The sequence below is a fragment of the Desmodus rotundus genome, chromosome 5, assembly GCF_022682495.2.
Source record: "Desmodus rotundus isolate HL8 chromosome 5, HLdesRot8A.1, whole genome shotgun sequence".
Taxonomy (NCBI): domain Eukaryota; kingdom Metazoa; phylum Chordata; class Mammalia; order Chiroptera; family Phyllostomidae; genus Desmodus; species Desmodus rotundus.
The window spans coordinates 46,373,042-46,475,126 of NC_071391.1; the positions used below are offsets into that span (position 1 = coordinate 46,373,042).

General features: G+C 54.5%; 1 protein-coding gene across 2 annotated transcripts; it reads right to left on the reverse strand.

The window, feature by feature from the left end:
• Positions 1-16,607: 16,607 nt before the first annotated feature.
• PDE2A (phosphodiesterase 2A) lies at positions 16,608-80,633 on the reverse strand. 2 transcript variants are annotated; one of them, XM_024572630.3, is made up of 31 exons: positions 80,449-80,612; positions 69,604-69,665; positions 47,625-47,714; positions 44,016-44,104; positions 37,100-37,209; positions 36,203-36,258; positions 31,603-31,662; positions 30,841-30,994; positions 30,583-30,635; positions 30,314-30,388; positions 30,171-30,212; positions 29,563-29,631; positions 29,169-29,299; positions 26,826-26,937; positions 26,323-26,362; positions 26,125-26,188; positions 25,625-25,697; positions 25,300-25,477; positions 24,926-25,038; positions 24,201-24,278; positions 23,257-23,379; positions 21,812-21,882; positions 21,413-21,535; positions 20,973-21,060; positions 20,686-20,733; positions 19,594-19,668; positions 19,347-19,446; positions 18,999-19,111; positions 18,563-18,601; positions 18,330-18,436; positions 16,608-17,997 (listed from the first exon to the last, which is right to left on the reverse strand). In XM_024572630.3, the coding sequence occupies exons 1-31, from the start codon at positions 80,465-80,467 to the stop codon at positions 17,787-17,789; spliced, it is 2,766 nt and encodes a 921-aa protein (XP_024428398.2). In that variant the 5' UTR covers positions 80,468-80,612; the 3' UTR covers positions 16,608-17,786. The 2 variants fall into 2 exon arrangements, with proteins under 2 accessions (XP_024428398.2, XP_053781108.1); XM_053925133.1 differs by lacking the exon at positions 69,604-69,665 and having other exon boundaries at positions 80,449-80,633.
• Between the last annotated feature and the right edge of the window lie 21,452 nt (positions 80,634-102,085).

Sequence of the window (102,085 nt, forward strand, 5' to 3'; positions counted from 1 at the left end):
AGAAACCCTGGGTTCCGTTGCTCACTGCCAAAAAACCCTGTGACTCCCAATGCCAGAGTCTTCTGAGGAGGATAGGAAGTATTTATACAAAAGGTATACAGGTTCAGGATAATGGCAAAATTCTGTTTTTAAGTCCCAAATCCCTTAAAATTAAAACCTACACAGGCCTGCTTCCCCTTGCCAAACTAGGCAGTCAGAAGTACTGTCTCTCAGGAAATGAAATAGAAGTCCGCAGCTCAGCGAGGCAGATGCCCGTTCAGCTCCTTCCCCGTGTCTGTACTCCGCCAGGCTCCTGCTCTTAATCCAAAACTGCATGGCCCCTCCTCATGGTGGGCCAGTGGGGGTCCTTCTGCATCTTTTCAAGCCATGTGGCCAAGACCGCTCCCAAGCCACAAAGCCAAAACAGCCTTCTTCTCTATCACACGGTAAAGAGACACGCGTAGCTCAGAACATGGCTGCCCCACGCTTGGGTTTAAACCCTCGCCCTGCTCCACCTCCACAACCCCATTTCCTACTCCTCCCGCAAAGGGTTACACCTGCCAGGACTCTGGTCTCTTCTGCCTTTCTCAGCCGCCATTCTTAGTTTGGGCAAGCTTAGCCCTGTGATGTAGGGGAACCACCTTCCTGCTCTGGGACAGGCACTGTAGCCAGGGGACTGCCTCCCCGCAGCATCCTGGGTTAGACACAGATGGATCTCCCTGGCTCTGAGTGTGAGGCAGGCACAGCTGTTAGCATTACTTAAACACTGGCCAAGTTCTTTAGATATGCAAAGTAACCCTCAACGGCCCTGCTAGGTTTCCCTTCCCCCAGCCAGGGCAGTGGGTGTTCGAGAAGCTTCTCGGGCACCCTAAGTTCTGGACCTCATTCCACACCCGTTACAGTCTCCACTGATTGGTCAGTGCTAGGGCAGGGGGTCTCTAGTCCTTGCAGTTGGTTCTGCCATTGCCTACCTGGTTTTGCAGCTTTTCTAGACCTGGAGTTAAAACACAACTGAGGCCCAGATGCTATCTCCAGGGAGGAAAGGCCAGAATAGATGTTACCCTGGGAGTGAGGCCCTTGTTTTACAATTTTTGCCCCCCTGCCAGGCCCTTGCTGTGTTCCACCCTGGTGACAGTCTGCACCTGGTTGTAAATTGCTTGGTCATTGTGTTCAACTACCTGCCTCAGTTTCCCTATTACAGCTGCCAAGAAATTTTCTTACCTTCTTACTATCCTGTCTCAATCTTACTGGACCACGCTCAGGACTGCTGAATTAATGAGCAAGACATGTCTCCCTCCCACTTTCTGCCTTGGTTTGCTGTCTATCCTGCTTAACACAGAGGGGTCACTAAAGTTCATGATTGTTGATCAACTTCAGCAGGAAAGAACCACTTTTGTAACCGGAAAAGCCAGCATTTGTGCTGCCTGTCACCTATCAGACCCAGTAAGCAGAGACAGGGATCGAATCTTTACGGGGGCTTAATCAGATGGTGGAGGATATGAGAAGATGGCAGGTTTGTACCCTAACAGCCCACCTTAAATTCCATTTTAAACTGACCTTTTTATAAAGAGAAGAAAAGTATAGATAGGTAAGGGGGTTGGAATTCAGGGAAAAGTTAGTCAGATAAAAGCTGCAGCATTCTTTCATCTGTGTCCTGGGCGGGGCGGTGGTCTTTATCTGTGTTTTGGGCGGTGGGCATCTCACCCTGGAGCACAATGGCTCAGATACCATCTTTATGGCTCGCAGTCCTCCTGAGGCACAAGGGTGGAACTGCTTATGGTCTCCTGGAGTCAGGGTGGGTCATACCTTCAGTTCCTGAAACAGTAGCTTTTCCCGTACATTGATTACTGAGCTTATTCCCTATTACCTGAAACTAAAGTTTTCCCAATATTTGAGTCCCCCATTGCTTTGACGAGCCCTGCCTGCTGTGGCTCAGTAGGCGGGGCAGGGCAGAGCTCATGTGTGGGTCGCAGGTGTGGTCCCTAGTCGGGGTGTGTTCGAGAGGCAACTAACTGATAAATGTTTCTCTCTCTCTCTTCCCCTATCTCTAAAAAGTAAGTAAATAAAATCTCTTTTTTGAAAATAACCACATTGATGAAATAAAGCATTCCTTTTTATGACTGTTTATTTGAGAACTTTGTCTGTAAAACTCCTCATTCATAAAGGCACATAGTTGCAAAGTATCTGGGGAATAAATAAAGCAGAAGTCCATCTGATGAAGGATGAACACAGGTGAGACTAGAAGAGTGTAATTTCCTTCTTTTCCCTTCCTCCCCCAGTTCCAAATCACAAAGAGCAGCTGATTTCAAAGCCTAAGCTGCTCCTCCAAGCCCCCTGACCTTTCGTTTTGCTGGTCAGGCAGTTTGGACCCTCCCCTGACCCTTCCTCCCAGCATGTCGTGCACAATAGACCTCCTTAGAGGGGGAACGAAAAGGGAGCCAGACAATAGCCCTTAAGCATTTAGCCCCTGAGGACAGTGAGGTTCTGACCTGCATCAAATACATCTAGCCCTCAGGTGTGTTTCAGCTCTAGGCCCAGAGAAGCAGCAAAACCAGGCCAGCAATGCCATGACTGGCATCGAGACCAGATATATTGACTAACGATGCCCTGCTCTGGCACCCACCAGTCAGTGGAGGCAGGACCCTGAAAGGACACACCCAGAAAGCTTGTGCATATTCTATGGGGATCCTCCCCTGGAACCGCCCCTAAAATCCCCATCCTTAAAAGCCCTTATGATGGAGGACCCAGTGCACACACTCTCTCTCTCTCCCAGGTGCATGCCCTTCCCCTTCCATTGTTTTCTTCCCCCACATCCTAACTCTAATGGCCAGCTGGCAGCTTGTCCCAGGCTGACCCCCTGAACATGTCCCCAAGGGCCCCTTTTCTCTGACCTCCCAGTGAGCTAAAGCAGCCCAGCCAAGGCTCTCCTGTCGCTTCTTCTATGCGAAGCCCTTCCTTGTTTTACTGCCCCCAGCTTTAATAAATGTAAATGTTAAAATAAAAAAAAATGTTAAAATAAAAATTTTATTTTTAATAAAAATAAATGTTAATAACCCTCATGGTTACCTGGACTCGTGTTGTGAAATCTCCTACGAGAGGTCAAGAACCCACACACTCCAGCTGGCCCTGGGCAGACCCGCTCAGGCCCAGGCCCCCCGTCCAGTAACAGCTATATTTCCCTCATGTATTTTGAAGGTGATGCCATGCCAATGATACCAATCTGGTGAAAACGAGAAAATTCACGTGTATTTGTACATCCCTTCAAAACCAAAATGTCCATTGATGTGTCATCACGAGTGTAAAACATTAGGTAAAACAACCAATCAAAATCACAGACTTTTCAGAGGTTAAGATGTACCATCACAAGATACACCAACAACTTCCAAAGCCCAGGTGTCTTGCCAAACTTTTGGGAAATCATATTTGCAACAATGATGTATGTGTATTTTTTACTTCCATAGTTCTTTTAAACTTTTTATTACAAAAAGTGTTCAGAATCCTCTTATACCACCAACCACCATGAACTTTTGGCCATGCTTTTACTATCTCCATCCATTAAAAATGCATGGAGCAGCAAACAACAGAAAAGCGAATTACATGGTGATCTGTAACAGCACTATTTGTCTCAGAAAACATAAGGTCTAGATATAAGCAGTCCAGGATGGTAGAGAACTGAAGGATGTCTCAAAAATTAGCTCCTTCTCATGCTTTGCTCTTCCATTTTTTTAAATTTATTTTTTATTTTTGCTTATTAATAAATTACTTTATTGTTGTTCAATTACAGTTGTCTGCATTTTCTCCCCACTACTCCCCCTGACCGCAGCCTGCTCTTCCATTTTTAAAATGTGTTTGCAAGATGGCTGCTAAGTCTCCAGAAATCACATCATTGTTCCAGGAAGAAAGAATGAGGTAAGGTGAAAAGGACCTGAGGATATGCCAACTGCCTCAGGTTTCCTTTGGAAATCTTTCCCAGTAAGTAAAAGCAACTTTTACTGACATAACTTGGCTTAGACAGGGCACATGGTCTCTACTTGCTGCAGGAAGTGTGGATGGTGAGCAATTTTAGTTGGAAACATAGCCACTCTGAAATAAATCAGGGTCTTATTATTCAGGAAGAGGGGTCGGGTGCCTTTTTCCCAGTGATCTTCTCTCCGCTGCCAATTCATTCCCTTCCCTTGACACCCAAGACATTCCTTTATTTAACAACATTCATTTAACGCTCACTCCCTGCCAGCACCAAGGACAGGTCCTGGGGCTCTAAACAGTAATAAAAAGTAGTGTTTGCTCTTGCAGAGGTCCTAGCCTAATCCCTAGCAGGAAGCCAATACACAGTATTGAAACTTGAAAACTGCACAGTCACAAAACCACATTATTTAAAGATACAGAAAAAAACCTCTCAAAGATATAAAACCAGAGATGACTCAAAGTACTTGCCTCTGGAGACCTGCCAGGAACAGAAAAGCGTAGAGCAAGGGATTGTGGATACTATTATGGGCACTTTGTACTTCTTGGCTTAAAAAAAAAAAAAGTGCTTATATAACTTCGATAAAATATAAAAAATAACTCTGAAAAATCACACTACAGTAAGCATCTTTGTGCATAAAGAATGGCTGCCATTTTTGGTTATGTTTTCATGATACATTCTTAGAATTTCTGTGTTAAAGATTGCAGATACAAATTTGTTTCCAAAGTGTACAGAGTTGTTAAAGAGTTTAAAGGAGTGACGTAGGTAAACCGGCAAGCACATCGCAGGCACTCAGTATACATTAGTTAGAAACCAATGAATCACCGTAGGTTTTGTCCCAATTCCCACTCTTTCCCACATGCTGAAACAGGAAGAGTAGTTCTCTGTGTGATGTTCCTCTGGGCCTTTTGCTGATACAAGCAGCCCGTTGCCGGTGTCAGTTCAGGTGGTTGCCGGGGTGTATTTGGGATAGATCCCTAGAATGAGTAAACACCAGTCATTTTACTAGATATTGCTCTGACTCCTCCACAGGGGTAGCGCCATTTTGCACTTCCCCTAGGAATGTGTGAATGTGTCTTTGTCTCACAGCCTCACCAAGAGAAACTGTTGTCCAACTATGGGGTGTGTATTCATCTGATGGGTGAGAAATGGTCTCTTAGTGTAGTTTGAATTTGCATTTCCAGCTGGTAGATGTCATTTCCCTCTGCCGCTGCCCAATCTAAATTCCCCTTGCCCTTTGCCAGCACTTTGATCCAGACCTTTGTGCCTGAGCGGCCTGGGCCCTTGGTGGCTTTGGCTTTGTCAGGCCAAGAATGCCTTGGTGGGTCCTGCACTGTTATTAATGACACGGAGGCGCCAAGATGCATCCTAGGGGATCCCCTGAGTTCGACATTCTCCTTCTCCCCACGAAGTATCAGCAACCGTGCCTTGTCATGAAATTCAGGGTTGATTATCCTCTCCCACCACTGTAAATCCATGTTACCACCTGAACCACGGGTATCAGGATCCGGAAGTGACCAGGTGGTGGCTGCAGCTTCAGGTGACATGGAACTCTCCCGTGTCCCTCAGTGGAAGAACTCTCCCCTCCCTGGGAACCAGAACTTCTTTCCAACAGACTCAAGTGGTAGGAACACAAAGCAAAACTTCTGCAAGTGGGTCACTGTAAATGATGGTGAAAGGGGCCTCTCCTCCTTCCACTTTGGTCCCTGGACCCTTGTACTCCAAGTGATGCAGACAGAGCACCTCACAACAGCTACTGGTTCAACACACATTGCACACCCTCCTGGACGGCACCCAGGTACCTCCAGGTGACATACTCTACAGGCCAACCAGTGGATCCTGTGAAAGAATCACTCCCAGCTCCAGTTTGGAAACAGTCTGATGTAATCAACTTGCTTGATCCTTTCAAGGCACGAAGTCACACTGGGGACTCAGTGGGTGGCAAGTTGGATAATGGGCAGCGGTGGTAGCTGGACCAGCCTTGGTGAGCAGGACCCCATGCTGTTGGGCCCGTGCACAGTGTCCATCCCTGCCACCACGGCCACCCCATTCATGGGTCCGCTGCAACAGTTCTTCAGGGGGAAGGACAGAAGCCGGCTGATACCCACCAGAGAAGCCATCCTGTCCACCTGGCTATTGAGTGCTTCCTCTCAGCAGGATGCTTCCTCATGAGCACTGATGTAAGACAAACACCTTCGCACTTGGTTCTCACCCCTCATAGGCCCACCCACATGCCTCTCCTCTCACCTTCCCATGGCACTTTTTTCAAGCCCCTAACCAGCCAGCCAGTGATTCACCACTGCTCAGAAATTCATACTCTACCTTAGGCCACTTCTCATTCCTCAAAATGCTGACAACTGAAAATAATACTTAGAGTTCTGTCAACTAGGAGGAATTCCTACTATCCTGTCTTTCAGGGCCACAGCTGCCTGGGGCTATCATGTAGCAAAAGTCCACATTTGGCTCACACCAACATGTAGGTGAGTCTCTCCATCCAAGAACCACGACTGGACATTTTCTCTCTCCATTACCTGGTCATGGAGGAGCCCCTCTGAGCCCTAAGTGTGAGCTGCAGGAAAGGCACCAGTGCAACAGATTATGTGACATGGGGCTCTGAGCCACCCGCTCATGCAACGTATTTCTGTCTTCTAGACCTCCCAGGCCTGAACGTGCCCTTCCCGTCATACAATAGAAATGCATTCCTAGTGTGCCTGCCTGACCTTATTAGACTTCACGGATCTGACAATATCCAGCTCATAAAATATACATATGTATCCCAGCTCATGATAAGGAGCACCTATCTCATAATCACTGGGTGTCTATCCGCTGGTCAGTCTCTATAGGGCCCAGTAGTCCCCTGGGAGCTGTGCTGTGAATGTAGAGTTCTCTGATGCAGAAGGCATGGCCTAGCTAGAGGGTCTGGGCCATGCATCCCCTATTGGGGCTCATCCGAGACTCTGCTCAGCATCGCTATCTCCATGGGATGTCTCTTACACTACAGCCAAGGGACAGAGCAGCTGTACTGCAACCTGGTCCTAACGCAGAGCCATCTCGTTCTCTGGGCCTCATTTGAGATTGTTAGACTTCTGACTCCCTGACAAAATGGAATGGGACAGTATTCTCGAAGTGGCATATTTCACCTCCCAAACTGAAAGGACCCATCAAACATACATATGTTATTTATCAATAAGGAGTATAAAAAACCACAATTTGTTCTTTACTTCAGAAGGGATGTCCCAGCATGCCTCAGACCTAGATCCCCTGAACCCTTCACCTAATGAGCAGGCTCTTGATCCTTGTAGAGTTCATCTCCTATCCTCTGGTACTGATGTGTCCCACTCAGGCTTGCAGGTTAATACCATATTCCTCTTTACCAGGTTAAATTTGCATGATGTCATCAATACAGTGAACTAGAGTGATGTTCTGCAGAAAGTCAAGATGACAAAGGTCTTTATAGACTAAATTGTGAAAGAGAGCAGGAGAGTTATCAGAGTCTTGGGGCACAATTGTGAATGAATAGTACACTTTCCATATACGTGGGAACTGCTTCTGGTTCTCCCCACTAATGGGGATTGGAAAGAGCTCATTGACAGAGTTAAAGTCGAGTGTCGGAGGCTGCGCTCATCTATCCCAACAAAGACACTACATCCAGCATATGAGCTGCATTGAGGCTACCACTTGGACCATGTGATAACTACATGGTCCAATGTGACCCAAACAGTTCGTTCAGACAATAATATAAGAGGACTAAATGAGGGATATAAGGAGAGCCATCAACCCTGTATCCTCTAAGTCTTCAATGGAGACGGTAATTTCTGAGCCCAAAACAAACAGCCATCAGTGATTCAGGAGCTGAGCAGTGGCTCTACTTTCAAGCTATTCAATTTGGGGCATGGTTGTCATGTAGCAAAAGCTGCACCAGATACGCAGGTTGGGAGTAGAGAAGAGAGCTCTGACCAGGGCATATGGATTTGGAAATCACACGATGGCAACTGGAGTCAAAGGAATCGATGAGAGTGTCCTGGAAAATCACGACGAGTAAGCACAGCATGAGGCCCCCGGAGTCGTCATTACCACACTCAGTCCAACGATTGTACCTCAGAAAATGGCACTGCCACCCACCCAGGCACCAAAGTGGAGACCTGAGCCTTTGGCGGCACACATCGTGCCTTCCATCTCTCCTTCTGGTACCCTAGATGCCGGCAAAAGGGGACTTTCTGATGCTCCCAAACATGCTACACTCTCACCTTCCCACCATGCCATTGCCCATGCCTCTTCTTCTGTCTGCAATGCTCTTTCCCGCCCCTTCTTCATGTATTTAACTGCCATTTCAACTTCTCATGGCCCTGCTTCTGGGGAGCCTTCCCTGAACACCCCTGACCAGAAGTTAGACTTTCCTCCTCCCACACCTCTCTGCCCACAGTTCATGGCACACATCATTGAGATGACTGTTTCATCTCTGCCAGCCCTTCACAGCATCCCCATGACTGTGTGGCCCTGGTGCAGCCTTTCTGTGCCTTTCTGTCTGTAGGCATGTGTGCTTACATTTGGTCAAGAACTAAGGGTCTCTCTCTCCCTGGGAACAAATAACTCTGAGCAGGGTCCAGCTTGGGATGGGGAGATTTCAGAATGGCCGGGTTGAATAACAGGTCTGAATAATTTTTTTTCTCTTCTTTGATAGAATGCATAGTAGTCGCTATTGATGGGTGAATGCAACACTCATTCTCAAACCATTTTTCCACACTAGACCAAGTTGATAGTTGGTTAGAGCGTCGTCCCGCTACGCCACGTTTGCAGGTTCATTCTCTGCTCAGGGCACATACAAGGAGCAACCAAAGAACACATAAATAAAAGGAACAAGAAACCGACCTTTCTCTCTTTCGATCTCCCTTCCTCTCTCTCTTGCTCTAAATTCAGTAAAAATAGTTTTAAGCCCTTTTCCCTTTGTCCCCTTAAGTATGGAAGCTCTTTTCTAAATAACCCTTTCGAAAACTGAGGGGTTGTTTTCTCAGGCTTCCTGATGTTTAGTGCGGCAAACTAGGGGAGGCAGAAGTCTGCTACAGGTTTCTAGGAAAGCTTTTGCTTTTCTGACCTAAAAGACGCTGGGCAGGCCTCACCCCTTTCTCCCATTCTCCTGCTTGAAAAACGATGTGAAGCCTGAAACTTCATCAGCTAAGTTGTACCTGAGGCAACAGGCCAGCACGATAGTGTGACAGAGCAGAGAGCCACCACGAGTCTGAGCCTCTGATGTCACCTGGGACAGCCCCAGGTGTGGGCTGCCTCCTGACCTCTCCTTACCTGAGATCAATTACGTGATCTGACCGTTGCACTCAGACAGCTGGAGGCTGTCACGTGGTTCTCGTGCTTCCCATTGAATCCTCACAAACACACAAGACAGCTAATTATTATCCCATTCTACCGATGAGTAAGTTGAGACTCAGAGAAGGTAAGTGCCTTTCACAAAGTCACACAGCAGGAAGTGGCAGAGCAGAGACTTGACCCGGGCGCCTGATGCCAGACTCCACAGCCCCAACCACTGCATCTGCTGCCCAACTGCTTCCCGGGGTGGGGTGTATGCCAGCCGCCAAGGGTCCTTGTGAACCCGTCCAGCACCTTAGAAAAGCGTCATGGAGAAACTGCTGAGATAGTAAGAGAGAATACAAAATTGGGGACCCGTGTTTGGTTACTAGGAGAACCCAGGAATAAGCAGGCCCAGATCAAAAGAAGACATGAAAATGAGTACTCAGGGGCAGTCTGGGCTGACAATTCTTTAAAGAGGATTTTTCATTGGTCATGTTTTGAAATTGATTTGATGATGATGTAATACAAATCTGATTATTTTTCTGTCACAGTTTTATACCCCGCACTCACAGTGAATATCATATTGCATCAGAGCCTGCTGCTCTGTTCCGGAAGCCAGCTGGTTTTGAACGATGTTCCGCACTGGCCACACAAGCAGGATTCCACTGTGAACAGGAGTGTCTCGGAAGGGAGGCCTGACTGCTTGTCACACAGGCCTGGTGGTACTGAGCAGGCTATTTTCTTCAGAGGAATGAGGCAACCCTTGCACATCCATGATCACTACTGAGGTGCTCTTCAAGTAACGCGGGCCGCCCCGACTCCTCACAGGATGCAGTCACTTGGGACGGATTGATACTGTAATGACTAACCTTTCGTTTAGCAGTCAATAATTTTTTGCTGAATGCCTTCTCTGTCTTAGGCTCTGCGCTAAGTATACTAAGGATATAGAAATAAGCCAGACTTAGTCTCTGCTCTCAGTGAGCTCACAGTTTCTGGGGGAGTCGGCCAATTACAACCAATGGGATCAGTGCTTCAAGTGAACTATCAGTTGCGGTTCTTTGCTCTACGGGCCATAGTCCACAAAGGTTTAAGTAGAAGGAGAAAAGAATCAGGCTCAGTGCTGCACAGCTGAAGGTCAGGGACAATGCAGCCAGCCAAAGTTCTCCCCCAAACACCGGGAGAACTTTCTAATGGAAATATCACCATCGTGCCATCAATTGCTTGGCACCTACATGACGGGCTGGCTGCCAGAAACTCCACCTTGGGTGCCCCTAGAACGCCCAGACATAGCTGCCTCCCAGGTGATGTTATTGACTTGCCTGCAGTCATCATGCCCATCATGTGCTTCCCCCCACGTCTTATCAGGGACGCCTTCTAAATGGAGCCCAGGTCACACACGCGACGCAAGCTGTAGTGCAGCATGGGAAATGTTACTTTAGGTTCCCTCCTGTATAACACAGGGAGGCAGTCTAAAAGGGAATGGCAATTGGATGTTTACACCTAGAGTTCAGGAAATATCATGAACCAGTGGGCTGGGTCAGATGACAGAGGGTCACCCGGGTGCAAAGATTGGTGAGAATGGTGACCCAGGCCAGGTACAAGGGTGCTTCCATCTTGGTTCACCACTGACATAGTGAATGCTCTGGTAGAGACAGAGATACAGGTGTGAAGGTCGCCTCCCTAACACCTCAATAGAGATGCACTGGAAGCCTAATGGTCAAAGCAAAGAGTGAAAAACCCACCAGGGTCCCTGTCCGGTGTGGCTCAGTGGACTGAGTGTTGTCTGTGAACCACAGGGTTGCTGTTTTCATTCCCGGCCAGAGCACGTGCCTGGGATGCGGGGCCAGTCCCCAGGTGGAGCCTGCGAGAGGAAACCAGTCAACGTTTGGCTCCCTCTCCTTACTGTCATGAAGGCAGTTCCTGCATTGGCGAATCCAAAAACCTATCTTGATATGGAGAGGTTCTACACAGTGACATACTAAATTGTTATGCATTAAAATTTAAGTGTGTACTGAGAAGCAAAACACACTACAGAAACAGAAAAAGTAGTTTTTCCTTCTCATTGGCCACCGGACACAGGGTGAAAAGTTGAGTCCAGGTGGGACTTCTGGTCAGGGGCAGATCCCTGGTTACAGACTAGGAGCTGAGGAGAGAGACCACCGCTGGTGATTGATTTCACCTTTTCCCTGGACTCTGCATCACCCTCTCTCCCTTGTTATCACAAGATTTTGTAAAATTTTGTAGAACTTTCTTAGCATGGTTTGGGAATGTGGGAAGTACACTTACCTGCATTCAATGAGGATTGAAAAGAGGAAAGAGAAAATCTTCACAGATTCAAGGCACATTATGAATCACAAGCAGGGTAAATACAAAGAAAACCAGACCTAAACACGTTCTGATAAAAGTGCTGAAAACCAGAGACAAAGATCAAATCTTCACAGCAGCCAGAGAAAGAGATGCCTTACTTTCAAAGGAGCAATCACAGGACTGACAGCTGACTAGCATCAGAAACCGTGAAGTCAAACGGGGAAGGAATGTTCTCTTCTAAGTACTAAAAGAAAACACTTTCTAACAGAATTCAATCACTCCCAAAACATTCTTCAAGAATGAAGGAGAAACAAAGGCATTTTCAATCCGATAAAAGCAGGAGACTTCATCACCAGCGACCTGCACTGAAGGGAATGACGAAAGGGTGTTTTCAGGTAGACGGTAACTGTCCCCGATGGAAGCTTTAAGATACACATCAACAGAAATGGGTAAACATATTCATACAGTGGAATTACATATATATGGATATTCATGGGATCACTCTTTCTCATAGCCAAAGTATTAATATCCAAATGTCTTTCAGTATTCGTACATGGAGTATTGCAATAAAAGTTAATAAAATAGACTTACACACCCACACCAAAGATGGAGTAATAAAGACTAGATTTACCCTCCTGCCTGAAATAATAACAACAAAGAGAAGGACGAAATGTATGAGATAAACGATTTCAGGGCACTGGATATCAGGCAATGCTGGCTTCCCCTCCCCACCTCTAGACCCCACCCACCTGACCCACAATCTCCACTCACCCATCTCAAGGAGGCTGAGCTCTAGGATACTAAGCAGCCAGGACAGTAAGACCTTGACCCCAGCACCCCCAGCCCTCCTCCCCACCTGCTTTCCTGGTCTGTCTGCAATGCCCTCCCCTCCTGTCCCCCACCTCCCCATCCAAACTTCAAGGCCCTCTGAGCCCAGCCGTCCTGATGCCCCTTCACACTCAGCTCGCTCCTGCTCTGATCTCCCACAGTGGCATTTGCACAGGACCCGCCTTGCAGTGCCCTCTCCTAGTTATTTCATGCCCAGAGATGGGCTCTGCCCACACACACCCCATCACAAGGCTGGTGCTGCCCCACCCCCCAGGGATTTTCTGGAGAGGCAGGCCACTCAGCAACAGACGGGCCTCCAGAACAAGGGGTCTCACTCAAGTAGAACTGATGGACTTCAGTCTTGTTCAGAGAGCGGTGAAAGGGGATGGAAGCCCCTGAGAAATATTTCCCATTTTCCTTGTGGATTCTGTATAGAGTGTACCCTGAATAGATTGTGGAGTCTGAATGAAGACTGTGTCTGCGTACATATGTGTGTGAGAATACCTGTGTTTGAGTGTGAGAGGGGCATGTATGAGTGTAGAGACGGGAGATGAGCCACACAACACACACCCTACATACCTTCTAGACTCCTAGGGAGATTAGGAGTTGGGCACCCTGTGGACAGGAGTTGGGTACCACCTGGTGGCCAAGAGCTGCAGTACAAGCCCCATCCCAATCACCTCTTATGATGCCCTCACCCCCACCCCAACCTTCAAGACTGGCACATGGAACTGATCCAGAGCTTTCGCTGGGGCCACACCCATTTGCTCACCACCCCTACACCACGTCACAGTCCTGTAGAGACTGACACAGAGACCGTGTCCTGAATCTCCTTCCTCTATCCGAGAGGCAGTCCTTGGATGGGAGTCAGGCAGGAGGGGTGCACACTCCAACTTCACGATTACTTAACTCTCGGAACCTCAAGCTGCTTGTCTACAGAATGAGGTGATAGTACCTACTCCACAGAATCATTGAGGTTTATGGAAAATGCAGCCATTGAGATGGGAAGGCAGGGCAGCTACAAGAGGACTTGGAGCCAAGCCTCGTGTTCTCCAACCTGGTGAGGGCTCCCACAGGCTCGGTGCTCAGGCACATCAGGCCCACCCTCCCCACCTCCCCCAGCTGCCCACACAGCTGCCCCGCCTATCTCCCCTAAGGGCCTCCCTCCTGCCCGAGGCTCCACCCAACACCTGGTACCAGGTGAGAGTGGCACAGAGTTGCCGCTCAGGGTTGCCATGGGGCCACATAGGCCCCACCTTGTGGGGCACCTCTCAGTCCTACCTCTGCCCCCAACCCATGTAGCTGGTCACCAAGTTCTGCCAATTCAATGTGTCTTGAATCCCTCCCTCTCCTGCCCAGCTCGGGGCACGGTAAGAGTCCTACAATGACCCTGCCCAAGCTTGACCCTTGCAGTCCTTTCTCTGCTCTCCAGCAGGATCTTTCTCAAATCCATGTCTGAGCCACTTGGCTACTGACCACCTTTCTCAGGCTCACAAAATGAAGCCAAACTCCACAGCCTGCCATTCAAGGCCCGCCCTGATCAGGCCTTATATCCCCCTCCATCTCTCCAACCTTGTGTGCCTGTCACTCCCCTTCTCTGAGCCTTTGTGCGAGCAGTTGCTGCTACCAGGAGTGCCTGTCCCCTTTTGCCCACAGGAAACAACCCCTGCTCATCTTCCAAACCTCACTGCGGCTCTTCTCAGGTCATGGTCCTGCCTAGAGCCCCACGGTCAGGTGTCCCATAGGGTGTCACGGCCTGCATCTGAGTTTGGGTCGATCTCCCCCACCAGGCTGCTAGACCCTCCAGGTCAGGGACAAGGGCAGTGTTGGCTCTAGTCCCCAGCTCAGGGCCCTGCATGTAGGAGAGCAGGAGGACATGTTTGTGAGTTGTTCACTTAATTTGGTGGCAAAAAGGGATGGGCCACCGCATGGGCCTGGAATGAGGTTCAATGGCCTCACAGGAAGCCTGGGCTGAGGACAGACATCGGAGGCAGTGGAGGGAGATCCAGGCCCCAGGATATGTACCCAGGACGCATCATTCTTCCCTTTTGCCGGAAGGCTTGTGGAAGAGAGACGTGCAGACACATTCAGCGCTGGGGTCACAGACAGAGGAGCACCTCCATCAGCCCGCACTGAAGCAGGTGTCTGCTGGGCACCATCAGAATGGCTGCCCCTTGTCAGCCTTGGGCCAGGAACTGACCCCCACCCCCACCTGGGGCCCACTGGTCAGACTGCTTCTGAGCTGTGAGAGGACAGAGACAGACTAGGGGAGCCCAAAGCAGGGGCTGGGCAGGGGAGGGGCCAGGAGCCCAAGTCACTGCCCCCCACCTAAGGCAAGAGGCCCTGAGGCCATTCAGCCCAGAGGAGTGATTCCAAACCATAACAAGCCGTGGGGCAGGAGAAGTAGACAGCCTCTGTGGTCCCAAAGGCAAGGCTGGCACCCAGTGACGTTTTGGGTGGTGGCAGGTTGGCACTGTCCATCTCTCAGCTCTTCCCTTCCCCCCTCCCCCAGGGAAGAAGATCCCGGTGGCCAGCCCTTAACACCTCAGTTTTACTGATCTGGAGGAGAGGACGAGGGAGAAGACGTGAGAGGGGTGTTGGCAAGTGAGGGAAAGGGGTCTGGAGACTTTTGCAGTCAGAGCCGCCTCAGGGCCCCCAATTGGGAGCCTGCCCTTCTGTCTGTTACTGAGTGAAGGTGTGGGGAGCCCAGATACTGTTACCCAGACAAGCCCCTCCCCCGGGGTCTTTCTATACTAGGTTTGTCTTGCCCGCGCCAGGTGTTAGGAACTGTGTCTCTCTGTTAGGTACAAAGGAAAGGAATTATTTATTCAAAAGTTATACAGGTTTAGAGTAATGGTGAGATGTTGCCATTAAACCCCCAAAGTCCCTTTAAAACACCCCTCCCCCCACACACACAGTCCTGCCTTCCCCGCTTTGCCCAACCAGGCCGGTCAGGGGTACCGCATCTCAGGAAGAGAAATAGAAGTCTGGCTGCACTAGACTCCCGGCTCCTCCCAGTAACCTGGCTCGGCTGGGCAGTCCTCCCACAGTCCCCAGTACCGTCAGCTGTGCCCTGCAACCTCCAGCTCTTCACCCAAAACCACGTGGCACCTCCTCGTAGCCGCCAGCGAGAGTCCTTTCACCCCTTTTCTTCCCGAGTTGTTTTCCCTCATCGTCTCCCCGTTGTCTCTTGTTGTCTCCTGTCCCTGGTGGCAGCCCACCTTCCGTTTAAATCCCCGCCTGGAACCTCCTCCAGTGACCCCATTTCCGACTCCTCCCACACCTGGAGCACTTCCCTATTCTCCGCCTTTGTGGGCTGCCGTAGTAAGTCCGGCAGGCGTGGCCCCCGGCGTCGCAGAACAAAGCATCTCCAAGCTCTCACGCAGGCGCTACAACCTGGAGGAGCTTCCTCCCAGCTACATCTTGGGTCAAAGTCAAGCTCATCTCCCTAGCTAGCCTGCTGTTGATATACAAAATAACCATTTTTCATATGGGTATGAAGCTAGCCTGCTCCTGCTGTGCAAAATAACTCTCAGTGGCCCTGCTCTATGTCTCTCATCCCCCCAGCCAGACCTGGGGGATATCCTGTATTCCCCCACACCACAAGTTCTGGACCCCATTACAAATACTCCCTTTAGGGGCCCTGGGGCCTCCCAGCCTATACCCCCTTACATACCTATGCAGAGGGAAACACTCTCACAGCCTGGATAGTGGGGGGCATGGCTCTATGGAACATCCCAGGGCTGCACCTGGTATAGAGTCAGACTTAGGGGTATCCCTTTGGCAGAACTTATGGGGATACAGGCAGACATCCCTGTGGATGGAAGGGTGTTCACAGGCCCAAGCCCTAGCTGTATGGGCACTCATGATCAGAGTAGGCCACCAGACAGAGGGTGTAGGGGAGTAGAAGACCACCTCCCCCAGGCAGCCTCTCTGATTGCTTCAGCCCCTCAGTTCTCCCTCTTGAGTCCACAATCTCTGCTAGCTAACATGTCCTCTCACTGCCCCATGCCCAACACCCCTCGTTTTTCATCCACCCCTCGGGCCATCCTGTTGGGCCCAAGAATTGCCCAGTATATCTATAGCTCCCCCAGAAGAGGGGCTAGGCACAGGGGTTGGGGCTGCTGTAGCCAGGCCGTTCCAATGGGCATGTGCCTCCTCCAATTTTGTTTCCCTCCTTCCCCCATGCACAAAGTCTGAAAACATCCCCATGGGGGAGGGTTGGTAGAAAGAAATAGATTTATTCTCATGTACAAAGCGGTCAGCCCACAGGACCATATACAACAGTTCCACAGAGTCCTAAAAAACGCATCTCTCTAAAGGCAACTCCGAATAGGTAAGGCAGGTGGCCCCCCTCCCCCCCACCCCACAACACATATAGAACAAGAGAAGGGAGAAGCTGCCAGGGCTGACCCAAGAGGCTCAGCCCTATGGGGTCTCCCAAGCCCTGGGGCATGGGTGGATATGGCCTTGAAGAGGAGAGACACCCTGCCAGGGCTGAGACCAGGTTCCCCTCTGGCTGCAGGAATGGTGGAGGGACTCGGGCTAAGGGGGTTCACTCAGGGGGCCACTGAGGGACTCAGGGTCGGCTCTCTGCCCTAGGCTGTGGGGGCCTCTCCTAGGACTGCAAAGAGCTATGGGGACTGTGATCTAAAAGGGGTCTCAGAAAACAGATTGTCTCACCTCCTGTTTGACCCAGAGAGGGAAAGGGGCTTGCCCAGGCCACACAGCCGGGGGCCGGTCTGCCAGCCCAGGAGTCCTTCCTGCCCATCTGCTTCCATCCTGCTTTCTTCCTGGGTCCCCTCCCCCGGAGCACTTAGTGCCCCTCTGGCAGCTTCCTCACGGAGTCCCTGCATCAATCGCCCCTGGGTCCCCATCCTCACTGTAAATGCAATGGCGGACCCCAGAGCACCTGTGGCCCTGTGGCTATTTCTAGTCTTCCAGCAAAGCTAAGGACTGATTCTCAGACCCCCACCCCTGCTCACTGAGATGTCCCGCCTTCTTCCTTGCATGAGGATCCTGGGGCGGAGAAAAGGGCCCAGATCTGGCTGGCAGGACGGGGGCCCAGGAGCAACCGGGGCCCAGGAGCAACCAGCCAGGCTGCCTCAGGAACGAGTGGCTTGAGGAGGACTTGCCAAGCTGTGGTCAGAGGTGCAGAGCAGGGCCCACAACTCATGGGTCACCCCTGTGCTCTCAGAGGACAAGTGACAAAGTCTTGGCAAGGCTGCACATCTTGCTTCCATTATACAGATGAGAACGCTGAGGCCTGGAAAGTTAATACTTGCCCAGGTCACACAGGAAGTTCTTCCCTAGAGCCCCCGACCCATGGCTCTGGTTACAGGACATATGGCCAGGCCAGTGGAGGGCTGTAGCAGGAGGCCTGGGCAGGGAAGGATCCCGGGAGTTGTCACTCCGCGTCAAGGCTGCAGCAGCCGTTGACAGGGCCCCCAGCGCCATCTAGCTCAGGCACCTCATACTCCTCGTCCAGGAAGTCCAGCGAGTTGTTGCTGGGGAGACCTCGGATGGTGAACTTGTGCGACACCTTGGTCCAGTGCTCACGGTTAGAGGCCACACGTTCGTATAGCTCTGCTGCTTTGGGGAACAGGTCCTGCAGCAGCCTGGGGTACACAGGGTCAGAGTTTAGAGCTTAGAGGTCAGAATTCAGAGACAGGAAGAAAGATTAGGGCTATACCACAGATAGAAATTCCATGAGTGTGAGGCATAAGTGCACACACAAGGACAGCATGATGGTCTCTTGCCATAGGGAACAAAGGATGAAGTGAAGGGTCCATTTAGGGGCCAAGCTGTGTGAAGAGGCCGGGGCTGGGGGCGGTGGGTCAGGGGAGCTGGGCCGAGCCCAGCCCAGCCCTGTGTCTGCTGTGATGGCATGGACAGCCCCGCCCTGCCCCCCTCTCTGTGCAGTCCCCAGCAGTGCCCATGAGCCCCTCACTTGTAGATGGGCATCGCGATGTGCTCCATGAAGCTGATCTGCAGCTCAGGGATGTAGGCCTTCTCACGGTCCATCATCTCCATTGGCCTGTTGCCCATGGCCTTCTCCTGCGGACGCCAAGGCATCAGGCCTGACCCTCTTCTCTCTCCATTAGGCACAAGGATCGGGCTAGCCCAACCCCAGGCCAGGAACCCACCCCCAATCTGGACACCCTGAGGTCATTCCTCACATACCAAGTCTCCCTGGGAGAAGAACTCTTTGTAGATCAGCTCCTGAAAGGCCAACACTCTCATCAGATCCTGTGAGTGGGATCCCTGCACCCAAGTTCCTCAACAGCCCATTCCCAGGGGACACACTGAGGCCTCCCTCACCTCCACCTCAGGGCCCATCCTCACCATCCCCAGCCTGTTGGGAGGATGGTCCCAGGTGGGGAGGAGCAGCTGGGTTCTGGCCCACCCTCTGCCAGCTACTGACTTGCTGTGTGACCCCGGGTGAGTCCATGCCCCTTCCTGAATCTCCCATCTGTCACCCTGAGGTGGCCTATGTTTCTGTCTCCCCCAAATATAGCCAAGCTGAGCTCAGCACAGAAAGGGTGTTCAGGGGGCAGGAGCCACACAGAGCTGGGCAATGTTTGCAGGCTGCACCTTCCTGGGAAGGGGTGGCCCTCACCGCAATCTTCCTTGTGGTCTTCCAGCCCTTGGTCTGGTCAGAGAGGTCACAGGAGGTCATAAGGAGGCAAAGGAGGAGGCTGTGGTGTTGCTTATTGGTTCGATCATAGCCCACTGATGGGGAGAAAACAGGGTCAAGGGGTGGAGCCAACTCCCGGACCCTTTCTCCAAGGACAAGGTCCCCAGGGCCCACCACAAAGTGGTCCAGAGAATTCGGCCCCCTGCATGGGAGCCAAGGGCCAGGGCTGGGTCTGCTTGGTGGGTTGATGCTGGAGGGGATGATCACCAGGCAAATCCCCCTCTTGGGGGTCCCACCACAACCCCAAGGCCTGTCGCTAAAGGCAGGTACCTTCAGCCATCTTCTGGAGGTCCTTGAAGATGCGCAGGTGGTGGGCCAGGTCCGTGGCCAAGATGATGTCCCGCATCAGGTCCAGCATGCGCTGATAGTCCTAGGTGGGGGCAGGGAGATCTCATGGCCTCTTGCTAGACAGACCCATTCACTCCCTGGCCCTGAGGAGCCTCCACCATCATCCCCTTCTCCTGTTTTGTGTCAGCCTCTGGCTCCCACCCTCTCACCTCCACCCTGGCCCTGTTACCTTCCGGGAGAAGTGGTCGAAGATGTTGCAACCATGGGTGTTGAGAATGGCGATGGCCTGAGCAAAGTGGTGTCTCTGGTGGGGGAGAGGAGTGATGGGGCCCAGATGGAATGCGGGGCTCCCCTCACCACTGACCCCAAGAGAAGGAGCCGGCCCAGCCCAGCCCTGACTCCCAAGGTGAGCAGAGCAGGCAGAGACAGGGAGGCAGCATCCTAGTCCCCTTTCTGGGCTCTGCTTCCCCCTCGGTGGGACCTGGGCAAGGCCCTGGCTGGCTCTGAGCCCACTTCCCCACTGTCACACACAGGGGCACAACACAGTAAGCTCTGAGGGTCTCTCCAGCTGGAGCAGTTCTGGAACAGTCCCTTGCAGTCCTAGACACTAATTCATGCAGCTAGCATTTGCTTGCTGACAGGGAGAGGCAATGGCCAGGCAAGGGCAAGGCGTCTGTCTCCTGACACTGCAGGGCTGTTAGTTGGAGGAGGACGACCAGGCTCAACGCAGGGTGGGAAGGGCAGAGGCAGGGCTGCTACCAGGCCTCCTGGGTGGGAGTGAGCCCCTCAAGTCTAAGTGCACAAACAGGGGTGGTCTCTGGGGAGAGGTAACCTTGGAGGTTTGGCTCCCATTCTGCGCCAAGCCCTGTGCTAAGTGCAGAGAACTCAGAGGTGTCTCAGATTTTGTTTCTGCCCCAAGGAGCCCCCAACTGGGGGTAGGCAGACCCAAAAAACAAATAATCTAAGGCAAAGCTGAGTGATGGGAGCAGAGCTCCTCCCAGGCTTGGTAGGGAAGGTTTGCACGGGGTGTTCCCCAACATACACAGAGAATCATGCTAAATATAAATCCTCACTTTGGAAACCTGGGCTCCAGCAGAACCTGGAGCCTGACTTGTTCCCCCACCCACACCTGCACCCCTCCAAGCCCATCCAGGGAAATGAGCCAGCCATGCCTGGGGGCGGCTGCCAGTTCTCACAGCCGGTCTGAAAAGCAGAGTTTGGGAACAGGAAGAGCTGGGTCACACTCTACCTTTGTGTTGTGAGGATGAGGAGGACAGGGAATGAGGTGGGGGAGGGAGTCGGGGATGGGAAACGGTGGTACCTCCATGACGGAGCCTTCAGAGCTGTAGAGCGCAGCCAGCACAGATTTCTGGAAAAGTCAGGAAAGCTCCATCACTCCTCACATCCAGACCCAAGTGTGAGCCCCGTAAGCTACAAGCTGCCCTGCTCCTCTCACCCTCGCTCCTCCCCCCTCTCAGAGCCCAGCACAAAGCCTGGGAGAGCCCCGGGCTCCTGGTCTCACCAGCTCCCACCTCTCCTCAGGCCGGAAAAGTGACACTCCCAGACACCCCAGGGAAGGTGCCCACTGGGAGGAGGGCAAGATCTCACCGAGGCCACCTGGAAGGAATTGTTTGTGCCTCTGTGGTCCAGGTCGTGACACATGCAGGAAATAAACAAGGCAAAGATCTCCATGTCCCTGGTTGGGAGACAGAGAGGACAGGTCCAGCCACAGCTCCCTCCCCAGATCCCCAGAGAAAGGACTGCTGGGTGAGATGTCCAGGAGCCACCAGGACAAGAGCGCAGGACCCCTGGGTCCCTTTTCTGGAAAGAAGCCCCAGTTCAGAGTTTGGCAGGCCCCCCATGCCCTGGGACTGTGACTATGAGCAAGCCCGGCCCAGAAGACGGGGCTGTGCAACCTTCCTCACTGAGCCGCTAAGAGGGTCCCCTTAGGGGGTGCAGGTAAAGTTCCTGACACAGAGGAGGTGTTTCCCTGTCCCAAGGAAGGGGAGCCCAGTGGCTGATGGCTGGGGGGAAGCGACACCACTCACTCGAGGTAGTTGGTGAGCTCCAGGTTCTTGTAGAGCAGGTAGCAGAAGTGAGAGACAGAGAAGGCGTGCATCCAGTTGTGGTAGGGCGGGTCCCGGTAGCCCTTCTTCACCATCAGACAGAACCTGGGCGGGGGAGGGCAGCAAACAGGCCTCAGGCTCTCCTCCTCCAGGTAGCAGCCCTTCAGGCTCTGTCCTTCCCCATTCCTCTCCTTTCCTCAGGGTCCCCGTGTGTAGGAATGGCCTCGCACTCATGGATCCTCCCCACCCCCACAAGACTGAGTATCCCCTAGTTGGCCCAGACACAGCCCTCCCCAGCAGGCTGGGGGATGGATGTGAGAGCCCAGGACTGAGGGAGGCAGAGATGGGGCTGCCTGCGCACTGAGAGGAGGGGACACACACCGGGCCAGTGTCGGGCAGTCAATTTTGTAGTTGTTGATGAAATTCATGTCTTGCAGCATGCTCAGGACGGCCTGCAGGGGGCAGAAGGGAGAAGTCAGAGGGATTGTTGGTTTCGAGACAGGGCCCCTGCTTTGGCCCTTCTTCGTTGCTGTTTGTTTTTGTTTTTTTACAATAAGCAGCATTTTAATAGCTCCATAATCTTACAGGAGTCAATGTGAAAAATCATGCACTTATATTTTTAACTTTACACTTGTATTAAGCATTATGATTAAAATGCCTTCTTGTGCATTTTTATTCATTGTTTTTTTGACTTTTAAGTTTATTTTTTTAATATTTGTTTCTTTTAAAAGTAGAGTTAATGCAATTTTTAAATTGTTGTTCAAGTACAGTTGTCTCCATTTTCCCTCTACCACTCCCCTCTGCCCCACCCCCACCCCCTCCCACCCTCAATCCTACCCCCCCTTTGGCTTTGTCCATAGATCCTTTACTAATGTTCCTTGACGACCCTTCCCCTTCTTTCTCCTGTTATCCCCCTCACCCTCCCCTCTGGTTATTATCAGTTTGTTCTTTATTTCCATGTCTCTGGTTCTATTTTGCCCGCTTGTTTGTTTTGTTGATTATGTTCCACTTATAGGTGAGATCATATGGTATTTGCCCCTCACCACCTGGCTTATTTCAGTTAGCATAATGCTCTCCAGTTCCATCCATGCTGTCATAAAGGGTAGGAGTTCCTTCTTTCTTTTTTGATCCATTCATTTGCTGATGGGCACTTGGCTATTGTAAATTGTGCTGCTATGAACATTGGGGTGCATAGGTTCTTTTGGATTGGTGTTTCAGGGCTCTTAGGGTATAATCCCAGCAGTGGAATTGCTGGGTCAAAAGTCAGTTCCATTTTTAGTTTCTTGAGGAAATTCCATACTGTTTTCCACAGTGGCTACACCAGTCTGCATTCCCACCAACAGTGCACTAGGGTTCCCTTTTCTCCACATCCTCTCCAACACTTGTTTGTTGATTTGTTTATGATGACTTTGGCCCTCCTTGATGGCTACAAAATTTTGGAGTCTTAGCTCTTTAGATCTGTACTGGAGAACCATAAGATGGCAGTACCAAGTATTCTCAGAGCCGAGAACTTTTAGAAGTATGGGATCTAAGAACTCTTGGAACCAAGCTCACATAAAATCTTTGAAACACAGGGAGTGAGGTGCTGACCCTGAGGCCACAGGCCAGAGCAATCCTCAGCAATCACCCAGCTAGCCCTTGTCCCCGGGGCAGGCCCCATGGCCCATGCTGGCACACCGCATGCCCACTCCATCCCTAAGGCAGACTCTGTAGCTTTCCTTGATGACTCTGTCTTGCTACTAGGAAGTTCCTGTGCACATTTAAATTAAATCTCTGCCTGTGCACCCTCTGTCTCCATGGTGAGGGGGTGGGAGAGGGCAGCTCACCATGGAGGTGTCATCCTCAGGAAGAGATCGGGGAGTGTAGGTGAAACTGGCGAAGTTGGAGTCAATAGAGGCCACAGGCTGCACCCCGTCATGGAGAAGTTTGGTGTATTCGTCATCAGAGACCTACAGGGGACCAGCCTGGGTGTTAGAAGATGACCTCCACCCATCCAGTGTCCTTGCCCTCAAATTCTGGGTGAGGTGGCCCCTCGCCCAGAATGTACCCAGGTGACCATCCAGTCCATGGATTGTCACTGAACAGGAGATCACCACCCTCTCCTCACAGCCCTGCAGCCTACCTACTGTGCCTGCTTGCCTGTGACCATCCTCATCTGTAACAGCCTATCCTCGGCAGAGACAGAAGACACCCTTTTGTGACACTCCGAACCATGGCAGCCTTCCCTAGACACTAACTTGAAGATTCCTTATTCAGGGTGGGTTGCATCTCAAGAGTCTAACCTCAGTCCTTCCTACTATAGCTCTGACTCTATCCACAAAGTCTGGGACCCTTTGGTTTTGACACAGGTGAGCGTAAATGTTCAAATCAACAACACAGCAGCTGTGCTGACAGGGGGTCCGAGAGTGGGGTGGAATGTCACAGTTAGGACGTAGGACTGCAGGACCACTGTACCTCGGGGAGCTGTGGCCAGGGCCCTGAGCATGCTTCTCAACCTTCAGTCATTCCCAAGGTGAGAACTATCCCTGGGCATGGGGGACACCTGGCCGAACCAGGTTCTTCCTTGGGCTGGGTCCTGCTGCCAGCCAGCCTAGGGGCTGACCCAGAACGTGCCTAGAGCTGGGGTCCGGGTATAGCACTGGGTCTACCTTCTTATCGTCGAGAGAGGATGATCAGAAAGCACTGCCTGGTCCTGGGCCCATGAGGACTCAAGGAGGCACAGGACCTTGAGACCCTGGGAAGGAGGACAGAAGCGCCGTGCAAGCCTCACCTTCATGTGGTACATCATCATCTCATTGGCAAGGTGGCTGCGATACTGGGCCTCGTTCACTTTCTTGTAAAGGAGAGACTGCGGGGAGAAAGGGAAAGAATGGAGCTCAAGCAAGGTGGCTGTCAAATCGCAGAATACCCAGGACTGGACAAAAGGGTCAGAAAGAACCTCCTGAGCTGGCCCTAGTCTGAGCCTTGGAGCTCCAGCCCCAAGTATGGAGCCCCCTCCAACCTCATCTAGACGTCCCCTTGCTCCTCCTCTGGGATCTCTTGGCATTTGATCTGGCACTTTGCCTCCCCTCCTGGGCCTGCCCCGGTCTTCAGTGATGGAGCCCGAGGCCCACAGCAGAGGAAGAGAAGCAAGGAGGGGAGGTGGTGTCAGGGACCAATGGGTTCGAGTTCCATAGCAGACCTGCCAGATGTGGACAATAAGACCTTACATTTCTCAAAAAGAAGTTGACTGGGGCTTGATTTGAGGTTGCTTCCAGAGGAAGGTGGGGGTGGGTCAGGTGAATAATGACAACTGGGGTTTCCCAAGGTCCTGGGTGGTTAACAGGGTAGGACAGGAAATAGTAAATTTTCAGATGGGAAACCAAGGCCAGAAGTGAGCAGCGGTACAGAAGCACACCCAGCAGCAGGGCTCTGAGTCCCAGGTGGGACAGAGCAAGGAGAGCCTATGTGGCCAGAAGGGCAGAAGGTCCTGGTCCTGCCCCTGTTCCCACTTACATGGGCGATGCTGATGCCGCAGTAGATGGAGAAGGCGGTGGCCAGGTCCTCGTCGAACTTGCTGAACCATGGTCCGTTGATCTTGTTCACCAGCTCGGCCACACCGATGACCTCTAGGGACGGGAGAGGGTCTAGGACCGGCTGGTGGATGTGTCTGGCAGGGATCTGCCATCCCAGGCTGTCCTCAAAGGACAACCCCCTAACCTGCCCCCCGCCCCCCTGCCACGCCCCAGCCTGGGAAACCTGTGCCTTTTACTGGGGGACCCCTAGAGCCACGAGGAAGGACTGCCAACCCTTCTACTTGGCTCCGCCCCATCCTGCTTAGGCCCTGCCCCTGCCTGGCCCTGTTCCGCCCCTTTGCCGGGTATCCGCACCCTGGTTCTCGTTCTTGATGGGGAAACAGAGGATGTTGCGCGTGCGGAAACCGGTGCTGTCGTCCACGCCGCGATAGAAGAGCGGGTGTGCGTATGCGTCTGGGATGTTCAGGATCTGGCCGGTAGTCGCCACATGGCCTGCTATGCCCTGGTCGGCCGGGATGCGGATCTCATAGCTCTGCCGGGGCAGGCATGCGTTGGGAGGAAAAAGTTAGCTGCTGGCCTCAGAGAGGGCCACCGACCTGTCCAAGCTGCTCCCCAGCGCCCCTGTGGACATCAGACCCCCAGGGCCGCAGCAACACTCTTTCTGCGCGATCCGCCTCACCTCGTCCTCCACCACGCCCCCGTCGAACACCTTGGCAACCAGCTCATTCTGGTCCAGCAGGAACACGGAGCAACTGTGGGGAGACGGCCTTGGTCCACAGGGCCCTGACACCCCTCTCCAACCACCCCCACTTCTCACAACTTGAGGCAAGCTCGGATTTCCGAGGCCAGGAGGGAGTGATCCGTGCTGAGGGACTCTCCTCTGGGCTGACTGACTCCAGACAGTAGTCCAGCCCAATGATTTTTTTCTTTCTGTAGCGCCTACTCTGTGTCATGCACTGTATTAGGAGCTGAGGACCCCCAGCCAGCAAAGCAAGCCCCGCCCCTGCTGTCATTGGACGTCACGGTCTAGTGATGGTCACAGGCATGAAGTAAAGGGTCGCACAAAATGTGACGGGGTCCCACAAGAAGGCAGTGGAGGGGAAAAAGAAGGGAGAAAGGAGAGGATGAGGACTGAGGCCTGGGGCCTCTCTCTCCCCTCTCAGGAGTAAATTCACTCACATCTCAGCATTGCTGAGGTTTCTGGCCTCTGTGATGATCTCCTGGAGCAGGACAGAGACGTCATCTGAGAGGGAGAAGTGTGGGGGGAATCATGAGACTGGACTGGAAGGCCACGGCCAAGCCCTCCCGCCTCTCCTCTCTGAACTCCAGCCCCACTCCCATCCCACAACCACGCATGAAGGAGCACAGTGCACTCACCCAGGTGAGTGAATAGGTTCTTTGCCACTTGGAGAAGAGCCTGGGATGGAGAAAATAGAGATCATAGGAGTTCAGGTTACAGAAGGTAACCCTCTCCAACCCCCCTGCCTCCAACATTCGCATGGGCTCCTCTGCACATACTGGAGATTGGCAGAGTCTAATTATGTCATTTGGCTGCTAAGTGAAGGAGTGGGAGGAATCACTTCAGTGAAAGTGTATAGAAATCTAGATAGTCTCAGACGTGCATTCACCTCTGGCTCCAGCCACCCAGATGTTGCTGTAGTGCCCAAGTTGAACACTAGAGGGTGACCGCATACAGCGCCTGCAACTAGTGGCCCGCCTGAGGAACTAGTGACCTCGCTCTTTGAAAGGTCTCCAGGGCACTCACTCAGTAATCCTCCTGCCAGGGTCGACAGACATGGGCTTTTCCCTTGTGGATGAATCTCTGGGGCTGAGAGCTGGGCGCCTTGGTCCCTGAGAGAGGTGCCAGGCGGATCACTCACCTGGCACTCACACTTGAGCTTCTGCTCCTTCTGGAATGCTAGGGTGCTGGTGAGCACCGTGCTGGTGTAGTGAAAGCAATGCTCAATCACATGCTTGTCCTGGTCCGTGAATCTGGGGAGGGAGGCAAGGTCATCAGAGTGGGAGCTAATGACAGACTTCTCTCCCCATTTGTCCTCACATCCATTTGCCCAGGAAGTCCACTCAGAGGTCCACCAGCTAACCCCACTCTCCTCCACCAGGGCCGCTCACTGCACAGGTGGCTTGTGGCAGCTCCCTCAGACTGGAGGCTCCCTGAAGGGGGAGCTCTCATTCTCCTCAGAACAAAAAGTGTTCTCCTCCTCAGACAATCGCTTCTAGAAGCCCAGCCATGTCTCTGTCTTCCGACTTCAGATTTACCCAGCCTGAGGCTGGGCCTCCCCCCTCGGAGTGGAGACTTGCCAAGGCCAGAGTTGGGTGTTCTCCTGCTCTTCCCCAAAGGCTTCTCCAGGCTCAGGGATGGGGGTGGCATTGCCCTGTCTTGTCCAGCTCTCGCCACTGTCCTACTCTCCCCAACTCTTCCCTTATCTTTGGGCATCTCTCAGCTTCAGCCATACTAAAATCCTCATCATTCCGAGAAGACCTCTGGCTCCTTCACACTTTCGTGCTTCCCGCCAAACTGTCCACTCTGCCTACAATACCTTTCCCACCCACCTCCCTCTATGTCCTCAGATAAACTTTAAGTCTTGAAGGCAGGAACCACAACTGTATCACCCCATGCCCAGTGCAGAGCCTGGCACAGGGGAGATATTTGGGAAGTGTTTGCTCAATGACTAGCTGTACCTCTGAGGCCCTTGCCACCAGCCCCACCACACCCCCAGCTGAAGGGATTCCGGAGTCCCTGTTCTCCGAATTCCAGGCAGCTTCTCTGCAGTCAGTGCTTTGAGTTGAGCCCCACCTTGGCTTGTACACTCAGCACCCATTCCCTGAGATATGCGGGACCCAAAGATGGCCCCGCCCTTGTTCTGGGCCTCAGGGCTGTCACCAAGGCCCCATCTCATTTACTTTCTGATACCACGCCTCTTCTAGGTCTAGGTCTAGAACCCAGTCCTACAACCAGCAGACAAAGGTCACGGCCCCTGCTGGACCCTCACTCGCTCTGCTCTCCTCTCCTGAAAGGCCTTCCAAGGCCTCCTGGTGAGCACATAGGTGGACACAGTGGGTGCTCAATGTGTGTTTACTGAATGGCATAAACTCTCCCGCCACTAGGAGGCCCACCCGTACTGTGACAGATCCTACATTGCCTCGCTCTCTTTATTCCCGCAGGTCCACCGCTGCCTGCAGGTTCCATGTTGGAACATCCTGCTACACAGACCTGCAACCCCAGATTTCTGCCACCCCTGCAGACCCCACTCCTGGGCCTCTGACACCTCTCTGCTCCTAACATTCCCAGTGTCCACTTCCTGCACGAGCCCCAGGCCCTCAAACCCAGCATGTTTGTTTGAGCCCCAGGGGCCAAGCATCTTGTCAGCATCGCTCTGCATCCTGGAATCTGGACTCAACCCTTCACCTTCCTGCTCCTCCGCCCAAAATGCTAGACCTGCTGGACCAAGTGTGGCAGCATTTACATCCAGACCGTACTTCCAGGACAGACATAGCTAATCAATCGTAATACTAAGATCCAGTCTCAACACAATGCCTGAGACAGGCAGCTACTGCCAATCAGTGAATCGGTATAGGACGTGAAATCTATTTATGGTACGACTCCTGGACCCCAAATCTGATATCAGTTCTGGAGATATTCTTCCTAACTAAACTTCTTTACCTGACTCTGTGTTCTGCCCACCTCTCTGTTTTTTATGATTCTTACAGCTGCCCTGTCAGTGCCTATAAAAACCCTCAGCTCAGCCTGGCCCGCAAGCCTGTATTCCCTTTAGCCATTGTCCTCTGTGTCGGTGACCTGCTCTGCAGGTCACAGAGAGTTCACCCATCCCACAGCTCACTGCCCCTCCATCAGGGAGTTCCCGGAAGAAATGCCAAAACAGGGGATGGCAAGTGGGGGGAAGGCCAATATCCAACCTCAGGAAATGGGCAAAGAGAAGGGGAGCTCACTAGGACCTCGGCATGATTTTACATAAGTGAAAATGGGCGATGCAGAATCAACAATTAGCTGCGCCTCAGCTGCAGCAGCTGCAAGAGCCTAGTGCCCCCATAATTCCATGATCTCTTGCAGTGACAAACCATTCAGTCCACCACTGCTGGAATAGCACCCCCTGCCGAGTACCCTTCCAGCACCGTTACCCTAGCAGAACCCTGTCCGGGCTCTCGGCTCACCTCCTGACCCACATCACCCCACCCAGACTCACAAGTCTCCTCCGAGCTTGTTGAAGGCACAGGCCAAGGCCACCACCTGGTCCGTGGCCCGGCTGGTGACGGGGACACACAGCATGGTCTGCAGCTCACAGCCTATCATGCTTTGCAGCTGCTGCACATCCTCCTGCAAAGGGGAGGCGAGTCAGGGCAGCGGAGGAGGGAGAGGGGACACCTCCTTCCCCCAGCCCTTCACCACACTCTGCAACTGGTGATTCTCAGGGACTCCTGCGGGGTGGGAAGAGCAATGGCATGGGGTGGGTTGGGAGAAAGTCCCCCGGGCTTGTCTCCAGCATTCCTAGGCTGCCCTGTCCCAGAGATCCTGGTCCTGAGGACTGGACAGGTGCTCTCCCTTTGCCTCCTCCCCGGTCCAGCCAGGCCATGGCTTACTGAGGTGAGATCTTTCAGCTGGATAGACTGCTTGTCTTCCACCACCTTGCCCAGGCGTCCCATGGTCAACTGCAGAGTAAGGGGAGGCTGAGTCAGGGTCCAGCCTGGCCAGAGGTCAGGCAGTCTGAGACCCCACCCCTCACTCCAAAGTCTGGAAGTTCCAGGACCTTTTAAGTCAGTCCAAATGGCGGATGGAGTCAACACTGAGAAAGGGGGCGCGGTGTTCTGCTCCTGACCAGAATGCCCTGTGGAAGACTTTAGGGTCCCCCCTAACTAGGAGAGAGAAAAGCAGGCTCCAAGATTCTCGTTGATCTCAATGGATTCTACCAGAACCAAATCCAGAAACACCCCAGCAGGAGTGAACTGGTCCCAAGTAACCCTTTCTGTAGATCGTGTGAGAGGTCTCCTAGCGAACCCTAACTCAAAAAGGCTGTGAGCTCTCAGAACATTTCTAAGTAGATCCCCAGGTCCAGATAATCCCCTCAGGCTCCCAGAGAGTCTAGCAGATCCCAGTCTCCCTGGGCAGATCCCAGATATGCCTAGCTCGCCTTCGCTGCTCCTGCAGACTCCATCACAGGGGACGACACAGGGGGCGACTCAGGACTCACCGGAAAGCTGATCTCTTCCCCCAACACTTTATCTCCGATGACCTGAGGACAGAGGGGCAGCGACCCGTTAGAGGATAAACAAGGTTTTTCCCCTCAGAGACCGAGGTCCCTCTCCCGGTCGCACAGCGGGCCTAGGCCCTCACCTTACAGGACAGCTGGAGATTGTCCTCGGACACCAGCAGGAGGCAGCAGCAGCATGCCTGAGTCTCCTGCTGCAGCTGAAAGGGAGGGGCGGAGCTAGAAGCAGACCACGGATCTGGGCCACCCCCACTACCCAACCTCTCCCCTCTGAGGCTCCTCTGGTAGGTGGAGGAGAGACGAGGGGCGGGACGTCGGAATCTGAACAGAGGTGGAGAGCTCTAGAAGACGTTGGTCCCTGGAGGAGCACAGGGGAAGAGGCAGAGGGACTCACGTATTGGAGGACTTTGAGCTGCAGGGAGGAGGCATCCAGGTCGTACAGTTCCCCTGAAACGACAGGACGCAGGTTAGAGAGAGGGCCCTTAGGTTGTCCCAAGCCTGCGCTACCTCCCGCTCCACCTGTGGGTCCTGCTGAGAGATCTACCCCGGCCCTCCCCAGGCCGCGCCCCTTCTCTAAGGCCCACCACGGAGGCCCCTCCCCTCCAAGTTCGACTCTGCCCCGCCCCCAGGACCGGCTCTGCCGGGTCCTCACCGCACAGTTGCAGGATCTTTCGGTCCTGGTCGGTGTATGCAACCCCGCCCTCGTGGTCTTCCGCCGTCCCCGCCGGGGGGTTCTCGACCGCTTCGGGGGCCACGCCGGGCCCGCGCTGCTGCAGCGCCTGCACCCTTCTCAGGGCCACGAGGGTCTGAGGACGACCAAGCGACCGGCTAGCCACTTGCTCCACCTTCACTCCGTCGCCGCCTCAGGACCTTTCGCCTTTGCTCAAGACATTTCCTGTGCCTGCAGTGCTCATCGCCCCCACCCCCGCCCCAAACAATCACCCCTCCGCGCTCCACCCGCCGGCGGGCTCCCACTGTCTCTGGGGCGTCCCTCCCTCCATGAACACGCGGGTACAGGGTTTGTCTCCTCCCCTAGCCCCAGACTCTTCCCAGAGAGGCCAGGGTCAGGTTTCTCTGTGTCTCTAGCCACAGGGAATCCTAAGTCCTTTTAAAGTCACAACATAAACTCTCAGAAAAGAGCATCATTATGTAGGTAGTCCTTCCTATGTACTGACAAGATACTTGACTCGCCTTATCTCACCAGTACCCTAAGTAGCTCAGTGCTTTTCTTATCCTCATTTTCAGGTGTGAAACTGGTGCTCAGAGAGGTTAAGTGACTTGCTCCAGGTCACACAGCCCAAAGGTGGTGGACTGGAACCCTGGTCTCTCCAGCTCCCTGACCAATCACCTTCTCACGCATTGTGCTTGAGGGTCTTCAGCAGCCCCATCCTACCCCAGCCATACCCCCACTCACATGCTTCTCCACGGCTTGAAGGCTCCGCTCTTCATTTTCACTCAGCTGGCCACAGTGCACCTGGAGGCATGTGGGAGAGGGACCAGCAGTGACCTTCCCTAGCCTGCTCTCTGCCGGAGGACCCTCCCCATGCCTGGCACACACCTGTCCCCACCAACACACACACACTCCAGTCGGTGGGCGTCATTGATAAACCTGTCCTTCTGGCCAAGCACATGGCCCCAGAAAAATGCCTGCCTCCCCAGGAAGCCCTCTAGGGCTAATCCACATAAAAGTGGGACTTTTCCAATCTCTGCCTTTTCAGTCACTGTTCCATAACGGCGTGATTCGGAGGTATCGTGAGGGAAGGGGCGTGACCCGGGACTCCGCTTCATCTCCCAGCCTATGGAGCCCTGCAGGACCTCATCGTGGAGTCAGTGCTATTAGCCTAAGCCTTCCGTTTCCAGCCGTGCTGAGTCAGGGTTTGAGCTGCCCCTGAGTGTGGGTCAGGAGAGAGGTCCGACATTTATGATGCACCTGCCGTGCCTTAAGAACTTGAGAGGATGGGTGAATAAGTGAATGAATGAATGAATGGAGAAATAAAGTGCTTTGCCTTACATGGGATTCTCACCATCCAATAGGGCGGGCTTCCACCGTGCAGATAAACCAAGGCCCAGAAAGGTTGAGTGGCAGAGTCGGGCCAGTGCCAGCCACTCTCTTACCTTCTCTGCTCAACCTTCCACTCTCTAGACCGAATCTCATCGCCACCCATATGAACCTGTCCCTCCCTAACTTGCCTATGTCAGCTACCAGAAATCCCCCAGCCCCTCTTTCATACTCAGTGAAGTCCCTTCCCCAAACCCTGCTTGGGTGCTTGACCCAGAAAATGGGAGGCTGAGAGGAAGAGGTGGCAATCTGGGGGCCTGCTGCAGGCCCTGCCAGCAAAACTCCACCTGCGTCACCAGCTTCTGCTGGTGCATACTCAGAGTTGCTCACCACCTGTGGGGCACCCCACAGTGACTGCACTGGGGTCCCCTTCTTCTTCCTCCCTTCCCACTCAGCAGATGCCTGCCTGCCTGCCTCTCTCTAGGCCCCCTGCCAGGAGCAGCAGATGGAGAAGAGACCAGCAGGTTCCCAGGAAGCTCACATCTGGCTGTGCGGGATGGGGGATGCGGCCGGGAGCACAGAACCTCGTACCTGAGGGAGAAGGAGCAGGCAGACTGGGTGGATTGGAACTTAGAGACTGTGGGAACTCAGAGCAGGGAGCACCTGAGAAGCTTGCAGAACTGGCACTGAAGCATGGGGAGAACAAGGGGAGCCTGAAGAGAGGGGACACTGCAGGCAGGAGCTGTCCTGGCGGTGCTGGGTAGAAGTTGGTATGGGGAAGTGAGGACGAGGCAGGAGTGGGGCCCACGGTGCCCCAGGAGGGAGGGCCTTGAGTGCCAGGCCAAGGAATTGGACTTTAGTTTGAGGGCCATGGCCTGTGGGGTGTAAGGGGAGTTGGAGGGAGTGACACTGGAGGCAGGAAGAACTGAGGCCACATCTACGACGCCTGCAGTTGGTTTGCATGAGGTGCACTTACATGGGTGGGCAGTACACTGCTCATAGGTGCGGGAGAACACTATTGGCTCCGTCCACTTGGACCCATCTCTCAGGAAAAGGGAAGGTTGTGACCCCTCTAAGCCTATGGGGGCAACCAGTTCCCGGGCTGCCAAAGCAGCTTGGTCCCGTATAGAGCTGGGAGATTGAATGGGCGCCTCCGAAGGCCACGAGAAAAGAAGGAACTGTGGAGCCCTCCGCTCCCTGGACCTCACCCCACCCTAGCACACACTCCCAGGCTGCCTCACCCCTGCCCCACCCAGCAGGTGCACAAACACAGCACACTCTCCCATGACGACCCCCAGAGCCCCCACCCACACACCCATACACTCACTCTCCCAGGGAGATACGCAGGCGTGTACACACATACACACAAATACACACACGATTCGGTCACCAACTCAGACACCCACACACCCACACACACAGTGCCTACACCACCCACACGCGCACATTCATAACCGTCCATGGGGTACTTGAGTTTGCATACCCAAGAGCCACGCACGCATTCTGCTGCCCCCAGATGCAAACACAGCACCACCAACACTCACACATCCTTTTGCTCAGCAACAGAAACATGCACTTACACCCACTCTCGCTAATCAGGGAGCTTGTCTGGGACCCAGTGGTAACACTCAGCGGTGAGCACTGGGGCTGTAGAAAGGGTTGAGGACCCAGCACAGCCCCTATACCATTCATCCTCACCAAGTTCAATGTGGCTCATCCCCATGTAAGGAGCTGGCGTGGCTGGCACAGCTGGCGGGAAGCGTGGGCGCACATCGTGCATCAAATGCCAGCAACCAAGTGCCGCCCACTTCTCAGAGGGACTTATTATCCCAGAACTGAAGAACAGAGCCAGAGACTGTTCCTCATACAGAAAATCTGCGACCAAGGTGCCCAGAGCTGCGGGCTGCAGAGGCCCGGGCCCCGCCCAGGCAGTCCTGCACCTGGATGCCCTATTTCTCGGACAGCCTTCCATGGACCACACATCCGTTAGGCCCCAGTATTCCTTGCAGCACTTCCTGGTTTCCTTGCTTGCATTTGCTATCATTTGCAATTCCACCCCGATTTTGCCCCCTTGTTTGTCTTTCTCCTCGAGCCCTGCAGACTTGGTCTGTGGAAGCAGGGCCTGTTTGGTCTGTCTCCATCACCGCTGCGTTCACAGCACCTAGCACACAGCGCCTGGCAACGCTCGAGAAATATGCCTTTGATTGATGGATGGGTGGATGGATGAATATCAAGAGCAGAGACTCAGAGAGGGGAATGGGCTTGTTAAAGAAGGAGCCGGTGAGTCAGCCCTCCCAAAACGTCTGCCCTGTACACCCCCTGTACCCTGCGTACGCTCTGCCCTTGGGATGTCGTCACAGCTGGGAGGTTCAAGGCTGCCTGTGCTGTGGCCCAGGGAGCACTGGGGCGGAGCAGCAGGACGGGGTCTGTCAGATGTGCATGCACTGGGGAGACGAGTGTCCTGGAGGAGTGCTCCTCTACTTGAGTAGGAGGGCACAGGCTTGGAGAAGAGGCAGACCGTGAATAACCCAAATACCTTTCAAGAGCTCTTCACTGCCAGGGGTGTTCGAGGAGGTGAGGGACGGTTTGGGGGAACATCTCCTGGGAGCCAAAGTTCCAGGCAGCATCTTGCTCACCAGCAGGCACCCCATGCCTCAGCCTCCCCAGGATCACACTCTTCCCCCAATACTCCACCACCCTTCTCCCCACCTGCCTTTGCTCATGCTCTTCCCTCTGTCTAGAATATCATGTCCCTTCTCTGCCTGGTGACCTCCTACCCATGTCCCAAAGCCCACTCGGACCCTCTCTCCAACTGAGGCACTCCTTGCCCTCCAGCCTCTCCCAGCAAAGCACCTGCATTTATTTCCTTTGGCCAGTAGGGGTCTGAGGGTTCTCCTGCCTTCTTCCAGACTGAGAGCTTCTGGAAGGCAGAAATGGGTCTGGCTCCTCTCCCCGCCCCAGCACACAGCCTGGAGCAGGGCCCAGAGCAGGGTTTTGCTAGAGTGAGTTAAATCCAACACAACACACACCTACACACAGGCCTTTCTTCCCCAGGTCGGAAGGCTAAAGCCTGGACTACGGGCCCAGCCTGAGCCAAGGCAGACAGCAGTCACAGAACCGACCTCTTGCCCACAAGATGAACGAACAGCCTTCCAGATGTCTTCCCCTTGGCGGAGTCGCTTCTCTTCTGACCCAGTTCTCACAGCCCCAACGCAGGAAGTCCTTCTCAGAAACCTGACACCCCAGACTCTTTTTCCCCCAGTAAAGGTAGGTGACCCAAGCCACCGCCTCCCACCTCCACTTCTGCACATTGTCCCGTGCCCCGGTCCTCTTCAAAGAGACCAGCTCTGGCACAGATTGGAACAAAAGGAGGGAGGGAAACTGTGCTTGGGACTCTGTGCCAACGGCAGATCTGTTCCCTGTGGGAACAGAAGCTGGGGGGTGGGAGGAACCAAGAGGGACATGTCCCTCTCAGTCAGGCAGATGGGACACTGAGGAGACTAAGCCAAATACCCCTTCCTTCCTGTCCTCTCCCCTCCTCTCCCCAAAGCACCCCCCTACTCCACTGCCCTCCCCTCCACCTCCAGCAGCTCTGGAAAGGTCAGCCACTGCGGAAAGCTTTAATTGTGTTTTAATGAGCTCAGAGGAGTCCTGGGTGTATCAGGGCCAGTTCATGTATCCGTCTGCACCCCATGTCCACTCCTTATTGAGGTAATGGTGATCTAGGGGTGCTAACCCTTCTGTTCCTAGGATAGGGAAAAGACTTTCAATGTCCCCCTCCATGTGGGAGAAGAGCGCGGAGAGGGACAGAACCCAGCCACTTGGCCCCGCCCATTCAAGGTGGGGCAGAGGGGTGTGGTGTGGGAGGAGCCCCATACTTCTCCTAGACCCCATTTTTACAACTCCAGCCCAGCTTGCTGCTCTCAAAACACACACACACACACACACACAGAACTCCATCCATTGCTCCCTCCCCCGCTCTCCTCTCCCCATCCCACCCCACAAGGACTCTTACCAAGATGACCGCTGCCACAGCCCCAGCCTCCTTGTCCACCAACGGTATGACCAGCACTGAAGGGGAGAGGGCAATGAGGTGGTCCTGCGGGGCCAGTGAGGCTCAGAGATTCTGAGCTAGGACCCGGGGAGGGAGACAAAGACATAGACAGAGAGAGGCTAGGACAGAGACACAGAGAGACCCAGAGACCCAGAGAAACACGGGGGAGTCCTGAGGCAGCGACAAAAACAAACACAATGAAGACCCCCTGCATGAAAGGAAACCCCCTCACTTGACAACCGTCTTGAGATCCTCCCAGCAGCCCTGAGAGGGAGGGAGGCAGGTCAGGCTGAGCACCCCTATTTTACAGATTGGAAAACTGAAGTCCAGAACGGGGAAGCGACTTGCCCAAGATCACACAACAAGTCAGGTCTCCTGACTCCCAGTCTTGTGCACTTTCCACATCGAAACAGAGGACAGAGACCTAGAGAGACTGAGACACGAGGCAGAGAGACATGGCGGACAGGGGGCACGGAGAGGAAGAGAGAGAAAAACAGAGACAGTGACAGAGAGGGCATGACAACAGCTATGCCCATCTAGCAACAGGCACAAACACATCGTCACTGCGGCCACCGGACACCAAGCCCTGGTATGTGGCAGGCCCTTAACATGCGTTATTTTATTTGCTCCTCTTCGCCACACCCCATCAAGGTAGGTTCTGCTGTCCCCGTTTTACAGATCAGGAAACTGAGGCTAAGTGGTTAGTAGCACAACAGAGAGAGGATTAGATGGAGGGGTTGCTACAGACACAGAGCAAAAGAAAGAAGGAGACGGACAGATGAAAGCAAGGAGACAGACGCGATCTGGGGAGCAGGGGCCACGGTCCCTCCTTGCCCCTGCCCAGCTCCCAGCCCTTACCTTGGGTGTCAGGAGCCAGTGGGGCCACCAACTTGGCCAAAGGCTTCCCGGGCAGGTCCGCGGGGCCCAGTCCATTGCAGCCTAGCCACTTCCGGGAGATCAGAGCCTCTCTGAAAAAAGGACGTGATCCCACCCCTCAGCCCCTGGGTCAAAGAGAGCAAACCCTGGCGCAGGGACACGCAGCAGTCTGGCCCCTGCACATCTGCAACCAGCTGGACACGCTGACCTGCCACAGGGTGGACGTGAGGAGGACAAAACTAAGAGTCAGGGACCCTAGGCAGCCATTATCTGGCCTCCAGTGCCTCTTGCTAGTAGATATGTGAAAGGGACCCCAGGAGCCAGCCCACGTCCCCGGAGCAAGGAAAGCAAGAGCGCGGAGCTAGGCTGCCTGGGTTAAATCTGACCGTGGCTACTACTTGACCTTGGGCAAGTGACCCTACCCTCTCTGAGCCTCCCAGATAATTGCCATAACTAAAGTTTATCAGACATTCTCTTTATGCCTTGCACAGTCCAAGCAACTTACATAGGTGAACTCAGAATTCCCAACAATCCCGACTCAAATATTATCATCATCATCTCTATTTTCAGGTGGAAGAACTAAGGTGGCAAGAAGTTAAGTAACCTGTCTAGGGTTGCATGGCTAATAAGCGGTAGATCCAGGATTTGAACCCAGGCAGCTGGCATCAGAACCCATACTCCTAACCAGTATGCTTGAACCTTCCTAAAGACCTAAGGGGGTGAGAGCCTCCCACAGGGAATTGGCATGAATGTTGAGGAGGCAAAGGGCGTAGGTGTGATGGAGGGAAGGGGAGGTGGGTGTGGGAAGAGTTTCTCTCTGCCCTCACTACACATGCCATCCCCCTCCCCCAGCCTCTGGCTCTTTCTGCTTAATTAAGTGCCTGATTTTTCACCAAACGTCACTCCCTGATGATTAATTGTCCTGAGTTCCTCATCTGTCATACTGCCTCCACTTAATTGTGTTTGTAGGAACTTCCTGGCCTAGCTAAAAGAGAAGCTGGGGGGTGGGGGCGGTGCTGGGACTCCCTTGTGTGTGTGTGGGGGGTCACTAAGGGGAGCCCAGCAAAGGTCAGATGAAGAAAAGAGAGCCATCCGCCTCCAAGTCTCCAAATCAGGAGATCACAGTAGCTGGAGAAATCGGGGACCAAAAATTTGGGCATCCTCAGTTAGGCCACGTAGCCTACTGAACCAGAAATGTTCGTTCCTGGTTCTTGGTTCAGAATCTATTAAGGACCAGTGGTGTCTCCCAGCTTCTAGCCCTCACACCCTGGACCTTTGAGGCCCCTGGTGTGCTGGGCTCCAGTTCTGGGGTGTGACCGTGCAGATCACCCCAGGAAGGAGTAGGAATCTAGAGTGGCAGGAGGGCAAATGCATCTACGTTTTCTGATGACTAAATTGGTAAAGGCTGGGACTTCATGGAGGCCAGGGGCTGTCCTTGGTGACCTTTATCCAAATCCCCTTTGTGGACCCAGCCACTGAGGCTGGGACAATCTGGTTACTGGGCAGCCACAAGGTGGCACTGGTCCCTGCATTGCTGTTAGTGGACTCTGCAGCTTCATCCCACTGCCCCCGTGCTTTCACTTCCAACCCCCCCCCCCCCGCCCCCGCCGCCCCTGCCACCCCACACCAGACTCAGGTCTGCCTCGACCCCCTCTCTCCCCACAAGGGACCCCGATGAAGGAATCTACCCTCAGCTTCCCTTCTGCACAAAACTCCTTCCTCTGTGTTAATGGCCTCGTGACTCTCCAATGTCCCCTCTCATGAGCTCCTGATACCCAAAGACCTCCTGGAGGCTTGCCCTGCATGTCCCTGAGATTGTCAAAGGCACCCAGTCCCAATCCGAACTTACCCTTGCCACCAATACCCCCAAAGTGGTGCAGCCATCCGCCGGGGCCCTTTCGGCCTGTCCACAAACTGTCCTAGCTGCCTCCCTCTTCCTTACCTCCCCCAGACAATGAGCGAGTCACCTCCCATGCATCTCTCCCGACTTTCCCCTGCGTTCCATTCCCAAGCCACTGCCCAGCTCACACAGAGCCACCTCTCCCCTGGCCCCACAGCGGCCTCTAGCCTAGCTTCTTGCCTCCTGTCCGGTCCTAAATCCATCCCCCATACTAGAGCTGGACCAAGTTTTTTCAACTAAATACTTATGGGAACACTGTGCTGGAAGTCTTTCATTCCATGAAGTGTTTACACCAGGGTCCTTCTGGGTCAGGTTCAGTACTGAGGACTGAGTGAGAAGAGGAGGCAGACCCCATGCCTGACTCCCAGAGTCCCCACGTCTCGCAGGGACTGACAGGCAGACCCCTGCTCCGGGGCGGGGTGCAGGCTCCAACAAAGGGAGGAAGAGGGCGCCCAGCCTACCATGTATAGGATGGAAGCGGGGTCAGAGGAGGTTTCCAGGAGGAGGGTATGCTGGAGCGGCGTCCTGGAAGACCCGCAGAGGTTAACAGGAAGGCGGACAGGAAGGACTGTGCCGGCAGAGGGAACTAACTGCGTGTGCAAGTGTTTGGAGGAGAGAAAGAACGTGTGCAGCGGGGCGGTCCGACCGCAAGGAGTCGTGTGGCCTGACCGCAGGGAGCAAGACCGGAGGGGAACCGGGACCGCAGGAGCTGGGCTTGCCCCTGAGGGCAGTAGGAGACCCTGGAGGCACTTCAGCAGAGGAAGGTAAAGGTCAGGTTCAACTGCTGGCTGCTGGGAAAAATCTCTCACTACACAGGAAGAATTTGACAGACCGGAAACTCAGTAGCAGTGAGCGCCCCACAGTCTCAGTGGTCCCTGGACAGCAGAGGAGACACTGGGCTGGGGCAGGTCAACCTTGGCGGGGCCCAGGTCTCCCACAGGGTGCTGGGGCCTCCATGGATCCTCGACCCTCAGGAGTCCTACGCCCTGGCACCTTGCTCCACATCCTGGCCTCGCTGGCCCAGCCGCATCCCATGGCCCCAGACAGACCATGCTCCCCTCAGCCCGCCCCATTTGAGCCCTTTTGCTCTGCTGTACCTTTCCCAGAGCTGCTGTCCCCACCCCATCTGGGGTGGGGGCTTTGTCTACTGCTCACACCCCAAATGGTTCTCTCCTCGACCAGAGCCCCTGATCTGCCTGCCTCCTTTCCCCTCCTGACTCCCCCACCCCACTCCTCTCTCTCCAGATGGATGGAGGGGCCAGCTGTCCAGGTTGAAGGCTAATGACTCAGCCCCGGGTGCCTGGGTGGTCATGATCTGCCCCACTGAAGATAAAGACAGATGGGCACAGCGTGGAGAGAGGAATGGGTGTGGACTTTATGGTAGTTCCGTCCCTTTAACAACTATTTGTTTAGTGGGAAGAGTAGACACAAAGGCTTTCTGTTGGTGAGGTCGGTGGCCTGGACAGAGCTGGGTGTGCAGGCCACCTTTCATTCTTCTGAGACCCTTCTTTGGCGTGACCCCAACCCTTTTACCGATACCCCTCCCCCCAGCCCCAACCCTGCCCTGACCTTTCCTCTCTCGGAGACAAACTACGATTCTGGCCAGGACCCGGATCCTCCTCCTTTCCCTCTCCCAGAGTGTGAGACTCCAGAGACAGGAACAGACTATTCCCTGTGTCCCTTGAGACAAATCAGATGGACAGACAGATTCTGCTGTGAGAAGGGTCCAGCTCTAAGGAAGCAACTCCTCAAGGTTGAGCCCTGGGAACCTCTAAGTGGTAGTGGAGGTCGGCCACCAGCTGGGGCTGGTGCAGGTGGTATCTCTGTTGTGGCTGAAAGGCCCTGGATTTCGCCGTACTCAGCAGTGGGTAATCAGAGGTTTTAAGATGGCAGGAGGCACAATAAGAAGCGAAGAGTGGCAGGCTGGGGACTGAAATAGACTGAGAGATAGAGGCGGGTAGCCCAGAAGAGGGAGGTGAAACCTTCCACGAAGCCCTTTGCCCAGGCAGCCCTCCAGGATTTTCTCTCCCATTCATCCCTGAGGCCCCTTGCAGCTCTTGGAATCCAGAGCTGGTCCTGCCCTCATAGGTCAGTGTCTGATGCTGTCATCTCATGGAAGTTCACCCTGAGGCCCAGGAGAGAGCGCCTGAGACTGTAATTGCAGCCATGTTGTTCTGGCTCCCAGGCCTCCCAGCCCCCAGCCCAGGGTTCTGCTTGTAGACAGACTGACTATAGCCCAGGCACCTTTTCTGAAAACTGGATCTTCCTTAGTGCTGGGCAACTCTGGAGCAGGCCTCCTAGAGGGCCTCCATCTGGGTCTTGGAAAAGAAGAGAAGCGTGGGCTGGTCGAGATGGAGGCGGCAGGGAAGGACTTTGCAGAGCAGAGAGCACGTCAAGCATGAGGAGGCAGGCAAACCAACACACACTGGGAGGATGAGACCGGGCGTCTGCAAGCCTGAGGAGTGGCAGGGGCACTGGCAGGCGGGGCTGGGTAACCTCCTCACTGCCCGTGGCCCATCTCCACCCTGCCTCCCCACATGTTCTCTGCCTTTCCCCTTGGCCCTTATCTGTCTTTGTGACCCGCCTCCGCTTCATACCTGCCCTGTTTGCCAGCTCTCCAGGGTTTCCTGGAGGAGCAGCCCCTGCACTGGGCACCACCTGTGCCTCGGGCTCTACCTCAGCCCAGCAGGTGCCTTGGCCTCGGCCTCCTGTTGGAGCCGGTGCCATAGAGGACACCCCTGGAAGTGCCCTGTACCCAACCCCACCCATTTTCTAGAAAAAGAGACTCAGGAGAGAAGTAATTTTCTCAATGCCACCCGCTGTGTCAATGTGTTAGGAATTGGGGCTGGAAGGCCACCAGCAGTCAGTCCCTGAGCCCCTACTGTGTGCTGGGCACTGTGACAAGCACAGGCCTGTCTGGCTCCCATTCCAGTGCTCTTCCCCCTCCACATACTTATGTCTCAGCCCTAGTGGAGGAGGTGGGCTCACCACCAGATGTGGGAGTGGAGTGCAGATTTCACCCCCAATCTTCTCCACCCTAAATGAACTTTGATCTCCATGCCTCAAGAGACACTTCCGCCCCCTCACCTCTCACCAGTCTTACCTCCTCAGCCTCCTGGGACTTCTGAGTCCCGTCTCCCAGCAGGCACTCCCCTCTCCATGCCACCGTGCTCTATGCTAATTGCATTGAAACATTCACTCCTAATTGTTTTTTTGTGTTTTTTTTTTGGTACCTTTTCCGAAGGCTTCACTGAGTCTGAAATGGTTGGGGGTTAGGGGATACTGAAAGGATCTGAGCCCCCTCCAAGACGCCTGGACCGCCAACCCCCAACCCCTGCAGCAGGAAGCTTGAGGGGAGTGTGTGCAGGCCCAGAAGGGGCAGAGTGAACCCTGTGGTATGCTCCCGCCTCCTTCCGCGCCCGTAACCCTGGGCCCCTTTCCCAGGGAGGCCTTCCTAGCCTCTTTGAAGAATCTTCCTGGATAGGCAAGCTCATATTAAGCAAAGTTCTTGAGAATGGGGGTAGGGGAGCTGGCTCAGAGGAGAAAAGGGGACATTACAGTATTTTTTTCCCTTAAGATTCCAAAGCTCTCCCAGCCCTATCCTTCCATCTTACAGATGGGACAGTAGAGGCCAGAGAGGGGCATGGCCTGCTCCATTCACTTAGTCCCTGAGGGGAGAAGTTGACAGGAAATGCTGAAGGGGAGAGTGTCACCCACCACCCACCCTGTGGGGAAATCAAATGGGAGAAGCAGAGGTGGGAAGGCTATAGGGTGCTGGAGAGGGAGAGACTGAGCATCCAGGAATCGGGGTTCCGAGCACCAGGACCACCAGCATGCTCCGCATCAGCACCTGCAGCGCCCCCAAAGAGCAGTTCTTCCCATGGCCTCTGAGAAGGGTGAGCATCTTGCCAGCCCCTTCTACTACCTGAAAAAGCCATGGCCCTGGACTTCCCGACCTGTTAGAGAAGCTCTCCCCCAGGGAATGGGGCGCTGCCTTCAAGTAACACCCCCCCATGCCCCCTCAGCCCCCAGATCCCTGGATGGGCCTGTGGTGCTTAGAAGCCAGTGAGCACATCCACCCATCAACGCTTTCTCGTCCTGATGAGTTCCACTTCCCCTCATTGTTCGCGGAATGGCCAGGAGCCAGGAGACCACCTCCCAGGCCTGACTCTGCCTCGCACCCGGTGTGTGGCATTGGGCACGCCTCATGTTTGCCCATCCACAAACTAAGGAGACTGGGTTCATGGGCTCAGAGGTGTCAGGGGACCATAGGGCACTGAGCCCATGTTCCTAAAGTCAGTGATTCTAGCATTCTATCTTACCAAAAGCGGAAGCAGACATTTAGCATTCATACAGTTTTAAGTGTTTTCATGTGTTAACCTCATTTAATTCTCCCAACAACCCTATGAGATAAGCACTATTATTATCACCACTCTATAAACAAGAAAACCCAAGGCACGGAGAGGGCAAGTATCTTGCCCTAGGTTATACAGCCAGCAAACGGGGAGCTGGGATTCAAACGTAGGCCCTTGGGCTCCAGCACCCACAGCAGGATAGAGCCTCTGCGCTCTCTTCTCAGACACCCACGTACCCTGCAAGCCCAGCAGTCAGTCAGCGATTCCAAGCCCTGCGAGTCTGGGATTCTGTGAGAACCTTCCAGGCAGTTTTCCTAGCCTGCTGGGGTTCTAAATGATAAACTGCAGCCCTGGCATTCTGAGACTCGGCTCTGAGGAGGCTGAAGCAATTTCGAAGAGCTCTCTCAGAGAAAACCTGCCCATTGGCACGTTCCCTGTGCGGTTCACTCCCCCAACCCAACACAAAAGAAGACATTGCTTGTCCCCTCTATGCTGGGGCCAGTGGCCCAGCCAAGAAACCCCACCTGGCAGGGAAGCTTAGGTCAAGGTCAGTGGGGGAAGGTCAAACCAGGTGACCTTGAAAGGTGCCCCAGGCCTGAGATCCTTGACCACGAGGAGGGCAGTAGGATGAAGAATGGCTCACCGGACTTTCCCCTCCTGCGGCAGCTCGTGCGGAGGGTCCTCACACACCAGCCGGGACTCCCTGTCCAGCAGGTAGGTGTAGACAGTGTCCTGAAACAGAAGGCACTCATGACAGCCTGCAGACAGCGCCTCCCAGCTGCCAGTTCCAGCCTGCACACAGTTCCAGGTGACAAGGTCACGGACCCTCTGGGAGTGGGTGCAGGCGTCTGATTGTGTTTACTCCCCAGGTAATTCTAAATGCAGTCAGGGTGGGAAAATTCCCTGATGAACTCACCACTTCACCTTCTCCGCTTAGAAGGAGTTCTGGGCAGGCAGTGACCCATGGCCCTGAGGGCTTTTCTTACTTATCACCCTAAGTCCAAGGCACCAGGGACAGGGTCTGAAGGTGCAGCGAAGTCCCCCATGCCCACCCCAGGATGTGTCCTTGCCATGACTCCAGCCGCAGCAAACAATAGCTGAGTGTCCACTCAGCGTCCTACTACAGGAGCGGCTTAGAATGCTCTGGAAGCTTTCCTTCTACCCCAACAACTCTACAAGAAACAACACATTGTGACTCAAGCTGGGAGGGCTTCCTGGAGGAAGTAGCCTTAACGTAACTAGAAGGGAAATTAGACTCATTCAGGGAGTGGGCGAGGCACAGGAGAATGGCTCTTGGGCTGAGTAGCAGGTATGTAGGTGTAAGAGCGCTGAGCATTTTGGAACTGACAGTGAGGGTAGGGGCATAGGAGACGGGCTTGGGGCCACAGGGGCTGAGCTGGAAGGGTCTGTACACCAAGCTGGGGGAGGACACCAGGGGCTGCTGCCAGGTGGAGGGAGTGTGGGGTGAGCCCTGAGAGACAGGAACAGATTTGTGTTTTGGAATGATCACTTCCCAGAGTGAGATCAAAGGTCTGCTCACAGCTTGTTAGTCCACCCCCTCCAAGAGCCCAGGGCGGGTCTTGGTAAAATCAGTTGCCTTCACTGACCCACATGCAAAATTACACATTCCCTCCAGGCAGGACTCGCTACTCTTAGGGCTCTACAGACAACCCCCGCTCAGCACAGCCTTGCAGAACATCTCCGTGACCACAGTGTGTGATGAGGGGGAGCCAGATGCCCGTGCTGACCAGCAGAGCCCACACCCCAGTAAGGGGGCATTCACAAGCTCAGCTGATTATCCTGAAGGATGCTGTTATCTCCGTGGGAGAATGGAGGGCTATGCTGATGGTATCAGGGAGGGCTTCTGGAGGAGGTGACATATGAGCTAGGTGTTGGAGGCCCACCCTCAGGGAGTGTGGAATCATTTTCAGCAAAAGCAGTTGCCTTCATGACTGTGAGTCCATAATCCTACTGGCCACTCTTGTTGCCTTTGGCTGTCCCCAGCCAGACCCCACCCTTTCCCAACCCCCAAGAGATGGCCCAGTCCTTCTCCCAGAGAACCCAAGCCAGATGCAGTGTGGTGCGGGATGGCGATGACAGGGACCTGAGAGGAGTGAGAGGGGCAGACACAGGCAAGGCCTGGAGCCCTCTTGTCCTCCTGGGTAAGGGTCCAGGCAGGGAGTTCAGGGTGAAGAAATCAGTGGGAAGGAGGCCACCCACTCCTCATCTATATCCAGCCCCTTTCTTGTCATCCAGCCATATTAGCAGCCCAGGAAGGGCCTGTGGGAAGTGTTCCTTAGAGATGAAGAGACCCCACTGCACCCAGGGTCTCACAGAGAGCCCTTCCCTGGCAGAGAGAGGGATGGATGATCTGGGGGTGGAGTGGCAGAGAGGACAGCTCCTTATTTCATATCTGCTGCCTGTCTGCCTCCCACCCCCTCACTCTCCTCAGCCTCTGGGTTAAAATTAGCTGAGCTTATTGGAGAGAAGAAGGGAACTGTTTCAGACACATCAGCACCATCTGCATTCGGGGCTGCCTGCCACAATGGGTGCTGATGAGGGAGCCAGGTGCTAGCGCCTCCCTCACGGCGGAGTTGGGGGGGGTACAGTAGGAAGACCCTGCCCCTCGCAGACTGAGGGCAGAGCAGATCTCCCATCTCCCTACATCTCTTTGAAGGCTGAGCCTCTCCATGCAAACCAGCCCAAGTCAGGGCTTCCCCAGCTCAAACAGGTCTCTTGAATGAACCAAGGTAGACATTACTCACTGTTCTGGGAACCTAGTCACATGGACCACAGCTGTCTGTCCAGAACCCAGCTTTGGGGATGTAATTACTCCAGTGCAGGGCGTCTCTGCTGGCACAACCAGGCACCCTGACTGTGAAGGTTTGGCCAGTCGCCTCCTCCTTCCCCTCCCAGGACAGCCTCCGTGGCCACAGAGGGGCCCGGGCAACCTTGCAGACGCTGACCTGCCACCTTCCCCACCCCCTCCTTTCCAGATGTGTCTCCACCCCAGGCCAGATGTTGCCTCAGTCCCATCCTTCTCCGGGAGGATTTATTTTTGGGTGCCATCACACCACCCACTTCCTGCCAATTTCACGCTCAATAAAGCTCACTCATCAGCCCTCCTCCTGGGCTCTGAACTTCTAGGAGGTTTTGAGAAGGCAGAGCTGAGGAGAGGGAATGAGGGTGCTCAGGTTCCAAGCCCCACGTATCTCTGTCATGCTATGTGACCTTGGGGGAAGCACCCACCCTCTCTGGGCCTCAGGTGGTTTATCCATTAGCAGATTCAGACACAGCTGGCCCCAGGGGTAAGGGGTTCACCTTCTGAATTGCCCTTATCTCCTCAATCAGAGGTCACCCTTGGCTGGTATCTAGAGTAGAGTCCCTATTCCAGGATATGGGGACTCAGTCTAGGCATCTCCTCCTCTGAGAAGTCTTCCATGCCCCTTAGGCTGGGTCAGACACCCTCTTCAGATTGATAAGTCCTCTGCTTCCCTCCGTGGCACAAAGGAGACTCTGCTGCTTTGGGTCTTGAGGGCTGGCTTATCCGTTCTCCTGCCTGAAGGATGAACGGTGACCATTGGAGCCAGGCTAGGGGTGGCCTGGGGTAGCTATCGAGGGGCAAAGTTTCCCCACCAAGACACTCTGGGCTCAGGACACCATGGTGACCACGTGACCATGGGCCCAGGCAGCCACCCCCCACCGGCACCCTTCTTCAACTTCATCCATGGTGTCGGAATGGGTTGGAGAGAAACTTAAAACTTCCTGGAGGCCGTCTTGTCCAGCCCGCTGTCTCCAGGCAGGACACTTTATGCCGGCACAGATCCATTCATCAAGGCCGAGCCCCATGCCAGCACCTCCCCAACCTCACACCAAGTGAGTTCTTTTCCACGTCTGCCCTCAACTCCTCCTGCTATAGGTATTCCAAAGCCCACGTGATGCCACCATGTCCTGGCTGCTATCCCAGGTGAATCCCTTCTATTATCTGAGACATGGTTTTATCAGCTAAGCTCAAAGGCCCCTTCTGTCTCAGGCCCTCCCAGATTCCTCTGCAAGTTCAGTCTTCGGCTCAGCTTCTGCCCTCCTCCTCTAGGAAGCCCTCTCCAAACGCTCAGTCAACCCCTTCACTACCCCACAAGGATCCTCTTGGCAGGAACCCTTCCTCTTCCTTCTTGCTTGACCCCGTGTGAGGTACAGCAAGGAGCTGGGCAAAGGTTTGGGGGGCAGGGGAAGTGTGGAGCCAGGCACCTACCACTCTGGGGAGCACGGCTGAGAGGGCCTCCTTGACAGCCCGGTGCAAGCCCGCAACATCGATGACAGAGCCCAGGCTCAGCAACGCATCCTGGAAGAAAGGAAAGGGCGGTGAGGGCCTTTGCCAAGCGGGCCAGAGCAGCTGAGCACACACTCCCAGCTTAATCCAGAGCCCGAGGCTCTCAGACACTGGAATCCCAGGATCTGAGGATCTTAGAATCCAACAAGTCTTAAGGCTTTTGAATGTCCAAGTTCACTCATCTTACAGATGGGAAAACTGGGGTCAGGGAAGGGCCAGGGACCTAGCAAAGAACTCGCAGTGAGTCAAGAGGTCAAGTCTAGGCTCAACCTCAGGTTTCTTGTCCTTTAGCCATGGACAACTCTGGCATAGTAAAGAAAGCACAAGCTTCCACATTAAAACAAACCAAAACAAGAAAACAACAACAACAAAAAACCCCAAATTTGAATTCTAGACCCAGTATTTATTGGCAGTATGTGCCTTAGTCAAGTCACTGAGCCTCCGTCTTCTATCTCTAGTTTGGAGGCAGCTACGTCTATCTCCCTCTACAGGCCGATGGGAAGATAAAATGAAACCGAGCCCTAACAGGTGCCTCCCAGATTATCCACACAGAGTAGGTGCGCAGTGAAACACCTGCTGAATGTGGGTCCCACTCACTTTCCCCAAGAGGGAGGTGGTCTCACCCAGTCTCATTTTTCAGCCTGGTGAGGGGGCTGGGTTGGGAGCAGCAAGGGTGCAAGGCAGGCCTGAGCCCACGAGGTGGAAGAAACACAGTTGGGCCAACCCCTATCAAGATGGGGGTGGGGGGAGAAGTCAGCCTTGACTGCCTCACGGCGTTCCCAACCCAGGAATAGGCATCGTCCTTGGAGAGCCGGAACAGAAACAAAGAAGGCCCCTGCTTCTTACTCCGTTAACTTGGCCAGGGCCACGGCGATCAAAGGGAAGGGTAATGGAGCAGGGGGTCCAGGGCCAAGGCAGGACCATGACTCATACTGTTCGGTCAGCCAAGCCCTCCCCACTGGCCCTTGGAAGTTTCTTTCTGATATCTTCCCTGTGGATGGCTGGGTCCGTGTTCAAAAAGCCAGGTGATTATCTATGGAATGAAGGAGACATGGCTTGGCCCCCATTCGTGTGAAAATAATATGAGGTTGAGGGTCTTAGTGGACCACAATCTCAGCAGGAGCCCATAGTGTGATGGCTGGTAGTTAACTAAAATGCTGAAACTACAGGCCATATTGACAAAGATCTGTCAACCTGAATAGAGACGATGACATGCGTTACCCTACTCCTATAGTCTGATTAGACCATCCCCAGTGCACTGTATCCCAGGCAAGGACAAGATGAGACTCAGAGTAAGGAGGGAATTGGAAACCAGGTCCTTCATGTGACTAAGACTGAAGAACCTGGGGTACCTAGCCTAAAGCCAAGCAGACCCAGGGGTCTCAGTCTTCAACTCTAACCTGTTGAAGGCTCTCCAAGGCAGCGTGGCTGGATTCTGTGACCCCAGGGACAGCCTGGAGACCCTATTTCATAATATTACATAGGAGGCTGCCCTTGGCCCAGCGAGATGAAGGATGTTCTTCCAGGCAAAGCCATGGCACATAGGCAGAGGCCACCAGGAGAGACGGAGGGAATGAGCTCCCCCCAAATGGGCTAGCTGCCCACTTTTCAGAGAGGCTGCCGAGAGGAGTCCTGCATCGGGGTCCAGGCTGCAGCTCCAGATTTCACCCTGTCATCTTCCTGGCTTCAGTTTCCTCCCTACCCTCCCAGTCCTGTGCTCCCAGGAGCGGGAGCAGTGGGCTTTCTCCCCACGTGCTCACTTGGGATTGCTTTCCTCATCCCCGAGCCTCCCTCTGATCCCTCCCGCTGCTCAAGGATGAAGACACATTTTGATCACAGAGATTTGTCTCTGCCCTTGGACAACAGAAACTGCTGCTTCCAAACAATGCAACTCCCAAATTGGATCCATTGTCCTCAGGCACTCCTTATCACAGGGCACACGCCCTCAGCAGCACACAGAACTGACTGCACAGCCATCGGCCTTCGCACCTTCGCAGAAACACCCCAGCATGCCTTCAGACGCCCTCCCGATACACACACACAGGCTCACATGGGTGCAGCTATTTCCTTACGGATTCACAGGGCCAGGGCTCAGAAACACCTGCTCGCATCAAGTACCTGTAGGCTATGGTTGCCGTTAGAGGTCAATTCTGCAGACTAAAGAGGGAAGGAAGAGCTGATGCCTCATATAATCCCGAAATAAAGTCTGCCAATCCAGGCTTCTCAGCCTGGAGCTCCCAAGGGAGGGCGCTAGAAGGTGGTGCTGGTTTGGGTCTGCTCTGGGCTGGAGACGGGGCTGGGGGGCGGGGCGCGTGGACAGGCTAAGCGCTGAGGGGCCCTGCCCTGCAGTCTGATATGTGTGTGCTGTGGAAGTTGGAGGAAGAGGAGCCAAGGTGATGAAGTAAGCCCTAGGTAAGGGGAGAAATTTTTCAAAGTCACGGGCTTGGGACAGTTATGCATCCCCATTTGACAGATGAGGAAACTGAGGCTCAAAGAGAAGCAATACCCATCTGTGGTCAGCCAGCCAGTCAGGGAAGAGCCAAGGCCAGACAGAATCCAAGTCTTTGGGTCTCCAGACCCTGTTTGGCTCCTGCTCTGCACCTGACCCCCAGTCCCCTCCCCAGGGGTTTTAGAGAGAATAGTCTGTCCTTTGTTCTGATTGGTGGACTCCTGGACCTGCCCTTTATTTGGATTGGGGGATGCCCTGACCTGTCCTTTACTGGAATTGGTGGGTGCTTGTCTGTCCTTTGTTCTGATTGGTCAGTTTTCTGTGACTCTTCAGGCTAAGAGCAGTGATGGGAGAATGGGATAGGAAACTTGGGGAGAGTTAGGGCAGCAGCAGAGAGGGGGAGTCACATCCAGCCAGAGTGGGATGGATGCAGATAGGCCAGTGAAGCCTGGGGCTCTCTGCCTGTCATCCTTCTGTCCATGCACTTCCTGACCCTGCTATGTCCATCCCAGGAGTGGGGGTTGTTGGGTGCAGGAACTGCAGCTGGGAAGGATCACTTCACCTTCACCCTCTGAGAGTTCTTCAAGGCTTGCTCAAATGCTGCAACCTCCTCCCAGAACCGATCTCAAAGCAGCATCACCTCCAGTGCAGCAACTCAAGGAGGAAATAACTCAAATTGCAAAGCCTAGGAGATGGGAGCAGAGCGGCTGCCCCAGAGAAGGGGGGAGAGAACCAGTGGGGAGCCACTGAGCATGGGAAGTGAGGACATTCCCCTATAGAACGCACAGGTGGGGAACGAACAGGGCTCAAGTCAAGGGCTCAAGCCCCAGCAATCTTAAAAAGAAGAGGAAAGGGAAAGCTCAGACAGAGCCATACCTGCTCACATGCACATCTACACATGTCACACATATACATATCACTGTGTGCACACCACTGCCCAAACACATGCACACACCCTCAGGCAAGCATGCACACACACGAAAAAACGCAACCATATATAAAATGCACATACAAATTAGCACTTAGCATGCACGCACACACACACAACCCAGGCCCAGGATGGGGTGAAGGAGGTCACATTTCCTGCCTTCGAAGCTTTTTTGAACAAACATCAGTATAAATGTCAGCATAACCAGGCAATTTCCCAGACCACAGGGGAGAATTGGTGGTGTGTGGAAAAAGCAGCGATTTCCAGTCCTGTCTCAGACGGACTACAGAAGCTCCGTGTGGCCTTAGCAGGCGTCTTTCCTCTTCTGAGCCTCAGTTTCCTCAGTAAAATTGAGTCCATCCAGCTCGGCAATGTATAGTGTCACGGGTTTTTGTTTTAACTTAACATGGATGGATGGATGGGTGGAGCCTTCCTGCTTTCCTCAGCTCCCTACCTGCAGCTCTGTGGTTGGAGGCAGTGCCACTCAGCACCGTAGACGGTGCCACCCCCACTCATGGGTCTTGCACCCCAGGCACTAAGAAAGGGAGCCCGATCTGATCTGGAGGAGGCGGAGTTCCTCTGGAGCCTGCATTGGGTCTGGATCAGCGTCTCTGCACTCGTTTGGGCAGGGAAGAGGGTCTGGACTAAATTACTTCTAACTCCTTAATGCCTAAGATTATATGAAGCCAAGGACCTTGGCCTTGTGCCTTCCAGTGCCACCAGCACAGGAACTAATGCCCTTATGAATCAGTGTCACTGTCACAACCCGCTCTCCTGTTTCATCTCCACGGGCTTCTCTGTCTTTCCCACCTCCATTAACTACCTATTTCTCTCCCTGCTGCCTAGAACCACCCCTCTGTCTCTGGAAGGAAGCCTCACGGTGCCACGCATGGTGGCCTAGAAGAAAACCAAACATCAAAGTCACATCAAACCCAGTAGTCAAGTACCTCCCAAGACTCAAGTTGTGTTACTGGGACAGGCAACATATACTGATTTTTCCAACTCTGCTTACGCTAGGTCCCCTGTATAGCCTGGGTGGGGGGCCCTCCTCTCTGGGCTTTGCTGTCCTGTTCTCTAAAGGAAGGGGGTTCTTCAAGATCCTCCAGGACCTTGGAGGCCCTCTCCCTCTCTAATCCTCCTTCAGAGGGAGCCCTGGGGCTGTGTGTCTCTCTCAGGCTACGTCCATCCCTCCACAGGCTGTCCTCCTGTCTCACCTCCCAGAGTCTCGATGCGTTTTCCCACCTCCAACCCTCTCCCCTTGTGCCTCCTTCTGCACACTCCTGCCCCCACCCACTCCTGTCTATTCTGCCCACTCCGCCCCCAGACCTCCAGGGAGTCACCTTGAGAACCTGGGGAGAAAGAGTCAAGATGAATACGCGTAGAATGGGGGAAGCCCATAAAGGCAGCCCTGTTGGGAGAAATCAGGAGTGCCAAGGCAGGTGCCATCTATGCCCTTTTGCTTCCTGCCTCCCGTGCTGGTGGGCAATATATGCAGTCTCTTATCTTCCCAGAGAACAGAGCCTTCAAAGCAAAGGAGCAAGTCTGTCTCTGTGCCCAGCATGTGCCTGGCTCTAGCAACCCACACGCGTCATCAGGATGACTGGCAGAACTCCCCAGAGGAGGCCTGCTAGGGACCAGGCCAGGGTAGCGCCCTTTGGCTGGGCCTCAGACCCAGCCTGAGCCTGAGCACGCCAGGCTTATTCTGTGACTCTCACAGCCTCGCAGCATGCTTAGCCCTGTAGACTGGAGACTCTACAAGGAAGTGGCAGAGGCAGCCCCTCCCCTCCCGCCACCCACGTTTGCCACCTGCCCAAGGAGCTTGCTAACAGCCATGGTGCCTTAAATACTCAGAGAAGACCTGCCCAGGAACACTAAGATCTTACATCTCCAGATCTCCCCTCAACCAGGCTGAGCTGGACCAGCGGCAGGAGAATATAGAGGAGAGAGGCTTGGTGACCCTCGGAGGCAGGATCTGAAGGAAACAGAAGGAGAGAGATCCAGGGCACAGCTGGACAAGCTCAAGTGGCAGCTCCCTGCTTGCCCAGGTTCGGGAAAGGGAAGGTACCTTTCTCAAGTGCCTACTGTGTGTGACAAATGTCCACCAGGGGCTCTCAAACTTGAATGTGAATCCCCTGGGGGGCTTGTTAACATGTAGATTGCCGGGCCCCACCCCCGGAGTTTCTGATACAGTGGGTCTGGGATAAGGCCAAGAATTCCCTTCCAAAACACTCTTAGATGATGCAGACGCTGCTGGCCCACAGTTTGAGACCGGGGACAGGCACTATCTCTAATCCTCCTGTGAACCCTGGGAGGTGCCTGTTTGACCTTCCCATTTTATAGGTGAGGGGTTAAGGATCAGAGAGGAGGGGCCTTGCTCAGGTGAGAATGCCCATCCTCTGGCAGCAGGTCCATGGAGGGCCTTCTCGGGGAAGGTCCCAAAGGAGGGTGCTGAACAGCGAGAGTGAGATAAGATAAGAGGCCATTTGGTGGGACACTGGGGTCCCGTTTGGGACCAGGGCATATGGAAGGGGCCACTTAGAGCTGAGGAGGCCAACCCTAATGGAAGGGCCTGCCCTTCCCCCTCCACCTTTCCAATCTTTCTCTTCCTCTCCTTCCTCCTTTATTTCTTCTCCCCGCTCCCCCCCTCTCCCTCCCCCCGCCCTTCGCAGACTCCAGCTTCAGTTGTTACTCCAACAGGGCCGCGTCTCCAGCCTCCGAGCCACACTGGAGACACGTGCACTGTAGAATACACCTGAGCCCAGTCCTGGCGCCCCCCAACCCTGGTGAGTGTCTCCCTCCCCCCAGTGAGCTCACCCCCTCCAGTGGTCACAACTAGTTCCTCCCAGGTCCCTCACCCTTTCTAAGGCAGTCTCAGCTTCTACTTTAGCTCCTGCCTCCTCCAAAATGCCCTCCTGATTCTCCTAGGGCCCCCTGGATCTCTCAAGGACTAAGTTTGGGGGCGGATGAGGGGTAAGAAGGGGAAAGGAGTTGGGGAGGAAAGGAATTGTACGAACACTCAGATGTCTGAAGGCCTGACTCACTGGGATCCCTTAGTCCCTAGCACGGGGGTGGGGTCACGAAAAGAAGGGATAGGGAATAGCCAGAGTGGGCAGAAGGAGGGAGGCAAGAGCTGGGTGTGGGGAGGGGAAATGGCCCCAGGGGGCAGACCTCAGATCAAGAGACCAGGACAGGTTCAGGGCTCCTCCTGCCCCTTCAGCTGCCTCTCCACATGGCAGAGCCAACAGTGCCTCCATCCCCATTGCCCACGTTCTCCTCCATGCCACTGTCCCCTCCCAAGGCATATCACGAGCACCCCCCTCACCACTGCTGTCCCAATCATCTTGGTCACCTGATGTCCCTACTGTCCTAGACTCTTGGCCAGAGGTGCATGTGCAGGCAGCCACAAGGAGGCGGATACAAGCTTGCTGTGAGTCAGTCATACCACAAAGGAGAAGCTTAAGCAGTGGGGAGAGGTGAGCTCGCTGTCCCCAAGAGTGTGCAAGGAAGGAGGCAGGATAGGTGGGCTTCCAGGTAGTCTGTGCCCTGAGGAAAGGTCTTGGTGAGCTTGGCTCTCCCTGATTCTGTCCCTAGCTCTCTTTCTCTCTCTAGGTCTCCCTGGCTCTCCACGTCTGTCCTTCCATGGTACACGTTCTCCCACTGCCTCACTGCTTGGTCCCATTACTGCACGTGGCTCTATCTTCAGGGCCTGGCCCATCTCAGCTGTTCCCCAAATCCCGGGTAGGGGACAGTATGAGAAAGAAACTGCGACAGACAAAACCTGTTCAGAGGCAGAAGAACAGACAAGAGTGAAGAGGGGACCCTAGGGACAGGGGCTAGGGTGTGTCATATGGCCAGGGTCATAGAACCTCCCCAGCTCCAGGGGGAAGACCCTGAAGACAAAACCAGAGCTGGAAGGAGTGGGGTCCACCCGTTCCCTCTGCACTGGCTCCTGGCCCCGCTCCTCTCCCTGCCCCTGCAGGAATGTGTGAGCACTTTTATTGTCCCTATAAATAGCCCTCTGTATTGGGGGTTGCAGTGAGGAATCCTCTGTACAGGGTTCATGTCAGGCATGCCCCAGCCTCTGGGCTCCCATCCCCTCTGTCCCCCGGGGTGGAAGCCTCTATGAGTTGCCCCTCAACCCTGCCCGCAGCCAAACACAAGTCTGTATCCCCCCTCCCTGGCATAAGATTGCCTGGCTCCTGGGCCCCAGGATAGGCTCTCAGGGCCCAGGCCTTGCTGGGAGCTGTTTGTAAAAATGTAAGCACCTTGACATTGGGTCTGCTCTTCCTGGTGACACCCATGATCCAGGCCCTGCTCTAAGCCTCTTCTGAACTTCCCAAGCTCACTCCCCCCCACCCCATCTCTTCATACCTCCCACCTCCAGGCCTTGGCTCCCCCATTTCCATCTCCTGCACTGCAATGTCCTCTCTTCTCCCTTCCTGTCCTTCTAGACATGGCCCTGGTCCTGCTCCAGCCCCCTGTCCCTGCTGCGCTATTCTGCTCCCCCAGTCCTGTCCTCCAGTGTTCGCCTCCCCTGCACTGTTCCTGGGCAGTTCGGCAAGGGTCTGAGCCGCAGGGACCCCGAGCAGAGGCTGGCACTGGGGCACAGCCCTTCTCCAGGGAGGGGGCACTGGTGGAAAGACACTGCAGGCTCTGAGGCCCTGCACCCTGCCCTGAAACCCGGACCCTATTGGCCCCTCCATCTCCCCTCCCTGCCTTTGGTTTTTTTCCTTTGCACCCTAGGCCTAGAATGCCTTTCAGTTTTAGTCTCCAGGGGATAGCCCATGAGGTCTCACCTCCTCCTTCCCTCCATTTTCTAGATGGGGGAACTGAGACACAGGGAGGGGAGGTGATGGGCCATTGAACCCACCAAAAGTGGGCCATGGGCCTCATCGATGCTGCATCCTTATGCAGGGTCCCCAACCGCAGGGCTCCAAGATAGGGGCAGGCTCCTCACACAACCTACCACCCCACCCACTCCGCCTGGGCAAGCAGCTTGGCATCCAAAGTTATTTGCCTTTGGAGGGCCCAGGAAGCCAGAGAACAAACATCTGGAGTCTGTGGAACTTCTCCCTCCTCTCTCTCCTCACATCCCAAGGATCTGGGAGCCACCGGGCGTACATTCTCGCACACACAGCCCAGGGCTGGGAAAATGTGTGGGCCCAGGAAAGCTCATGGATCGCTGTGCCTGTGCATCCGTGGAGCCCCTTTGGAAGCCCTCCAGATGACCTAAAAAGGTGATGATACCCACCCTCCAACAGGCCCTATATAAATTTTGTCTTGGAAATGAAAATTAACATTGCTTTTGTGTGACTTCTTCTGACTGCAAAATTCTGGATGCGTTCATCAAAACTGATACACTCATCACAACTGACCTTTTCTCTCACTTCATGGGAGCTCCTCTGGTGACTTAAGCCTGCCCATGAGTCGTCCATAAATCCTGACCCTAGGTGTCATCACGTGACCACAGCAGATGCTAACCCTTGAGTCACTAGGAGGACGTCTGCGTGAAAGCACACGGGTCTGTGATTCTGTAGGAGAGTGTATGAGAGTTAAATGTGTGAGCGCCCCTGTGTCCACGCAGGTGCCTGAGCCATCGGCATGTGTAGCGACCATCACGGCCTGTGTCCATGTCTGTGTGAGCCTGGGTGTGTGCAGGGAGCGTGCAGCTGTCTGAGGGACTGTGAGTGCACCCCTGGCTGGCTTTGACTCCGAGTGAGTAAATGTGTGCATGGCTGAGAGTGCATGTGGGGGGTCTGATTCTCCTCTCCTGTGTACCCCCATCCCCTCTGCCAGACCTGGGCTCACACCTTTACCCTGCCATGTGTCACCTGTGTGGCAATGGACAAATCTTTTAACCTTCCTGGTGCCTTCTCCCAGCACTGCTGAGAAGACTGAACTGAAACCATACAAGTCCTGCCTAAGCGGCCTCCTAGCAGGGGACTAGGCCATCTCTGTGCAAGTTAGAAAGAGGTGACCCCAACTCCCCGGACAAATGCAGCCCTGAGGGGCAAGGGCTGGCGGTGGGGGAAATGGGCTGGGTGTCAGTGCCGCCCCACCTCTGTGGGAGCCCCTGTGCAAGGTATGACCTGTGAGGTTAGAAGCAGTGGCTCTGCAGGTGACCGAAAAACAGCGGCTCCCTTTCTTCCTGACCCCACTCCAGGTGTGCAGTCTGGGACTAAAGGGTCTCTGACACTGGGACTGGGGTGGACATGTCCCAGATGAGGCTCCAAGGACATCCACCCCTTCTGAAATCCCCCTGAGGTCTATCCCCTCTGCCCATCCTCCACCCCTCCTCCACCCCTCCCTCCCCAAAGCCCAAGAGAAGGCTGTCCTGAAGTCATGAGGGGGACAGAGAAGACCTGGGATGCAGAGGCCAGCTAGCTGGCTGGAGGCTCAGAGACGCCTGCTCCCCCAGCCCAATTCCCATGGTCAGACAGGGATACCGAGACATAGAAAAGACCAGGGACCCTCCCAGGGGCACGAGTGAGCCTGGTCAGTCCATGCTTCTGTCTCAAGGCCTCTCTCTGCAGCTGGAGTTGGGCTATTCAAGCTTTGGACTTTGTTGGGTCCCAAGAGACAGGCACTTCCAGTCCTGTGCCCTCAGCTGTTGGTATCCATACCCACTCTCCCCACCCAGGCCAGATCCCCTACTGGTGTGATTAACCAAATAATGAGGTTTTTTTCTTAAGTAAATTGCATCGGCCTAATTGAATGAGGCTGCAGGGGCCTGGGCTGGAGGCTGGCAGTGGGTGAAGATGGCAGGAGCCCGGGAGGGGAGGGTGTGGGAGCAAGTGGGGGTGCACTGACAACGCTATGCAGGAGACAAGGGGGTACAGACATAGGAGAATATAATACCACTCATTCAGTACACCCTCTCTGCACACCCCTGGCGTCCCCATCACTCTAGGTGCCTGGGCCAAGGGATGTGAGGAATGTGCTCCCCAAGAGACCAGTGAGTATTTGCTTAGCGCCAGATACTGTTCATTTAAAAGCACTATTTCATGTAATCCTCCCAACAGTCCCATTCACTACTTGAGGGAATTGAGGCTCAAAGATAAAATGATTTGCTAAATAAGGGAGCCAGACAGGGCTGTCTGATACCACAGCCCTTGCTCTTAGCTGGTACCCACAGCATCCCATGGACGTGCACCTGCCCTGTCTCCAGGAAGCCTTCCTGGGAAGTTCAGTGGAAGGAGGCCTCACTCCAGCTTGGATACCATTTCTGGCCCTATCAGGCATTTCTCCTCGCTCACTCCATGCTCCGTGGGTCAGCAGCTGAGGCTGCGGCTAATCCAGCATGGATCGCACCCTCCCCCCATCACCTACAGCATCCCCACAATCCTTGTCACTCCCATACAATGTCCCATTCATCATCCCAGGACAACATACAGGGACGTGATTGCTGTCACCTTCACATGGCATGTCCCGCATACTCAGTGATACAGTCATTTCATGGTGTCCACAGCATCACACATCACTGATGTCACAGGGCCACACACAATGGGACTGCCACTATCACCCTTACTCAGGGTGCCCCATCCTCAGCGCCACACACCCCGTTCCCCATGTCCACAGTGTCACCTCACACAGCATCATCCACACAGTTCCACTCTGGCTCCGTGTGGCCCCGCCCCATTTCAGCATCATTCAGGACCTTCTGACCTTAATAAAAGCCACCTTTGGTGAAATGACTTAATGTCTGGGATTTACTTTAAAAATACTTCAGCAGCCCTGGCTGGTGTAGCTCAGTGGATTGAGTGCAGGCCTGCAAACCAAAGGGTCACTGGTTCAATTCCCAGTCAGGGCACATGTCTGGGTTAAGGGCCAGGTCCCCAGTAGGGGGCACGTGAGAGGTAACTTACACATTGATGTTTCTCTCCTCTTTCTCCTTCCCTCCCCTCTCTTTAAAAATAAATAAATAAAATCTTTAAAAAATAAAATAACATACTTCAGCAAAGCAACCTACAAAATGAAATAAAATATTTGGAAATCATATATGTAATAAGGGGTGAATATTCAGAATATATTTTTTAAAGTCCTACAACTCAACCATAAAACAAACAAACTGATTTAAAAATGGGCAAAGGACTTGAACAGACATTTCTTCTAAGAAGATATACAAATGGGGGAAAAAAAGCACGTGAAAAAGATGCTTAACATCACTAATCATTAGGGAAAAGCAAATCAAAACCAAAATGAGATACCACCTCACACCCATTAGGATGACTACTATCAAAAATTAAAAAAAGACTTCTGGCCAATATGGAGGCATAGGTAGATACATTTTGCCTCCTCACACAACCAAAAGAAGGACAACAACAAATTTAAAAACAAAAATAACCAGAACTGTCAGAAAAATCTAACTGTATGGAAGTCCGACAACCAAGGAGTTAAAGAAACATTCATTTAGACTGGTAGGAGGGACAGAGATGAGCAGCCATGGCAGAGGGACATGCGACAAGGTGGTGGCTGGAGGACCAGGTGGTCCCACATTTGTGTACAGATAAACTGGGAGGAACAACTGGGGAGCAAGACAGACCACACAACCCAGGATTCCAGCAGGGGAAAAGAAAGCCTCAAAACCTCTGGCTGGAAAACCTGTGGGGGTTCCAGTGGTGAGAGAAACTCCAGCCTCACAGGAGAGTTTGTTGAAGAGACCCACAGGGTCCTAGAATGTACAAACCCACCAACCCAGGAATCAGCACCAGAAGGGCCCAATTCACTTGTGGGTAGTGGAGGAAGTGACTAAAAGTCGGCTGAGAGCTGAGCAAGTAGCATTGTGTCCCTCTGACCCCTCCCCCACAGACAGCGCCACAGCACAGCAAGGTGGGTTGCTCTGCCCTGGTGATAACGTAAGGCTCCACACCTTACAATGTAACAGGCATGCCCAAAGAAATATGGTCCAATGAAAGAACAGATCAAAACTCCAAACATGGAACTAAGTGATGAAGAGAGCCAACCTCTCAGATGAAGAATTCAAAACACTGGTAATCAGGATGTTCACAGAAATGGTTGATAATAGTCGCAAAATAGAGGAAAAAGTGAAGGCTATGCAAAGTGAAATAAAGAAAAATATACAGGGAACCAACAGTGAAGGGAAGGAAACCAGGACTCAAATCAATGATTTGGAACAAAAAGAAGAAATATACATTCAACTGGACCAGAATGAAGAAATAAGAATTCAAATAAATGAGAAGAGGCTTAGGAATCTCTGGGACAACTTTAAACATTCCAACATCTGAATCATACGGGTGCCAGAAGGAGAAGAGGAAGAAAAAAATTGAAAACTTATTTGAAAAAATAATGAAGGAGAACTTCCCCAATCTGGCCAAGGAAATAGACTTCCAGGAAGTCCAGAAAGCTCAGACCCAAGGAAGCACACACCAAGGCACATCATCATTAAGCTACCCAAGATTAAAGATAAGGAGAGAACCTTAAAAGCAGCAGGAGAAAAGAAGAGTTACCTACGAAGGAGTTCCCATAAGACTATCAGCTGATTTCTCAAAAGAAACCTTATAAGCAAGAAGGGCCTGGAAAGAAGTATTCCAAGTCAGGAAAAGCAAGGACCCACATCCAAGATTACTTTATCCAGCAAAGCTTTCATTTAGAATAGAAGGGCAGATAAAGTGCCTCTCAGATAAGGTCAAGTTAAAGGAGTTCATCATGACCAAACCCTTATTATATGAAATGTTAAAGGGACTTATCTAATAAAAAGAACATGATAAGGAAATATGAACAGTAAAATAACAACAAACTCACAACTATCAACTGAACCTAAAAAAACAATCCCCCCCCCCAAAAAAAAAGCTAAGCAAATAACTAGAACAGGAACAGAATCACAGAAATGGAGAACACATGGAGGGTTATCAGCAGGGAGGGGCAGGGGTGAATGGGGTAAAAGGCACAAGGAATAAGAAGCATAATTGGTAGGTACAAAATAGACAGGGAGAGGTTAAGAATCGTATAGGAAATGGAGAAGCCAAAGAACTTATATGTACGACCCATGGACACGAACTAAGGTGGGGGAATGCTGGAGGGAGAGTGGATGTTGGGCAGAGGGGAATAAATGGGAGGGAAAAAATGGGACAATTGTAACAGCATAATCAATCAAATATACTTTAAAAAATTTAAAAAAAGGAAAAAGAAACAGAAAATAGCAAGTGCTGACGAAGATGTGGAGAAGTCGGAGTCCTTTTAGGGCACTATTGATGGGAATATAAAATGGTAAAGCCGCTATGGGAAACAATATGATGTTCCTCAAAACATTTAAATAAAATTGCCATGTGATCCAGCAATTCCACTTTCGGGTGTATATCCTAAAGAATTGAAAGCGTAACTTGAGGGGATTGGAAGAGAGACGTGTACAGCCACGTTCGCAGCAGCGCACACACAATAGCCGAAAGGCGGGGGCAGACCGAGTGTTCCCTGATGGGTGAACAGAGGAACATGTGCTGTATACCTACAACAGAATATCATCAAGCCCCAAAAGGAAGGAAATTCTGGCACAGGCGACAACATGGACGAACCCTGAGGACATTATGGAAAGTGAAGTAAGCCAGTCACAACAGGACAAATATTGTACGATTCTACTTATACGGGGAGCCTGGGGCAGTCAAGTTCATAGAGACAGAAAGTAGAGTGCTGGTCGCCAGGATCTGGAGAGAGGGCAGCTCTTCAATGGGTGTAAGCTTTGTTTGCAAAGGGAACATGTTCTGGAGAATGGTTGCACGTCAGTGCGAACTTACTTAACACTACTGAACCACGTGCTTAAAAACAGTTAAGGTGGTAAATTTTATGTCATGTTTATTTTACCACAATTAAAAATTTTTTTCAAGTTAATTGAAACAAGTCTTTATTAAGTAACTTTTAATATCAGAAAAATAAAACTCTTATGGAGAAAGAGAGGGAGAGAAACATTGGTCGGTTGCCCCTCACACGCACCTGACTGGCGACCGACCCCACAGCCCAAGCATGTGCCCTGACCGGGAATCAAACTGGCCACCTTTCAGTTTGCAGGATGATGTCCAACCAACTGAGCCACACCTGTTAGGGCTTAAAATTGTTAAATAAAATACTTTAGGAAAGAAAAATGAGAAAAAATAAAAAGAAGGAAGGAGGGATGGATGAACTAAATACATCCACATCTTGGTAACTTAGATCTGGGTGATGGGCACATGACAGGCTTGTTATATTATCCTTTCTATTATTGTGTTTTTAAATATTACCTAATAAAAAACTGCGCTCTCCTTTGTGCTCACACCCCTCTCCAGCGCCCATGCCCCTTCCTTGTACCCCGTCACAGACAGCGCTTCAGAGGTCTGACTATGCTGTCTTCACCTCCCTCTCACCATCTGCCCAGGCCATCTGGCTACTGGCCCCACCTTTCCTTTTAATCCTCACCCGAGGATATGTTTATTGATTCTGGAGAGAGAGGAAGGGAGAGACACTGACGTGAGAGAGAAACATTGACCAGTTGCCTCCTGCACGTGCCCCACCAGGGGACTGAACTCACAACCCTTTCGTGTGCAGGATGATGCTTCAACCAACTGAGCCACCCAGCCAGGACTCCCACACAGTTCTTGTCAGACAGACCAGCGCACATGGCCCAGTCCAGCGCAGCTGCCCCATCACCCTTACCTCACTGTGCAGCAGCACGCCTCTTCCCTGGAACCTCTCCCCTACCACAGTCCTGGGCTCCTCCACCCCCCTAGCGGATCCTCTGTGTCTTTGCTGCTCCTTTACACACCCCTGGCCTGGATGATGGAGTAGGCGGGACTCAGGGATTGGGCTCAGGCCTTACCTCTCCAGCCAGATCCACTGTTTTATAAACCAGCTATGCCTGCCAACTCCCAAATATATCCCCAGCTTGGCCTCCACCACTCACTGGACCTCTTCATCTGAGTGTTTGACTCATGTCCAAACAGGCCTCATTTCTGCCTCCTTGCTCCCTCCCATCCCAGTAACCCTGACCTCCCCCCAGTCTTCACCCATCTCAGTAACATCTCCACCCTCCGTCACTTGGTTCTTCCGGTGGGACACCTGGGAGCCGTCCTCCATTTTCCTTCTGGCTCATACTCTCACTTATCAGCAAGTCCTGTCATTTCTACCTTCTAAGTATCTCCAAAGTTCATCAATTTTTGCTCCAAGTCTTCTGCCACCCCTTAGCCCAGGCGCCACTGCCTGGGCCGCAGTAGCCTCCAGTTTGTCTGCCCGCCTCCTCTCAGCCCTTCCAGGTCGTCCTTCACGAGTGTTCTGCAGCCACAGCCACCCTTCAAAATCACAAATTGAAGGGTGTCACTTCCCTTCCTGAACCCATCGGGGCCTTCCCGTGACAGCGTCACACACAGTGCCATGTGCTCACACTTCACATTGTCACAACCACCACACAGAGCGTCACACATTCAGTGTCAGGCGCAGGGTCACACAGCATCACACACTGGTTTTCACACACCTTTGACGTCGCTCCATGTTGCACTCTCAGTTGCACACTCGGCTTCACTGTGTGCTTGGGGCACACACTCAGCTTCACAATTCAGTGTCAGACCCTTGAACCCCACGCTTAGCACCACACCCACCATTGCACAGCATCCTTCGTCCGTGTCCATGTATCCGATCCTCCCAATGTCACTCACCCTCGGTGTCACACACTTGGCATCACTCAGCATTGCAAAGCCAAAGTTACTCAGTGTCACCATGTTATACACTTGGTGGCACACCCACTGTCTCACAGTCTTCGGCCAGTGGTGTTACACACTTGCTGTCACTCACTGTCACACCCGGTGTCATACGCAATGACTCACCCCTCTCCCCTCTCCCCTGTGAGTCCCATGATTGAGGTCACGGATTTGATATCACACGTCACAAGCTCAGTGTCACACACTCAGAAGAACACCTACTGCCCCACAGTCAGTGCCTCAGTGTCACCTCGACATCCTTCTGGGTGCCACAGGCTCCCTTCTCCCCCACCGCGCAAGGCAGTCTCCAGAGCTGCTGCCCCTTGTCAAGGTTGCTTCCTGTTGTTGTGCTCCATGTTTTCAGCCACTGCCTGTTCCCAAGGATATCCTGTTGTCAGGGCTCCCGCCAGGACTGGCCCAGCCTGGGACACAGGGCCCAAAGCCCCAGAGCTGGCCAAAGGAACCCTGGGCCCCTCTGCCCCTCATTCTGGCGGGACCCATGGGATTTCCCCCCATTCAGTCAGCCCCGCCCAGTCTCAGCTTGAGCTTCCGTGTTCCCAGCTTGTCCTAGCTCCACCAAAAGGGCCTCCGCGCCCTGCTCCTCTCTCGGAGTGCCCAGGCCCGTGCTTCCCAGGAGGGGCACCCATGGGCAGCCTGGAAGAAGCTGACTACACTGTCTGAATAGCTTGGGGCAAGAGCTTAGCTGGTTTAAGGGCTCAGTCTGAAGCTGCTGGGAGCCAGAGGAGAGGGACAGACAGTGGACAGGGAAGGACAAAGGGTTAGGGGTTAGAGAGTTAGGGAAGGCTTCCCAGAGGAAGGCAGCTGAGAGCTGGAAATTAGAGGAAGAAGAAATGGCACCCCAGGTAGGGACACCAGACTGGAGCAAAGGCTTCGAGGCAGGAACCAAGGAGAGCACGACTGACAAGGGTGATGACAGGAAGCGAGAAAGGAGAAGTTTATGTTGTGGGATTTGGAGAGAAACCAGTTTCTCTCCTCTCCTCCAAACCAGCATTCAGATTCTGGTTCCAAGCAGGAGCCTCAGGGCACACCCTTCCTGCCCTGCCTTTGGGCCCCACAGATTGCCCCCAACAGCTGCCAAGCCCCCTCACCTCCTGCCCCAGGCCATCCCACAGGAAGGACACACAGAGGCCAGCACACGCTCCCCACACGGCCTGAGATAAATATTTCCCGAGAAACGGAACTTGTTCTCTCTGTGTTTACAGCCAAGGGCCAGGCAAGGGGTGGGGGAGGGGCCAGCCAGAGGAACCTCGTCCTGGACCCAAAGCACCCAGCTCAGCACTGTCTCAGACTGGCTGTGTGCCTCTGAGCCAGTCCCTAGCTCTCTCTGAGCCTCCATTCCACACCCGCAACAGGCCAGACCTCCCTGGGCCTTGGCCTGCGCACAAGCGTCACCCAGAGTCGGCTTGTGGCTTCTCTGGGTGTTAAGTCTCTGGTGTTGATGTCTACTGTGCAGACTAGGCTTCTCTGATGGCAGGACCTGTGTCTGCCCATCTCTGCCCTGTCCTCAGTCAGTCAGGGGTATGAACAGATGGATGGACAGCCAGACAGAGAGGCGGGCTGGAGCGGCAGCTGAGACCGCCTCCCCAGCCCCGAGTCCCTGCACACCCCAGGCCTATGCAGCCCAACAGGTGCGCACAGACAGATGGCGGGGCCTTGGGGCCCCTATGGATGCCAGATGCTACGCTGAGTTGTTGACAGCAGCTCCCTTGGGGCCATGGGGCATCATTGAAGCCACTTGCTCCTGATGTGCAGAATCCAGGAGGAGGCTGGCACATCTGCCAGTGAAAAGCACTCACTCAAGACTCTTAAATACGGACCTGAGAAGTCCTGCCTACAGCCACCCTTCCAGACACACCCCAATGCTCCCTGCCTAGTCACGTGGGCTCTACCGGCATGTCAGCCCTTCTCCCAGAGGGACTGGCAGCGTGCGGCCCCCAGCACAGGCTGCTCCTTTCACCTGCAAAGCCTTTCTCCACCCCCAAGGCAGTCCTACCCTACACCACTCCCAGGGCTCCCAGCCCTACCTATCACTCTCTCACCATGCTGGACCCACTCATCCACCATCGGTGACCTCAGCCTCAGCCCAGACTCTGGGACCAAGTGGTCCTTAGCCCAGGGCGCAGGGCGCAGAGTGTTTGGAGCTGGGTTTTCAACACCGGACCAGCCTCCCGCAACCCCTTCTAGGGCTGAGTCCTTTCACCAGGCCCCTTCTCTGCTGCCCCCAGTCCTGTGCTGGTCCTTGTTGCCCTCAGGCGTCCTCTCAGAAGCTGACCACACAGACCTGTCTGACGGTCCAGTTGATCTCATCAGTCAGTGGCCTTGACCCTCCCCATCCTTCAAATTTCCAAGGCTTCCTCTACCAGGAAGTCTCCAAGACTGCCACCAATCCAGTAATTGCCTCCTTCTGGGAACTACTTGACCCCCCTCTCAGTCCTTCTCATTCAATCAAGAAACATTTATTGAGCATCTACTACATACCAGGCTTGCGCCAGGCCCCACATGGACCCAGGAGAGACCAAGGAGACAGCCCTGGTTCCTACCACTCCAGGTGTCTACAACTGCATGGGAAAGGATATTAACCACACAGGATAACATGTTACCTGACTGTAAGCTCAGGGAAGCTTGGGGGCTGTGAGTGCCCAGGAAAGAGAAGAGACTGACTTGACCTGAGGTGGAGAGAGCAATCTGAGAGGACTTCACAGAGGAGGTGACATCTAATCTGGGGCTTGAAAAGGTAGTAGTTGAGGGGGAAAGTGGTAATGTCACTCCAGACAGAAGGGTCCGTTTGAACAAATGCCGGGTGGCCAAGAAGAGCTGGTGTCCTGGGGAGGGAGCACTGCCATGCCTACGGCTTAGGGATGAGCATGGCAGGGCCCAGCAGGCAGGGCTGGCGATGCCATGCCAAGGGGTCTTTATTTATTCCACGGGCAGCCATAGAGGAGCCAGTGCAGGCAGAGCATTCGGGTGCTCAGTGTGGATGCCTGTGCCCTTGTTTGTGTCTGCCTCTCCCCCAGCTAGGGTGCCCAAGCCCCCATCTGGGCCCCGAGAGCTGACACAGAGAGGGCATGGACCCAGTGTGCTGGGTTCACTACAGGAAACACCTCAGCCCTGACACCCAGAGGGAGCAATGACCCTGGCCCCAAAGGAGGGTTTCAGGCTGAGTCGGAGAGCCCCACCCCCGGGGCCAGCCAGCTGGCACAGGGGCCAGGAAGCCATCCCAGCCGGTGCGCTGAACAGACGACTGCTAGGTGGGGTGGGTGCCGGCAGCCCTGCTCGCTGGCTGTCACACCTCCAGTGCTAAGAGGATGTGCGGTGCCCACAGAACCTTCACGAGCCCCGGCTCAGCCCTGCGGTGCACCCTGTCTCACAGGTCACAGCCTAGTCCCAGCTCCAAGGAGCTCACCCTTGAGGGAAGCAGGGAGGGTACCAGCTCCCTCCAAGGACCTGCTGTGGGCCAGGAACTTCACACATGCTGTCTTTGTGACTTCTCCCAGAACCAGTTCTGTCTAATTATGTCTAATAAGTGATTATGTCCAATAATGATGGAGCTTCTTATCCCTTTGACAGGTGAGGAAACAGATGTTCAGGCGGTTAAGGTACTGGCCCAAAGTCACACACCTAGCGTGTGGTGAAGCTGGGGCTTGAACTTGTGCCCATTTGACCCCATGGTCCGTCCACTAGATGAGGCTGTTTTGTCTCTCCAGCCTCTACCCCGACAGGAGGGTTCTTGTCATCTTCCCATCCCTCTTCCCTCTTTCCCTCCAGCTGTCCCTGTAGTCTGAGCAATTCCCTGGAGTCCTTACTCTCTCCAGTCCTGTCCTTTCTATGTTGGGGAGTCCCCAAGGGTGGCTACCTATCTCTCCCAGCAGGACTGAGCGTGGGTCTGGTGCTTAGGATGGGGTACTAACTGAACCCAGAAATAGAGTAGGCTCTGCCAAGAGGCCAGAGAGACACCTACCCTCTTCTGCGGGGCTATGGGGTTGGGCAGGGGCAGGACAGAGCTGAGGGCTCATAGACGAAAATCCTAGTCTAAAGAGGATGGGGCAGCAGGACCCAGACAAAGGAAAGGTGGAGAGAGAATAGAGACAAAGGGACCACTTGGGGATGGCCCAGGGAGGCCCTGTGGCAAAGGTGAAGCTTGGCAGGGCTGGGAAGGAGGGGCAGAATTTGAACTTGCAGGGAGCAGGGCCAAGGGCCTAGGCAAAGGGGGCTGTGCCTAGAGGCATAAACAAGGAGCCTGGGTATGGTGGCTTCTCTCAGGGCCCAGATTCCATTGTCCAGGAGGGTCTCAGCTACTCCAAAGCTCTCTTCCTTCGTGGCTTCCTGGGAGGATGACAAATACGGTCTTTCCTGTTGAGTGGCAGTGGCTGCTGAGACACTGCTGGCTCCCAGGAATGCCATCTGTCCCAGCTCTGGGGGAGCCCCGCCCCACAGGGAACGGCCATAAATAAATTAATAATGACTTTCCAGCTCCCTCACCCCACTCCAGTTCCCAGCTGTAGGGACATTCTCAGGGCTCGGTGCCACGTCCCAGCAGTGAGCCCTGCTGGCCCCCGCACAAGCACCCAGGCCCTGTGTGGGCCTCTCCTTTCCCAGTCTTGCTGAAGGGAGGGAGAGAGTGAGTGTGGGTCGGGCAGGAGACACATCAGGGCTCCACTCTCTGTTCTGCCTGGACTCACTCACTGTAGGTCTCAGTTCCCCCAAATGTGAAAGAATAACAGCCTCTACCCGTAGGGAGGTTGTGAGGATTAACAAGGGAAGTGGGTCTGAAGCTCCTGGCACAGAGGAGGGGCTGATACAGCAGCAGCCTCCCCTTCCTCTCAGCCTGGCCTGGGCAGAAGAGTGGCCTTGTGCTGGTCTTGCTGCTTGGCCCACTTTACATACACCTTCCTCCATTCCTATCTTCACCGCCCCAGCCCACCCGACTTATGCTGCTCAAGGCCCCTCTGAGCACCGAAAACTCCTAAGAGGCACATCAAGGCACAGTCAGGGGCTAGGGATGGCAGCCCTCATTTCAAAGGAAATGCACTAAGACTGAAAAACCAAAAAAAGCACAGTCCTGGGGCTCTAGGAGCTCACAGTTCGGAGGGGAAGCCGTAGGGAGTCACAGAATGGTGAAAACAGGGCGCTAACAGCACAGACAGCAGATGCCCAAGTGTCTGGCTGCCTGGGCAGGAGAGCTCAGAGGAGGGAGTGCAAGGCAGGGAGGGCTTCCTGGAGGAGGGGAGGCTAGAGCTGAGCCCAGAAGGATTTGGGAAGCTGAGGCAGGAAGAAGCCAGCAAGAGTGGTTCCAGGGAGGCAGGAATGGGTAAAAGAGGGTCTGTGGCCTGGCTGGGGCAGCAGAGGAAGCAGGGGAATGGGTAATATGGTGAATTTTTGAGCAGAAAAGTGACAAGTTCAGGTTTGTGTGTTAGGAAGATCCTTCTGGCAGCAACATAGAAGTTGGGGGCAACTGAAAGCAGACAACAGTGAGCTGTCCAGGGGGAAGATGATGAGCCCCAGACTGGGGCAGGCAGCAGGAAAGGCACATTCACGAAATACTTATGCAGAGAATCCATGGGAAATTGTCAGATGAGGGTGGGGAGGGTGAGGGAGGAGTCCCAAATGACTCTCAGGTGACCTGGGCCAATCCTCAGTGGGAGGAAATCCCAGGCAGAAATAGGGTGGGGTTGGTGGTCTTGGTGTGGGGTGACTCTGGGCTGGAGGGGGTGGGGCTTGGATTCGGCTCCAGCCTCCCAGTTCTCCCAGGGGTGGGGGCAATGCTCAGACTGATCCCCAGCCTGTGCCCCCCAAGCCCACCCATTCCTCCCTCTACTGAGCTCTCACCTCCAGTCGGGCGTCTCTACTTCCTGGGGGCAATGGCTCCTGTGCAAGGAGGTCCTGGTTGGCTGCAGAGACAAAAAGGCCAGGGGCTCAGGCCTGCCAGTCCTTCTCTCCAGCCTGTCCCCCCACCCGGGCCCCAGGAGACCCCGTGCTTCTTGTCCACAGGCGGCCTCGTCCAGGCAGCCCAGCTTGATTGCACCCTGCTCTCTCCCCACACCCTTTTCCTGCTCCCTGCTTTCCTGGACACCTCTAGCTCTGGCATATTCTCTGCCTCTCAACTCTGAGAACAAGGCCCAGCTCTTTCCTTCAGCCAGGGGCCCCTCAGAAGTGGAATCTACTACATTTTTACCCCTTCTGAGGCCCCATCCACTTCTGCTTCTCTCCAAGGAACTTCACTAGCCCTCTCTAAGCCTCAGTTTCTCCGTCTATTAAGGCGATTTTTAGTACCCAGCTGACAAGTCGTTGAGCTCGGCTCCCAGCTAGGGTTGCTGTGAATCCTAAATGTATACAATCGTGTGTGAGCCTGCAACCCCAGCCGGGCACCCAATTGTCTGGGCTCCAAATGGAGCCCCCAACCCGTGTCCCATCAGCACCACGTCCACAGCAACCTGAATGCTGATGGACACACCAAAGACCGCTCGTTTGATCTCCAGGACCCACTAGCCTGGTGGCGGCCAGAAATCCCAGTCTCTCTGGGAGGCACTGCCCAGGGGCTGGCTGCCCCTCCCCGCCCCCACCTGACAAGCATACCCAGGCATGGGACAGACACAGGCATTGGGATATTCTGAGCCTGGCTTCGTTCCCGTCAGCTGCTGGCCGCCATGCCAGCCTGGCGCGGGCGCAGGGGCTGATTTGATTTGGCAGCCTCGGAAGCGTGTGGTAGGGACAGGGAGGGGGAGGGAGGATGAGACACCCATCCCTGCTAGGAAATAAACAGCCTCAGGCCCTCAGCAAGCTGGGGGGAGGGCACAGTCTGGTATGGGGAGCGCTGGGTTCCCTTCCTGGTGCCCCCACCTTCTCATCCAGGCCCTGGAAGCCTGCCCATGACTGCTGGAATCTATGGCTCTCCTTGGGTCACAGGGGTGACAGTAGCTGCAGCTGGTATGTGGATGCTCGTGGTGTGGCTGTGGCAGGGTGTCTGGTTATCCCACATGTCCTTGCATCCTTTGGGGGTCTCCTTGTTCAAGCATGCCTGCAGCCAGGCCTGAGCACGGCCCAGGATGATGGGGAGCAATGTGTGCAGAGCAGTGGTCTAGATGTGGCCATCTCCCAGGGTGACTGTGGCCCATGGCTGGGCCTCTATGGACCAGGATGAGGCCAGGACGTGACAAGGTCACCTATTGCCTGAGGCAACTGTAGGGCCTGGTGTGCACTGGCTCTGACCTGTTCCCTCCTCTGTGCGATGACCCTGCGGACCCAGCCATCCCCGGCAGAGGAAGTGACAAGGGCTGAGATAAGTGCCTGACCCCAGGGCCCATCCATGTTGTCCACAAGCCTGAGCCTTCTTTCACACGTAGCCTCTGACTCTCCACCTGCCGAGCTGCCTGGGACAGCCCCCTCCTGTTCCCTGAGAGGGGGCAGCTACTTTCACTTGGTTCTCCAACTGCCCCTCACCTTTGTTTCCTGTGTCCAACTTCAAGCATGGGGAAGTTAGACAGGGTAAGGAGCCTCTGCTAGGCTTTCACAACCCCCCACCCCCCTCCCCCCCAGTAAGAGCAGGCTGGCTCTCCCCTCCTGGAGGCCTCAGGTACCTACATTGCCCTGGGAACCTGGCTTCACAGCCTGCGGCTAGAGACCTGCTGCTGGGGGCCAGGAGCTCTGGTTCTCTGGCCTCAGGTGTGGGGTCAGACCCCAGTCCCAAGGGGCCCACAGGCCAGGGCTGTGCCCCAGACACCAGCCAGGAGGTCAGGGGAGGGTGAAGCCTGCTTTGGAGAAGACGAAATGTCTCATCTGTCACCACCTCCTCATTGTCCCACTGTCCTCTGGGACCTCAGGCCTTTCCCCACCCAGCCACAGGAAGCTGAGCCCCTCCTGGAGACAGAAGGAGGGAACACTGAAGGAGGGGCTCCAGGACCAGGGGGAGACTCAGCCGTGTCCTTGGGGTCACAGAGGTGGAACCCAGGCTCATAGAACTCAGGTGTCACAAAGGGTCTAGCAGGGTGTCCAACCTTTTGGCATCTCTGAGCCACACTGGAAGAAGAACCATTGTCTTGGGCCACACATTAAATACACAAACACTAAAGAAAACAGAAAAATCTCATAATGTTTAAAGCAAATTTACAATTTTGTGTTGGGCCAAATTCATAGCCATCCTGGGCCACATGTGGCCCACGGGCTGTGGGTTGGACACCCCTAGAATGAAGACAGCCTGCAGAGAGGTCCTGGGGGGCTTCCTGGAGGAGGTGTTTGGTACCTCAAAAGAAGAGAACACTAGGTTCCAGGACAGCCTCGTAACTATGAGATATAGATTTTCACCTGGGACTTGTATTTACTCATGTATGTACATGGCATATGTCCATGTGTGCATGGGTACATATCCCAGTCACGGACTCCTGAGCCCTGGTATGTGTCCCAGGCCGCAGCTGCCCAAGGTAGTGGTCAGCCAGGCAGCAGGCACAGTGACGGAGAAGAGAGCAACCTTGGCAAGGAAGAGGAAGGAAGAACAGCTGAGGGCTGAGGAAAGAAGTTTGTCACGTGGGTCATAACACAGTCCTCAAACCCGAGACGCCTGACGCCAAGGGCTGTGTGCTTCCGAGACCCAGGCCCCGCCACGACCTACTGTGCAACTTCCCCTCCGAGGGCTTCTGCTCTCTGAGCTGCCTTTCCCATCTGAAGATTAAAAGATTGGACTTGACCTCCCAGGGCCCTTCCACGTCTATCTTCTGAGAGAGACTGACCGCGAAGAACAGCAGAGACAGAGACTATAGGGCGGGGGGGCTGGAGCCTGAGGGAAGCAGAGATGAGAGTGAGGACCGGGACAGCAGGAAGGGGAGAGTGGCCAGGGAGGGGAGGAGAACCCAGGGAGGCCCATCAGGGGTTGGGCAGCTGGGGAGAGGCTCCCTGCTGGGGACCCTAACCTCAAGGCCAAGACAGGAGGTGGCAGACAATGGAGCCTTGTGGATGACAGGGAGCAGCTGTCGCTACCCCATCTGCCTTCTGGCTGTGGGAGGAGAAAGATGGAGAGGTGACAGGCAAGGGCTCTGCCCTCCTAACCTGAGTCCTGCCTCCACTCTTGCTCTCCAAGTGTTTCAGAGGAAAGGGGGCAGCACCCAGGAAGGGACTCAGGAAGCCAGGTTTCAGGTCCCGCTGTGCTGTGTGACTCAGGGCCACTCCCAGCCTCCATCACCTGATCTGCAAACCAGGAGGTGGCACTGGGCTTCTGAGGAACCCAGCCAGGGCGGGCTCTCTGGAGATCTGAGACCCTTCTCTCCAGCCTGGACATTTCCTCCTGACTCTGGTGTGGGTACTGAGGCACGTGCACAACTCAAAAGGTAGGAAGCCGCTGCACAGATGGGCTGGCCCTGTGCCCGCACCACAGGGAGGTACCCGTTGGTCACCCTGGCCTGGGACACCCCCTTCCTTCAACCCTTCTCACAGCCACCCCCAGGGCGCAAGCAGGGTTCTCTCTCCTCAGCCTGCTCTCAAGGGGTGCTAATGGGTCACTGGCCAGTGCCCACACCGGCCCTCCGGCTGCCCTGCCCTCTGCCCTAGTCGGGGGCCCTTGGAGGTCGGGCCCTCACAGGCAGAGGTGTGTGTGTTTCCGTGTCTGGGTCCAGGAAGTGTTCGTGTCCTGTTTTCCCCTCAGGCCAGGCTGCCAGCAGGCCTCTCCTTCCTCCACTGATGACATTTCTGACTTTAGAGGCTGGGAGGCAAGGGCACTCCTCTCTCTGCCATAGTCTGAAATGGCCGAGGGGTGGGGGCGGGGGGAGGAAGGAAATGACTTCTTACCCTGAATGCTGAGGGAGTAGCAGCTCTCCCACGTGTGCACACACAACAGTTCTGTTGTGCCAAGAGAAAGCATGTGTGCCCCAGGTTAGGAAGGTCTCATTTCCCCTCTAATGCGAGCTCAGCCCTCCCTGGGGGTGGGGGGACCACCTGCCGCCCCAAACTATCTGTCTCCATTGCTTCGTGTTTTGTTTTAATAACTGAACATCGACATTAACAAGGCAGGTGGTTGCAGTTCTTCCCAGCAGCCCCATTTAGAATCATTGAATCATCAAATCATCAAATCCTAGAATCCTAGAATGTCTGCATCCTTGGCATCTTAAAGTCACAGAATGTCGGAACCACACAACCCCGCCTCCACACAGCGCTGGCTGGGAGCTGAGAGCCGTGGACGGCTAGAACTCCACGGCCGGCCAGTGCCTGATCCTGTCATCCATCTGCGGAGCGCACAAACTCCCTGGAGATATTGACCCCAACTTCCTCCTGTTACGGATGAGAAAATGCAGCCCAGAAAACGGCCCTGTGCAAGATTACCAGAGTGGAAGCCAAGAAGGGCCCAACCGAGAGACTGCAAGATGGGACCTTAACATTTTGGTGCTCCAGAAACCGCAAAACTTGCCTGAAAGTTACCCTTGACTCCTCAAACTCCCTCACCCTTCCCCTCCCCTTGCTCTGTACCTAGGCTCCCCAAATAAAGGCAGCCATAGATGGGGGAAGCTTGAGGGGCCAACTCCCTCAGGGTGGAGGACAGGAAAAGTCGCCAGCCAGAGGGCAGGCCCCCCCCAGAGGAGGTGCTCTGAACACAAGACCAGATGGTCCTGAACCCCCCAGGGCCGAGCCGCCCCAGAGGCAGAGCTTTCAGGGGCTAGATCCAAAGTGGAAGGAGGCGGTTGAGGCTCACAAGTGATTTTAGAACCATCATGTATGTTTAGCATTTTCATAAATTTACATTTTAACTCATGTTGGGATGCATGCATACATTTTTGGATTTGAATTTTATTAAATACCACATTTCACGGATTGCTTTAATTTGTGAATCCTGAACACTCTGCCCAGGGCAGATCCAAGCCCCACTGCTGCCCTCGGGCCTCAGGCGGCTCAGGATGGCCCTGAATTCGGCCCAACACAAAATCGTAAATTTGCTTAAAACATGATGAGATTCTTTTGTGATTACGTGTCGCAATGTATTTAGACAACTCTTCTTCTTCCACTGTGGCCCAGAGACGTCACAAGGTTGGACACCCCCGCCATGCAGCAGATGGAGCATGGTCCACGTCTCCTGGTCTCCATTTAGCCTCAAAGCTCCGGACAAGGGAGGCCTTCCTGAGACCTCTGGGCCCTTAGAGGGCCCTGGTGCAGGCCCGTCTCCCCTCACCCAGATACCGGGGGCAGCATTCTCTCTGCCCCTTCACCTCTGCAGCTGACCAGCTCCCTCTTCCATCCCTCAGCCCTCTCTCCTTCCCTCCCCTCCCTCCATCCCTGACATTTTCTTGTGTTGGCCTCATCACCCCTTGTCTGGACCACACTGCACCAGTCTCCTTGCAGGCAGCTGGCCTCTCCCCTTACTCCTTCTATGTTCTCCAGCCATGGCCCAGGGAGCTCCCTAACACACAGGTCGGCACCATCCCTGCCCGGCTCCCTCGGGAATAAGTCCAAGTTCTTTGATATGGCTTATGAGCACGGCACAGTTTGGCCCCTGCCAGCCTTGCCAGCCTCCTCCTCTCCTGATGCTTCACCACCACCCCCGCCCCAATCCCACTGACTCAGCCACCCTGGCAGTCCGGGTGCAGCTTCATGGAACTGCGGACCCACGCTTTCTTTCCTCTGTCTGCCACCAGCAAGCCTTCACACTCGCCATTCTCTCCTTCTCTCTGTCCAGAAATTCCTCCTGTTTCTTCCTGGCTCAATTTACACGTTTCCTCCTGGAAAATCCCCAACTTGCCCCTCCCTCTCACTCTGGGCTGAATTTTAGAGTCCCCACCATGGCCCCCTAGTTTCTCTTCAGCATTGCCCTTACCACACAATGCACCAGTCTCTGTCTGTGCCCTCTCCCCACTCCATCCCCCGTTCACTGTCAGTCTGGTACCCAGGTCTGTCTACCTGCTTCAGGACAAATGCATTGTTACTTAGACTTGGGGTAACATGTGACATCACTTGAAGGCCCACACCATGCTCATCTCTACCTACCCTCTTATTTGGGCACATAGTAGGTGCTTTCTTAAGTCTCCCTATGAAGGCCTTGCAGTACACAGTGTGTAGCATGGACAGGCAGGGCTGGGGTACTCAGAGAAAGAGAGAGTCCCTGGGCTGGGCTAGGGACTTCCTGGAGGAAGCAGCTGGAAGGATCCTCCCCATGTGTCAGTTCTATGGCAGAAATTGAGGACAGGACACAGGAAGTCAGTCCCCAGCCCAGTCCTAGGGGCATCAGAGCAAACCACCAGAAAGACACAAGCGTCTGTAATAAGAGAGATTCAGTGTCCAGGGCCCAGAACAGGGCCACCGAAGGGGCTGGCAGTGCATTCAGAGAAGGCTTCCTGGAGGAGGAGTTACTTTTGGCTATTTGGGGGCAGGGAAAGAAATGGAGATGAATCAGGTTAAAGAAAGTAGAGAGAGACAGAAACATGGAAGAGAAAGTTCTGTCCCTTTTTGTCTTTACCCCTGAGAAAAAAAAAGGGAGGTGGAGGCAGATGAGCAGAAGGAGCAGAGAAGGCCAAGGCAGAATGGAGGTAACATCAATGCCAACACCATAGATGGCTGGGGCTGGCAGGGAGCAGGTCCCCAGCTGTGGCTGGGAAACATTTCCTGTCTCCCAGCCAGAGGGGTCATTAATAATCATTTACCCGCCACAGGCAGTACAGAGGCCAGCCAGGGAGCAGCATGGTGCTGGGGCCAGAGCCCAGCCTGGTGGCCAGGAGAGCTGTATTCGGGGGCCAGCCCTGCCACCTTGCTGTGAAACCTGGACGAGTCACCTGACTTCTCTTGATCTCTGGTAATGTTAGTAAAAGGAGGGTCTAAAGAGGAAGCTGCCTAAAGTCCCCTGCTCTCTGCTCTGCACCTCAGTTTCCCTAGATGGCAGTTGGGCTACTGACCCTAGAGGGGGCTATGACATCTGATGATGGATATGAGCAGCTGGGCTATGAGAAGCCCAGCTCAGGACACATGGGATGGGTTGGGCAGTCCCCACCCAGCATCCGAAGAGGGAGCCTCATGGAACCAGGTGCACGTCAGGCGGGGGGAAACAGAAGGGAGGGCCACCTGCCCAGGGCCTGGGGGCCGATGGTGTGGCTGGTCCAGGAAGACAGGGCTCCTCACACACAGAAGGTGGGGGCCCCACGACTAGCTGTTGGTCCCTGCGAGGACTAGCACTTATAGCTGCGCCCGCCTGGTACACAGCAGGTACTTGATAAATGCTTTTAGACAAGTGAATGAGTTAATCTGCTACATTTGGAAAGAGCTACCTAAAAGGTCACAATGGTGATTATTCTGCCTGAAGACAATGGGATGGGCAAAAGGCTTGGATGCGAGGCCCAGGGACAGCCATCCAAAGCCACTCAGTATCGCATGGAAAGGACCAGCTTCCTCCAGATCCTTTTCTCCAGTTGCTCCAGGATCTTCCTCAGCCTCAGACCACATTTCTCTGTTCACGCAACATCTGATTCAAAGCCCAGCTCAAGCCCACTCACTTCAGAAAACTTCTGGAATGTGATGCTAAGGCATTGGCCCCCAGCCCCTCCTCCTGACTAACTCTGACAGTGCCTTCCAACCATAAGGAGTCCTGGCTGTTCACACTCTCCAATGCCTGTTGGTAGGCTACCCAGAATGTTTCCTCATAGTTTTCTCTGGAGGGTATGACCTGGATCTTCCTGCTGATGGGGACTCCTGAATCAGACTAGAGGGTCCCCAAAGGTAGGACCAGGCCTTCTTTTTCAGACATGGGTCTCTGTGAGGACAAGGACTATTCTCATCAGTAGATGTGGGATCAACAAAAGTGGAAATAGACTAAGATCTCTCTGGTTGTCTCCCAGCCCAGGGACCATCCCTGGGGGCTCACAGGGAAGGAAAGGAGACAGGCCAGTGTGCAGAAGGGGGCACTTGGCTGCTCAGCACCCTGGAGATGATGGGAACCAGGAAGGACACTGCACCTCCCAGGGGACTAAGACCTCATGGTTGGCAAACTCACCCCACTCCAAGCTTGGCCCAAGGTGCTCTTGCACCAAGGAGGTGTCGCAGGGACACTGCCCAGGCGTCACGCACTGCCTGTGCCTGCAGAGCACTGTGAGGTGGTAGTAAATGTAGTGACCCTTCAACACGTGCATCCTCTCCCCACCCCCCTCCAGATCCCGGCCCGACACACACAGGCTAAGAGGAAAAGAACAAAGGTTCCCGGACTGCGACATCGCCCGCCGCCTGCCTGTCCAGCGCCTGCTCAGCCGGAAACCCAAGACAAAGGCCTTGGTCAAAGCGAGGAGGATGAAGGGCAAAGGGTAGACAGAGCCCGGCTGGAGGGGGCCATGAGAGAACGTCACTGGATATCTCTGGGGACCTAATCGGGAGGGAAGCACGGACAGGATGGCAGCCAAGCCCTCCCTGCGCACACACGTCACTCCACAAACATTTATGGGACACCTGCTGGGTTCTGCACACCCTAAACATTACAAACTCCGTCCTTCACCCCACACACCTTATGCACACACTCCCTTACCCCCTGCAGCACATTCCAGAGCCCACAACACCCCCCACCCCCCTCATCTTCCTGGACACCACTCACACACGCCTTACCACGCACATAAACAGCTCATGGGGAGAAAAGATCACACAATCCACATGTCACACTGAAAAGTTACAGAGCTCACACACCCACACTTCACACCACCCTCACACTCCACCTCCCATCAGGCACCTCACACACCCCACACTCACCTCCCCAACCACAGACACACATCCGATTAAATTCAACACACACACCACCCAGACAGAGAGAGACGCCCTGCATAGATAACGCGCACACCTAACGCCACACTAAAATGTCACGTTTGTGGCCGCACACACAGCCCCTCAGCATAGACCAGCCTGCCTGCACACACCCCCCGCCCCGTGCGCACTTGGGCGTGCGTGTGCAAGCACACACACAGTCAACAGGCTCCTGGCCTCGAGCCGCTCAGCCCCAGATGCTGCACTCCTTCCCTCTCAGAGTTGCTCAAGCAGCCAGCACACACACACGGCCCTCACACACCACACACAGGCCCTGACCTATTTCCCAAGCAAGCCTGGGCTGTATGTAGTGACTCCAGGCCAGTCACCTCGTCTGCGAACACACTCAGGCATGCGAAGCTCCCCCCACCCCCACCCCTCTGCCGAGACATCGATGAAACCTTTCCTCAGGCCCCTACATGGCTCTTCCTGGATACACACAACAACCAATAACATACACAACCACGCACGCAATCCCCCACGCAAACGGCCCCTACAACTCCACCCCACAATGACAGACACACAACCACATACACAGAAGTTCCCCCACACACACAATAGCCACATATACCGCTGCCACTCCAACCCCCCGACACAGCCTCCCTAGCAACGCCTGGCATGCAACACCACGCACTCACAATCCTCACACTCACCAGCAGCCCGAGAACCCCCCAAATAACCACACACACGATGACACACACAATTTGGCATGACAGCACATGCATGATCACACACAAGGTACACTCAACAAGTTACACTCAACTCAGCCTGTCCTACAGACACACAACCCAGACTCGCCCAGCCCTGGACACCTCCCCCCACAGGTGACTGACACCAGACTGCAGTCTATTCCTCCCTCCGTCCCACGCTCCCAGCTGCCCCCAGTCAAGACCAGGACAGCAGCAGTGCGTGGGTTTATAAGTTTTGAGCCCCAGTGCCCCACCGCATCGCCCCCATCAGCCTTAGATCCCTGGGCACCGCCCAAGAACTACGCATTCCATGTTTGGCTGCTTCCACCCATGCCCACACGTCATGCTTGACAACAGGAGAGGGGTGAGGTCCTGGGGACACCGGCCCAGCACTCTGAGTCTGCCCCCCCTCACCCCAAAGCAGAGGCAGGTATAAGGGGCAGGGGTGACCACAGGGAGAGACCCTCGAACAAAGATAGAAACCCAGAGGAATTGGGTGAGGGTGGGTCACAGATAAACCAAGATAGGTGGGCACACAGGCAAAAGAGACCAAACAAGGGAGACACGGACAAGCAGAGAGAGAAGACACCCAGAAAGACTCGGAACAGCCAGAGGAGAAACCCGAGAATAAAGTGGGGCCACCACACCCAGAAAGAAACAAGAGAAGAGGGTGAGACAGGCCAGAAAAGACTAAGGGACCTGGGGGGGCGGGGGTAGGAAGAGATACAGCAACGAGGTAGGAGGGGGTCCTTCAGAGGGGGAAGAAACTGCGATGGAAAGAGGCCCTTGGACCCTGGGGCAGGGTCCCAGGTGAAGAATGAAATCCAAATGTTTGAGTGGGATTCTGGGTGTCCTGGGCGTCCTGGGCGTGCCTGGGCTCTGATACACACAGCGGCGGTTTGGGGGTTTGGGCAGGGGTTCCAGACTTCGACAGAGCTCTCAGAGTGGACTGGGGTCCCACTGAGCATTGTAAGTTCACAGTGGTGGGGCGGAATCCAGATCGGAAAGGGGTTTCGAGTCTGGGGTGAGGTTTGGACTGTCAGCTGGGGCTTCAAGGGCTCCGGGGGTGGGGTGCAGCCAGCACAGGAGTGACATTCAGAGCTAGGGAAAGGGTCTCCACTCTGAGGAGGGCTCAGGGACAGGGTTGGCCACGGAGTCGGCGACTGCACGCCGTTCAGAGGACCCGGCCGGGCGCTGCCGGACACCCGCTTCTCCTCGTGCCCAGGGCGGAGGGCCCCCCTACCTGCAGCCTGTCGGCGCATGGCGGCGGCGGCGGCTCGTCCGGCTTGAGGAAGACCTGCTGGCCCCGCCTGAGGAATTGGACAACAGCGATGAGGATGTGGTGCAGCACCAGGACCATGCTCCCAGCCGCCCGCCCTCCCGCTGGCCCGGCCGCTGAGCTCGGTCAGCGCGTCCGCGACAGCTTCGCCGGGTCCGCAAGACTGTGCGCCCGGGCCCCGCCCCGGACCGCCCACTGCCCGCCCCCCGCGGCACCAGCCCCGCCTACCACCCCGACACCCTGGACAGCACCTCTCAATTCGTCCGATCTTGGGACCCCAACCAGATTCCCCCACCAGCTCTCACCTCCCTCATCTCCGATCTCAGGTCTTCAGCTGGTCCGCTATTGGGAGCCATGTAGTTGGCTCCCAACCTTCGCCCCCTTTTCTTGCCCCTTTGTCACTCCTTTCACTACTACCTCTCAGAGCCCCTCTCTTGGGGGCTGATCACATCCTCTCCCCGCACCTCTTAGAAAGTCCTGGAGCCAAGCCAGCCAGAGCCCCAAGGCAGAGCGCAGTGAAGGGTGGAAGAAGGGGGAAGGGGCCGCTGACAAATTACAAGGAACCCTGGGCTTGTTTCTCTTCCAAGAAAAAAAAAAGGGTGAATTTTAGAGGTCGCTGCGAGATGGACAGGCCCTCGGAGCAGTAGCAGATCCGGGAGGGAGACACGTGCGCACAGACACGAACGCACACACGGACGGACTCACTACTCCTGAGTGGGGGCCAGGAGCACGAGGACCTCATCACTGGGCGGGCAGGTCTGCGTTGGTGCCCCCGGAAGCCGGAGAGGGTACAGGCCCCAGGGCCACACAGTCCACAGTTCCGCTGTGGGACCCGCGCTCCCGGAGCGCAATTGTCCGCAGAGCCTCTGCGCTCAAGCGCCTGCGACAGCCGTGATGCTCCTGCGCCCCCTGCTGTCCCATCCCGGCGGCTCAGCCGGGCCCTATTTGCGAACAGCCTGGCAGAGGGAGTCGCGGTAAGGGGGTCACCAGGGCCAGCTCCCTGCCTGAACCTACCCGGTTCCTAACCTTCGCCTGGCATGAGATCAGCTGCGGCGGCGGCGGCGGTGGGACGTGTCTGGATTGGAGGGTGAGCTTGGGTCTCGTTTGGCCTTTGCCAACAACTTGCTGCATGACCTTGATCAGATCCCCCTCCTGGGCGTCTGGGCATCAGTGTTCCCATCTCCTTCAGGAGACTGCCAGAAGAATCAACTCCGATAACGGTAACCGTGGGAAGACAGCCAGAGCCCTGACAGCCCTTGCTGAGGTCCAACCTGAATCTTTCCCACCGCACTGCGGCCCCTCTCTCTGTAACTCCCCTCCCTTCTTGGAAGGTGACTCAGTGAGCCCCCAGCCTCCCAACCTCCCCACCACACTGGGCTGATTCATCTGGGCCCTCTCTCCCAGGGGAATGATTTTCTTACTGTTGAGTCACTGAGCCCAGTCTTGGACTTGATCCAGGCACCTGGCACACAGGCTGTGCCACCAGCCCAGGGGAAGGCCCTCCATGCCAGGATTTCTGCCACTTCTCTTTCTGAGGCTCAGCTTTGGCCCTGCTTCTTCCTCTGCCCAACCACCTTGAGTGACTCCCCACTACAAGCACAACAACGCCCAACCCCTCAGCCTGACCGGGCGGACCTTCTGTATCACTTAGCCCTGGCTTGTTTTCTAGCTTTGACCCTCTGACCGCCATTCCTTAAATTTATACTTCCTGCTCTTCCCAGATGAATGACTCATTCTCACCTTTACCCATGCCACCCCGCCCCCCAGCGCCCTCCAGATCCTGTAATCTACTTATCACTCGGGGGCCAGACAGAGGCCCACCTGTTTCAGGAGGCTACCTTAGTTCTCTGGATTCCTCTTTGTGTCTTTCCCGAGAGTCGTGTCTTGGGGCATGGGGAGGGGTGGGGAGTACCTCTCACTGAACGATCCAGGCCAAGTCAATGCATTTTACTGCATCTTTAAACTAGGGGCAATCTGACCTAGTTATTAACACAGTAAAAAACATTACATGGGCTAAGATGTGTACAGGTTCTGGCCCACAAAAGGTCCTTCTTTCCTTTCTGGCCTCAGTTTCCTGCTCTGTAAAGAGAGTGACCAATGTAAGGGCTATTGTAAGAAGTGAGTCTGAGCACCTGTCACCAGGTCAGTGCTAGACTGTGGATGGCCCGGGTGGGACACAGGTACCCAGAAGGTATCTGTTATGGCCACTGGCCAGAGCTCTGTTTTCCAGGGGAGGTCAAACGCCTAAGACCCTGTAGTCAAGAGCCAGCCCTGGCCTGGCACAGCTGCCGTCTCTAGGCAGGACCTCCATGGCACTTGCCTTTTGAGAAGATACTTCTGAAGTCTTACTTGGTGTCCCATACCTCAGCTCAATGGCTGGGGCCCCAGGAACACGTTCTGTGTCTCTTTCAACTCAGAGTCAAGCATCCCTCAGAGGCTGAGTCCTAACTCTGCCATAGACTTGCTGTGTGGCTCTGGGCACGCTCTGGCCTTCTCTACACCCCAGTTCCCTCATCTGTGAAATGGGAACACACTAGATTCAATAAACAAACTTCTTTCTTTTGATGCTTGGCAGGATACACAGTCCTTTCACAAACTTCCCTTCGTGTAATCCTTGAAATTCTCCAAGGAGCCCTCCCTCCCGTCCCCTCCAGAGGAGGCAACCCAGACTCCACCGAGTGGCAAGGTGACAGGCCTTGTCCCATCTCTCACGGCCAGAAAGTGAGCCTTGCTCCAAGGCCAGGACTCCACTACTCCTCTGGCTCTGCATTCTGTGATTCTGGGCTGGGTTCTCACCCTGGCTCATGCCTGGGACAGCCCCCCCACACCCCGCCAATACCAGGTATTTTTCATTGTTCCCAGATGATGATTCTAATTTGCTGCCAGGTTTACAAACCCTGGATTGGATGCATTTTGGCTGACCTCAGTACCATGGAATTAAGGGTCAGGGCTGGCCCCTGTCTGGGGCTTGGGGTTCTGTGCCTGAAAGCTTTAACATTTATTAAGCACTTGCTCTGTGCCTCATATTTCATCTTCTCAATGACAGTATAAGGTAGGACCTTTTATTAGCCACATTCTACAGATAAGGAAAATGGAGGTTCAGAGAGACTACGTAACTTGCCCATAGCCACACCGCGTAAGTAGGAGCCAAAATTCAAATCCAGGCTGTCTGGCTTCAGTCTGTGCCTCAAACTCCTGTCCATCTCTTGGGGCAAGGCACGTGAGAAAAACAGATTGTTCCAGCTCTCCTTTGTCCCCAGCAGTGCAGGGACGCAGGGCCTTCTACTCCCAGCCCCTGAGCGCTCCACCCATCTCTGCCGCAGAAGCAGCTGGCCTCGCCCCTCTAGCCACCTCTCTTCATCTCCCCACTTTAGCGACCACTCTAGGGTGCCCAGGGACCCCTCTACCTCAGAGTAGGTATTTTCGGAAAAGGTGACTCAGCCGAGAGTCTGGGTAACGGGCCACTTGACCTCAGGCCCTGTCCAGGGACCGGCCCTCCCTTGTCCCTTGTAATGACACCTCTGTGGGCCATTGTGCTTACAAGGTACTCCCTTACCCAGGACAGGTGAGCAGACTTCCCTGCTCGCCATCTCTCCATCTGAGAGGATTGAGCCAGCAGAGCTCAACAGGCCTCAAATCTCCCTCCCCCGTGTCCGTGTCCTGCTCCTCTGAGCCTCTCTGGTGCCTGACAGGCATCCATCCTGTTGCTGCTAACCATGGAGACTCCTGGACCCCAGGTTCAAGCCTGAGCCCTGCCCTGACATGCTGGGTGGCCTTAGGCAAGGCTCCAGCCCTCTCGGGCCTCAGGCTTCCCAACAGCTGTGGAGGTTGACCTGGTTCTCTTTGAGGGTTCAGGCGGCTAAGGTGGAGGGAGGCAGGATCCAGGCAGGTCTAGCTGGGCAGAGGACCACTCTTCTGGGTGGGCAGGCCTGCCTAGGCATGCGAGGCCCAAGGACTGAGCAAGGACCAGATCCCAATGCAGGAAGCTCCTTAGGAGAGAATGTGTGCGACTCAGTCTCTCCATGACTTAGAGGGAGCCCATGGACTAAAAAAGGGCTCCACCCTCCAAGGGGCCAATCCAAGAAGCACCCCGAGGAAGCTGACCTCTCCATGGGTCCTGTGTCCATCTAGAGCCTGTCCTCAACACTTCAGCCCTGAAGGGGCCTTGGGTGTGAACCACCCTTAGGTAGCTGTGTGTGTGCATGTGTGCGTGTACGCCTGGCTGAGGGCGAGAGAGAATGAGTACAGGTTTGTAAATTTATATCTTTGTGAGGATGTGTGATACTTCCGTGGTATCGCTGAGGTGCTATGTGTATACGCAAATGTACATGTACCTACAGAATATGCATGTGTGTGTTTGCAGACAGCTAAGTGTGTACTGTTGTATGTGTGCACAAGTGTCCAAGCATGGCACATAATGGGCATTCATGTTTGAATGTGTGTGCAAATGTGTAGGTATGTGTACACCCACAGTTGCACCAGAGGTACTGCCCGTAGCTACTAGCCCAGGTCAGCTCTGTGTGTCTGCTGGCTGTGGCCCTGGATGTGGGAGTGGCCCTCACAGGGAAAAACCTGGCCGCAGGCAGGTGCTGGAGACAATATGGATCTGGGCTCTGGGTGGGCAGGGCCTGCTTCCAGAGCCCCTGTAGCAGCTCTGAGTTCAAAAGAACACAGGCCGAGTGAACTCAGGCCCCCCGTGCTGAGGGGGTAGGGGTGGGTCAGCCACAAGGCTCTTTCATCTCCCTATCATTTCCATGTCACTGTGTGGTTCTGGGCAGGCCGCTGCACCTCTGCAGCAGATGGGTGGCCCCATGACCCTAGAAGGGGAGGGAACCTGCAGGATTCTGGTCCAGGACTCATCCAGGACCTGCTGGCTCACATCAGGGCCAAGGTCCCGGGGCCTTGGGCATAGCACGCCTTAGGCCTTGGTGTCTGCATCCATAAACCCTAAGATCCTTCTACTACCCCAGGCCATACACAATCATACACACGCTCACTGACTTTCCACAAGTATGTACCCCTCTCTCCTACACGCAGACACACACATTCCTACATACAGATACACAGCCTATATACACGATCACATGGCTCCTACACAGATACAGGTGGGCACACCTGCCCCAGTGTCTCCTTCGGGGGCCACTGTGCCTTCTTCTCCATGATGCCCATACATGCTGGAATCACCTTTACTTCACCCCATCCTCACCCTGGCTCACCCACACCCTCATGTCTCCCCATTGTAGAAAATGAATTTGGAGTCCTGGCCTTCAAGGCCTTTAATGCCCACCTCCCCACCCCCACCCCATCTGCCCAATGCTCACTCCTTCCACAACACCATCCTGTCAAGCTGGGATCATCCCGAGCCACAATTCCCATGGAAACCAGGAAGGAAGATGAGCAAAAACAAAGACAGATTCCAGCTTTCTCAGCAGCACTACCAACATTCTCTTCTACCAAGCTTTGGGCAGAGGTAGGGAAAGGAGCACTTGGCTCTCAGCCTAACCCAGGCACAGGCAAGTGGGTTCAAAGTGTTCAACCTCCCTCAACCCCAACCACCATCTTCAGGAGCCTAGGGTAATGCAAAAAAGTGTAGTGTGAGAAACCTTCTGCAACATCCACTGAGCCCCATCCCCCTCGCTGAGCCCCACCCCCTCGCTGAGTCCACTCCTCTATCCCCCATGACCTTACCCAGCCCATCTCCCCCCTCACTGGTGCCTCGTCAGGTCCAGTCTGCAGGATCTTGTGGGGCTGCTTTGATTGCACCCCTAGGCTACTTTTTCCTGAGCCCTGGCTAGCAGGCAGGGTGGATAGAGGAGGGCAGGCCTGACCCAGGCCAAGAGCTGATGCCCAGAGACCCACTCAGCCCTGCCTGGACAGTGGCAGCCTAGTGTGCCCAGCTTCCCCCACTACCTATTCCTGGGCTGGCTCTGCCCCAAGAAATGCCCCAGGCTGCAGTCACTGACCCCAGCCCTCCAATCACACACATACATGTGTGTACATGCACACACACCCGTGCACACACGCACACACATCAGGGTTGCTCGGAGCTGAGCCTGTGAGGAGGGCTACTAAAGCACAAAAAGTCTTGGAAGGAAGGAAGGAAGGAAGGAAGGTCAGTCTAAGCAACAGGGACCCAAGGCCCCACTCTCTGAAAACTCCTGCCAACTCAGAACCTGTCATATAGGGAGGCCCCAGCGTGTGGCTTTGAGGTTCCAAGAACTCACAGATTTCTGTGTTCTAAGAAAATTAGAGCCTCTATTATACCGCCCCATTATTTGAAGAGTCTGTACTTCCTACATTCTATGAAAATGAGAGCCTGGAGTGCTGAGGCTGTAGGCGCCGAAGCTCCTAATACTCTATTATTCTAACTGCCTGAGATGGCAGGACTCAAGGACTCCAGCACCAGGGTTTCCGCCCCTCAGAGCCTGGTGGTCTGTGGGCTGGAGTGTCTGTGAATACCAGGCAGGAGCAGGCCCCAGCGAGCCGCTGCACATGGGAGGCGCATCCCAGCCTCCACCGTTTTGCTTACACCCTTGTGCGTGCCTAGGGTCCCACCACCCTCCTCTCCGCTAATTACAACTTAACTTTAAAGGGGAAGGGAGGGTATTGCCATCGGTTACTACCTTCTGAGTGCCAGGCCACTCGGTTGATTCTCTCCTTTAATCCTCATGATACCACCTGCTTGAATTTACAGCTGATAGTACTGACGTCCCAGGACACCAGGTCATTTGTCTCAAGTCACATGGCTGGAAATAGTAGAACAGCAACCTGAACCTGGCGCCTGGCAAACCTGGGTCTCCCAGTAGCAGGCTAGCTCCCCAAAGAACCTGGGGGCCTCCCTCCCAGCCCCTCCTCTGCTTTAGGTCCACACTGAAGTAGCTCTTCCGACTCTAGAGGCCCTCCCAGCTCCAGAAGACAGAGACGGTGGTCCCCTCTTCTCTTGCTTCCCCAAGCTAGAGGCAGTTTAGAGCCCCTGCATTTCCTATCCTGATTGATCTAAAGGCGCGTGATCCACAAAGACTCCGTGGTGGGACTGGAAGATGTGGCGTGCAGTTTCTAAGCACCGGTCGCTATGGAAGCCAGGTGCTGCCAGCCCAAAGCCTAGCAACAAGGCGTGGTGCGGTGCGGGTGCGGGTCGGAGGCCATTGTCAGGGCCATTGTCTGAGGCAGAGAGGGATGGGATGGACTACTCTGTTCTCCAGGCTGCAGGGCTGGACCTTCCACCTTGGCTGGGCTTGCAAGGGGAAGGAAGGAGGGTCAGGCAGGTCCTGAGAGACTGGGACCCAAAGATAAGGGCAGAGAGAGACTTGCAGAGACAGACAAAGGGAGTCCAGAGACAGCGAAAGGCAGGGTCACCATCAAAGACAGGGCGATGTGGGAAGGTAGAAGACAAGAGCTGGTCAGAGTCAGAGACCACTTTGACAGACAATCGGCAGGGAGGGACTGACTCCCAGACAGGCCGACTCCCGGGGAGGGAGAGCGTGTGCCTGAGAGCAGGAAGAAGCCACAGGGCAATGACAGAGATGGATGGCCTCGTGACAGAAGGAGATAAGCCTGAGGCAGGAGGCAATATAGAGGCAGATAATAAAGGAAGAGAGGACTAGGAATGAAGGGGGCAGGCGGGCACCCCGGCAGCAGTTACGAGGACAAGGGCTCCAAGGTCACAGGAATCCTGAGCTGGCCCCAGCGGTCTGCCCACCTGTGGCATGGGTGTCACCAACCTTGTACAACCACCCCTCCCCCACCTGGCCTCTCCCCGAGAACACAGAATCATCTAGGCAGTGACCCTCAGAAAAGAGACTAGCCAGAGATCCCATGTCTCTCTTACCCCCCAGGGGACAGTCTTGCTTAAGATCGCACAGTGAGGCAGCACCTGAAACGGCAGGCCTTGGAAATTCCATTCCAGAGCTTCCTCCCCACCCTCACCTGAGTCCCACCACTCCTTAGTTATCCACGGAGGAGCCTTCAGTACAGAGAGCACACTTGTCTCCCTACCAGAGTGGTGGAGCCTAAGATACAACCCCTCTTTTTACTCCCTTCTTCCTCAACAACAGGCCCAGACCCAAGGATGCAGCAGACAGCATCCAGAGGGGAGATGGCCCGCAGCGGTCCCTCTCGGGGCTGTGTCTAGGGAAGGAAGGCTCTGGAGAACCCACAGCAGCCTAATTCCTCAGGAGCAGGGAATTGGCAGGCACTTGACAGGTGGTATCTCAATCCTCACGGCAACCTGTTCCAGATGAGAAGACCGAGGCCCCCAGAAGGAAAGTGACTTGCCCTAAGGTGCCTGAACAGAACTTGAACCCAGGTCTCTTGGGGGCCAGTGTAAGTTGGAGGACCTAGTGGAGGCCCCCCTGCCAGGGTGAAGGCAGCTGCCCCAGGAAGAGGGCCAATCCCAGCCTGCTCAGGGGCTCTTCCCAGAGGGAGAGTGGGCTTGGGTCCCGATTCCTGCTCTGGCCACTGTTCCTCTCAACAGCAGACATCTCCCTGTTCAGAGTGGCTGACAGGGCTTGGCTAGACTCTTTCAGGTGTCAGGTATTAATATCTCTCTTCTCTCGCTCTCTCTCCTCCCGCCTCCCAATTGACAACACTGTCAGCAGCACCTGACAGCCGCTCTGGGCGCTCATGTGCCCTCAGAGGCACCCCATCCACTCTCAGAGCCTTGCTTTCTCCAGACTCCTGGGGGAGGAACAAGACAAAGGCTAATTAAGCGCCCACTATGTGCCCCTGGTGGTATGAAGCATTTGACCTTCATTATCTCATTAAACTGTCCACTGAGGGCTCTGAGGGTTCTCCCTGCCTCCTGCAGCTCCTGGTCCCTGGCCTCCCTGCCCCCCTCCCCCCACCTTGCAGCACCAGTAAATGCACAGAGCTGTCTGGGAACTGGTAGTGTGATTCTCAGTGGCAGTGCCCATGGTGAGGGGCGGCGGGGGCGGGGGGGCGGGAGGGAAGCAGAGGAAGGTGCAGGATAGGCAGGTGGAAGGCGAGAGGAAGAGGGAAGGAAGAGCAGGGGGCGAGCAGGCTGCTGCACACCAGTCTCCCTCCACATACACACACCTTGCACGCTGGGCCTGGGCCACAGCCCAGAAGATCGACCTGCGGCACCATACTCCCCTGAGCCCCAGTTCCTGGAAGGTGCTGCTGCAGCAACTATTGATTGACTGCCTCCCAGCCTTCTCTTCTGGCTGCCTGGAGTCTGCCTCCTCCATGCAGCCTCCCAGAAGATTGGTGTCGCTGCCAGGGTGAGAGTCTGGGAGCAGCCTGGGGACAATGAGCGGTGATCCCTCATCTCTTCCTCAGTCTAACACTCTCCCTACTCCTCAGGAACCTGGTTCAGGTAGACAGGCAGTAGAAGGGCTGACGCAGAGGCTCATGTTCCCGCGTGTCCATGGGTGTGTATGTGCACACATGTGCGTGTGCATGTGTGATGCATAAATAAGTCAGTAGGACAGATGAGTGGTAAATACAAGATGTGAGTCATACAACCTGGGTTCAAATCCCAGCTCCTCCATTTCCTGGCTATGGAAGGTTGTGCAAATCACTGAACCTCTCTGAGCCTCAGTTTCCTTATCTCTACGGTGGGGTTACCGATAGTCACCAAGCAACAGGATGAATGAGATTACAAATGCAGAGCTCTGGCACAATGCTTGGCACATATTTTTCGCTACCCAAAGGCTGTTAGTACTGTTAATGTGAGCATGTGTGCACGTGTGTGCATATGTGGGTCCCTTGGAAGGTCCCGGAGGGGTTTCTAGCATTCCAGCAAGGGGGTATAGGCGGCTCCCTAACCCTCTAGAATAGGGGCTGCAGCCTCACTCTCAGCTTAGCCTCAGAGAAGGGGGACCTATGGCACCCCCGAAAAAAACCCCACCTGTGCTGGGCGAGTCCGTGTGAGGGAGATGGATGGCTTGGCGGCCACCAGGCAGGACTGGTGATTAGGAGGCTAACAGCCCAGCATCCGGAGAGGAGTGAGAGGGAGGCTGAACTGTGGGGCCATCCATCAAAGCTGGCAGGCCCAGCAATGCTACACAGCGAGATGAGAGAGAGGCCAGGGGACAGCTGTGAGGTGGGGGAAGTGCAGACAAGCTAGGGGCCAGGCAGCCAGGCTCAGCCTGGCAATGACCTGCTCAGTAACCCTGAGTGAGTCACTGTAACCTTGGGGCCTCAGTTTCTTCATCAGGACAATGGGGTCAAATGTCTCTCTCTGCACAGAGAAGTTCCAGCCACAGTAGACACAATATCAGGCCCCAGGGACAAGAGGAAACCTGGGGAGGTTGTGAGGGGTTCAGAGATTCTCCTACCTCCTACAGCTGCACAGTTTGGCCAAAGACCCCAGGGTTCGGAGGGTGCAGAGTAAGGGGATATGGCACAGTGTCTGCACTGGCAGCGGGACACCCAAGTTTGAATCAATTTATGACCCTAATCCCGTGCTGACCTGAGCCGAGCCCCTGACTCCCTAGGCCCTTCCCTGAATGCCCCCTCCGCGCCCACCATTACCACACACCCAGCCGGTCAGACAGAGGAGTGAAGGGCCGGAAGCACAGCCCCTGCCTGGGCAAATTTCACTCAACCTGAGACCTTTTGGAGGTAGCAGTTGCCTGGAAAATTCCTGGCCGGCAAATCCGGGGTAGGAGGGCCTGTCTGGGGGTCTAGTGGGACCGTCACGGGACCCACAGTCTCAGTCTGTCTCTAATGACCTCAGCGAGCTTGAGCAAGTCACTTACCTCTCTGGGCCTCAGTTTCTCCATCCCTACAATCAAACAAGGAACAAAAATCTTCAGGGGCTCTTCTTTCCCTGTGAGACTCACTGCAAACTCACTGCAGCCTCTGCCTCCCCGTCCTCCCCCAGCCCCACTCACACCCTGCACTCGGGCTGCTCCGGATTCGGTCGGGCCCCCACCGCTCTGTCCATTTCCCTCTGGACTCGTGCCCAGCGGTTCGCGGGTCCACCTCTGGACCTCTGCCCCTCTGCTGGAAAATCTCCTCCCCACCCGACAGAGACAGAAGTATCACCGCTCTGCAAGGCCATTGGCCCCTGACAGAACTAAGCCAGACCCCTTTGCAGAGCCACCAGTGGCCCCTAGATGCCTTCTCTGGAGTGTCTGTGTCCCCATCTCACTGAGTGCTGGACTTGATTCCCAGGGTCGGGGAAGAGGTAGGCAGCTCAGGGGATGGCGCTTAGAGAAAATGAAAGGAAGGGAGGAAGAAGGGAGCGAGGAAGGAAAGGAAAGAGATAAGAAAGGAGGGAAGGAGAGAAACAACAGTCCCCAATGTCCATTCGATCTAATGACCTGAATGAACTCAGTTCAGTCCAGGTGGAGCCCTCCATGCTCTGCCCCCTGCCCCTGCCCCGCCCCCTGCTCACCTCACTCCCACTCCCCTTTGGGCCCCAGCCCTCCTCACACACGTCAGTACAAAGGCCCAGAGCCAAGGGGTCTCTGGCCTCTGCATGCACCCTGACTGGAGGCTAAGAACAAGGCTGGTCGTCATAGCGACGCCGAGATGCTGTCATCACTAATTCATCGTCCTAGCCCTGGGAGGCCAGCGAGGTGTCAGGAGAGCTGGTCAGAGCTGAGGAGAGCAGGCACTGGGAGCAGGAGTCCCGGGGGCTGTGGGCTTGGGGGGGGCCAGGGATTAAATTTTACCCCCACCCGCCTGTGTCCTCCCCTCAGTCTCCCGATGCCCTGTGAGGATGCAGGACAGTCCTTTCCTCAGTCTGTCCTGTGCACCTACTGTGTGTCCAGCTCAGTCCGACCACAGTGGGTGGGGGGTCGGTGCATGACAGGATGGAAAGCCTCCCACGCAGTGTTTATGAGCATGTGTCCGTGCCCTGCTGTCCTCGATAGGGCAGGGGATGTCCCTCTGATGTCACAGGGGCTGAGGAGGGGTGGAGAAGGGGGAGGGAGTAAGCCCATACTATGCCCCCTCCAGGCAGGTAGGTACCAGACATTCCTAAAAAGTAACTCAATCCTCCCAGAAAACCTACAGGGGTGGCATTACTACTCCACTTTATAGATGCCTGGATGTTCTCTCTGCCTAAATCCTCCCAGCCAATCCCATCTCCTCCTCCTGGAAGACTTTCAGGATTCGCCACTCTGCACTCATCCCACCTCCTGTGAACTCCCAGTGATGGTGCATGAGGGTCCTAGTCTCCCCAGTCAGACTGGGTTGCCAGCTGCTCCTCCCACCCAGGCTTGTAAAGAGCACACAGAGTGGGCCCTCCCATCCCAGCTACCCCCCTGGAGGTGAGAAGACTGACCACGCCCAGGAGCACAGGCTAAAGCTGCGCTTGGTTCGGAATCCTCCCGGGACTTCCCCAAGGAGTTTGGCTTTTTTCTCTTGGAAGTCACCTGCTCCTCAGCCTGGGACAGAAAGGCCAGACTCCACCTGCGAGGCACCCCTGCCTTCCTCTCTCCTAGTTCCTTCATTCCTGGAACCTGAAACAAGGAACCCATTTGGAGCAGAAGAATGGAGATGAAACTAACATGCATTCACTCAACAAGCATTTGCTGAACACTTAACGGTGTGTGGCCTGTAGCCAGCCCTGAGATACAACAGTGAACCAAATGAAAGTAATTCCTGCCCTCTTGGAGGCTTTGGTCCTGTAAAGTCAGAACCGAGGTTTGCTTTACACACATTAACCTACTTGATTCTTACAGTATGTATGAAGGTAGATATTATTATGCCTATTTTACGGTGAAGAAAACTGAAGGTTAGAATGAAAGGAACCTGCCCAAGGCCACACACTAGCAGCCAGTAAAAGCAGAATTCAAACCACACATCTCATTTGAGAGAGGGAGAGAGAAGGAGAGGGAGAGGGAGAGAGAGAGACATAGATCGGCGGGCTGCCTCCCGTACCCACCAGAACCTGGGATCGAACCTGCAACCTTTTGGTGAATGGGATGACACTCCAACCAGCTGAGCAACTCAGCCACGGCTCATTCTTGCTCCATTTCTGGGTGGGGCAAGGGGGTCACGGACCTCCTCCTTGCCCTCAAAGAGTTCATAATCTAGTTCACCCATCCCAGTCTCCAATAAACCTTATGGGAAAGTGCTCCTTGAGTCTGATCTGAATCCCCCCTGCTGCACCCTAACTCGGCCCCTCTTGGTTGGGACCTCAGTGGGGTGGAGGATCAGCTTTCCTCTCCTTGCAGAACCTGGGGTGCTCCCATGAGCTCCCAGACCCTTCTCCACCCCCATTTTGCACACAGGCCTCCCCACTCAGGAGGGAGTGAGGTGTGCGTTCTAAAAATACCTTAATCCCTCCCTGCTTGTGCTCTAATTAAGCTGAGTGAGTCACTACTTTAAGTAATTTATTGCTAGTTACATAATTGCTTTAATATTTTGTTCTAGAACTGGGGAACAAAAGTGCCCCCTTTCTTTTCAGGGAATTGCTAATCCACAGAGGGGCATATGGCCCCTAGTAGGGGAGGTAGGGAGGGAAGTGGAGGCATCTGGGACAGGCCCCAGTCTGGACCAAACATGGCCCTGTCCGCCAGGGCCACAGGGAACACCTGACCCGAGGAGGGGCAGACGCGTGGGAGCACCAACTCTCTACTCTGTCACCCGCTCTGTGGGTGCAGGAGGTCGTCACTCCCAGCTGAATGAGCCCAAAAGCCCACCCTCAGGAGACCGTGTCCTGAGCGTCCCTTCCCCTCCCTGCCTCATTGCCTCTGCTGGGGCACAGGAACCAGGCCCAGAAAGGGCGAGCCGGTCCTTGGCATCCCCCAGCTGGTTAGAGGCGCCCCACTCTATGTGGCCCATTCGCCGGGGAGAGCCCAGCACCTTTGGCAGCCCTGTAAGAAGTCACGCCCAGAAGGGGAGTGACTGCAAAGAGCACAAGGGAAGTTGTTGGGGGGGGCGGTGAGAAAATACTCCTTTCTTGATCAAAATGGTGGTTATATGACTGTATATATTTATCAGAACTCATTGAATCATACACTTTCAATCGGTGATTTTATTGTATGTAAAATATACCTCAATAAAATGGATACAAAAAATAAATTTTCAGAAAGAAATCAGACCCCCGCCTTCCGGGCTCCCAGAACCTAACAGCTGGGCAGAAACTGAGGAAGGGAGGTGCTAAGGACCAGCGACGGAGGGCACATAGTAGGTGCCACATGGAAGATGTTTGTTTCACTCAGTTCCAATTAGCAAGAACTCACCAGGCACCTCCTGGGGGTACTTACGCATCCTTGATCTCATTAGCTCTCCCCCAGCTCCCACGCGGTGCGGAGAGAGAGCCGAACTGTGCACCAGGTGCACTGCGGACTGTCTCATTTAATCCTCCTGCAGACCCTAATAAGGTGGCCTCTACTATCACCCCCCTTCTACAGACGAGGGAACGAAAGTCCCGCCGCTAAGAAGTGGAGGAGATGAGATTTGAACAAGGAGACATTCCCCAAGGCTTGTTTGTGTTCGTAATCCCTCACCTCTACTACTAAGTGGCGCAGGTTAGGAAGCCAGGCACGGAGGCTGTGCCTCTGACCCCAGGCCTTGAATAATGAGGTTTTACGAGTAGAGGCAGGGTACTACCGCCAGAGCAGAGCAGAGAAAGCAAGTGAGCGAGTGCGAGCTCAGAGAGGTGGCGAGAGGCAGGGCCAGCTTTGGGAAGGAGGGAATTGGGTCAGGCAGCAAGCCTGGAGGAAACGCAAATGAAGTCGGGCAGAGTCTGAAAAAACGAGGCGCAGGGCAGCCGGCTATGCCAGCCTGTGGTTTAAATGCCCGCTCAGTGCTGCTCCTGACTCGCTCCCCCAAATTTGTCTCTTCTCAGTTTCTTGGCCCTAACTGCCTGCTTACAACCACACTCGCCACTTCACCAAACACAGGCAAAAGCCTTCATCCCAAAACTTGTCAATGACGGGTGCCATGTGGCAGGGGAGTGCTCCAGGGTTGAGGAGTATGGAAGGGAAACCAAGACCTGAACAATGATAGGAATTAGCCAGGTGAAGGGAGGGGGCACCAAGAAAGGGTGCTCCAGGCACAGGGAACAGCCCAGAGGTGAGAGACGCTGCAGAGGTGGGGAACGGAAGGTAGCTGCGCCCGGCTGCCTGACGGGCAGTCTCTCTGCTGAGTGTGAGTGTACCTGCGGCGTGCACCATGAATGTGCTGAGTCGAGTCTGTGTAGCACGTCTGGGTGTGTATACAGTTGTGTGCATGGGTGTGGCACTTCATTCTGTTTCTGTGGTTTCTAGGCCAGTTTTCAGATTCATCCTGCCCTGTGCCTGCTTCTCAGTGCGTATTGTGTGTGTGTGTGTGTGTGTTGTCTGCCTCTTTGTGTGTTGGGCTTCTGTGTTTGTTGAGTTTTTCTCTGCTTACATGCGTTTGTTTCCCTGTGCCTGGAGCTGCATGTTTGTGGCCGGCACACTTGGTCCCTTAGCTCAGGTTGGGCGGTGAGGAAGGCCAGAGGAGAAGCCCAGGGCAGGGGTGCTGGAGCGGGGACCCAGTGGCACACAACAGCACCTAATGACTGTCAAGCACTTAGTGGGGCCAAAGGCTGCACCAGAGATGCTGATTAACACTGATACGGAGTCGGTGGCCTGGGGCTGAGCAGAGGCTGAAAGTGGATCCCCATGGCACACAGCACTCAGAGGAGCTGGCTGGGCCAACCCCTCCAACCACCCTTCACCAGGGTGGGGTGGGGGGAGAGGGGGGGCCATCACACTGACTCACCTCCCAGGGAGGCCCAAGGCCCAGGCTCTAGAAAGCAAGAAGGATTGAGATCAAACTCCAGGATAAAGGTCTTAAAAAGGAGCACTTTTATTAGACTTGGCAGTGGACAGGTCATAAGTGCTATCAAAAGAGCAGACAACGGTGACACAGCTCTGCTCTTGGGGGCCATGTCTGAGGGGGCAACTTCCGGTGCCACAGACGGTGCTCTGGAGTGTGGAAGCCACAGGCCTGATGAGGTGAGGGATGGATGGGAGGGATGCTCCTGGAGAGGGGAAGCCACACGTCCCCGCATTGCTGGGTGGACACTGGGGAACTAGGGTCACAGCTCAGGCGGGTGGGTGGGTTGGGGGCAGAGGCTGCCACTCTTTCTCTGACCCATCTGTCCAACTCATGTCCTTAGTCACCCCTGACGCAGCCTTCTTCTCACTCACCCGAGTCTCCACATCAGCCCCCCACTGGCCCCTCTAACTAACCCTTCACTTACAGCTTCCTAAACCCAAAGGTGGCCCAAATGGCATTCTCCTGCAGCCCCAGGGCTGCCCAGATGGGGAACAGGGCAGTTGTGGCAGGAGGCAGCTCCAGTGAACAGCAGACGGGTGAGGGCATGCAGGGCACTCAGGAAGCCCTGGTGGTGCCTGAGCACCCACCAGGATTCAGTGAATGTGTCCAAGTGGGTGCTCAGAGGCAGGGCCTGGCTTCCGGCTTCTGCTCTGAGACCCACCACGCTGTGTGACCTTGGGCAAGTTGGTACCCTCTCTGGGCTTCAGTTTCACATCAACCATTGGCCCCTCCAGATCTTCCAGATATCCACCCTTTCCACTGTACTCTGAGCCCTGGAGGCTGGCTTCTAGTGCTGCCTCACATCCCTCACCCCCTTGCCCTCTGGCCTCCAGTGGGGTTCAGCCAATGAAAGTGGGGTATTTGCTCACCCACCTCACATCCTCTCACAGCCCCTCTCTGAGCTGGAGAACTCTTCTTGCCCCCCTGGCCTCTCGGATGCTAGTCCTAAGGACCTCAACATATCTTATCCTGCACCACTTCCATAATAGTTGCTTCAACAAACTGCCTTCAGTTAAGCCATCTGAGAGTGTCCCGTTTCCGCTCTGCAAGACAGGGCTAGCTCCTTGAAGGGTCATTGAAGGGCAGCCTGTAAGCCTTATTCTCTCCCTCTAGCCCCCAAACATCACCTCACATAAAGTTATAAGATAACTGAATTCTCTGGCATGGGAAGGATGCTCTACCAAGCTGCCTGCTTCGCTCCTCTCCTCCCCAGTTCCAGCCCAGCCCCCAGCACCAGGAAGCTTCCACCCCTGCTCCATCCAGAGCCAATGTCTGCACCTCCAGCCATGGGCCTCCCACCCTAGCTCCTCCCACAACTCAGCACAAAGGAAGCTGTCTGTCTGTCTGTCTGCCTGTCTGCTCTGGCTGCATCAGTGCTGAACCAGCAAAGCTGCTGCAGAGATGCCTGGTCCTACCCATCATCACCCCCACCATCTCCACCAGAGGGCCCTCACATCCAGCCCCCTGCCTCCAATCCTGAGCCTCCAGGAAGACACATTTCTCCCCAGTTATTTTCCCAGGAAAGGGGGTCTCCCTGCTTCCAGCTGCCAGTCTAAGGAAAAGATTATAGGGAAAGCTTGAATGTTAGGACAGTAGAAACCTATAAAGCATCTAATGCAAAGATGAGGAAATTGAGGCTTCTAGAGGAGGCCTCTTGCAGGTCCCACCCCACCCCAGGGCTCCTCTCCAAGGAGTCTCCATGCTCCATGGCACAGCAGACTTCACAGGTTCCCAGGAGGAGTCTCGCAGCAGGCAGAAGCTCTGGTCCAACTTCAAAGGCAACATCTGAGGCCTGGGAGGAGTGGAAATGCCTTGGTACGGGAGGTGGCCTCCTGCCAAAGACTTCAATCTCTACCCTGAGCTTCCCACCTCCTCTAGAGCTTGGAAGGAGAGAGGGAGGGAGGGAGGCCAGACACACCCCCCTCTCTCCTCCAAGCCCTGCCATCTGGCCGGGGATCCTCCTGTGTGATGTTGGGTTAATCACTACCCCCTCTCTGAGCTTCAATATTTGCATCTATCCAACTAAGGGACTGAGCTAGAAGACCCTGAAACTCTCTAGTGGGGTGCAGGTGTGACTCTAAAGTATCCCCAGGAGAACAGAACCTAAACACCTCTCAGCCACGTCTACCTACCATCTCAACCTAATAGCCCCAGGTCCCGGCTGACTGAACCTGAGACTGAACACGAAGACACCCTGATCCTCCTAGGGTCCTCACTGACTGGGAGGTTCCCAGAGTCCCCTGAGGAAATCCCAGCCCCTCACATGACAACTCTTCAGCCCACACACGTCATCTCATCTCTATCTTCAGGCAGGTAAGGACCCAGGAGAGAAAGTGTTGAGTACCCAGACCTTGGGTGTGGCCTTGCTGTGTCCCCAGGTGTCTGTTCCTTTACACACATTCCCTCACCCATGCCCCTACACTCAAACATGGACACCCGTATAGCAGCGGCCCACACCCACACACAGTTTACTAGAACAAGTGTACGTGATGCTCTACCACAGGTACACGCGCACACACCACATTTGCATGCTCATAACCACTTACCGATAAATCAGGCATAAAAATAGACACTCACATTTTCACACATATGCATATGTCCACACTTTTGTACAAACACTGATCCATAAGCCCTCACCCTCTCAGACATATACATGCACAACTGGAAGCTCACATTCAGGCACACACACACACACACACTCTCAGATACAAAGAAACCTATGATTTCACCCCCCGCTCAGTACCAGGCAATTCACAATCTACTAGAAACCCAGACCCCAATGCAATGTCATTCTAAATCCACATCCAGATTTAAGCCTGTCCAAGAACTGTGAGGAGAAAATTTCTTGTCCACTGGCTTAAACATTCCAGTGTGTCTGTCCCTGCTGTGTGGGGTCCCGCCTTCCCTCAGCCTTCCTTCCTCCCTATCCCATTTCAGCAGGGCCCTCCTACCCCTGGCCCATTGGAAGTGAACAACAGTGTGCTGTCCTCTCTCCCCACTTCATCTCTGCTCCATGTCCAGCTTCTTCCCTCACCTGCTCTGGCCTTTCAAACATAAGGAAGATCCAGGCTGGAATGGACAGAATGTGACAGCAGCCCCTGCTGGAGACAAGTGGCATAACAGCACAGCTGTATGGTAGACAGTCTACTCCCTTCCCCAGGCTGGAGTGGAAGGGAATATAGTAGAACGGAGAGGAAGAAGAGGAAGAAGAAGTTGGGAAGTGTGGAGGAGGAAAAGGAACAAAAGGCTGGGAGCACCAAGGATGGATTTCAAGCCTCAGGCTTTCTTGGGTTTCTGCACTCCCATCCATTCAGCCCAGGCTGCAAGATCAATCCTCCCAAACCCAACTCTAACCAGGTGCTGCCCCTGCTCAGAACCCATGGGCAGATCCTAGTGGGCCACAGCAAGCAGTCCAAACCCTGAGCCTGGAATCAGGTCCCTGAGCTGGCTAGTCCACCTCTTAGCCTCAGCCCCTGCCTTCTGTCCCTGGAGCCAGGTCTTAACTCAGCTGCACCTCAGCTGAGATGTCTAGTTGTTCATATCTTGCCTGTCCTTCATGGACCAGCCTTTGCCATCTGGAACTATAATCCATGGAAAGAGCAGGAGTTTAAGGAGCAAACAGACCTGTGCTCCGGGTCTGGCTCCATCCATTACTGGCTTAATACCTCTGGGCAAGTTATTTCCCCTCTCAGATCCTGTTTCTTCATCCAGAAAGCATCAGTCTCTTGCGTTTGGAGGGAGGATTAAACGAAGTTGTGGAGGTGAAGACAGTGCTCTGAAGCTGTAAAATTGTATGTGAATTTGTGAGGAGTAATAATTATGGCTTAACCCTTTATCCCTGTCCCCTGCTGCACGCCCCCCTCCAGTACATAGCAGACGGGGATTCCTGAGGGAAGGGATTGAGGCTGCTTCACCTTTGGGCCCTGCACCCCCAAGCACCCCCCAGGGCCTGCCCCCTGCCAGCCTCAGCAGCAGGGGGTGGATTTGGATCCGAGGAGGGGCAGTAAGTAGTGAGTGTACTTATTGCGGATTCACACTGGACTACAACTCCCAGAATGACTTACAGGCCATCATGGGAGTGGCCACAGGCTTAAACACTTTCTTACCAAAACCCTTTCCCCCATTGCATTTTCTGGGGATTAGTCTCAGACCAGACAGGGCAGCCTAGGGAAGTGGTCACATGCCTCTGGGGCCCCTCAGCTCCTCCCACAGAGCAGCCACATTTCTCACCATTCCCCCCACCACAGCTCCATTTCAGACCTCCTTGTCTCCCACACGATGACAGCTTCTGGGCTCCCAGCTCTGGTCTCTCCCCCTCCAGGCCCCACTGAATCTTTCTAAAAGTGTAGGTGCATGTGGGTGGTTCGTAATGGCAACAGCTAACCTTTATAAGCACCTGCTGCATGCCTGGCAGTACGATCTCCACTTCCAGATTCCTCAGTCATCCTGCCAGCAAAGTGCCCTTATTCCCACTCCACTACGCACGTGGCGTTCAGAGAAGTCAAGCGACTTGCCCAGGACCACATAGCTACAAAGTAATGCTGCTGAAAACCTCTGCCTGCCTGCCACCTTCTCTATCCTGGTTTCCAAAGCCTCCTCTGAACCCAGGGTGGCCATCCGGCACCAGAGTGAGAGCCCCAGTGCCCACATGTCTCAGCAACTACACTGTTGGGAAGCCCTCCCAGATATTTAATTTAAATCTCTTCTGCTGCACCAAGCTCCAGTTGCCTCCTGTTTTTTTAGGGAGGGCAGTGAAAAGGGTGACTTCAGGGACTTCAAAAACTGGACCACGTCACTGGGGACCTGGCCTTTCCCAGGGAGCAGGCAGCTGAACAATGGGAGATAAATGTGTTGAAAACATCCCTGTTACTAAATATATCGACTTAGAAAAGGATGGGGTTGCTGACAGGGAGCCCGTGGCCCCCACCCTGGAGGCCACAATCTTGTGGTCAGGCAAGCCGGGCGCTCAGAGCAGCAAAGGCTGTTCCTGGGGGGTGGGGCAAAGGGGGTGGGACGCCAGCACAAAAGGGGTGTGTCTCCTCCCCCAGGCCAAAGCTGCCAAGCCAGGCTGATTTGCATATTACTTTGCATTCATTTGCATGCCACTTTTGGGAAGGGACCCACATTCTTCAGCCATTGCCTCTCCTCAATTTCCAGGGTCTCTATTATCACTAAACACCCCATTTTCAAGCAAAGGGGGGCCCCTCAGCAGAACTGCTAGGGTTACTAGGAGAGACCAAGAAGTTGCAAATCGAAGGCTGTGCCCACACAGAAGTTCCCTTGCTCTTCTGCTCATCGCTGCCCAGTCCCTGCCTCCCCCCCAACGCTGCACTTCCTGCTTGGGTAACCTGGAACTGCCACCACTCACGAAGGCAAAGCCACGCTTCCGCTCACCTCAAGGCCTCTGCACGTGGCATTCTCTCTTCCGGGAGCTGGCCTTCAATTCTGCCTGGAGAAGTGATTTTTCCTTCTAAGGTCAGCACCCAAGCCTCTCCTCTTAAATTCCTCCCCCAACATGGGCCGAGGTAGAAAAGACCACGGTTTCCCTCCACGTGGCCACTGGCTCAGTCCATTTCTTCATGGGGCTGCCATGTCTGGTTGAGCAGCAAGCCAGTAAATGGCTGCTGAGTGAACCAAGGACTGGATGAATCCCCGTCCCCCTACCCTGCCTCTGTGGGCCCTTCTAGTCCCCCTCAGCCTAGATGACATCACTCACCTGCAGGAGGCCAAGGAGGGAGAATGCCTCTGCCTCTAACACCCTCTCCTGTCCTGGGAGACTTCCCCTCCTGAAGCCAGGAGGCCCCACAGCCCCTCTGTGCTGGCAGGAAGTTCTTCCTGTTGTCTATGCTCCCTCCCTCTTCCGGCCATGCCT

Coding starts and splice junctions, on each gene's coding strand:
- PDE2A (XM_053925133.1), bottom strand. CDS start 80,565: ATGGTCCTGGTGCTGCACCACATCCTCATCGCTGTTGTCCAATTCCTC. Junction 30,995..31,602: donor TTCAAGCCGTGGAGAAGCAT/GTGAGTGGGGGT, acceptor GGTCGTCCTCAG/ACCCTCGTGGCCCTGAGAAG. Junction 30,636..30,840: donor AAAGATCCTGCAACTGTGCG/GTGAGGACCCGG, acceptor CTGTCGTTTCAG/GGGAACTGTACGACCTGGAT.